At 45.6% G+C, this 144,179-nt stretch overlaps 1 protein-coding gene across 1 annotated transcript; it reads right to left on the reverse strand.

Moving 5' to 3' along the window:
* Positions 1-49,183: 49,183 nt before the first annotated feature.
* Positions 49,184-102,439, reverse strand: LOC122926660 (D site-binding protein-like). The gene is made up of 4 exons (XM_044278103.1): positions 101,837-102,439; positions 74,634-74,966; positions 53,701-53,918; positions 49,184-51,737 (listed from the first exon to the last, which is right to left on the reverse strand). Exons 1-4 carry the CDS (start codon positions 102,006-102,008, stop codon positions 51,522-51,524), a joined length of 939 nt encoding a protein of 312 aa, XP_044134038.1. The 5' UTR covers positions 102,009-102,439; the 3' UTR covers positions 49,184-51,521.
* Positions 102,440-144,179: the final 41,740 nt, after the last annotated feature.

Raw genomic sequence — 144,179 nt, forward strand, 5'->3', positions numbered from 1 at the left:
AAGCAAACCTGGGGATTTTGATTACCCCTGCACAGGGTACTCTGAGTGTAGGGCACAGTTGAGGACCAGAAGAAATCGTTAAGGAAACCAATATATTGTAGTTCACTATTGATCTTATTGCATAAGTTCACATGGTACACATTCCGTGATTGTTCACGGTTAGCTGAAATATAATACACATTCAATAATTGTTCACGGTTAGCTGAAAATACTGAGTCTGTATATCGTGAATATTCACATATTGTTGAACCACAACCAAGGTTACTTGGTAACTTACGATTTGCTGAAATACCAGAACAGATGGAATCAGATGGTTACTCACGATTGCTGAAATACCAGGGCAGATGAAATCAGATGGTTAGCTCAGTCGTCAAGGGGTGTAGTGCTCCATAACTAGACGGAGATCTGGTGCTGGTAAAGGAAGCGTTACGATGATTATTTCGCACTAATGATGATTGAGGTGGTCTGTAGGTCGTGGTAGCAATAATACAGCTCACAACTGTGATATCCAATAGTAGAAAAAATAATAATATCCTATAAATATCCCTTCATGACCCTACATAGACTCAGCCCAGGGACACCCCTTAATGGTAGAGGTTCCCTGTCCTCGTGCCTATACTGGCTCTCCCTTTATCACCCTATCCTAATTGCCAAAAAGCTAGGCATATAAGACACACTAGAAAAACAGATACAAACATACAAATCCCAACGCTACGTTTCCCCAGTCCAAATATTTTCCGACTGGTTCGTCAGGGGAAGTGGAGACCAATACTCCATCAGCAATATCTCATGATAGAGATTTTCAGATTTGGCGTCTCTCAATCAAGACCCTCCAGGAACGGAAGCCCAGATGTAGGCAAAAAATGACCGGTGTCCCCATGTCCTGTTCAAAAACAGCGCCTTATAAAGTGTCCTCCCCCAATTAGTCCCTCCCCTCTTAGATAATTAAGTTACCAAGACAGATGAACTTGATGTTCAGAGTGTTCTCTCCTGGATTGTTTAACATCCCCCTAGTCATGGTAATAGCACATTTCATAGAAAACATATTATATAGTCATAAACTACCTCACAGTTGATGATCCATATAGACAGCATGTAAAACTCCAATTTGGAACGCATATGCGTTCCACAGACCGGAAGAAGTATCCGAAACCGGAAGTGACGTATCTAGTGCTGTCCCGATACCCGGAAGTTGTTTTGGAACGCAAATTGCGTTCCACCAAGCGATTGAATATTCAATGAGGCTCTGCAATTGGTTTGCAATCATCATAATGTTTAAGTCATTATAAATGGCATGTTTATTAATGTATCATTGCTATCCGTATATTATTTCCACCGGAATCGATTATTAAGTGGATAATATGATATAGCATTTGGCAAACAGTAAAGAAGGGGGGGAGAATGGGACACAGGGTGGAGGCTTAGAGGGAGTTGGATCAACCCTAAATAGGGATTTAGGACACTTTATATATTGACAAGGTTCCACTGGACCATATATTAACAAGCCATCAGGGGGGAAAAGAATTACAAAATACACCCCCTTCCGGCACTATGATAATTACTATAGGATCAATTCTGATCCGATATTTTAATTTATGACAGAATGTATGATAGCAATAAAGTCACTATTGATAGTTGGTTTAGTTGAAGAAAGAGAAGGGGGCCACCCGAGGAGGTGAACCCCATATACAGCCGGACATAAAGAATTTAATAGTCGTGCCAGAGTGGACGGATGAGCAAGAAAAGAAGAGTAATTCATTTTATAGGTGCCCTGAACAGGCGATGATTATAAGAATGAATTCTAGTCGTAGCCAAGTGGGAGTTGTGGATAGTGTATCTCACTCAATAATTATATTTATGTGGGAAAAGTCAGGAACGGAGGAGGCACCTATTTTACAGGAAACAGCCGAACGATAATTGTTCATTGAGGCCATGTGGACTATAAGTTTTTAGTCTATATATCCACTGGCATTCCTTCTGTAAAATCTTTTTATCCCAATCTCCTTTACGTGGAGAGGGAGGAATGATTTCAATGATTTGAAATCCCAGGGATTTAGGATCACCCCCATGGAACTCAAGTACATGATTCGACACTGGTTTGTCTCGTTTATGTCTAATATCCCCTAGGTGCTCCCCCACTCTCCTCCTCAACTCCCTTTTAGTCTTACCCACATAATTTAAGGGACACGTACATGTTATAAGATAGACCACTCCACAGCTCCTACAATTACCAAAGTCCCTTATCTCAAAGGTTCTATCCGTTGTGACACTTTTAAAGGATTTTGATGTAATGATGAATGGGCATGCTATGCAACCACTACATTTAAATGTTCCCAACGGTCTCCTATCCAACCAGGTTCCAGAGGTTTTCGGTGTGGTGTAGAAGCTATGAACCAAATAGGTCCCTTATCGATTTTCCCCTCCTGAAAGTGATCCCTGGTTTGGGTGGGAGCACATCTACAAGATCTCTATCTGTTCGGAGGATGTCCCAATGCCTTCTCAAGATTTCGAATATCCTCTCATGAGACTCATCGTACGTTCCAATAACCCTAATAACTTGATTCTGTGTTTCATCCTTTTTATTAGGGTTCAGAAAATCATCTCTATTGTGTGTGAGGGAATGCCTAAATGCCTTTTTTAGTGTCACGTCAGGATAGCCTCTATTTAGAAATCTTTCCCTAAGGTCCCTAGACTGTGCCATAAATGTGGGGGTATCAGTACAGTTCCTCCTGATCCGAATATATTGGCCCTTAGGGATGCCTCTTTTTACTGGGTTCGGATGAAAACTACCCCAGTGTAGGAGGCTATTGGTGGCCGTCGGTTTTCTAAATGTTTCAGTATACAGTGTTCCATTCCTTTTCGAAATTTTGATATCTAGGAATGAGATCTCCCTCTCATTTATTTCGTAGGTAAATCTTAGGCCTATGGGATTGTTATTCAGTGATGTGACAAAAGACTTGAAGGCAACCTCTGGACCATCCCACTGTGGGATCCAATCCAGGAGAGAACACTCTGAACATCAAGTTCATCTGTCTTGGTAACTTAATTATCTAAGAGGGGAGGGACTAATTGGGGGAGGACACTTTATAAGGCGCTGTTTTTGAACAGGACATGGGGACACCGGTCATTTTTTGCCTACATCTGGGCTTCCGTTCCTGGAGGGTCTTGATTGAGAGACGCCAAATCTGAAAATCATGAGATATTGCTGATGGAGTATTGGTCTCCACTTCCCCTGACGAACCAGTCGGAAAATATTTGGACTGGGGAAACGTAGCGTTGGGATTTGTATGTTTGTATCTGTTTTTCTAGTGTGTCTTATATGCCTAGCTTTTTGGCAATTAGGATAGGGTGATAAAGGGAGAGCCAGTATAGGCACGAGGACAGGGAACCTCTACCATTAAGGGGTGTCCCTGGGCTGAGTCTATGTAGGGTCATGAAGGGATATTTATAGGATATTATTATTTTTTCTACTATTGGATATCACAGTTGTGAGCTGTATTATTGCTACCACGACCTACAGACCACCTCAATCATCATTAGTGCGAAATAATCATCGTAACGCTTCCTTTACCAGCACCAGATCTCCGTCTAGTTATGGAGCACTACACCCCTTGACGACTGAGCTAACCATCTGATTTCATCTGCCCTGGTATTTCAGCAATCGTGAGTAACCATCTGATTCCATCTGTTCTGGTATTTCAGCAAATCGTAAGTTACCAAGTAACCTTGGTTGTGGTTCAACAATATGTGAATATTCACGATATACAGACTCAGTATTTTCAGCTAACCGTGAACAATTATTGAATGTGTATCATATTCCAGCTAACCGTGAACAATCACGGAATGTGTACCATGTGAACTTATGCAATAAGATCAATAGTGAACTACAATATATTGGTTTCCTTAACGATTTCTTCTGGTCCTCAACTGTGCCCTACACTCAGAGTACCCTGTGCAGGGGTAATCAAAATCCCCAGGTTTGCTTACCAGTCGTGTATCTTTACCTTGATACAGGTGTAACTGTAGCCATTCCTCTTTGCCATTATAGGACATTGTTTGTCGACTTTCCTTGTATGTGTAGTCCGGCTGTAGGCCAGATTTTAATAGAATATCATTAAAAGGTATATTTTAATTGGGAAGGTGTTCCAGTATATATTCAACTATTCTTCCCTTAGATTTATTTACTGCTAAGCAGGTTTGTGATGTGGTATTATTTAGATCAAAGCATAGCATTGTGGATGTGCGATTCAGTTCTGTTTCTCCCCTTGATATATGAATTTATTTAGACCTGAATTGAATCTCCTGACTGATTTGGCTGAATGAAATCTGAATCATATTTGAAGAAATTCGCTCATCACTAGCCAGGCTTTTATCTCCCAATAATGGCCCATTAAACAAAAGGAAGAGAGTGTGGGATGTTACTCAAGTTGGCTACCAATTCCTTATCTGGTCACTCAATGAGCTCCAGCTTATACATGAAGTATCGCCTTACTAATCCTCTACCGCTCGGGTTCCAATGCTTCCTTGATCCCCAGACAGTCTCGGTTCAAGCAATGGTGTATTGACACAACATCTGACTGCTACAGCCAGTGATTGGCTGCAGTGGTGACATGTGTTGTTATGCCATTGCTGGAGCCTGGTAAACAGAGGCTAACGGGAAGTAGCAGGTGATATGAAAGGCAAGTATTACTACTTTTGTTTTATTCCATTGTAAGCCGTTTTGTAAAAAAAAAACTCATGGGGTTGGACAAACCCTCTAAAGGGAACCTGTCATCATCTTTATGCGGCCCATACTAACGGCGGTATAAAGTAGAGACAGGCAGGGGCGTAGCTATAGGGGGTGCAGAGGTAGCAGTTGCTACCGGGCCCAGGAGCCTGAGGGGGCCCAAAATCCCTTGTGCTACATAAGAGGACACTGGTATTATAGAAAGTACATGCTGGTCAAGTTACACCTCTGGCTGAAGGGAAGGGGTTAGGTCAAGAATTTGGATTGAGGGGGGTGCTGTTTAAATTTTTGCCTCAGGAGGCACGAAGGCTATGTGTTTCCCTGTCCCTTGCCACAAAGTAGGGGGCCCAAGCGGAACTCTTGCACCAGGGCCCATGAGCCTTTAGCTACGCCCCTGGAGACAGGTAAGATGATTTCAACGGTCTGTCATTTATAAGTTAAAAATAAGTGGTTATAAGTGGTTGCCGAGAACCAACATCACAATCATTGCAGACTGGGCCTGGAAAAGAGTCCCGGCCACCTGAGAAGAGTCCTGGTTATTCATGAATTCCTGCTCTCCTGCCCACTTGCTGACCGTCTTCTACCTAGTTTTCTCCCTATATCTCTGGCAGAGAACTGCCAATCATCAGCAGATGGTGAGAGAGCAGGAGATTATAATAACCAGGACTCTTCTCAGGTAGATTTTACTATTTTCAAGGCTTGTGCTGCAATGATTATGATGCTGGTTCTCAGCAACCACTTACTGTAAGCTCATGAGTGACTCACCGCTGAGATTAGCATTTCTGTCACTATTTTATGCTGCCCTCAGTGAGGTCAGCATAGAGTTGATTACAGGTGCCTTTAGGCCTCATGCACACGACAGTATTTTTTTGCGGTCCGCAAAAAGGGGTTCCGTTGTTCCGTGATCCGTTTCCGTTTTTGTTTCCGTGTGTCTTCCTTTATTTTTGGAGGATCTCCAGACATGAAGGAAAGTAAAAAAAAATCAAAGTCAAGTTTGTCATGCAAATGATAGGAAAAAAACGGACACGGACGCGCGGATGACAATCTTGTGTGCCTCCGCGTTTTTTAACGCTCCCATTGACTTGAATGGGTCCGCAAACTGTTTTCCGTGAAAAAAATAGGACAGGTTATATTTTTTTGACGGACTGAAACCAACGCAGAAAATCACGAAAAACGGAACAACGAACACGGAATGAAACAACGTTCGTGTGCATGAGGCCTTTACTAGAGATGAGTGAAGTTTTCAGAAATTCAATCCGGAAGCTTCACAGAATTTTCCCAAAAACTGTGCTTCATTCCAAGTTAATTTGTCATGAAGCGCGTTAAATTAGCTATAACCTGGCCTGCAGGGAGAGTGTATCTTGGTGTACATCACTGTGCTTTGCAGCAACATGCATAGCTAGTCCATTCTGGTAGTGAAACAGTTACTATAATGGACATCCCAATAACAGTAAAATTAGAAAAGCTTATTCACCCCAATTAGCAAATCAAGGCCTAATAGAATTGCTTATCTGTTAACCCCTTAGTGACCAAGCCTGTTTGGGCCTTTATGACCAAGCGTTTTTCTTCCTTTTTTCATGGTCTCGTTCCAAGAGCTATAACTTTTTGTTTTTTCCGTCTATATAGCTTTATGAGGGCTTGTTTTTTATAGGACAAGTTGTAGTTTTTAATGGCACCATTTTGGGGTATACATAACGTTCTGATTAACTTTTATTAACTCTTTTTGGGAAGGAGATGGGGAAAAATAGCAATTCTGCCACTGTGTTTTTACATTATAAATTTTACGGCGTTAATTTTTCGGTACAAATAACATAATATCTTTATTCTCTGGGTCAGTACGATTAGAGTGATACTAAATACTTATAATTTTTTTTAAGTTTTACTCCTTGTTTTTCCAATAAAACCCCTTTTATTAACCCAAAAAATTATTTTGCATTGCCACTTCACAAGACACATAACTTTTTTTTATTTTTTCTATGGAGTTGTGTGAGGGCTTGATTTTTGAAGGACAACTTGTATTTATCATTGGTATAATTTTGGAGTAAATGCCGCTTTTTGATCGCTTGTTATTATGTTTTTTTTCGGTGGAAACTAAGAAGAAATTAGAAATTCTGTCTTTTTTTTTTTTTTTTTACGGCGTTCACCATAGGGGATAATTTAGGTGATATTTATGTAGTCCGGGTCGTTACGGACGCGTCAATACCAAACATATGGGGGATATTTTCTTTTTGCAATTTTTTTCATTGAAAAGCGTATTTTCAATGGGAAAAAAAGCATATTTTTTTATTTTATGTAATTTTTTTAATTTAATAAATGTGTATATTTTTTCTATTTTTTTTTACTACTTAAAAGTCCCACAAGAAGACTATAATATACAGTATTTTGATTGCTTTTAAAATGTAATGCATTATCTCTATAATGCATTTCATTTCAATAGCAATGCTATTCAAAGATTGAGCAGCAGGCTGCGCCAGGTTGCTTATCTATTAAACAAGGTTCACACTGTTCAATTAGATAGCCCTGTGCCCTACACAGGGAATCATGCAAATAGGGATTGATGTCTCTTATGAATCGCTTCAGATTACAGCCTGCACTGTCCCTGCTGTCTCCCTAAGTTCTCCCTATGCTCTCCTTACAGTGTGTAAAAACTCTCTCTATGAGCTCCCCACACTGTCCCTCCACTCTCCCTATCCAATATTCCACAATTAAATTCTTGAACACTGTCCCTAGCACTTGTCACGTCTCTCCCTCAGATCACAGTGAAATCAAAAAGATTTTTAGAGAGTTTTGGTAAATGATACCTATTGTCTCTATGTACACTAGCCCATCTTAGTCATAGAAAAATAGAGTAGTTTATGCAAAATGTGCATTGTCTACTTTCAAAAATTGTCACTAGTTACAAAAGACTTAAAGGGTTTCTACCACTTGCAGATCACATATTTGGTGATCAGACACTAGCGATCCGCTAGTGTCTGATGTAGCTTACAAGCTAATTATTACCTTAATCCGTTCGGCCCATACCTCAAATAAAGCACTTATATCTTTATGCAAATGAGCCTCTAGGTGCTATGCAGGCGTTTTTCCAGCACCTAGAGGCTCCGTCTACCTTGCAGTTTGCCGCCCAGCGCCTCGCTCCAGCACGCCCATCTTCAACTCTATTCGATCCTCCCCCTGCTTCTGCCTTCCGAAATCTCGCGCCTGCGCCGTTCGTCGTGGCATTCGGCGCAGGCGCAGTCAATGTCTGACCGCTCCGTGCTCAGACATTTCCACTGCGCCTGCGCCGATGACATCGGCGCAGGCGCAGTGGAAATGTCTGAGCACGGAGCGGTCAGACATTGACTGCGCCTGCGCCGAATGCCTCCGAATGCCGCGACGAACGGCGCAGGCGCGGGATTTCTGAAGGCTGAAGCAGGGGGAGGATCGAATACGGTAAGAGATGGGCGTGCTGGAGCGAGGCGATGGGCGGCAAACTGCAAGGTAGACGGAGCCTCTAGGTGCTGGAAAAACGCCTGCATAGCACCTAGAGGCTCATTTGCATAAAGATATAAGTGCTTTTTTTGAGGTATGGGCCGAACGGATTAATGTAATAATTAGCTTGTAAGCTACATCAGACACTAGCGGATCGCTAGTGTCTGATCACCAAATATGTGATATGCAAGTGGTAGAAACCCTTTAATATATCAGTAATAACTTCCTGTTCTATCCACATTCACAAAGGAACTCCTTTTCTACCATGTGGTTTTGTTGTCACTGCGTGTTCAATACAATAAATAATACCCACATCCATGGCACAAAATGCAACCACAATATTTAGCCAAGAACAATTACTGCCCACAACATTGGACAGTAAAAAAAAGTTAAAAATATCCTTAAAGCGCATCTGTTAGCAGATTTGTCCCTATGACACTGGCTGACCTGTTACATATGCCCTTGGCAGCTGAAGCCATCTGTGTTGGTCCCATGTTCATATGTGCCCCCATTGCTGAGAAAAATGAAGTTTTAATATATGCAAATGAGCTCTAGGAGCAATGGGGGCGTTGCTGTTACACCTAGAGGCTCTTCTCTTCCTGCACTTTCATTAAATTTAAGAGAAGTCAGGGCCAGGTGTGATGACATTTTCACTGCCTGACCTTGTCAATCAAAGTGGATAGAGCGTTGTAGTGGCAGAGAGAGCAGAGCCTCTAGGAGTAACGACAACACCCTTGTTGCTCCTAGAGACTCATTTGCATATATTAAAACATAATTTTTCTCAATGCAATGCAGGCACATATGAACATGGGACCAACACAGATGTCTTCAACTGCCAAGCGCACATGTAACAGGTCAGTCAGTTCCATAGGTACAAATCTGCTGACAGATGCCCTTTAACCCCTTAAGGACACATGACGTATCGGTACGGCATGTTTCCCGAGTCCTTAAGGACACATGACGTACCGGTACGTCATGTGTTGTTCCGATCACTGCCGTGCGGCCGGCTGTGATCGGAACAAGGTGCCTGCTCAAATCATTGAGCAGGCACCTCGGCTAAATGCGCGGGGGGGTCCCGTGACCCCCCCATGTCCGCGATCGCAACAAACCGCAGGTCAATTCAGACCTGCGGTTTGTTGCGCTTTCTGCAGTTTCTGATCGCTGCGGTCCCTGACCGCGGCGATCAGAAACTTTAGTGTGGCGAAAATATATATTTATCACCCCCCCCTGCACCTCTGAATGATTTTAGCCCGGTGGGAGGTGCAGGGGGGGTGTTGCGGGCGGTGGGGGCGGTGCGGGAGGCGGGCGGTGCTGGCAGGCGGGATCGCGATCCCCCGCCCGCCTCCTATTGCGTAATCGTTGGTGTACAGTGGGTATACCAGGGTGCCAGCACATTGCTGGCACCCTGGTATAAACGGCTGACATCGGTGATGCGATGTCAGCCGTTTAACCCTTTCCATACAGCGGTCCGTACGGACCGCTGTATGGAAAAAGTTAACAGTAAGAGGGAGCTCCCTCCCTCTCCGATCGGGGGGCTGCAGTGCCTTTGCAGCCCCCCGATGGAGAGGGAGAGAGCCCCCAGACAGCCCCCCCAGAGCCCCGTCCTTACCCTTCCCCGTCTGCGCAGTTCTGACCATAACTGAGCAGACGGGGAAGGTTCCCATGGCAACAGGACGCCTCTCAGGCGTCCTGCTGTCCATGGTGCTGAACAGATCTGTGCTGAAAGCATAGATCTGTTCAGTGTAAGTAAAATATAGTACAGTGCAATATATATTGCACTGTACTGTATTATACAGACATCAGACCCACTGGATCTTCAAGAACCAAGTGGGTCTGGGTCAAAAAAAAAGTGAAAAAAAGGTAAAAATCAAAAAACACATTTATCACTGATTAAAAATTAAAAAAATAAAATTCCCTACACATGTTTGGTATCGCCGCGTCCGTAACGACCTGATCTATAAAACGGTCATGTTACTTTACCCGAACGGTGAACGCCATAAAAATAAAAAATAAAAAACTATGATGAAATTGAAATTTTGTCCACCTTACTTCCCAAAAAAAGGTAATAAAAGTGATCAAAAAAGTCGCATGTACGCCAAAATTGTAACAATCAAACCGTCATCTCATCCCGCAAAAAATGAGACCCTACTTAAGATAATCGCCCAAAAACTGAAAAAACTATGGCTCTTAGACTATGGAAACACTAAAACATCATTTTTTTTGTTTCAAAAATGAAATCATTGTGTAAAACTTACATAAATAAAAAAAAGTATACATATTAGGTATCGCCGCGTCCGTATCGACCGGCTCTATAAAAATATCACATGACCTAACCCCTCAGGTGACCACCGTAAAAAAATAAAAATAAAAACGGTGTAAAAAAAGCCATTTTTTGTCATCTTACGTCACAAAAAGTGTAATAGCAAGCGATCAAAAAGTCATATGCACCCCAAAATAGTGCCAATCAAACCGTCATCTCATCCCGCAAAAAATGAGACCCTACTTAAGATAATCACCCAAAAACTGAAAAAACAATGGCTCTTAGACTATGGAGACACTAAAACATTTTTTTTGTTTTAAAAATGAAATCATTGTGTAAAACGTACATAAATAAAAAAAATTGTATACATATTAGGTATCGCCGCGTCCGTGACAACCTGCTCTATAAAATTACCACATGATCTAACCTGTCAGATGAATGTTGTAAATAAAAAAATAAAAAACGCTGCCAAAAAAGCTATTTCTTGTTACCTTGCCGCACAAAAAGTGTAATATAGAGCAACCAAAAATCATATGTACCCTAAACTAGTACCAACAAAACTGCCACCCTATCCCGTAGTTTCTAAAATGGGGTCACTTTTTTGGAGTTTCTACTCTAGGGGTGCATCAGGGGGGCTTCAAATGGGACATGGTGTAAAAAAAAACAGTCCAGCAAAACCTGCCTTCCAAAAACCGTATGGCATTCCTTTCCTTCTGCGCCCTGCCGTGTGCCCGTACAGCGGTTTACGACCACATATGGGGTGTTTCTGTAAACTACAGAATCAGGGCCATAAATAATGAGTTTTGTTTGGCTGTTAACCCTTGCTTTGTAACTGGAAAAAAAAAATTTAAATGGAAAATCTGCCAAAAAAGTGAAATTTTGAAATTGTATCTCTATTTTCCATTAAATCTTGTGCAACACCTAAAGGGTTAACAAAGTTTGTAAAATCCGTTTTGAATACCTTGAGGGGTGTAGTTTCTTAGATGGGGTCACTTTTATGGAGTTTATAATCTGGGGGTGCATCAGGGGGGCTTCAAATGGGACTTGGTGTCAAAAAACCGGTCCATAAAAATCAGCCCTCCAAAAAACAAACGGCGCACCTTTCCCTCTACGCCCCGCTGTGTGGCCGTACAGTAGTTTACGGCCACATATGGGGTGTTTCTGTAAACAGCAGAGTCAGGGCAATAAAGATACAGTCTTGTTTGGCTGTTAACCCTTGCTTTGTTAGTGGAAAAAATGGGTTAAAATGGAAAATTAGGCAAAAAAATGAAATTCTCAAATTTCATCGCCATTTGCCAATAACTCTTGTGCAACACCTAAAGGGTTAACGACGTATGTAAAATCAGTTTTGAATACCTTGAGGGGTGTAGTTTCTTAGATGGGGTCACTTTTAGGGAGTTTCTCCTCTAGGGGTGCATCAGGGGGCTTCAAATGGGACATGGTGTAAATAAACCAGTCCATAAAAATCAGCCTTCCAAAAACCAAACGGCGCACCTTTCACTCTACGCCCTACCGTGTGCCCGTACAGTAGTTTACGGCCACATATTGGGTGTTTCTGTAAACGGCAGAGTCAGGGCAATAAAGATACCGTCTTGTTTGGCTGTTAACCCTTGCTTTGTTAGTGGAAAAAATGGGTTAAAATGAAAAATTAGACAAAAAAATAAAATTCTCAAATTTCCTCCCCATTTGCCAATAACTCTTGTGCAACACCTAAAGGGTTAACAACGTATTCAAAATCAGTTTTGAATACCTTGAGGGGTGTAGTTTCTTAGATGGGGTCATTTTTGGGTGGTTTCTATTATGTAAGCCTCGCAAAGTGACTCGAGACCTGAACTGGTCCCTAAAAATTGAGTTTTTGTAAATTTCTGAAAAATTTCAAGATTTGCTTCTAAACTTCTAAGCCTTATAACATCCCCAAAAAATAAAATATCATTCCCAAAATAATTCAAACATGAAGTAGACATATGGGGAATGTAAAGTCATCCAAATTTTTGGGGGTATTACTATGTATTACAGAAGTAGAGAAACTGGAACTTTGAAATTTGCTAATTTTTCCAAATTTTTGTTAAATTTGGTATTTTTTGGTGCAAAAAAAATAATTTTTTTGACTTCATTTTACCAGTGTCATGAAGTACAATATGTGACGAAAAAACAATCTCAGAATGGCCTGGATAAGTCAAAGCGTTTTAAAGTTATCAGCACTTAAAGTGACTCTGGTCAGATTTGCAAAAAATGGCCTGGTCCTTAAGGTGAAATAGGGCTGTGTCCTTAAGGGGTTAACTTCAATGTAACATCAAAGGAATTGATCTCATCATTCATTAAATAGAACATCTAATTTGTAAGTGATGTTAATTTAAAGAGGACCTTTCATCAGAAAAAAGTATGGAAAATGACTATACCGACGTGTAGAGCGGCGCCCAGGGATCCCCCTGCACTTACTGTTATCCCCGGGCGCCGCTCCGTTCTCCGGTTATAGCCTCCGGTATGTTCCTACTTAGGCTCCACCCAGGGGAACTTAGGCTCCACCCAGGGGAACCTGCCGCGGTCTCTTTCTCCTATGCTGTAGCGCTGGCCAATCGCAGCGCTCAGCTCATAACAGTAAGTGCAGCGGCGCCCGGGGATAACAGTAAGTGCAGGGGGATCCCTGGGCGCCGCTCAACACGTCGGTATAGTCAGTTTACATACTTTTTCCTGGTGAAAGGTCCTCTTTAAGAGGACAAATCAGGTGGGTAAATAAAGGCTCATGGGGCCAACACAGAAATGTCTATAAATTAACTGAAAGGACATAAAATACTTTTCTTCCAATGGAAATATAAAATCTAGTTGCCTAAAAATATTCTTATTCTCTTTATATATACCTATACATAGACTGTGCCAGTGTGCATGATTGTACCAGCCGGGGTTCTTGGCCCAGGGCGGGTCCTTTCACTGGCACCCCCCCCCCCCCAGTACAAAAATTGTACCCGCTCACAGTAGTATTGCTCTAATTGCACAAACTTCAAGTAGTTTTGTCCAGATATGTGCCCCCTCACAGTAGTTATGCTTATATAGTGCCCCCTCACGGTAGTTATGCCCACACTGTGCCCCCTCACAGTATTTATGCCCTCACTGTACAACTTTCACAGTAGTTATGCCCACATTGTGTCCCTTAAAGTACGTATCTCTTCATTGTGCCCCCCTCACAGTAGTTATGCCCTCTCTGTGTCCCTTTCACAGTAGTAATGCCATATCTGTGCCCCCTTCACAGTTGTAATGCCCTGTCTGTGCCCCTCAGAGTAGTTATGCCCTCACTGTGCCCCCATAACAGTAGTAATGCCCTCTGTGCCCCTTCACAGTAGTAATGCCCATTGTGCCCCTTTCACAGTAATTAGGCCTACACTGTGCCCCAACAGTTATGCCCACCCCCTTCACAGACATCCCCGTATTCCTGTCATCTACACATTACCAAAGTTCACAAAAATAGGGAACACTCCCCCGGCAGACCCATTGTCTCTGGGTGTGATTCCATTTTTCAGCCAGCCGTCAAAATGCTCGATAACCTCCTTCGCCCATACGCCCAAAAAGGTGAATCCAGGATACCGCCAATTTCCTGAATAAAATTCGGGAAATATTTATAAGGATTGCCTTCTCGTCACCATGGATGTCACCAGCCTTTATACGAATGTCCCTACAGAGGAAGGTATTGAATGTGTTAGGGATTCTATACATCAACAGGCTGAATTCTCCACTGATGAACAAGAGCTCATCTTATCCTTGTTATCCTTTGTACTGAAACTTAATTATTTCCTTTTTGAAGATCAATTTTAACTACAAATCTCCGGGACAGCTATGGGTTGTAATGTGGCGCCTAAATTTGCTGTCCTGTACATGAATTGTTTTGAAGAACAGATAGTATATCCCAACCAGATGTTCCGCCAACATGTGCAATGCTGGTTTAGATATATTGATGACATTTTTTGTATTTGGCAGGTCACAAAAGAGGATTTGATCATTTTTCACCAAACCATCAACTTGGGCACGGACTCCATCTCTCTCTCCCTGGACTGCAGTGACACCGAATTCTCCTTTTTGGATGTCCTTGTCAAGGTAAGGGACAACACCCTGGCAACAGATCTATACACCAAACCCACAGTCAAAAATAGCCTTTTAAGATTTAACTCCTTCCACCCTTCAGGTTTACTACGCTCCCTTCCCCACTCACAACCTATGAGTTGTAGTGTATATAGTGTCCGACACAAGTGTTATAGACTTTCGATTGTCGGCCATGTCCGACAAATTCCTCATTAGAGGGGTCCCAATCATGTTCTTCAGGAACATCTTAATAGAACAAAGGATCTCTCCAGATCCGATCTACTGACACCCAGAGTCCGCAAACATGACCACAAGAACACGTGCATCCCATGTGTCACTACATTCTCCCACTTGAGTCAGGATATTAAGAATACTGTATATAGACATTGGGGCATCCTGTCAAGTAATTCCCCCAATATCTTTTCTGAGAAACCTCTTATGTCCTATAAAAGGGCAAGAAACATCAGGGATAAACTAGTCAGGTCCGCCCTTGGCTCCAACAAAAGGAACACTGTACAAAGCACGATCACGGGTACCATCAACAAGGGCACATACCCATGTCTATCCTGTGCAATGTGGCAACATTACCAAAGGCTCCACCTTTTTGAATAAAGGACACTTCTCATGTCTTACCAGTTATGTTATTTACCTAATTAAATGTACGTGTGGATTGGGATATGTTGGTGAGACTACCCAAAAAATCAAAGATCGCATCTCCCAACACAAATCCAACATACGGACCCATAGAACAGATGCCCCCTTGGTTCAACATTTTATGGAATACAAACATGCCGTCAGTGAATTGCGTTTCCAGGTCATTGACTGGATACTCCCCCAAGACGAGGTGGGAACCGTGAGCTGCAGTTACAGGAGAGAGAGATGTCATGGATCCGTCGTCTGAACACCTTGCAACCCAATGGACTTCAGAAGCATTATTGTATCGATTAATGGGAATTATGCCTAAAAAATCCTTTCCTGTATAACTGCCATCTAATGTATTTCTTCTTGTATGACCTTCATCTAATATACATTTTTCATTTTTTCCCCACAGGGCCTGAGCCGCCTAATAACGGGTGGCGACACCCGTGAAGCATGCCCCACGGTCCATGCACGTTGCTCTGAGAGAATTGTGAATTATATTGCACGAGTACTAACTAAGCCTGTGATATATATAATCAGCATTCTATGTTTGTCACCTATAGGTCACTGACCAGTGATATGATCTATCCCATTTTTAAAGGTCCGTCACCTTTATGCCTTTACCCTGGTTTGAGATGTCTTAGTCTTTAGTCCAGCCCAGGTTTGATATGGCTGGCTTCCGCCCTGGTTTGATATGGCTTATTCTTTATTCTAGGTTCCCTAGCCCAAGCACGCTGCGTGAATCATATTTCTCATTGTGGGCTTTCTTGCCCTAATCTAATATGGCTCCCACGCATGTCCAGTGCCTCATTGCACCCTCGTTTTATATGGCTTATTCCTTATTCTAGGTTCCCTAGCCCGAGTACGCTGCACGCGTCACATTTCTCATTGTGGGCTTTCTTGCCCTAATCCAATATGGCCCCCACGCATGTCCAGTGCCTCAGTGCAGCTGCGCGTATCGCAGGCCTGAGACTTCTGGCCGTACCCGCCTACTCCTCTCTTCTGCCAGCCGGTTCGTTGGGCCCCCCAATCTCCGTCCCCGCCCGAAGCACGTACTGCGGGCGGTTATCATAGGGCTATTACATGTGCACGCTGCCATTGGCGGCCCTGTGCGCCTGCGCCAATGGGGATCACTCTCTGCCTATTTAACATGGCGCCCAGTATGCCCCACTAGTGCCGTATCTTCCCTCGGTCCAGTGGACACGTTTCTGCTAAGCCAGTTTTTTATCCCCATCACCACAGGCCTTTTTTATGTAGCATCTTACCACTCTTTTGCGTCTTGAACCTTTGTTCGAAATTTGTTTTACCTTCTACAAAGCTCTATCCCTCCACTATTGTTTTATAAATTATGTTTCAGCATCACAGTGCCCCCTAGTGGTTGCTCTTGACTCTGTCAACTAGATGTACTATGTGATAGAGGTATAACTGATCAGATTTAGTGATGAGAATTACTGATGAGAACTATTGATGAAATTATTAATTACTGACGAAATTATTGATGGAATTATTGATGCTATTCATTAATGAAATGTATTAATCTATGGATGAACATGTACTTATGAAATGCGGATAAATACCTACCGGTGAAATCCATTGATGAAATCCATCGATGAAATCCATGGATCTATGACATGATCCGTCACGTTGATATGTGTTTTATTACCAATCATGTAAACTGTTGTTAATCATGTTCCTTCAATTGCCGTATATTTACATGTACCTATTTTTCTGTTTTTGTACATCAGCCTGACGAAGGACATCCTATGTGCCCGAAACGTTGCTTTGTGTACCACCATGTCCGGCCAATAAAAAACAATTAAGCATTACAAAAATTGGAGTCCTGTCTGAATTGTTTGACACAAATGGAGTTCCAGGAGGTGGAGCCTCGAACAAACCCCTGACGAGCACCCACACCAGCCAGAATAGTGCTGTGATCAACTAGGATTTTCGTATTGCCCCTTCAGAGTAGTTATGCCCTCACTGTGCCCGCATAACAGTAGTAATGCCCTCTGTGCCCCTTCACAGTAGTAATGCCCATTGTGCCCCCTTCAAAGTAATAAGGCCCACTTTGTGCCCCATAACAGTTATGCCCACCCCCTTCACAGGAGTAATGCCCTCCATGCCCCTTCACAGGAGTAATGCCCATTGTGCCCCTTCATAGCAGTAATGCCCATTGCGCCCCCTTCATAGTAGTAATGCCCTCTATGCACCCTTCATAGTAATAATGCCCATTGTGTCCCCTTCTCAGTAGTAATGCCCACTGTGCCCATTCACAGTAGTAATGCCCATTGTGCCCCTTCATAGTAATAATGCCCATTGTGTCCCTTTCAAAGTAGTAATGCCCTCTGTGCTCCTTCCACAATAGTAATGCCTATTGTGCCCCCTCCACAGTAGTAATGCCAATTGTGCCCCTTCATAATAGTAATGCCCATTGTGCCCCCTTCATAATAGTAATGCCCAATGTACCCCCTTTGTAGTAGTAAAGCCCTCTGTGCTCCCTTAATAGTAGTAATGCCCAGTGTGCCCCTTTGTAGTAGTAGTATCCAAAGGAGAGAAAGAACTGAATCACACATCCACATGCTGTGCTTTGATCTCATAACTGCTACTTAGCAGAAAACAGCGCTACTTAGTGCACGTGTACCGCCTCCTATGCTACTTGCAAACTTGAGGCATTAGTGTACATTTTGATCAAAAGGCAAAGGCCCACTCACCATGCCAAGGTTGCCTCTTAACCCTTAGGCTACCAGCGCCGTACATGTATGGCGCTGGTGCGATGTGTAAACATGACGCCCGCTCGCACGTGCACCGGGCGTTATGGCCGGCAGATCTCTGCTGTTTCATACAGCATAATTACCATAACCGGCAATAATGCCGATCGCGGTAATGAAATGCTTTAGATGCCATGATCAAGTGAGATCACGGCACCTAAATGCGCAAAAACCCGGAAGCTCGCGCATCCGGGCTTCCTACCTATGTCCCGTGTGTCCAATCCGGGCATAGGTAGTTGCCCTAATACTGTAAGCCTTACTGAGTAGACGAACAGTATTCAAACTGCAATTCTTATTTTGGCCCCAGATGGCAGGCCAGGATAAGAAATGAGCAAAATAAGCTAATAATAAATTCCTGATAAACCAAAATAAAAAATAAATGTAATAAGCTCATATATGAGGCACATAATGATCACAAAAAATAAAATAAAAAATATTAAAAAACATAAAAAATATATAAAAGTTTAAATCACCCCCCTTTCCCTATAATTAAAAAATAAATACCTAAATAACAATAAATATAAACATCATGGGTATCACCGCGACCGAAAATGCCCAAACTATTAAAGTAGAATTTTTTTTTCCAATACAGCGAATGGCGTAATGGAAAAAAGGTCAAAATGGCTGATTTGCCATTTTTTCATTGCTTCTCTTACCCAAAAAAATGTAATAAAATGTGATCAAAAAGTCATGCATACTCCAAAATTGTATCAATTAAAAGTACAGATTGTTCCGCAAAAAATGAGCCCCTAAACAGCTCAGTAGACATAAGTCTAAAAAGTTATGGGGGTCAGAATATAGTGATATAAATATTATTATTTTTTATCAAAGTTTAAATTAATTTTTACACTATTTAGACATATACATATGGGGTATCGTTGTTATCGTACTGAGAATAAAGGGCATGGGTTCTTTCCAATTCCACACCATTTGGAATTTTTTTACCACTTTCCACAACATTTTATACCATAATTAATGGTGGCATTAGAAAGTATAACTTGTCCCGCAAAAACTAAGCCCTCATACAACTACCGGTATGTGACCAAAAAAGTTATGGCTCACTGAAAATAGGAAAGAAAAATGAAAACGCAAAATTTTTGGCGTGACACTGCACGACGACCAGGGACGCCACAAAGTTAGCATGTAGCATAGGAGGCGGTACACATGCACAAGGCCGGCGCCACCCATAAGCAGAGTAGGCCACCGTGTAGAGCGTCTCGGGGCGCCCAGCACTTTGGAGTCTGTCCGCCGCCTGCCAGTGGCGTTGCGAGGTGGGTCGGTGCGGCGGGTGTGAGCCGCACCGGGTGACACCAGTCTGATGGGGTGTCACCCACCAGACCCAACTTAAGTTCCCAATACCACTAGCACCCGGCCGCCCCCTACTTGTGTCGCTGATCTGACATCTGATTCTGTACTTGCCGGCTGCAAGCCTGCGCGGGCATGAGTTTGGTCACATCAGCGTGCAATCCCGAGGTGGGTCTCGCGCGATCACGCACCACAGGACGGGATTGCGCACGCAGCCAGCCGGCAAGTACAGACTAGACTGTACAGGATCATCAGTGACACAAGTACGGAGGGGGGGGGGCTGGCAAATTACACAATGGAGGGCAGTCTGGGGGAAAAATTACTTAGTGGGGGGCAAATTACATAATGGAGTGCAGTGTGGGGGCAAATTACTTAGTGGGGGGCAAATTACATAATGGAGGGCAGTGTGGGGGCAAAATTACTTAGTGGGGTGCAAATTACATAATGGAGGGCAGTGTGGGGGGCAAACAATATAATGTGGGGCAGTGTAGGGGGCAAATTACATAATGTGAGGCAGTGTGGGGGGCAAATTATTTAATGTGGGGCAGTGTGGGGGGGACAAATTACTTAATGTGGGGCAGTGTGTGGGGCAATTTACTTAATGTGGGGCAGTGTGGGGGGCAAATTACTTAATGTGGGGCAGTGTGGGGGGCATATTACCTACTGTGGGGGGCAAATTATTTAATGTGAGGCAGTGTGGGGGCATATTACTTAAAGGGAACCTGTCACCGGGATTTTGTGTATAGAGCTGAGGACATGGGTTGCTAGATGGCCGCTAGCACATCCGCAATACCCAGTCCCCATAGCTCTGTGTGCTTTTATTGTGTAAAAAAACCCGATTTGATACATATGCAAATTAACCTGAGATGAGTCAGAGCTTGAAAATATGATTCTTCTCTGGTCACACAAGTAATATATGACTCTTTTATGTTAATTTGCATATGTATCAAATCGGTTTTTTTTACACAATAAAAGCACACAGAGCTATGGGGACTGGGTATTGCGGATGTGCTAGTGGCCATCTAGCAACCCATGTCCTCAGCTCTATACCCAAAATCCCTGTGACAGGTTCACTTTAATGTGGGGCAGTGTAGGGGGCAGTATTACTAATGAGGGCATTCTAGAAGGGAATTACTATTGGTGGGACTATGAGGAGCACTATTACTATGGGGGCACTATTATTTCTTCAGGATAGTATTTGTGGTATTGGGGCCGGGGCACAGCGAGCAGCAGGATAACACTGTTGGGACTCCAGGTTGGGGGATGATGATAGAAAAGTGAGGACACTAAGATATCTGTGTGTCACACTCTGCAGACACGAGGCGTCTGAGAGAAGTTGATGTCAGAGAAGATCTACATTGGAGGAGACATCACCTGGAGGCCCTGGATGTGAGAGGTATGTGCTGCTGTATACAGTGGGATGCGAAAGTTTGGGCAACCTTGTTAATCATCATGATTTTCCTGTATAAATCGTTGGTTGTTACTATAAAAAATGTCAGTTAAATATATCATATAGGAGACACACACAGTGATATTTGAGAAGTGAAATGAAGTTTATTGGATTTACAGAAAGTGTGCTATAATTGTTTAAACAAAATTAGGCAGGTGCATAAATTTGGGCACTGTTGTCATTTTATTGATTCCAAAACCTTTAGAACTAATTATTGGAACTCAAATTGGCTTGGTAAGCTCAGTGACCCCTGACCTACATACACAGGTGAATCCAATAATGAGAGAGTATTTAAGGGGGTCAATTGTAAGTTTCCCTCCTCTTTTAATTTTCTCTGAAGAGTAGCAACACGGGGGTCTCAAAACAACTCTCAAATGACCTGAAGACAAAGATTCTTCCCCATCATGGTTTAGGGGAAGGATACAGAAAGCTGTCTCAGAGATTTCAGCTGTCTGTTTCCACAGTTAGGAACATATTGAGGAAATGGAAGACCACAGGCTCAGTTCAAGTTAAGGCTCGAAGTGGCAGACCAAGAAAAATCTCGGATAGACAGAAGCAACGAATGGTGAGAACAGTCAGAGTCAACCCACAGACCAGCACCAAAGACCTACAACATCATCTTGCTGCAGATGGAATCACTGTGCATCGTTTAACCATTTGGCGCACTTTACACAAGGAGATGCTGTATGCGAGAGTGATGCAGAAGAAGCCTTTTCTCCGCCAACAGCACAAAAAGTGCCACTTGAGGTGGGCTAAAGCACATTTGGACAAGCCAGCTTCATTTTGGAATTAAGGTGCTGTGGACTGATGAAACTAAAATTGACTTATTTGGCCATAACAAGGGGCGTTATGCATGAAGGAAAAAGAACACAGCATTCCAAGAAAAACACCTGCTACCTACAGTAAAATATGGTGGTGGTTCCATCATGCTGTGGGGCTGTGTGGCCAGTGCAGGGACTGGGAATCTTGTCAAAGTTGAGGGACGCATGGATTCCACTCAGTATCAGCAGAGTCTGGAGACCAATGTCCAGGAATCAGTGACAAAGCTGAAGCTGCGCCGGGGCTGGAACTTTCAACAAGACAACGACCCTAAACACTGCTCAAAATCCACTAAGGCATTTATGCAGAGGAACAAGTACAACATTCTGGAATGGCCATCTCAGTCCCCAGACCTGAATATAATAGAAAATCTGTGGTGTGACTTGAAGAGAGCTGTCCATGCTCGGAAGCCATCAAACCTGAATGAACGAAACATGTTTTGTAAAGAGGAATGGTCCAAAATACCTTCAACCAGAATCCAGACTCTCATTGGAACCTACAGGAAGCGTTTAGAGGCTGTAATTTCTGCAAAAGGAGGATCTACTAAATATTGATTTCATTTCTTTATTGTGGTGCCCAAATTTATGCACCTGCCTAATTTTGTTTAAACAATTATAGCACACTTTCTGTAAATCCAATAAACTTCATTTCACTTCTCAAATATCACTGTGTGTGTCTCCTATATGATATATTTACCTGACATTTTTTATTGTAACAACCAACGATTTATACAGGAAAATCATGACGATTAACAAGGTTGCCCAAACTTTCACATCCCACTGTATGTGCAAAGCTGCTATTTTATGTTTTGCATATAAAAAAATGTTTACAATTGAAATGTTCAACCCCGGCCTGTTTTCACCCTCCTGCCCAGGCTATTTCTTTCCAAATCTGACATGTGTCACTTTATGTGGTAATAGCTTTGGAACACTTTTACTTATCCAGGCCATTCTGAGCAGGGCCGGTGCAAGGATTTTTGCCAACACAAGCGAAGCTACATTTTGGCGCCCCTCCCCCCACGCTTCTCCTCTCTGTGGTCCTGGTATCTTCTCTCTGCTTCAGACAATGGCTGGTTTAAGGACCATATTTTTCGCCCTCTAAGACACACCTAGGTTTTAAAGGAGGATAATAAGAAAAAAATATTTTCCATTACACCTCAGGTCAGACCAGCAATCAGACCCCCAATGTTAATCAGACCTCAGATCAGAACCCCATGTCAGACATCATCCCCCAGCCATCAGCCCCCAATGTCAGCCATCAGACCCCCATGTCACATTTCTCCCCCTCCATGTCACATTTTTCCGCCCTCCCCCAGGGTGCGCCCTAAGGCGGCCGCTTGGTCTGCCTTATGGTAGCACCGGCCCTGATTCTGAGATTGTTTTCTCATCTCATGACACGTATTAAGGCAGATTGCCTGGATTTGTGGGAGGGGCTGAGGTCCGCCTCCAGCCTATTTAGGGCACTCCCCTTACCTGGCTCCTGCATCATTGAGGTCTGAGCTTTTGAGAGAGGAGGTCTCTTGTGGAGTGTCTGGAGAGTTGCCTGCGAGTCGCTGAATTTCTGGGAGTTTTTCGTTGCCATCAGTTCTGGATTTGGAGCATTTCGGTTCTATTTTTCCGGCTTTACTCAGGTTCACTGGGGGTCACGTTTTGCCCGTTAAATTGCGAGTCATCCATACGGTGCAGCCGGGGCCTCACGGTTGTCCCCTGTACCGGTTCAATTCATTTCACCAAACGCTGCACCATGTCACGGTTTTCTCATACAAGTCACCAGTATTTCATTTCTGTCACGCCTTGTTCATGCACAATTTGTCTACACCGTACCACTATTCCGGTCAGCACCCCTGCAGCAAGCATGCAGTAGTTTCCTGGGCAATCCCCCATTTCTGTTAATTTCATTTCACCAAACGCTGCACTAATGTCACAGCTTTCTCGCCCAGGTCACCAGCATTTCATTTCTGTCATGTCTTTTCAGGCATAAATTTACCTACACCGTATCACCACTCCGGACAACACCCCTGCGGCTGCAGGCAGTGGTTTCTGAGTCATCCATACGGTACAGCCAGGGCCTCACGGTTGCCCCTGTACCGGTTCATTTAATTTCATCATACGCTGCACCAATGTCACGGTTTTCTCATACAAGTCACCAGTATTCATTTCTGTCACGCCTTGTTCATGCGCAATTTGTCCACACCGTACTACCATTCCGGTCAACACCTCTGCAGCATGCGGCATGGTTTCTGGCCTAATCCCCCATTTCTGTTTCATTTCTTTTCATAGACGCTGCGCTAATGTCACGGCTTTCTCACAATCACCAGCATCTAATTTTGTCATGTCTCGTTCAAGCAATCTTCCCACAGGCAACACTGCGGTCAGCACCCCTGTGGTTTCCAGGCTCGTTCCCCATTTCCTTTTCAGTCCATATCACCCCACAATCATCCACATTCATGCCCCCCCCCCTCCTCCTCATGTTCATGTGCACGGCTGCAGGAGCACAAATGCGTATGAGTTATTTCATACGGTACAGCAGGGCCTCACGGTTGCCCCTGTACCGGTTCATCTCATTTCATCAATGCGCACCAATGTCACGGTTTTCATACAAAGTCACCAGCTTTCATTTCTGTCGCACCTGTTCATGCGCATTTGTTCACAAACCGCACCACCATTCCGGGCAACAGCTCTGGCAGCATGCGGCCAATGGTTCCTGGATTAAATCCCCCAGTTCTGTTGTTCTTTTCACACATGCTGCACCCATGACACGGCTTCTCGCAGCAATCACCGGCAGCTCATTGCTCTCATGCCTATTCTAGCGTCTCCCCACAGGACCGACACTCCGGTCAGCACCCTGCTGGTTCCAGCCCCATTCCCCATTTCTGGTTTATTTCATTTCACCCCTCAACATCCAACATCCAACATTCATGCCCTCCCCCCCCTCCTCCTCGTATTCATGTGCACAGCACAGGGGCCAGCTGCGGGCACCCGGCACACCCCCTATTCATTTCAACCTCCACTGGGCTTACCGCTGCACAGACATCCCCTCCCCACCGCCTCCTGCCTGTTTGGCCGCTCCTCCTGCCGCGCGGCCGATGGCGCCCGGCCGCGTCTGCGCATGCGCGGCCGGGGTTCTGCGCATGCGCGGCGATTCCGTCGGCGCATGCGCGGTGTCCCGGCGGCCGTGGTGGGACTCCGGACGGATGGGAACAGAAATAATGGCATTTCATTCTTATATGCTCTAAGATGTTACTCTTCATAAACAATCACATAAACTTCCAAGCATGATCCACATGATTCACACAACTTCGCCAGCAACGTTCATGCCCCCCCCCCCCTGTATTCACGTGCACAGCTACAGGGGCCAGCGGCGGTGCAACCGGCACACCCCCTATTCATTGCAACCTCCTCTGGGCTGACCGCTGCACAGACATCCCCTCCCAAACCGCCTCCTGCCTATTTTGCCGCTCCTCCTGCAGCGCGGCCGATGGCGCGCGGCCGCCTCCTGGGGCCTGGTCTGCGCATGAGCGGCCGGGGTTCTGCGCATGCGCGGCGATTCCGTCGGCGCATGCGCGGTGTCCCGCCGGCCGTGCGTGCCGCATCCGATACGGGGGGCCGCCGTCGGCTGGTCGGCTGAGCTCAGGGGGCTCCGGTCACACAGGGGGCCCCTCCTGCGCAGGTTGCAGGGGGGCCTTCCAGCAGGCCCCTCCAAAGTCAAACATCACCCCAGCAGCCCCACACAATATAAAAAAAAAAAAAAAAAAGCTAATTAAAGGACACAGACCAATATGTTCCATTGGATTGCAAAACGCACATTCCCACTTGTGCATGGCCATGCGCCACGCGCTGGTCTCTTCTCACACCAGGCGCAAGCTATCATTTCATGAACAACCGTCATGATCCTCCGGGTCATGCATATGTACCATGTACATTGTCACATTTCATCACACTATCTTATGTCTACCCTCCCCCTTTTTCTCAGGCGGTCAACCTATATTGTATTTTGCACTACCATGTATCCGGAGAATTTTTTCTTACCACCAGGTATGTTCAACTGCTCATTAACAAAAGCCTTCCTTACATTTCGAATAATCCCGTTAGGGTCAGCGTGCTGGCTTTAGGGGCACCATCATCCCACTAGGTTACCCCCTTCTTGGCTTCGCCAGCAGTTAGTGGTCCCGCGAGGCCGACACCCCGCCTCAAACGTACAGAGGCACCCGCCCAACGCGCCACCTCGTTAGTAAGCCGCCTCGCGTGTTGCATAGAGAGGGCCTCACCTGTCACTCCCTTCCCCTAGTCCTGTCTTACAGTCACAGAGAGGCCAACGCTCCTGCCACTACCACAAGTGGCCTCATTAACCCCTCGCGCCAAATCATAGGCAGAGCCTCTCAAGCCGCTTGGCAAATTAGCAGGGCCTCATCTGTCACCATGCAAGTATAATTTTTCGCCATCCGGCCTAGCTAGCTTGCCAGCACGATCCTGTGTTTCCCCAAGCTAATCAACTGTTTTGTTTTACCATGTCTCTGGAAGGGATAGAGAACTTCTCCCTACCTGGCACCCCTGCTAGATCCGTCACTGCTACCCAGGGAGACGGTCTAGCCAGTCCAGCACCCATCAGATCTTGGACAATCCCGCGCATAACGACGGAGTTAAGGTGACGGCATGTTCCCTTCCCCGCCACGGCGAGGGAAGCAGAGCTTTTCCAGCTGCTGCGCACGTCAATCGATAACAGGGAGGCAGGGGAAGGACCTAGCCAGTCCAGCACAGGGGATATACATACCATGCTGTCCTCCCTAAATGTCATCCATGTCTAAAGTCAACGCCAGGTTGGAGAGGCTGGAATCAGTCACCGCGACCCTCTCCTTGGCAGGGCCACCACCGGCAGCGTCACCGGCGCCGGCCGGATTGCCAGTGATCACGTCGACCGTTAGCCTGGAGGACCAAGAAGTCAGCCCGGCGCACATAATACCAGAGGAGGAACCTGGGGTACCCATCGCCACCAAGAAGACAGAAGGGCCAGACACGGTCATCACCTTTCCTGGGTACCCAGTTGGATTCAGCCTCAATGCAAGCCAGTTTGCCATCCGGGAAGATCCAGGACATTCTCGCCCACATAGACAACTACCTTCAACTCAGGACCGGCAACCGCAAAGAACTGCAGTCCCTGTTGGGCTCCCTGATCTTTGCCATGCGCATCCACCTCAGGGTCGCTCATTTATATCACGGCTCCTGCACCTCTCCCCTTTCTCCTACACGACTCGCACGGGGTGTCCCTGGATGCCCACGCTGCAGGCAGCTCTGGGCATGTGGGGGAGATTTCTGTCCACCTGGAATGGCGGGGGCTTGTTTCTCCCTCAGCCGTCGGACTCTTCCCCCTCTATCTGGTCAGATGCGGCATCTACCACAGGCTTCGCGGCCATTTTTGGGAACGATTGGCTGTGGGGCAGCTGGCCTCCTGCGGTCCGGGGTTTGGAGGGATTCTCCGCTGCCTCAGCGCTTTTCAAGTTCTACCCCATCGGGGCGGCTGCCTTAGCGTGGGGTCATTCAGGGGCAAACATGTCGGTCCGGTGCTATTCAGACAACCATACGACCTGCCAGTTCATCAACAGGATCATTCCAAATCTCTCACAATCGTGAGGTTTCTGCGGAGACTTCCTTGGTTGGCCGCTTGCAATAATTTCTTCTTACATTGTTTCCATGTCCCGGGGGTGGGCAATACGGCAGCTGACAGTCTGTCTCGCGTCAAATTTCAGGCATTTCATCAAGCTCTCCCATCAGCGTCACCCACGGCCTCCATCACTCCATCATTTCAAACAGCTCATTCTGGATTAGAAGGCATCATGCGGCATAGCCAGTCTTTGTCCCGCTTAGCACTATCAGACGATACACATAGAACACACGACAGAGCGTTCACACTATTCAACAGGTCCTGTTGGAACACAACATCCCGCACCCTTTTTATCATGAAGTCTCTTCCGGGGTTGGCTTCTTTTTGCCACCTCAAAATCATGTCATACAACACCATCAAACTATATCTCACTGGCATTTCAACATCATATGCTAATCACACACCCCAATAACTTCAGCTTCATCCATACTCAGAGGTATTCAGGAAACGGAACCCGCACGTCCAGCCCAGAGGCTACCCATAATCAATCATATCTTCAAAGCATTATCCGACTTACTGGACGCCACGCCTCTTGAAACAGATACCAACTCCATCATCAAAACGGCAATTTACTTGGCCATCTACGGATTTCTGAGTTCCTGGAAATTCACTACAGCCTCCACGACCCGAACCTCACCTTGTCTTCTTGTCTCCCACTTGTCAAAACACATGGTTCACTACATCCTGTCCTTACCTCACTCCAAGAATAGTCAGCACTTACCTGTCAACATTTCATTACCCCACGCACAACAGATGGTGTCCAGTCAGGGTCCTGGATGCTCACAATCAGCGTCACAAGTTCTACCCTCTCAACCGCTACTTCAACTACATGGTTCGGTACTCACCACCACCACCTTCATGACCCATGCCGGGTCATCCCTCACACAACTAGGCCTCAACGCAGCCAACTACTCAGGGCACTCCTTTCGCATTGGAGCCACGTCCACGGCCTCCAGTGCCAACATCCTCACTCATGTCATCAGGGGATTGGGGCGCTGGGAGTCATCCGCTTACGCGCAATACATTCCCAATCCAACACAAGAGTTAAGAGTGGCTTTCCAAAACATGTCGGGTTAAGCCATTGATACATCAATTGGTTACAATAAACTGGTTATTTCCATTTTTGCCCTCTTCTTTCTCAGGCCTACCTCATCCTCGGTTTCGGCACACCACAACCGACTGCACTCATTCCCTGCTTTCCCAGGGCTCTTCACTGTACTACCGTAAGCCCCTTACACAAGTATTAAGGCAGATTGCCTGGATTTGTGGGAGGGGCTGAGGTCCGCCTCCAGCCTATTTAGGGCACTCCCCTTACCTGGCTCCTGCATCATTGAGGTCTGAGCTTTTGACCCTCCCACCACTCCACTCATTTAAAACTCATTTCTTCCATATCTTTTCCTTGGGTAGGCCCTCTTCTTTCTCAGGCCTACCTCATCCTCGGTTTCGGCACACCACAACCGACTGCACTCATTCCCTGCTTTCCCAGGGCTCTTCACTGTACTACCGTAAGCCCCTTACACAAATTGTACTTCATGATTTGAGTCAATATACTTCACCTTTATTATTCTAATACTGTATGGAGCGCTCGCTCCGTATAGCATTGAAACAAAGTTTTAAGTGAATCGACTTTGGATGTTTCGTCCGTAGTCGATTCGCTCATCCCTAATCCTGCATGCAATATTGCAAATTTTATGCCAAAGCATGTGAATGAGGTAACTGTCAACTGAGCTCCCATAAAGGTAAAATGAGAATTCTGGGAGTTGTAGTTTCAGAACAGCTGGAGAACCGGAGGTTGCTGATCACTGTCCTAAACATTCATGGAAAATGGATAGTATGGAAGCAGAAAAGCAAAAAACAAAGAATGCAACAAAACTCTGCAAACCAGGGGCGAACATACCGCCTGTGCAGCTGGTTCAGCTGCACAGGGGGCCCAGCAAGAGAGGGGGCCCATCCCAGTGCCAGCAGAGGCGTTTATTTTTTTATCTTATATTTTTCATTCCCTACCTCTGCCAACAGGGCAACCTGGGCACCTTGGTGTGGAGGTCGGGAGGGACCGATTTTTTTTTTTGGGGGGGGGGGGGGCTGATTAGCACTTACTGCAAATCTGCTGCCCGTTTGTGTCTACACTCCATAGCTAAAGGACCTTCGATGACATCATAGTCATGTGATCTTTGCAGCAGTGGAGGTAGGACCTGTGATGAGGTCACCGTCATGTGACCAGTGCAGAAAGAGGTAGCGCTCAGCAGTGGAGACCTGTAATGCCATGGAATGAATGTAAGTGTCAGAGAATTGCTGGGAGATGTGGTTCTCTCCATTATACCTCCTCCCTGCTTAGTGGGAGGGAAATATGTTATTTAACTGGGACTGTATGTTAAAGGGGCTGAAGGGAGGAGGGGAGGGGTGTCAGTTACATAGGACTGTGTATGTTATAGAAGACTATAAGAAAGATATGTTTTTTACATGGGACTGTATGTTATAGAAGATTGGAGGGAAAAGACTGGTGTTATTTACATGGGACTGGATATTTTAGAAGACTGGAGGGTAAGGAGTGATGTTATTTATATGGGACTATGTGTTGGAGGAGGGTGAAGGAGGGGATTTAAGTTATTTACATGGGACTGCATGATATAGAAGACTGTAAGGAAGATAGGTTATTTACATGGGACTGTATCATAAAGACTGGTGGGAGATGACTGGTGTTATTTACATGGGACTGCATGGTATAGAAGACTGGAGGGAGAGGACGGGCATTATATTTTATGGGGGAACTACAGAGAAGATTATAACTCCTGCAGGGAACATTATAAATACTGTGGGCAGTGGTGGACGGCATTACTACTACTGAGGGCTCTATAGAAGTGCCTTATAGATTATAAGAGGTGCCCTATAAGGAGGCCTTATTAGTACTGGGGATACTATTTGGGGGTGGCTTCAGCCTGGCAGTGAGCCCGGTGATGTCACTGGCACTAATGGACATGCTTTAGCGCTGTCTTAGCCTGTAAAATGGCTAGGGCAGCGCTAAAGCCATCCATCAGTGCCGGTCTATGTTGGGCCCATGTTCATATATGCCTGCATTATTGAGAGAAAAAATGAATATTTCAATATATGCAAATGATCCTCTAGGAGCAACAGGGGCGTTACCATTACACCTAGAGGCTCTGCTGTCTCTGTAACTGCCGCTCCCTGTCTACTTTGACAGGACCTGGCAGTGAAAATGTCATCCCACCGGGCCATGTTAAAGTGCAGAGGGCGCGGAAGTTACAGAGAGAGCGGATTCTCTAGGTGTAATCGTAACGCCCCTGTTTATATATAATAAACCATAATTTTTCTCAGCAATGCGGACACATAAGAACATGGTACCAACATAGATGCCTTCAGCTGCCAAGCGCACATGTAACAGGTCAGTCCTTTAATTGTCCAAGTGTATGAGGGAGCCCTGAGGGATAGCTGAAGGCCTAGGGAGCATTTTACTATCAGCTATGGACTTCATTGGGGGGGAGAAAACTGACACTAAAGTGCCTAGGGCAGCATCAAATCTAAATATGTACCTGGCTCCACAGCAGTAGCAGGATGTAGTGTCACAGATCACACTGCTGGTCTGTGTATGAGGAGGAGCGTTGCAGCCGGGAATCTGCTGTGCTCGGCCTCCTACACCGACTAGCAGAGCAATGTGTGACACTACATCCTGCGACTGCTGTAGAGCGCCAGCGGCTGAACTGTGATCATGAGGAACTAGGTGAGTATATTTTTTGAACTTCCTGTGAAGGGGGCACATGTCTGACCATTACTACTGTGAGGGGGCACTTATCTGGACATACAGTCAGGTCCATAAATATTGGGACATCGACACAATTCTAACATTTTTGGCTCTATAAACCACCACAATCAATGTATTTGAAGCAAACAAGATGTGCTTTAACTGCAGACTGTCAGCTTTAATTTGAGGGTATTTACATCAAAATCAGGTGAACAGTGTAGGAATTATAACAGTTTTCATATGTGTCTTCCACTTGTTAAGTGACCAAAAGTAATGGGACAGAATAATAATCATAAATCAAACTTTCACTTTTTAATACTTGGTTGCAAATCCTTTGCAGTCAATTACAGTCTGAATTCTGGAACGCATAGACATCACCAGATGCTGGGTTTCATCCCTGGTGATGCTCTGCCAGGCCTCTACTGCAACTGTCTTCAGTTCCTGCTTCTTCTTGGTGCATTTTCCCTTCAGTTTTGTCTTCAGCAAGTGAAATGCATGCTCAGATTCAGGTCAGGTGATTGACTTGGCCATTGCATAACATTCCACTTATTTCCCTTAAAAAACTCTTTGGTTGCTTTTGCAGTATGCTTTGGGTCATTGTCCATCTGCACTGTGAAGCACCGTCCAATGAGTTCTGAAGCATTTGGCTGAATTTGAGCAGATAATATTGCCCGAAACACTACAGAATTCATCCTGCTGCTTTTGTCAGCAGTCACATCATCAATAAATACAAGAGAACCAGTTCCATTGGCAGCCATACATGCCCACGCCATGACACTACCACCACCATGCTTCACTGATGAGGTGGTATGCTTAGGGTCATGAACAGTTCCTTTCCTTCTCCATACTCTTCTCTTCCCATCACTCTGATACAAGTTGATCTTGGTCTCATCTGTCCTTAGGATGTTGTTCCAGAACTATGAAGGCTTTTTAGATGTTGTTTGGCAGACTCTAATCTGGCCTTCCTGTTTTTGAGGCTCATTAATCTGGCCTTCCTGTTTTTGGTGAACCCTCTGTATTCACTCTGGTGAAGTCTTTCCTTGATTGTTGACTTTGACACACATACACCTACCTCCTGGAGAGTGTTCTTGATCTGGCCAACTGTTGTGAAGGGTGTTTTCTTCACCAGGGAAAGAATTCTTTGGTCATCCACCACAGTTGTTTTCCATGGTCTTTCGGGTCTTTTGGTGTTGCTGAGCTCACCGGTGCGTTCCTTCATTTTAAGAATGTTCCAAACAGTTGTTTTGGCCACGGCTAATGTTTTTGCTATATCTCTGATGGGTTTGTTTTGTTTTTTCAGCCTAATGATGGCTTGCTTCACTGATAGTGACAGCTCTATGGATCTCATCTTAAGAGTTGACAGCAACAGATTCCAAATGCAAATAGCACACTTGAAATTAACTCTGGACCTTTTATCTGCTCATTGTAATTGGGATAATGAGGGAATAACACACACCTAACCATGAAACAGCTGAGAAGCCAACTGTCCCATTACTTTTGGTTCCTTAACAAGGGGGAGGAACATATGCAAACTGTTGTAATTCCTACACCGTTCACCTGATTTGGATGTAAAATACCCTCAAAATAAAGCTGACAGTCTGCAGTTAAAGCACATCTTGTTTGTTTCATTTCAAATCCATTGTGGTGGTGTATAGACCCAAAAATAACTAATTTGAACTGGCACAAAGGGGGAATAATTACTATGTGGGGGCATTAAGGGTACTGGGTGTGTATAGTTATGCTTTGGGCAGAGTTGGAGATGTGACCTAGTATGAAAAGAATATATATTTATATATGTTTATATTTGTATGTGTGGTTTGGGGGGGGCAGGTACATCCTTTGCACAGGGGCCCTTTGCTGCCTGTGTCCGCCCCTGCTGCAAACACAGATAAAGTAAATACAGTCATGCCATGCTCACTATATAAAATGTAAAATGCTAATGCTACATTATAAATGTGAGACTCTTGGCAAATAGATTTTGTACTACGACAAGGCGATCTCTTTAGGACAGGAACCTAACACTAAATACTACCTCCACTGGTACAATATCAGCCTCTATTAAATTAAGGAAACGCAGCCTCCACATGCATGCTGAGCCCTCACTATATTATACCTCTTATAGTGCCACAATGGCCTCCATTAAATTCAGGGAATGCAGGTTCCAGAAGCATGCTGAGCCCATACTATATTATACCTACATTCCCTGAATTTAACAGAGGCTGATATTGTACCAGTGGAGGTAGTATTTAGTGTTATGTTCCTGTCCTAAAGAGATCACCTTGATGCTGGCGGACAGGCACAAATTATTTTGTACAAAATGTATTTGCCAAGAATCTCACATTTATAACATAGCATTAGTACATTTCCTAGAGTGAGTATAGCACTATTGTATTTGCTTTATTATTTGTGTTTGCAGAGTGCTGTTTGTTTTTTGCTTTTGTGATTCCCGCCATGGCAACGTGCACCTGCGTACTGGGATGTGCTGACTAACCCCCAATTTGTTTTTTCTTTCTAGTTTGGGAAGACATGGTATGGCCACCCATAGATGAATTGGGTATGAGCCACAGGTGTATGCAGGTTAACTTAATAGGATTAATACTTGCTTAAAGGGGTTTTCCGCAATTTCAATGTTGGTGGCCTATCCTCAATATGTGATCGGTGGGGGCTTGGTACCCCCACTAATCAACTGTCTGATGAGACTGTGGTGTTCCAGTAAGTGCTGGAGCCTCCTCACATCATACTAAGCACAGCTCTGTCCATTGCTGTTGCAACCCAGGCACATTCAGTTAAATGGGATTGAGCCGCCATAGGCCATGAGACCAGTGAATGTCATGTTACTTGATGTGGAAGAAGCTGTGGTGCTCACCAGTACAGCTGATCGTTTGGGTGTCGGGAGCAGGACTCTCACCAACCAGATATTGATGACCTAGCCTGAGTAATGGCACCATTTACGGCTGCATACCCTGTAGTAGGGAGTGGGAAAAAATTCCAAATGGGGTAGAATTGGGAAAAAAACGCAATTCTGATAAAGGATTTTTTTTTTTACACTGTACACTATGCGGTAAAATTGACCTGTTATCTTAATTTTCCAGGTCAGTACGGTTCCAACGATACCACACTTGAGGATTTTTTTTTTATAACCATATTCTGACCCCTATAACTTTTTTGTAGCTATGTGTACGGGGCTGTGTGAAGGCTATTTTTTTGCAGGACGATCTGTTCTTTTCAGTGATACCAATTTTAAGTGTGTGTGACTTTTTGATCACTTTTTATAAAAAAAATTATTGGGTAGTTGAAGTGACAAAAAATGGCAAATTGGCTGTTTTTATTTTTTTTCTCCTGCTACACCATTTGCCATTAATATTGTTATATTTTAATAGTATGGGCATTTTTGCACGTGGCGATGCCCATGATGTTTATTTTTTTTATTGGTTTTTATTTTAAGGAAAGGGGGGTGATTTGAACTTTTTTATTTTTGTAAAAACTTTTTTTTACTTTTTTAAAGTCACCTTGGGTGACAATAACTGGCAATCATTTGATTGCCTATAGTATTCAGTGATGGCTAAATAGTCATCATCATTGAAGACTTAATTTGCACTACATCAATACAAGGCTGCCATCTAGTGGCCTGTATTGATATATACATCTGATTGACTCTGAAGCCGGCTTGAGGTTTTGGTCGATTAGATCGAGGTAACTGGTCCCCCGATCTCAGCTGGGGAATGCTGTTACTGGAAGTACGTGACTTCCGGTTTCCGGTCTGCGCAGATGCCATGGTCACATTTGACCACGGCATCTGAAAGGTAAGATGTATGCGATCAGCCTTATGGCTGATCGCATACATGTGCGGCGGGACCCATGACGTACAGCTAAGTCATGGGTCCTTAAAGGGTTAAAATCAGTTTGTTATTTGTGTATCATGGCTCTAGTAGTATTTTAGTATTAGTAGCAGCAGTAACTGGTATTCTCCAACATCTAACACACATTTTTTTAATTACCAACTCATAGCTTGTCAAAAAGCAGCAGATTACATTTCCTGGAATTGTCACCATGCATGTGCAAGTAGTTATATGAAGCAAATTCTGCTACAAATTTGCAACAGATCCCCACACACACACACACAATTTACACTACATGTGATGTAGCCTTTGCCTGAAACCACCACTAGGGGGACACTAACTATGGATTTATACAGTTCCCATTGAACGGCAATATATAGTAAATCCAAATACAGTGAGCGCCCCCTACTGGTGTTATTTTTTATTATTATTTAAAGGGGTGTGTTACAAAATGTATCCTATATTTTTCAAACCAGCACCTGGATCTGAATACTTTTGCAATTGCATGCAATTAAAGATGTAATATAGCCAGCGAGCTATTCAATAAAATGTATCTGTATAGCGCCACCTGCTGTTTCTTCTTTTCCTTATTTATTGTCTATCTCACTGAGCTCGTCGAACGTATTCAGTTTAAATCTTTAACTCTCACCAGCCATATGTTCTGTTAGAAGCTGTTACAGGGAGAGAGCTGCAGCAGAAAGGACACTCCCCCCAAGCTTTCAGGCTGACGATAATCTAGAACAGGGGTACTCAACTAGTTTTATTAAAGGTCCACATACCTGGGTCTGCAGTCAGGTGAAGGTCCGAGCTGAACGCCAACAGTAAAGATGCCATGCGATCATGTGATCCATGCGCGTGGGGCGCTCTGAAGTTATAGTGGAGCGCCCCGGGTAAGTCCCAGAATTAGTAATGGCCACATTAGTGGCCAGTAAGAATAATGCCCCCGGTAAGAATAATGTCCCCATTAGTGCCCCCAGTAAGAGTAATGCCCCCATTAGTGCCCCACTTCTCTGCTTTTGCAAAAAAATAAAAAATAAATTAGCATTCACCTGGCTGCGGTGAACATTCGCTGCTGACTGCAAGCTCAGGACCGGTGCTCCAACGTGATGACGTCTTGTAGGTCCTGTCCTGAGCTTCTAGTCAGCAGGGAGTGTTCTCCACAGCGTGAGCAAATGGAGGTGGAGGTACCGTATTATTTTTTTTTTTTACTAGCACAAGAAGCAGTGGAGGTAAAGGCTGTACTAATGGGAGTTCCATGATGGAAGCGCTCATTAGTAAGGGTACTTTCACACTTGCAGCAGGATGGATCTGACAGGCTGCTCACCCTGTCAGATCCATCTTGCCACTACTTCGCCGTGCCGCTGCTCTGTGCCCATCGACTATAATTGGAATGGGGGCAGAGCTACGGCGCAGCACGGTGAGAGGCCGCCAGACTAAAAGTACTACATGTCCGACTTTTTCGTCTGGCGGCCTCACACCGTGCACTGCCATGCTGCGCTGTAGCTCCACTCCCGCTATAGTCAATGGGAAGTGGCAGTCCGGCGAAATAGCGGCAGGACGGATCTGACAGGGTGAACAGCCTGTCGGATCCATCCTGCCGCAAGTTTGAAAGTACCTTAACAGTCCTTACAGGAAAATTCTGGCACCGGCAAGGGAACTAAAATACCAGCCTTGCTGGTGAACTACTGGCCGGGTGGCAACCCAAGCCACAGAACAGACATATGATAGTTTTGTTCCGCATCCAATTCCCATTATTGGGGGATTGGATGCGGCCCCTTAATTACAATGGGGCCACAAGAGATGCAGACAGCACACTGTGTGCTGTCTGCATCTTTTTCCGCTCCATTGAAACTAAGGGGTCCGCATCCAATGCCCCAATAATAGGAATTGGATGCGGAACAAAACTATCATGGTTTGATGGGGCTTAATCACTTTATTTATTCAGGTTACCTAAAGAAGATGGCCCAGGAGAGATGGGAGCATGACACTGACTGGAGTCCTTTCCTGCAGTCAGTGACGTGTTCCCGACTCTCTGTAGCCCTCTCCACGCCCCCCTTCCTTCCCAAATGTGACATTTATTTCATTGGTGGCAGTGGTGATGTCCCTCCCCTCTCCAGCAGCACGTAAGTGTCCTTTGGAGCTTGAAGCTCCCTTACGTGCTGCCGCTGCTGCAGGGGAGGTGGGACCTGTGAGCGCACTGAGGGAGAAAGTGTCATGGTCTTACCTTCTTGCTGTTCTCCTTCGTTTGACATGTGCTGGCGGCCATCTTGGTTTCTGGGTTTCTTGTAGCCTCCCACCCTGCGGCTTCTCCTTCCCACTGGGAGGAGCTGGATGCCTAGCTCATATATATAGGAGGTCTGTGGCTTCAGTTCCTTGCTTGGTCCTCCTGTGTTCACATGCTTCTAAGACTGCTGCTGCTTCTGGTTCCTGATCCTGGCTTCGTCTGACTACCCTGCTGGTTCCTGATCCAGGCTTCATCTGACTACCCTGCAGGTTCCCGATCCAGGCTTCGTCTGACTACCCTTCTGGTTCCTGACCTCTGGCCTCGCAAGACCCTGCTTCGGTTTAGCCATCCGTTTGGACTTTTGCCCTACAGCTTGATTTTCAATAAAGCCTTCTTATTTCCACTTATCTCTGTTGTACGTCTGGTTCATGGTTCCATGACATTAGGACCAAGCCATGAATTCTGACGGTACAGGGCCATCCTCGCTACCTACGCTGGTTGCCAGACTTGATCAGCAGGATCACCTGTTGGGTCGGTTCGCTGTGGCGTTGCAAACCCTGCTTGAACGCACGGCTCATTTAGCTTCCGTTGCCGATGGGTCGGTTGTCGCTCCTGGGCCCGCTCCTACTGCCGCTCCGGTTGTTGCGCCAGAGTCTACCCCGACACCTGTTGCTGCACCCGCGGTGTTTCGGTGTATGACCGGTTCTGCCCCCCTTCCACAGCGCTTTGGGGGAGAGCCAACTCAGTGCCGAGGTTTCCTTAACCAGGTGGGCATTTATTTCGAGTTGCTGCCACATGCCTTTCCTACTGAGAGATCAAAGGTGGGCTTCTTGATCTCGCTGCTCTCGGACAAGGCCTTGGCCTGGGCCAGCCCTTTATGGGAGAACAACAATCCGGTGGTTGCCGAGTTTTCCGGTTTTGTTGCTTCTCTTCGGAAGGTATTCGATGTGCCGGCTCGTGCTGCCTCTGCCACGAAGCTCCTTATGTCCATCAGACAGGGTTCACGATCCGTAGCTGAATACGCCATTGAGTTTCGTACCCTGGCAGCAGAGGTGGGCTGGAATAATGAGGCTCTGGTCGCTGCTTTCTCTCATGGTCTCTCGGATGCCTTGAAGGATGAGGTTGCAGCTAAGGACCTACCAGTGGAGCTCGAGTCTCTTATTTCTTTCCTGATTTTGATTGACACCAGACTCAGGGAGAGACCTTCCTTTAAGGAGAGCCTGCGGAGGTCTTCTAACAGATTGGCGCCTACGTTTGCTGTCCCACCCTGCCTCCCTCTCCTCCCACGCCTCCTGGGGATGACTTGTCTGGGGGTGAACCCATGCAGCTGGGGTTTGCTCGCCTGTCCGAGGGGGAGAGGGTACTCCGGAGACGCGAGGGCCGATGTATGTACTGTGGTCTCGGTGGGCATTTTCGGTTGGCATGCCCGAACCGTCCGGGAAACGCTCGCACCTGAGATCCTGTCGGGGGCAGATCTTGGGTGGAGTCTCCTCGTCCCCGGTTTCCCGTGTTGACAAACCACTGATTACTGTTGTCCTCTCCTGGGTCGGGGGCTCGGTGGCGACCCAGGCGTTGGTGGACTCTGGTGCTGGTGGTTTGTTCATTGATAGTGTGTTCGCTGCCGCCAATTCCATTCCTCTGCAGCCTCGAGGTTCCCCACTGGCTCTTGAGGCGATAGACGGCAGACCCCTTCTGCCGCCACACGTGACTCAGGAGACCCTTCCAGTGGGGATGGCCATTGGTGCCGTTCACAGAGAGTCGGTCTGTCTCCAGGTTATTTCGTCTCCACACTACTCGGTGGTCTTGGGGTACCCCTGGCTCCAGAAGCATAATCCGACTTTCGATTGGAGATCGGCCGAGATCCTCTCGTGGTCACCGCAGTGTGGGGCTAGTTGCATCCATGGGCCTGTCAAGTTGCTGTGTACTTCCTCGGACTCTCTGTTGCCTCCTGAATACGAGGAGTACCGGGATGTATTCGATAAGGTGCGTGCGGTTGCCCTACCTCCGCACCGCCCATACGATTGTGCCATAGAGTTACAACCTGGTGCCGTTCCTCCTCGTGGCAAAGTCTATCCACTGTCGGTAGCGGAGAATGAGGCCATGGAGGAGTACGTCAGGGAGGCGCTTTCACGCGGACACATTCGCAAATCCTCGTCCCCGGCAGGGGCTGGATTTTTCTTTGTGAAAAAGAAGGGCGGTGAGTTGAGGCCTTGCATCGATTACAGGGGTCTCAATCGCATCACGATCAAGAACGCTTACCCGATACCCTTGATTTCCGAACTGTTCGATCGCCTCAAAGGGGCCACGGTCTTTACCAAACTCGACCTGAGGGCGGCATATAACCTGGTAAGGATCAAGGCGGGCGATGAGTGGAAGACCGCGTTTAACACCAGGACCGGTCATTATGAATCCTTGGTTATGCCCTTTGGGTTGTGCAATGCGCCCGCAGTCTTCCAGGAATTCATCAACGATGTTTTCCGTGACCTGTTGCAGCAGTGTGTGGTGGTCTATTTGGATGACATCTTGGTATATTCTGAATCCATGGAGGCCCACATTCTGGATGTCAGACGAGTGTTGCAACGGTTACGAGAGAACAAGCTGTTCGGTAAGCTTGAGAAATGCGAATTTCACCGATCCCAGGTAACCTTCTTAGGTTACATCATTTCCGCTGAGGGGTTCTCCATGGATCCTGAGAAGGTTTCGGCTGTCTTACAGTGGCCCCAGCCCAGTGGTCTTCGTGCCCTGCAGCGCTTTTTGGGCTTCGCCAATTATTATCGGAAGTTCATCAGGGACTTTTCCATGCTAGCCAAGCCTCTCACGGATCTGACCAGGAAGGGCAGTAATCCCCAGGTCTGGCCGCTCGAGGCCATCCGAGCTTTTGAGGCTCTAAAGTCCGCCTTTGTGTCGGCTCCGATTCTGTCGCATCCCAACCCTGGGTTGCCTTTTGTCCTCGAGGTGGACGCGTCTGAGACGGGAGTAGGCGCCCTTCTGTCTCAGCGTAGAACACCAGAGGGTCCTCTGCTTCCTTGTGGGTTTTACTCCCGGAAACTGTCTTCCGCGGAGTGCAACTATCAGATTGGTGACAGGGAGTTATTGGCCATCGTGCAGGCCCTTAAAGAATGGAGGCACTTGCTCGAGGGCTCGGTGGTTCCGGTTCTCATCCTGACGGACCACAAGAATCTGACCTACCTCTCTGAGGCCAAGAGATTGACACCACGTCAGGCCAGATGGGCTCTGTTCTTGTCACGTTTTAATTACGTGGTCTCCTACCTACCCGGTTCCAAGAACATCAGAGCGGATGCCTTATCACGGCAGTACTCCGAGCTGTCCGGGGAGGAGTCGATTCTGACTTCGGTCATACCTCCGAATCAGATCCTGGCCGCCATTCGCACCAGCCTGACCTCTCCCCTGGGTGAGCAGATTTTGGCGGCTCAATCTGGTGCTCCCTCTGGGAGACCCAATGGCAGATGTTTTGTGCCTGAGGAGTTGCGCACTCGGTTGTTGCGAACCTACCATAACTCCAAGGCCGCGGGGCATCCTGGGAAGAATCAGCTGTCCTGGGCTGTTTCACGTCTGTTCTGGTGGCCTTCTCTACGTTCCGACATCGCCGCATATGTAGCGGCATGCTCCGTTTGTGCCCAGAGTAAGTCCCCTCGGCACCTTCCGTTGGGCCTTTTGCAACCCATAGCCACCGGGGAGCGTCCATAGTCACACCTGGGGATGGATTTCATTGTGGACCTCCCTGCATCCCGAGGCCATACGGTCATTCTCATGATTGTGGATCGGTTTTCCAAAATGTGCCACTGTGTTCCTCTCAAGAAGTTACCCTCTGCACAAGAGTTGGCCACGATTTTTGCCAGGGAGGTCTTCCGGTTGCACGGTTTGCCCAAGGAGATTGTGTCGGATCGGGGGAGTCAGTTTGTGTCCAGGTTCTGGCGCGCCTTTTGCTCCCAGTTGGGGATTCATCTCTCTTTCTCCTCGGCCTACCACCCTCAGTCCAATGGGGCCGCAGAACGATCCAATCAGGCCTTGGAGCAATTCCTTCGTTGCTATGTCTCCGATCACCAAGACAATTGGGTTGACCTCCTGCCTTGGGCTGAGTTTGCCAGGAACACGGCGGTGAACTCTTCCTCTGGGACGTCTCCCTTCATGGCCAATTATGGGTTCCAACCTGCCGTGTTACCGGAGGTATTCTCTCCCCAGGATATTCCGGCTGTGGAGGATCACCTTTCCGTCCTACGTGCTTCTTGGGTACAGATCCAGAGGTCCCTTGAGGTCTCTGCGCAGCGCCAGAGACTCCAGGCTGATCGCAGACGAGCGCCCGCTCCTTCCTACCAGGTCGGAGACCGCGTATGGTTGTCCACCCGCAACCTCAACCTTCGAGTGCCCACTCCCAAGCCGGCGCCTCGCTTTGTTGGTCCCTTCCGAGTGCTTCGCAGGGTAAACCCGGTAGCCTATGCCCTTGCGCTTCCTCCGGGCATGCGGATCTCCAACGTGTTTCATGTCTCCCTGTTGAAGCCACTGGTGTGTAATCGTTTCACTTCCTCGGTTCCTCGGCCTCGTCCGGTCCAAGTGGGCAATCATGAGGAGTATGAGGTGAGCAATATCCTGGACTCACGCCTGGTCCGCGGTCGGGTGCAGTTTTTGGTTCATTGGCGTGGTTATGGTCCAGAGGAGCGTTCCTGGGTTCCCTCCGCAGATGTCCATGCTCCTGCCTTGCTCCGAGCCTTCCACGCACGCTTCCCTCAGAAACCAATCTTTACTCCGCGGAGGAGGGGCCCTTGAGGGGGAGGTACTGTCATGGTCTTACCTTCTTGCTGTTCTCCTTCGTTTGACATGTGCTGGCGGCCATCTTGGTTTCTGGGTTTCTTGTAGCCTCCCACCCTGCGGCTTCTCCTTCCCACTGGGAGGAGCTGGATGCCTAGCTCATATATATAGGAGGTCTGTGGCTTCAGTTCCTTGCTTGGTCCTCCTGTGTTCACATGCTTCTAAGACTGCTGCTGCTTCTGGTTCCTGATCCTGGCTTCGTCTGACTACCCTGCTGGTTCCTGATCCAGGCTTCATCTGACTACCCTGCAGGTTCCCGATCCAGGCTTCGTCTGACTACCCTTCTGGTTCCTGACCTCTGGCCTCGCAAGACCCTGCTTCGGTTTAGCCATCCGTTTGGACTTTTGCCCTACAGCTTGATTTTCAATAAAGCCTTCTTATTTCCACTTATCTCTGTTGTACGTCTGGTTCATGGTTCCATGACAGAAAGCTCCCTCCACCTGCAGGTGCCGTATGAAAGCGCTGGTGCCTGCATGTGGAGGGAGCCGTCTCTCACTGCGCTCCTGGGAAGGAGGAAGTGCGCCGGTAAGCTCCTCCTCCTGCATGTACCAGAGTGTGCAGGAGAGGAGGAGCGCTACATGTCTCACTGCGCTCAGTGCTCTGGGAGTGGGACAGGAGGAAGTGCGCCGGTAAGCTCCTCCTCCTGCACGGTACAGTGTGCAGGAGAGGAGGAGCGCTCTGAAGGATGGCCGGAGTCCGGACAACTGGCGGCCGCGGTCCGTATTTGGACCGCGGTCCGCCAGTTGAGTACCCCTGATCTAGAACAATTAGAGCAATGAATGTAGAGATATTTGGACCCATGTGAGGTACAGGACTGGTTCTAGCTTTATTAGAAAGGTATTGTCATGTTTTATATGTCTCATTTTCATATTATTATTTTTTTTACATGAATCATGGCATAACCCCTTTAATTGAGCTTCTCATGACTGGCTTGGGCAAAGGTTTCTAGGTAATAGGAAACCCTCATAGACGCACCCCAACAATGTAAAATGGCCTGTGTTGGATTTTTACAGAAACACTCTATTTGAATTTGTATAAAACTTTAGAAATTTGGAGACCTGTCAGTCATGGCCATATAATATAGCTTTAATACGGTAAAATGGTGGTGTTTTATGGACACAGCTTTATATGGGGTTTTCAATATCACGTCCCATGATGCTGTCAGAGTCTATACCTGTTTTTGAGGACGCTACAACAAGATTGTGTGGTTGATGTTACAATGACATGTTCTATCCGAAAAGGCAAGATTTCATGCTGCAAAATCATAGTTGAAATATGGATGTCAAAAAACATACAAATAGAATTTTATAGAAATGAAGCAGAACTCGGAAGAACACAAAACACATAAGCTTTACTATGTATTACAAGGTTGCATTGCAATAATTGGTACAAAATGCTCCATCCACAATATTCTTCTGCAATAACAACAGCAAAGGAAAAAACACAAGACACAAGCACCAAACCATACATCTGTATCTCAAAGGAAAAACATGACCCACGTTATCTGTAACCTTTATTGCTTACAAATATAATTCTTGGATGATAAAATAAATATATCTATACATCTATATTATATATCTCTCTATATATATTGTTCTCTTCTCTGAATATATTATCTTGTGCTAAATATAACCGTCATTTGGCAGCTTAGTAAAACAAGAAAAGTAAAGTGACCCAGGTAACTCTTTACACCTAAAATGTAGAAATCAGTGGTGGGTGAAAGGTGGTGTGATAACGGGGGCAACATACGACGCAATATCGCTTAGTGAATATGGTAGATACCTGGTGACAGCTGAAGGCAGACCGGACTAAGTATGATAGGCTGTCTAGAATTAAGGTCCTGATGAAGACCTACCAGAGAAGAACCAAAATAAGGTCCTCAATTTTAAAAATTGACAGGTCCAGAGCCTGAAGGAGTCTCATGTGACAACATGTCTCTTTCTGTCAGAGGTAGTATTGTCATGGAGACTTCTCACCGAGGTGAAGCTCACAAGGTTTTAGGACTATTCACCAAACTAGGAAACACTAGGGAGGGAGGGGGGGGGGGGGGAAGATTTATTAAAACTGCTGTAAAGAAAAACTGGCTTAGTTGCCTATAGCAACCAATCAGATTCCACTTTTCATTTTCCTGGCTCCTTTGGGAAATAAAATATGGAATCTGATTGGTTGCTATGGGCAACTAAGCCAGTTCTACTTTGCAACAATTTTAATAAATCTCTCCATAGGCCTCATTCATCAAGACTGTCTATAACAAAAACGGTCTTCGTTGCCCATTGCAACCAGTTAGAGGCCATCTTTTATTTCACTGCTCGGGCACAGTTGTCAACAGTCCTGAATTTGCAAGGACTATCCCTAGTTTTCAGAGCCAGTCTTGGCAAATTCAGGCTGTACAAATTGGTGTGGCTTATGTAAGCCCTGCCTATAAGTGGGTGGCCCCACTGAGTCTAGGCGGGCGTTCCCAGGGCAAGGCTTACAAGCCTGGAATTTACCAACTGTAATGTCGGTTAAGTATGCACTGGTAAAGTGAAAGCTGTGCCGTTTTCCAGTTAGACAGTTTTGATAAATATGCCTTAAAGGGGCTTTCCGAGATTTTACTACTGATGACCCATCCTTTGGATAGTACAAACCGTACTTCAATACAGAAGATATTAAAATGCTTTTCACAATCACATTATACACTTAAGTGCATTTTTTTTTTTTACATTTTTCTTCCATTTGGTCATGTTCAAATCATCTCAGTATTTAATTAATATTCCACCCCCCTTTTGAAGATCTAGATATGAGGGCAAGCTGACATTAGGCATGAAGAAAATGGCTATACTTGAAGCTAACATCACTGGCGTCCCTGTGCAGAGTGTAATGTGTTCTCAGTTTTTAATGCTTACAATGCAGATACCAAAAAGCAGTATAGCGTATTATGAAGGAGAACTATGCCACCTATGAACTGTTATGGTTTCAAGTACATCAATAGGCATATCACAATGTGATCATTCAAGGCTTTTGTTGTGGCCCTCAGTTTCCCTGAGAACATTACCCTACTTCTCCACACATTGCAATAGGACACAGCTAGCATGCATTTTAACACGTCGGTACCCTAAACCCCAATGTTTCTCTTTTTGATGGGTTCTGAAAACGAATTAGAAATAAAAATAAGAAGTGTCAAAAATGTTGGGTTACTCTAAAACTCTGCACCTCAAGCATTTGGTTCAAGCCTTTCCCATAACAACAACAGATAGTGGCTTAAAATGTGATCTACAAATCAGGGCAGGGAATACTGAGCCTCATCTATAAGGTTATGACCACACAGCGCGGTTGTGATGCGGCCATGCTGTGTTTGATTACCGAGCGTCTGAAAGGCGCACAGTGGGCTCTAAGTAAAATACTGAAAACCGCATTGAAGATGGTATTGAAGGTGCCATGTAGATATTAACTATACATACCCACTGAACAGTGTGGTCTTAATAAGAGCCTCCTGTGGACCTTTTGGTGCTCGAACGCAGCATAGCCCCGTCAGCACCTAAAAACTGGTGCAGACCACAACAGTAGCCAATCAGTTTACAGCTTTATCAGTTGGCTTACTTATGGTAACTTCTCCACCCCACCAGTTTTGATGAGGCCCAGTGCTTTCCTACCGTCTCCAACAATCAATTGTAAAGTAAAAATGTAATAAAACAAAAAGCTACACAGTGAAGAAAAAAACCTCCCTGGTGCTGCATGGAATCAATTAACAAGCAGAACCTAAAAGGGTCCCTGCAGTTTGAAAAACTTTTGATATGTCATTGGTGGGGGTCTGAGTGCGGAGACCCCTGCCAACTGCTAACATGATGGGAGTGCTCTCCCTCCTCGCTGCAGGAGACGGGCATGAGAACATCCTCATCAGCAGCAAGGAGAGAGGGTGTTCTATGTGAGCACTTCTTTCTCCTCATTTTAGCGATCGCCAGAGTCTCAGCGCTCAGACCCCCACCGATCAAAACATCTCAAATGTTTTTATTTTTTATGAACAGGGGCATTTTAATTTAGTTAATTGTGAAGTGGGTCTTAAGACGCTGAGACAATCAGACCCACAGTACAAAGTACCATATTAAACACATATTGTGAAAAACAGATCCAACAGCTTACTGATAGTTTCCATTTAGCAGCACAAGATTATTATTTTTTATGGTGAAGAATAGAAAACACATGGAGAAATAAAGCAGAATCTTTTTTTAGATGTATTACACATATGCACAATTTTAGATTTCTTAACTATGTAGCCAGTGTCCATGAAAATGGTAGCGAGATTCATGGCAAGGCATGCAGTCCTCTTCATACCTCTCTTTACACCTTCTCCAACCTATTTTCCATTTTGATCAAATACTGTACAAGTTAGGCTCCATTCAGACATCCGTAGTGCATTGTGGATCCGCAATACACCCGGCCGGCACCCCCATAGAAATGCCTATTCTGACAAGAATAGGACATGCTCTATTTTTTTTCCAGACCGGAAGATCGGGGGGGCGCTCCGGAAATGCGGATGCGGACAGCACACTGTGTCCTGTCCGCATCTCTTCCGGCCCCATAGAGAATGAATGGGTCCGCACCCGTTCCGCATAATGGACCGTGTGAATGGACCCTAAATCTTAATGGTATATATTTTATATTAAGTGCCATCTGTATTAAAAGGGGTTTCCCAAAGAAACACACGGCATAAGGGTCACAATGGTGGAAGTCCAGCGGCAGGCTCCCCATTGAACAGGTCCTGGCACTGGGTTTAGTTAGTGAAATCTATGAACGCCTTTCACAATAATCATAGGTGAGGACAGGCATTTGCATGGTAATAAAGTTGGACTAGAGATTTAAAATATACACGCTCTACTGATAGTGGTTTTGCTTTGTATTGGAAAATCAGAACTTACTTGACTGGTAACACAGTTAGTGAAGCTGTGTGCTAGCAAAGACTAGGGATCAGCCACCATGAGGGTGCTCGTCTATCTCTACTGGCCCCCCATCTTTCTTCCCAGACCTTGCTTTATAGCATGTATTTTTGCTGCATTTCCATCCTGAATGCAGTTTGTATAGGGTGAGAACACATAAAGGTTACTGAAGACTATCATACAATCTGTACCATACAGTAAGGCACCCAGGGTTATGGATTGTTTGGTTATCATAAGTATCAAAAGTAGGGACTTACAGTAAATGTGCAATAAATCTATCCGTTATTATTGCAGTTAATTCCAGTTATCCCAAGGGGTAGTCAGCTAGAAGCTTAGGGTAGGTTACTTATACTTTTCAATCATTTTCAGATTTGTCACCAAGTAGTTCTCCATGACAATTGCTAATAGTGCATAAGGTGCATCCAATTTACCACGTACAATATTTCTTTAAAAAGTGCCTCTTGCAAAGATAATTTTGGCTTGTCTTAAAGACAAGTACATCTGAGACTTGTGTAAATATAGAAAGCATCTATAAAGTACAAACATCATCATTGTAGAAAAAAAATCATGCTCTACATCTGAAAAGTGGAAACACCAACAACTAGAATCATCATTTTGTATCCATTATAAACTAGTGCAAATCACGGATAAAAGCATACAGCCCGCATACACGCAACAAGCTCTCACGGAAACGGAATTATCCTTTGCCTTTCAGATTTTCAGGAGTGGGAGAGGAGGACAGGTTTTAGGCCAGACTCAAACAGACTTTAAAAGACAAGGGCAATGTCATGATACGAGTGCAAGGAATAATGTACAAGACGACCAAAAAATAAAAGCAGGGGCAAAAATATTCCGTTTGAAACCTGTGATCACCATTTATAAAAAAATGTTTTAAAAACCATCCGGCCAATGAGAAGCCTTTTCAGATGAATATCAGAGTTGCCAAATCCCAATGTGGGCCTGGACGTGCTATGCAACCATATAATGGTCCAAAGGCAGACTCATTATAATCTACTTTTAAAGTGAATGAAATGAAAGGTTATTGTGAACTTTTTGACTAGAATTCAAGCAATATGGAAAATATCCTTAGAAACCACCTTCTTAGGCTATGTTTCACACTGTTGAAATGCATGTCAGAAGAATCCAACCAGTATTTGCAGTGGTGTCTGTGTCAGAAATCCAAGGTTGACCCCTGGACTTCTGCCAAGCCACTGATCCACAAGGAGTGACATGACAAGTTTTTTGTTTAAAAAATAAAATAAAAAAAATCTGGTCACAGTCGAAATCAACAGGACACTCAATATGCGAAATAAGTGTCGGAATCGGTAGGACAAATAAACAGTGTGAACATACCCTAAAGTCCAGTCATAGGTAGTCTTACACCTGGCGTACAGTTCCAGCTATTCATAGTGTTTACAAGTTAATACTTTTTAATTCAGCAATCGGTGGACCATCCCACATCCCATCCCACAATTTTACAGATGTCCCTCCTCTAACTATGGTTGTCAGAAATTGCAGAATGCGGCACCCTCATCCAACATTAGCGAATCGGACAATACATAAATGGTGGGTTGTGGCGGCACGGCAAGGCAGCAGGCTTCTGCCACGTGGCCTATAGAAGAAATAAAAGAGCCTCTGATAAGTTTGGCCAGTAAGGCATCCTAGTATGCACCATGAGATGTCCGCCTTGTGCATGCTGTTCGAAACTCTGTTGGATGCTTCCTAGCAGCAGACTACAACAAGCAACGTGTCGCAAAGTCTGATGCTATGGAGAAACTGAGGATCTCTATAGAGGAAATGCATTCCCAAGCTTCTCAATGCTCAAGAGTAACTTCTGTGGAATTAACCTTTTTGCTAGATGTAACTATCAATGACACGTTGTAAAATATTTAAGGCAATATATGTAGAGATGATAGGAAGCCATATCCAAGGGTCTTTCAGAAGGACTGCTGGTTGTATACTAAGAATACTTTACTGCTAACCAAATACCTATTAGTCTGTTATACTGTGGAGTTCTCCTTAGGGTCCATTCACACGTCCGTTTTTTCTTTCCTGATCTGTTCCGTTTTTTCAGGAACAGATCAGGACCAGATCTGGACCCATTCATTTTCAATGGGTCCTGGAAAAAATCGGACAGCACAATGTGTGCTGTCCGTTTCCGTTGTTCCGTTCCGCATGTCCGTTTAAATATAAAACATGTCCTATTCTTGTCCTGAAAAATCAGATCCTGGTACAATACAAAGTCAATGGATCCGCAAAAAACGGATGACATTCGGATGTCATTCCGTATGTCATCCGTTTTTTGCGGATTCCGTTCCTGGAAACACATAACAAATTTTTTTTTATTTTATTTTTTTCAATTTTTTTTCAAAGAAATCCAAACAACTTTATTTGATTATTGAAATGTATACATGTTTCCGTTTTTTGCGGATCCGCAAAAAACGGATGACATACGGAAACATTTTCAGGAACAACGGATCCGCAAAAAACGGACCGTTTTTCAGGATGAAAAAAAACAGGACGTGTGAATGGACCCTAAGGGTTATACCTGTATAAATACAAAAAATAGAAGCTTACTTCCCATTGCATGGTGACAATGGAGATCACCTAAACTACTAGAAGAGCCCTCTAGCTAAGGGATGCTTAACCTGTGGCCCCCCAGCTGTTGCAAAACTACAACTCCCAGCATGCCCGGACAGCTGTTAGGGCATACTGGGAGTTGTAGTTTTGCAACAGCTGGAGGGCCGCAGGTTGAGCATCCCTGCTCTAGCTAGTTGCCGATTTTGCAGTGGCCATGGAGAGGAGAAGCCTTCACAAACTATGGACCCACCTTCTGTAGAAGCTAAAAGGATGAATCTATGGTATGCGTGCCCTTGTGTGATCTGGTACTGAACCACATTAGTATTTCATTTGGCAATACCTAAAATACCCAACAACATATAATATGATTTACACAATAAATCATTTCTATGCAACAATATTTGCCCAGTGCATTGATACATACTACTAAAACACAATCCGGTTCAATGCACACTAATGTACCACCATACATTATGTATTTTCAGCATTTTATGCCCAAATCTATCAGTTAGGACTGTGTAAACCTTTCTGTGCACGCTACATCTTATAACTGGGGTGTGCTTTTCCACTGAATGTTTATATGATATTTAATGCCAAAAATAGTAAGGCTCTATTCACACATGTTTTTGCTGCGATTTTTGATGCATTTTTTTTCTTTTTTAATAAATAAAACATCAAAAATATAAGCAAAATCAGCATTGAATAAAACCAATACGTGCAGTATGATAACATGAGGCTATACCTGCATTCACCTTATGCTAAAACCATGGACTGAAGATAAAGATGCAAAGAAAGGTTCTCCAGGGGCCGAAGGATTGATTGTCTTGTCACTTGGATCATACTGGCCTTTTCAAGACCGTTTACTGCATGGGCCAAGCATCTAAAGCTCTGTTCACACTTCTGCTGAAACGTCCTATGATGGACACCAATGGCATCCGAAGGACCGCATTGAATCATGAGTCTGTTGAGCTTCTGTCATTGTGTCCATCATTTCGAAAGAAAGAATAGCTCTGCCCATGACGGAATAGAATTATGAACAGTGCCCTACGGTAGCTTCACACACACAGTATTTTTTACAAAAAATGCCACTGCAGTTTTTGTTGCAGCTTTTTTGAGCCAAAACCAGAAGTGAATCCAGCAAGACGGAGAAGTAAAGTCCTTCCTATATACAAGCCTTCTGAATCCACTTCTGGCTTGGGCCCAAGAAACCGCATCAGACAATGCAGCAGCTGAAAGGCTGGTTTCATACACAGCATTTTAGTAAAATAACTGATTTTGGTAAAATTTATGGCTCTGGAAAATCAGTTAGTGAGTTGTCACTAACATGTCTCCCTAGTCATGGTGATCACCTAGAGCAGAAAGAGAGATCAGATCTCCACTGCCCTCGTAAGAGACTCATTCCAAAGGAGAAGGTGCCAGGCTGGCGTACCTGGGAAGAGAATAGTGCATTGGCATGATGGGTATACCCACCCCACTAATTTTCGTGCATACAATGAAGCAATGGATAGTGCTCAATTGTCATTTGTCACAGTAGTGGTCAGTGTCTGGCTTATAGAGGTGGATCATGCGGATTGCAATAGCTAAGATGCCGAAGGATTGTCCACCCTTGCTTTAGTAAGATACTATAATATGAAATCCCTGCAGACCTAACTCAATATTTGTTCGCCCCTTTCCTGCTTGTTTAACTGTAATACCTTTTCATTTAGCATACTCGTTTTACATATTTACATATTTGTACAATGATTTATCATCCATGCTGTATCCGTCAAAATGCTCTGACAAAATGATAAAAATGCAATGCTACTGGACAGCTGTGTGCAAGGATTGTCAGACACAAGGAGATTGGCCTTCACGTGGTGGCTGGTGTATTGGATGGTGCCCGTGTTCAGACTCAGCTTTGGCGTCCTTTTCCTCGGGTCCATTTGCCTAACTGCTGGTGAAACCCCATAGTGTCTATTAGTCACTATAGCACCTTTGTCCTGCAGAAAAGGAGGTCAAGATGGAATGCCGAAAATTGGAGGAAGAAAGCAAGGCAATAAAAGAGCTGTAGAGCGGCCTGCTTCCCATGTGTCCCTCATGCCCTCTAAGTCTTGTGATATTTCTTAGTGAATAAGGGCCATTCTTCGGGAAAGAAAAAAAGGATTGTGGGAGAAGATTCTCGTGAAGTTGTGTTAGTTTGTGCAACCAAGTGGGACAGCTACACCTTTTCTCAGTTCTTTACAAGGCTCCGTGCTGAGACTCGTATTTTGACAAAATGTTTCGGTAGCGAGAGAGTTCTTGGCGGATTTTGGCTACCTCTTGGCGCAAAACTGAATTCTCTTTCTCCAAAAAGGCAGCCCGGACCGTGATCTGGTTTTCCTTCAGCCGACGAGCATCTCGTGAACGTTTGGCAGCTTCGTTGTTTTTGTACCGCCGGTTCCAATATTTCTCATCCTAAAAGGGCAAAACATGACATGGGTTGCTATCAATTACAGTACATACTATCGTAATATATATAGTAAACTAGTAAATTGCTTCCGAAACCTCCAAAAGCTTGAGCCAAAACAAGAAAAAAGGGTGAAACGGCAAAAACCTGGAGGCTATGGTACTCGGTGCGCTCTGGAGTGGGCGCCATCTTTAAAGCCTGGGAAGGGGTCACCTCTCGTGACGTCTGTTTTAGCAATAAAAATTCTAGAGCATCTATTCTTGAATGAATCCATTCCTCTAGTATTCCTACTCAAAGTTTATGAATGACTTTGCCAGAAGTCAGCAATAAAGGTTGATCTGGGTGTATATGGAATAGAAATGGTTACTAAAACAGACATGGCATGAGAGGCGGCAGATTAAGGTCCATTCGCCAGCTTGGCAGCTAGCACTAGATCACTGTTAGCAATGATCCATTTTCTGGACGTTGCTGCCCCATTAGAGTTAAAAGCATGGCCATCATTTTCAGGGTCAGAGGCATAGCAGCTGCTATGGGGCCCATCTCCACTCAGACACGTGTATGGACAATAGAAGAGGGCATTTATTTTTGCATTACTTCTGTACATCCCCTGCATATTATCATACTATCACTGTGAGCCTTATTACTGTACTGTGACATCACTGTGTGCATTATGTGATGTAACTACACTGTGCACATTATCTCACGATTGGGACATCACTGTGTGCATTTCCCTGTTCATTGGTGCAATAGGAAAACCAACATAATCATAAGCTGCTCATGTTCTGAACTTGCTACTGAAGGCGGTCATGAGGGCATGCCTAATTTATTTCATGACACTTGATAATGGTTTAGGGACAGTATTTTGGGGTCTTGTGGGGATAGGAACTATTTGTTAAGAGGCTGAGAGAACCATATTCCTCTTGAAGGCCGTGTTGTGATCACCTATATAGCCGATAAGTGCATCCAATCTGGCAGTATATTATCTGCAGCCTGCAGAACATTATAGTGCCATAAAACGTTGACTCTCATGGGACTCTCCTCTGTTACTCCTCCTGGAAATGTATGACTAAATTGACAACTGGTCATTACCATTCCCCTTGTCAAATGGGTATATCCCTATACAGTGAGCATCGCACATGTCAGACTTTATGTACAAGGGGAATAGTAACTCCCAGTCGTTACTTTATTTTTGACATTATATTTTAATTTCCCATTAGAATAACAGAGGCGTTGTTATAATCCGTTATTGGATAGAAATGCAAGTATATACTAATACAAACTTGTGAGAGCTGACAGATCCTTCTTATACCAATCAGGACTAGTAAAAGTTGGGACGCTGTGTAAAATATGAATGCCATGGCTGCAAATCTCAAGTTCTAAAGGACTTATTTTTGTCATGAAATGGTAAAATGTCTCATTTTCAACATCTGTGATCTACTGTGAATAAAATACGGGTCTATGAGATTTGCAATCATTACATTTTGGGGTCATTTATTAAGCTGAAATATGCAATTTCTCCCCGCTCACGCCAGGTCTAAATAGGTGGGCATGACGTGGGAAGGGGACTGGCCGGAAGGTCCATCTCATTTACCATTTTCTACGTCTGTTTCAGCTCGTAAGCGGTCTTTCATTTAGACTGGTGCTGGATACTCTGAAGTTATGAAGAGGCCGGCGCCACTTCCTAACTTTGTCGGATCCTCCGCCAGCTATGGGGCTTTATTAGGACCGGTGTCTAAAACGCCGCTCTTAATAAATGTGCCACTCTGTTCTTGCTTGCATTTACTTACATTTACACAGCGGGGACTGGGGTTGCAGTGGGTTACACTGAATGGTGTGGGTCTGTTTTGAGAAATGCATAGACCAGCTGAAGTCTAAAGGGACGTCATGCTCTTTTGTAACCTTCTCCTGTACGTCTTCTAGAAAGCATATTGCATAACAATAGGACAGGAATATTTGGCGGTCTCTTTGTACCTTCTGTTCGTCTGGCACCTGGATTTTTCTTGCTTTTTTCATAATCGGCTGGGGCTTCAGTTCCTCTTCAGAAAACCTATGTTTCCTAGGGTCGAATGTATCATGTCCTGGCACACTGGACAAGGCAAGATCAGCAGGATCTGGGTCAAAGTTCATCATTACTTCCACTGACTCTGGGTCTGGACTTGGACTTTCTCTGGATAAAGGAGTCATTTGACCTATTGAGCAAAACATTATGTTAGTAAGACCATATTTTGTAATTAATGAAAGAAAGAAACGATAGATAACATTACCCATTTACCACTCTAGACCCCCAGATTTATCACCCCATTCATCACAGTGCCACCATAACAGAGCCTTATACAGTGCTTCCACAACAGTGCCACCATAACATAGTCATTTACAGTGTTTCCACGACAGTGCCACCATAATAGAGCCATACACAGTGCTTCCACAACAGTGCCACCATAACAGAGTCTTATACAGTGCTTCCACGACAGTGCCACCATAACAGAGCCATACACAGTGCTTCCGCAAAACTGCTGCCATGACAGAGCCATATACAGTGCTTTCACAAAAGTGCTCCAATAACAGAGCTATACAGTGGTTCCACAAAAGTGCTGCCACAGAAGAGCTATACAGCTCTTCCACAACAGTGCAGCCATAACATAGCCATTCACAGTGCTTCCATAATAGTGCCACCATAACAGAGCTATACAATGATGCCATAACAGAGCCATACACAGTGTCACCATAACAAAGCTATACAGTGCTTCCATAACAGTGCTGCCATAGCAGAGCTATACAGTGCTTCCATAGCAGAGCTATACAGTGCTTCCACAAAAGTGCTGCAATAACAGAGCCATACACGGTGCCGCCATAACAGAGCTATACAGTGCTTCCACAACAGAACTATACAGTGCTTCCATAACAGTGCTGCCATAGCAGAGCTATACAGTGCTTCCATAGCAGAGCTATACAGTGCTTCCACAACAGAACTATACAGTGCTTCCATAACAGTGCTGCCATAGCAGAGCTATACAGTGCTTCCATAGCAGAGCTATACAGTGCTTCCACAAAAGTGCTGCAATAACAGAGCCATACACGGTGCCGCCATAACAGAGCTATACAGTGCTTCCACAACAGAACTATACAGTGCTTCCATAACAGTGCTGCCATAGCAGAGCTATACAGTGGTTCCATAACCGTGCTGCCATAATAGAGCTATACAGTGCTGCAGAGCCATTTTTGGTTGTTGATTTTCACTCACTTAAGATAATCCAGTCCCCATCTGCTCTGCCTATCCCTTCTAATTGAGAGAAAGCAGTGCAGAGATTATAAGCAGCTTTAGGTGTGGGTCAGTCTTTACTGTATATAATGTGCTATATATATGTCCCTGCTCTGTACACAGTGATGGTGCCATGCCTCCTCCTACACAGCCCCGGTCACTACGGTGCTGCCCCCAGACGCTTCTCCTGCCTGTGCTACCGCTTTATCGCTAACATGCTGGCTTGTGACAGCCAGAACAAGCCCCACCAATGCCCGCCCTGCCAGCCTCCCCTATCTTAGCACATCAAAGAGCTGCTTAACACTACAAGAGAGGCTTCCTTCGTCATAACTAAGCTCTCTGCTCGCTGACTTCTGCGAGTATGGAGCTTTTTCAGTATTGCTGTGCTTCCCTCGCGGTTCACATTGCGCAGGAGAAGCCTGACGAGTATTAGAACGCCTCAGCGTTTTTTCAAAGTGTAATAGCGTCTGACGCTTGTACAGGCGTTATTGAGACCTCTGATTGCAGGTAATGTCGCATGCAACATTTTGTGCACTTTTTTTGCAACTTTTCATAAGCTTTGCTTGGTCAGGAGTACAGATTGGAACGCTTTTATGTCTCATTTAAGATGCGCACATTTTTAAAAGTCGCATCTCCACGCCAGGCAACCATCTGGCGTTCTTTCACTGACAGTGATGAAACCACATTACAGCTGCGCCAAATTTAATAAAACAGAGCGCCATCTTCATGAATTTGGCGCAAGTATTATACTCCAGTATAATAAATAGCCACAATCACACCTGCAATGATAAATTCCTACCAGAATCCGCATGAAATCGAACATGTGTGAACATACCCTTCATTCCACATGTGGTATTTTTAAGGAATGACTTAAATCGTATTTTAGTTTATTGTAATAGGGCAATGGAGCACAAATGGTTAAAAGACTTCCGCAGCGGCTTGTGAATATTCTCAGGAACACTACAAGTGAACTGTGAAAAGGGGGGATTTGGTAAGGTGGAACAAATCCTATGGATAGCAGGCGTACATCGCTGCCGTGCAGACTAGCCTGGCTGCAAATGTTCTATGCTTCAGCTCTACTGCAACTATGCTAGTAATTCAAGTGTGCATAATGCAGATAAAGCCCAGAAAATGGAAGACATGTCTATTTTTATTCCCATCGTCTCCTGCTTGAAGCAGAAACTCCCACGCCAACAATACTAAGGAGCTGATGAGCTGGAGTATTACATTGGAGCGTACAGTGCTGCTGCACTTTAGCAATCACAGATCTTAACCCAATGGCTTCCAGAGTCTCTGCATGAAAGCATCCGGACAATATGGAAACCCCTCTATATGTGTACGCTATTCATCTTCACAGTAAAACGAGTCCACATCCTTCATTTTATATATATATATATATATATATATATATAATTTATTATTTTATTTTTTACAAAAATTGGAGCAGATCCTGGAAAAGGGAAATAGCAAAATATAAAAAAAAAATCTTAGATGTTTCCTTCTTTTGGAACTTGCTGTAATTTTTGGTTTAAACAATGGACACGTAATCGAAATGCACAATGCATTCAGAAAATCTTCCAACCCTTTTTTTTCACGTTTTGTTATGTTGCGGAATGTGGTAAAAAAAATATAAGAATTTCATGTTTTTCCCCATCATTCGTCACTCCATAATGAGAAAGTGAAATATTTTCTAATTTATTGAAAAAGAAAAAATCTTGCATTGACATAAGTATTCAGGCCCTTTAGGGCACAAAGCGCACGCCGTCCTAGCAACCAATGACGCCTGGCGCTCCTGCATTATGCCAGTCCGGTATCTCACGGACGGTGTTCCACGGACGTGTGAATGAAGCCTTACTCAGGACTTAGTTGAAGCTCCTCTAGCAGTGATTACAGCCTCCAGTCTTCTTGGGTATGGGGCCAGAAGGTTTGCACACCTGGATTTAGGGCTTTTCTTCTCTATCAGGTTATATGGGGACCACCTGTGGACAGCCATTTTCAGGTCTCTACAGAGGTGTTCATGTCAGGGCTCGGGCTGGACCACTCAAGGACATTCACAGAGTTGTTGCTAAAGGTTGTATTACACCTGTCGATTTTTGGGCAGATGATCGCTAACTAGCGTTCGTATGAATGCCTGTTAGCGATCATCTTGCAGTGTAATACTGCGGCCCACTGCTCGATGAATGAGCGGCAATTGTGATTTTCATGCATGCTTAAAAATCGTTTGCCGGGGGCAGATCGTGGTGTCTAATTACGATCTGCCATTGGCAAACCACTAGACAGCATGGGGACGAGCGATGGCATTAGTGATCGCTCCTCCCCATGCTGCGGAGTAGAACGCTGCATGTAATAGCAGAGTTCTCCGCTAGCAAGTATGCGATTACTGGGAGGGACTGCTTCCCTCCAGACAATCACTTGTTCAATCGGCCTGTGTAATACAGCCTTAAGCCACTCCTGTGTTGTCTAGCCTGTGTGCTAAGAGTCATTATCTTGTTGGAAGGTGAACCTTCATACCAGTCTGAAGTCCAGAGCAGTCTGGATCAGGTTTTCATTAAGAATATCTCTGTACTTTGCTCTACTCAGCTTTCCCTTAACCATGACCAGCTGCTGCCACCACCACACTTCACTGTAGGGATGGTATTTGGAATCTGGTATCTTCCAGACATGATGCTTAGAATTGATGCCAAAAAGGTCAATCTTGATTTCATCAGACCATAGAATCCTCAGTCCTTGGTGCTTTTTTCCCCAAACTTTTATGTGTCTTTTACTGAAGAGAGGCTTCTTTCTGGCCACTCTGCCATAAAGCCCAGATTGGTAGTGTACTGCAGTGATGGTTGACCTTCTGGAAGTTGCTCTCATCTGCACACAGGATCTTTGGAGCTCAGCTAGAGTGACCATTGAGTTCCCCGATTACTTAGGCTACTTTCACACTAGTGTTTTTACCGGATCCGGCAGGGTTCAGCAAAAACGCTTCCGTTACTGATCATACAACCGTCTGCATCCGTTATGAACGGATCTGGTTGTATTATCTGTAACATTGCCAAGACAGATCCGTCATGAACACTATTGAAAGTCAATGGAGGACGGATCCGTTTTCTATTGTGGCAGAGAAAATGGATCCGTCCCTATTGACTTGTGTTGGGGGTCATGCCATCTTGCTCTGCATCCCTGGACGGAAAGCAATCTACAACATGTTGTATGGGAACGCCACTAAACGGAACGGAATGCATTTTGGAGCATTTCATTCTGTTCAGTTTTGTCCCCATTGACAACGAATGGGGACAAAACTGAAGCGTTTTTTTCCGGTATTGAGCCCCTATGACGGAACTCAATACAGGAAAACTAAAACGCTAGTGTGAAAGTAGCCTTAGTTGGGTGGGGCAGCCAGCTCTCAGAAGGGTCTTGGTTGTTCCAAACATCTTCTTTTGTTTTTCCTTTTTACTAAATTTCCTAACATTTCTAAAATACTGTTTTCACTTTGTCATTATCGGGTATTGAGAGCAGATGGGCGAACATTAGATTTTTTTTATTTTATTTTATCACAAGGCTGCAACATAAGAAAAATGGAAGGGTCTGAAGACTTTCCGAATGCATTGTAAATACGAACATAACTTAAGGCAAGCCTGGCTATCTGTATCAGGTCCACTTGTAGAAAATAGATTCTGTCTTATAATTCTGAGCTATTAGCAAGGCGAAACCTAACACTGTCCGTAGTTCAATCTATATGGGTGTTACCTTGGTACATATACTGGCCTGCTTGAAATGGCCATGAACGGCTTACAACGCCCCCGGCCTGGGAAGTACACCCAATGTTCACCATTCAGATGAATTGTAAATCAATGCAATGTAGTTCAAAGTAAGAGAAGGCCAATTGCTGCATTCAGCCGGACAGCAGACAATGTACCGCAAACTCCAGTTTGTAAGGGTTTCTATAAGATAGGGCGTGCCCCCAACCTACATCCTTTGGAGACCACTCCAGCCTGCCCCTAAATAAAGACCTCAGACCAGACTACACATATAGACCCCAGACCAGGATTCCCCATAACACAGAACTGGATCCCTGACTCATTACTGTAGATCCCAAAACACTACAGAAACCTACACCTACTGACAGTCCCCAGACCAGACTCCTCGAAATACAGATTCCAGACCATACTCCAATTTAAAACATATCCCAGATCGGGCTAACCCCTAAATACAGAAGCCTAGACCACACTATAGAGACCCCAGAACAGAATATTCTATAACTACAGTCCCCTTGCTCCAGTGCTAAAGAAATACTGGAAAGTAAAGTACAGGTATTGGGAAGTCCTGACTGTCCTCTGATGGCAGATGTTGGGGGGGGGGAGAAGGATCGGGCAGTTGGATTTCAACATGTGGGATCCTTTTGTTATCAACGGAGAGGTGTCTGGCAGTGGTTTATTCACCTTTCCGCATTGAGAACACGAGAGCTCGGCTGAGTGTGCATGTGTACGTGGTGGTCGGGATGGATACTTGTTGCCCGAACATTGGTTACCTACAGTGATGGCCAGCCTTACATGTAATGTGCCAGACAAATTCCACATGGACACCTGGTTTGAAAGATCCCTCAATAAGGGCTCATGCACACGAACGTATTTTTTTCCGTGTCCGTTACGTTTTTTTTTTGTGGACCGTATGCGGAACTATTCACTTCAATGGTGCTGTAGAAAATACAGGAGTTACTCCGTGTGCATTCGGTTTGTCCGCATGGCCGCTCTGCAAAAAAGTAGTGCATGTCCTATTATTGTCCGCAAATCACGGTCCGAGGCCCCATTCAAGTCAATGGGTCCGCAAACAATACGGAACGCACACAGAACGCAGCCGTATGCCATCCGTATTTTGCAGATCCATACTGTAGAAATGCTATGCCCAGCCCATATTGCTCATGTATTTGGTGATTAATAAGTTACTGTTTCTGTATATTATCAGCAAAAAACGGATCAAATACGGAAACCATCTGGATATGTTTTGTGCAATAATGGAACGGAAGAGGACTTAAATCAGAGAAAGAAAAAAAAACTCAGATACGGGACAACGGATCAGTGAAAAACGGACCGCAAAACAACAACGGTCGTGTGCATGAGCCCTAATTCTGTATTTTTCGGGTCAGCAGTGAGAAATGCATTTCAGTTCTGCGCGGTGCATCACTAATTATAGTCAGTAATCTTGTGTATTTCCTTGGTGGATAGAAGGCTTTCCTCCAGTCACTAGATTTGTGCAGCAGCTTGAGTCCTGCACGTTCCATTCCAGCTTCTTTAGTGATTAGCAAGCCTACAGCGTGCAGATGAACAGCTGGAGCGCCGTCATATTACTGGGAGACATGGGCATGCACGTGCGGAGGAGGGCCCAGGCACACACGGCCAGGATGAGCCGCTCGTGAGCTTACTGTACATTATGCTCCTCCAGTAAATCCGCACACACCCATACACGAAGGACATTCCCTTCTTGGAAAGACGGCCAGGACTGTACCGTACATGAGTCCAAAAGTACACTGGGTGTGCACAACAGCATGACACAGCAGACGCACACCCCAGTGCAGCAGGTGCACGTTGCTGTGGCTGAAAACACAAGTAAAAGATACAATGCAACAGCGCTCGGCAGAAGCCACCCTCGCTGTATATCAAACACAGAAAATCACTAAGGCTACTGTCACACTAGCGGCACGGGGCTCCGGCAGGCTGTTCCTTCGGGTGAACAGTCTGTCGGATCCGTCCTGCCGCTAGTGACCGCGTGCCCCCGGACTGCCGCTCCTTCCTGTTAACTATAATGGGAGCGGGGCAAAGTTCCAGCGGAGGCTGCCGGAATAAAACTACGACATGTCCGACATTTATTCCGGCAGCCTCTCGCCGTGCCTCCGCTCCGTCTCCATTATAGTCAATAGGGACGGAGCAGCAGTCTGGGGGCACGCGGTCCCTAGCGGCAGGATGGATGCGACAGGCTGTTCACCCGATGGAACAGCCTGCCGGAGGTCCATGCCGCTAGTGTGACAGTAGCCTTACTGTTGGATTTCTGAAGACATCTGCAGCGTGTGAACAGACTCTTAGACTACTCTTTGCAGCCAGTTGGTCCCACGGATCTAAAATAAACTAAAAATAAATAAAAATTGGAAAAATCCATTCTGCCGCAGATTCAGGTTTTTAAGCCAAAAACCAGTTGTGGATTCAAAAAGGAGAAGTCATATCCGTCCTTAAAGGGGTTTTATACTGTTGGCCTGTCCTCGGGATAGGTCATCAGTATGCGGTCCTGGTACCCCTGCCAGTCAGCTGTTTAAAGAGGCCGATGAGTGCCATGGCCTTCGCGTAGCTCACCAAGCACAGCGCCGCCCATTGGATAATGGCTGTGCTTGGTATCGCAGCTGCGCTTAAGCCATTTGACTAATGGACATAATGTTACTGGCACTCCCTGGAGCGCTGCGGCCACTTCAAACAGCTAATCGCAGCGGGTGTCGGGCCCTTACTGATCCGATACTGATGACCAATCCCGAGGACAGGCCATCAGTATAAAACAACTGGAAAATCCCTTTATTATCCACTCCGTACCCTTAGGGCTCATGCACACGAACGTATTTTCTTTCCGTGTCCGTTCATTTTTTTTTGGGGGGCTGACAGTATGCGGAACCTATCATTTCAATGGGTCCGCAAAAAAAAAAAAAAACTGAAGTTACTCCATGTGCATTCCGTTTCCGTTCCGCAAAAAAATAGAACATGTCCTATTATTGTCCACACAACGGACAAGGATAGGACTGTTCTATTAGGGGCCAGCTGTTCCGTTCCACAAAATACGGAATGCACACGGGCGTCATTCGTATTTTTGGGTGGATCTGTGCACGAGCCCTTAAACTTCCATTTCCGCATCGCCCAACTGTTCAGTGGACAAAATATTGTCACACGGGCATTTAAAGATGTCACAAAAAGGGGTTTGCAACATTTTTTTTACCCACCCAAAACAGGCGTAGCGTGCTTCATAAATGCCCCTCAATATCTGCATATGGATAGATCTGAAAACGCCATACACTGCATATGCACGGCGTCTACCCATATGGAGGATGGCATCTGCTCGGCCCTGGCACGGTGGCTGCAGCGAGCGCCCCCTGCCGGACGAGGACGTGCTGCGCTCGCTCGTCACCGCTTGCCATGTGCCGCGTCCTCCCGCCTCCCTCGAGCACATGGCCTCTCCTGCAGCTGCTCCCCGTGAGAGCGGATTTCCCTGGCCGGCCACGCTCAGTCGGAGGCAGGCGGGGAGGGGTTTGTTTGCGGTGAGCACGCACATGGAGCAGGAGTGTGAGGTGGCCCCAGGGAAGGGAATGCAAAGGAGGGAGGGCGGCGCAGGCCGAGGACGCGTACAAAGGGAGCCGGCAGAGCGAGACTAATTGATGTGAAATCCCAAATTCCTGGGGGGGAAATGGGAGGAGGCAGAGCCCTGCTGCGGCCGCCATCCTCGGCTCCTGCGGGGAGAGCTGTGCCCGTGAAGGAATGTACACAACGGGGGACTACAACCCTCATTTTCCTGCTTCACATATTGTATAGACAGTGCGCCATGCTCTGGGTATGGCGGGTTTTTCTGGTCATTTTCCCATAGGCTTCTCTATAGGACTTGATAAACGCCAGGAAACAGGTGTGTGCAAAATGACACCAAGTAAAAAAACGTGAAAACCAAATGTGGCTTAAAATACCTTATTTCAGACAAAATGAGACCCTCATAAGTCACAATGTTGTCTTATATCTGATTCTGAGAAAGCTGGTGGCGGCCATGATAGATTCAAAGGGGTTGTCTAATTTTCTCACATTGATGGCCTCCTCAGGATAGGTCATCAGTATCAGATTAGTGGGGGTCTGACTCCCGGGACCCCCACCGATCAGCACGCTTCTCGTCACTGTTTACTTGTAGGGAAGCGAGTAGCGTTGAGCGAACTTGTGTTTTAATTTCAGCGTCTAAAGTTCGGGTTATTGAACAATCCCTTTATGGATTCTAAATTCCGTTATGGGTAGCGGAATCCATAACGCGATTCTTCGATAACCCGAACTTAAAGCACAAGTGCGCTCAACACTAGAAGCGAACAGTCGCAGTTACGCTCTGCCCTTTTCCAGTGAATAGGATGGGTTGCATTCCGCATTTTTCCGTTCCGAACACCCCATGTTAAAAATGGCTATTCTTGTCTGCAAAACGGACACAAATAGGACATGTTCTATCTTTTTTGCCGGACGGACCTACGGATGTTGCCTGCACGCAGTGTTCTATCTGCATTTTTTTGCGGCTCCATTGAAACAAATGGGTCTGCATCTGAGCCACAAATAATATGGATCTGATGCGAACCAAAAATACGGTCCGTGTGCAAAGGGCTTTAGGTAAGCTTTGTAACCTCAAAGCCCCCCTTTCCTTTGGTAATACTTTTCACACAGCTTAAAGTGGTTTTCCCATCTCAGACAATGATATGCCCCCATTGTCTGATAGGTGCAGGTCCCACCGCTGGGACCCGCACCTACAATGAGAACAGAGAGGGGAAATGAACGGAGGGCGCATGCGCTGCCACCCTCCATTTATTTCTATGGATATGCCCCCATTGTCTGAGATGGGAATACCCCTTTAAAGGGATTGTCCCCATTAAGACTTAGGGGGGGGGTTCACTTATTGGCAGGTTAGTACTTATTTTTTAGAGGCTCCTGATAGAAGGCTGCGTCAGGTATACATAGTTGTAAATGTGAAGAGGGGCTTGGAATCACACCTTGAGTGAATGATAGATCTGGTAATGCCAGAGGAAGTCGGTAGGAAATGGGAGTCATCACTACGGATCTGAACAAGGAGTACAAGGTAATGGACATACCTGGGCTCATAAACATCAGGAACCACTCCTACATGTCCTAAGGTAAGAACCAGCTATATATAACTACACCTTAATTCCATGTGGTGCTGCACCCATTTTATTTATAACCTCCTCGGTCCACCTATTTACCTCCAGCCCATTTCATTTTACCATTGTCTCCACAAACTGAAGGAAGATACAAGATACTTAAAATGTCCTTTGCTGTTTCTTTCTTTCTCAAAATGACTGATGTTAAGTCTTTACGCAAGATGGATATATATATATTATAGAAGAATGGCGGCACTGACGAAAATCGTTAGAAAGGTTGGGTGCACGTTCACTGGGGAATGAGCTGCTTACCCCTTGGTATATTATATTATATACGAACAGCACTCCTGGGATCCACAGAAAAGGTTTTTCTTTATTCACCCATGTGATGCAACGTTTCGGCTCTGAACTAGAGCCTTTCTCAAGCCTTGGGCTTGAGAAAGGCTCAAGTTCAGAGCCGAAACGTTGCATCACATGGGTGAATAAAGGAAAACCTTTTCTGTGGATTCATATATATATATATATACTTATACAGAACACTAATCTGCCATAACATTAACACCAGAAAAACAGGTTTGCAAATGTAAAATAAGGAAACTAATATATTCTGATATTTAAAATTCATTAGCTAACTCATCTCCTTCATTGCTGGTGAGAGAGAAGGGTGCTGGCTTAGCTAATGAAATGAGACAAACAGCCCCCTTTTTAGGGGATTCCGATGGGTCCATCCGAAAAGTTGGGAAAATTAGAGCAAATTATTAGTAATTTCTCTACTTTACATTTCAGAGGACTTAAAGGGGTTGTCCAAGTTATATTTATTGATGACCTATCCTCAGGATAGGTCATCAATATCAGATCGGCGGGGGTCCGACACCCGGCACCCCCTCCAATCAGCTGTTTGAAGAGAAGGCGTGCGCAGTGTCAGCGCTGCCTCCTCTTCACTGTTTACCTTCTAGCCGTTGCATCTGCAGTGGTGAGCAGGTGTAATTACACCCAAGCCGTCCCTTTCATTTCAATATGAAGGCTTGGGTGTAATTACCCCCGCCGATCTAATATTGATGACCTATCCTGAGGATAGGTCATCAATAAATATAACTTGGACAACCCCTTTAAGTTTTTTTTCTGATGATGGACAACCCCTATAATACTCGTAAGCCCAACTTGTGTCACCAAAACAGCTCTGATCCGTGGCATAGAAGATTCTGCATGACATCTGAAGGTGGCCAGCAGTATCTGGCACTAAGGTGTTAGCTGCTGATCTTTTAAGTAAGTTTTGAGGTGGTCCCTCCATGGATCAGACTATTTTTTCAGCACTGATCACAGAAGTTCGATTGGACTGAGCGATGGGGAACTTGGAGGCCAAGTCAACACCTTGAACTCTTTGATATTTTCCTCAAATAATTCCTTAGTAGCCACTAAGGAATATTGGCGGCCACCAGGCATATTTGTGGTGCAGATCGCTTCTTTACCCCACTCATGCCAGGTCTAAAAAAAAAGTGGGCAGGGAAGGCTTACATTTAGACTGCCGCTGGGGTGCCTCTTCATACCTTTGCAGATCCACCGCAGATCTAGCGGTCTAAAATGCCGGTCTTAATAAATTGTTGCCTTGAAGGGACTTTGTAAGTTGTTTAGGCAGATTGCACAGGTCAAAGTAATATCCACATGAATGCCAGGTCCCAGGGTTGCCTGGAGCATCGCACTGCACTCTGCTAGCTTGCATTCTTCCTGTAATGTGTTCTGGTCCCAGGTAAGTGGCCTTTTTTTTTTAATCATAGAAAGCACTAACTTTTTCTGCAGTTTCTGTGTTATTAGAACAGGCAAGCTAGTCTTCATTTCCAACAGGCATTAATGAACTTCTCCACAGCGCTACTCCACACTATATCCCCTTCTGTTATGCTCAGAGGAGTGAGACAGCAGCAGACACGGGCACCGCATCACTTACCCAGCCTCTTCTCATGCTGTGCTGGTGGTACAGACCCACTTACCCTCCTCTGCTACCTACAGCCAGCCCAGCTGCTGACATCCCATGTTCTGTCTTTAGTGCAGGCCGCGGCCTGTGCTTCCCTGTCAATCTTTCCTTGTGTGTTTCTAGGGCACGCATACTCCCCAGCTCTTAAAGGGCAGTGCGCACACTAGTCTTCTCCAGCCAATGGCTGGTTAACTCAGAGTATTTAAGACACCTCCCCCTAGGGGAGGGTGCCCGACCTTTTGGTTTTCTAGCTTGCTAGTTCTCTGGAAATGTGTGCTGTTCTGTTTGTCTGTCTGTGTACCAACCTTTGCCGGTTTACTGATTCTGACCCTCCGCTGCCTGACCTAACCATTGCTTGTTTACCATGACTCTTTGCTGTCTGCTCTGACCTCAAACTAGCTTCACAGATTCATACGTACCATGCCTATTTCCCGACTATGAGCATTGCCTGATCCCTTGGTGCTTTGCACCGCTGCAGCCAATCACAACGAGACTATTTCAAGAGGTAGCAGCCTGGTGGCTCCCCTGCAGCAAAGACCAGATCCATGTATAGCCATTAAAGGAGACTGCAAGGATAATGCTATTAGCACTAGCCCCAAGTTAAACTGCTTACGGTGCAGTGGTTCCACACCCACTGCCCGTTACAACTTCCTCATCTCTATCTACCATCCTTACCTATTCTTTTCAGTCTGCTTATCATCTAAGACTAACATCCTCCATAATCTGCATTTTGCACTTTGGTCCTCTCTTGTGCTGCACCAGTTCTTTAGAACAGTGTTTCCCAACCAGTGTGCCTCCAGCTGTTGCAAAACTACAACTCCCAGCATGCCCGGACAGCCTTTGGCTGTGCGAGCATGCTGGGAGTTGTAGTTTTGCAACAGCTGGAGGCACACTGGTTGGGAAACACTGCTTTAGAATGCACTACAAAAATGAGCAGAGAAGAAAGATTTATGTAGCTACTGCTAATGTATACACCTGATAGAGGAGCCTACACTGAATACAGCATACGCACCTTTTAACTATATTCAAGAGGCTTCCAAAGACTCATAAATATCAACGAGGTCACATGACCCGACGAGGGACACATCACTGCTTTGTCCAGACATTGCCTACAGCGGCATATGTGACCCCTGTCCAACTTGATTTTGACAAGTATGCTTCCTTCTGCAAGTCCAGAAGGACTGCAGGTCAGCAAATCTGGCCAAAAGGCTTCTGAAGATGGACAACCCCTTTAAATTTGTTGTTGATGTTACCATTTAGGAACTGAAACACAGGGATGAAATTTCATCAAAACTCTTGCAAAGGAAAGTGGGACAGTTGCTCATAGCACTGGGTCTTGAAACATCAACTTGATTGGTTGATATGGGCTGCTGCCCCATATTTCTCAACTACAATATACAAATACAAAAAAAAGCAGGTAACTGCACCAGGCTACAATTTGTCCCACTTCCGTGTTCATGTAAGTAAGGCGCAGCTTTATCATACCCAGGCTATGATAACCAGGTATGCTTCTGGTTGATGCACCTGATGTATGAAGAGGCGCCTGAACTGCCCCTGGCGGGTGTGGATATTAGTCTTCTTTGACGCCAGAAAACTGCTGTAGATGATCATAAATATGGTGGGGTTGCCGGCTGCGCCCCCTCCCAGCCTTTACCACACTCCCTTTTTGGGAAAGTGGAGAGGCCATCAGAGTATCAGTACTTATGCTTAAGATTTTTGAGCAAGTGCCATTGAAAAAGTGGCGTACTAAATGATATATGCGCTCTACAATGTTTGTAAACCTGTCACAAATCAGATAATGAGGTTTCAGGACTTCACCAGTTCTTATGATATTATGCCACGTTCTCTCACCATCAAACTCATCAAGTCCAGTAAGGCCTGTTATGTAAAACCACTGCCATACGTTGCTGCTGTATAATGGCAATAGTCACTGTCTTCGTTCTCCAGCACTACATAGAAATAGTGGTGACAGATGGTGAATGTTCTACTGGCCAGTAGAAAACTGGATACTGGAAACCATGGATGAGCAGCCATGGTAACAGTACCTACAACTACCAGAATAGGAAAATGGATTGTGCATGCCACCGGAAATAAGGGCTGAAAGCTCAGTGTTGAATATTCCACCACCAACAGCCTGGATCAATGATATTCAACATACCATTAATGAACGCCGTCTAGCAGATAACCTGGTTCTGTTCCTTCTAAACAGCTTATCACAGTGAAGAGGCTACAGAGTATTTCAAATATCTATGGAGTTGATGGAGACAGACAAGCACTTTACATGGCTGTCCCCATCAGAACCATAGACCTCCCCATCAACCACTGCTCTATTCAGACTCCTCCTCACTGTCGTCATGCATTGAGGAGGAACCGGGAGATTGGATTCCCTATTGTAGTGATGAGTGGGTGTCGGAACAGTGGGCTCCCAGACATGTATCACCCATCCTGTACATGTTTTCACCTAGTGTTGGAACGGATATTGGAACAAACAAGTACTGAAAGTGAATATAGTAATTTAGTATTTCTATATCTTCCATACATTGCAATTAATTCCATATCAGACTGTCAGCCTAGCAGTGTCCATTGCATAACCTGTGTATTCCATCATACATCGCTTCTTTCCTTTAGAACAGGGATGGCCAACCTGAGGCTCTCCTGTTGAAAAACGACCACTCCCAGCATACCCACACTGCCTACAGCTATCAGCCTACAGCAGGGCATGGTGGGAGTTGTAGTTTTACAACAGCTGGAGAGCAGCAGGTTGGCCATCCCTGCATTAGAACCTTTTCTATTTATGTTACCAATAGTGAATATCCAGAACAAGGCCTCAAGCACACTACCATATGCATTTTGGGGTCCATAAAAAGCAGATCCGCAAAATATGGATGACATCTACATTTGTGTCCAAGTATAGCACATGGTCTATCATTTTTGCGGAACGGACATACGAATGCAGAAAGCAAATGGATTATCTGTGTGCTTTCCGCATCTGTATGCCCGTTCCACAAAAGACAGAACATGTCCTATTCTTGGCTGCAAATGTGGACCATGGACCCACTGAAGTTAATGTGTCCACAAAAAAACGGATATATCACGGACATTACAGAGACGTCATCTGTATTTTGCGGATACGCGTTTTGCAGACCACAAACTACTGTACATACAGTCATGTGAATGGAGTCTAAGGCTACTTTCACACTTGCGTTAGGAGCGGATCCGTCTGGTGTCTGCACAGACGGATCCGCTCCTATAATGCAAACGCTTGCATCCGTTCAGAACGGATCCGTTTGCATAACTGTTTATTTCAGATCTGATTTTTCACTTCGGAAAACTCAGATCCGACAGTATATTCTAAACACAGAAGCGTTCCCATGGTGATGGGGACGCTTCATGTTAGAATATACTGAGAACTGTGTACACGACTGCCCCCTGCTGCCTGTGAAAGGTCTGTGCGGCGCATTGCTAAAGACCTTTCACTTACCAGTAGGAGGAGCTCCCGGCCGGTCAGACATCGCAGCTCTTCAGGTAAGTATAATGCTTGTATTTATTACCAAGTAACCATGGCAGCCAAGACTGCAATAGCGTCTTGGTTGCCATGGTAACCGATCGGAGCCCCAGCGATTTAAACTGGGACTCCGATCGGTACTCTCCGCTGCCACCAATGATGGGGGGGGGGGGTGATTTTAATTAGGGGGGGAGAGGGGAGGCCGCACTGCTCACAATACTTGGAATCCGCACTGGCCCGGCCACCAATAAATATAGAGGGAGGGGGCCGCACTGGTAATATTTAATACTGGGGAGGGAGGGGGAGGCCGCCGCACTGGTAATATTTAATACTGGGGAGGGAGGGGGAGGCCGCACTGGTCATATTTAATACTGGGGAGGGAGGGAGGGGGAGGCCGCCGCACTGGTAATATTTAATACTGGGGAGTGAGGGGGGCCCGCACTGGCCACCAATAAGTTAATTACAGGAGGAGGGGGGGGGGGGGGGTCTGCCCCCTGCTGCCTGGCAGCAATGTACACAGTTCTCAGTATATTCTAACATGAAGCGTCCCCATCACCATGGGAACGCCTCTGTGTTAGAATATACTGTCGGATCTGAGGTTTACGATGTAACTCAAATCCGATGGTATATTCTAACATAGAGGCGTTCCCATGGTGATGGGGACGCTTCAAGTTAAAATATACCATCGGATCGGAGAAAACTCCGATCTGATGGGGACTCCTGACTTTGCATTGAAAGTCAATGGGGGACGGATCCGTTTGAAATTGCACCATATTGTGTCAACGTCAAACGGATCCGTCCCCATTGACTTGCATTGTAAGTCTGGACGGATCCGTTTGGCTCCGCACGGCCAGGCGGACACGAAAACGCTGCAAGCAGCGTTCAGGTGTCCGCCTGCTGAGCGGAGCGGAGGCCAAACGGTGCCAAACTGATGCATTCTGAGCGGATCCGCATCCACTCAGAATGCATTGGGGCTGTACGGATCCGTTCGGGTCCGCTTGTGAGAGCCTTCAAACGGAACTCACAAGCGGAGCCCCGAACGCTAGTGTGAAAGTAGCCTAATATTGGAGTAGTTCTTGCTTATGCCAGCAAAACAGTTCTATCTTTTCGAGGCATGGTCCTCATGTCCAGAAGGTGTCCAGCATTAATGTTTTCAGCAATTTTGCGGGATCGGTCCAGACAGGCTAGCCTTCACTCCCCACATGCATTAAAGGGGTTGGCCGATCTCAGATTTTGATCAAAGTCATCCCACCATTGGGACCCGCTCGTGTCTACAGAACATTACGGTAAACACATGTAAGTGAATAATAGCTTAGCAGTGAACAGTGGGGGGAGATACAATTCTGCATCTTACTTAAGGCGATTTGACCTCTCCCATAGGGATGCACCTTTACACTGTTTGAGGTGGTGCCCAAGATGCTAATGTTCTGCATGGGAATGCCCACAATTGAAGCCATTTTGGCATGAGGTCTGTGTTTTTATTAAGGACGTCTGGAAGATGGCACTCCTCAATAATGCACTTTTTACTACATCCCTATGGACCATGCAGCAGACTCTTCAGGGGTAGTTGCAATCAAAGGAGTGATTCTCGCCCTTCTAGCTGCAAAAAAAGTGCATCTTGCAACGTCTGTTGCAACAACCTACTTTAGATGAGGTAAAATGGAACTCTACGACATCTTATGTATATGGACAGACGGAACGCCACAAAGAAAAAGCTACTGTCAGGAGATATGGAGAGTATACTGAACATACACCAAGAGATTTTGACATTACGGAAGTGATGGAGCCCTTTAAATGGACGGCATAGTACAGTTCACCTGAAAGGCACACTGAGAAGACTGTACCTCACTAAGGCTAGTTTCACACATGAAGTAGAGGCAGAGGCACAGCCTGCCAGAGTTCACCATACCTGGCCTAGCCGTATACTGCTCATGCAGGAAACCGTCCGAATCCCTACCAGATCCCATGGATAGCTTTACCACATGTGTGAAGCTAGTCATAGTGGTGGTGGGGGTGTAATATTTATTTTTCATGTTTCACCTTTTGGTTTTGTTTGATGGATGCATGGGGTTTCTGTGGGGTTCTAATATCAAAAAAAAAAAAGACCCCATTTTGCTTATATCCGGCTGGTACTTGAAGTGCAATATTATACTGTGTAGGTCATCCTTTATATGGTGTAGGCTGCCTGTAAACACTTAGTATAATGTACTTGCTTTGTATGTGTGTTCTGCATGGTCTCAATAAAAGAAAATGACTGGAAAGTGGCAAACAACTGATTTCCCCCCAGGGGCACAATGCCGGTCTCACCCATGACCAGAATCTCTCATAACTTGCTTTCCAAACTGTTGATCATTATGCCTGCCAAGTCACCCTGCATCACCTCTGCAGAAGTATTTTCCTATTAAGTAAGCGGCACTGCACCTCAGGCTGGCAGGTAGATACATGCATGGTGCCAAACATGGGCACATTAACTCACAGTGTGCAAAAAAAAGTAGACACAGGGCTTAAGCCTCCTGCCATCTGTTCCACCCTGCCATTTTGAGTACAAATGCAGGCGAGGACTGTGCATCAGGAGAATGAGTGCTGAGACGGCACGTGGACTGTGCACTCTCGCTGGCAGCAGGAGACTTCTTAGTTCTTCATGTTCCAGACACGAGTTTAAGGAGGAGCCAAGGGAAAGGAATGACAATCTGTAGGTTAAGATAAGGCAGATGATGCCAGCCGTCTTATCTACTAAGATCAGACAGAGTTTCAAATCTATTGATTTAGAATTTTCATTTTTCAACGCTACCAGTATATGAAATAAAAGGAATAAAACGGGAAATGTCATGTCTTATTAGCATGTTGATTAACCCCTTAACAACCTGATGGTTTTGCTCCTAAACGACGACGCATCTTTTTAGCGATTTTACGCACAAAGGAGGAGATTTCTCAAACTTGACCACATTGAATTGGAACGTTTCTTTTTGGTGCGGAGTCGATATGGACGCTGCAGCGAGTGTCCACTCGTGTTTTATTTCCATTGACTGGAGCTTAGCTGCGATCAGGTCCACAGCATTCAAAGTGAAGAACTGCGGCGGTTTCTGCCACAGAGTATTTGGATGAGGTGTCAAAATCCACCTTGAGAACCTACTCTTATGGTATATGCACACAGCAGTGTTTATGCCGTTTTTCTACACTGATTTTTGTGTAGTCATCGCTGCGTTTCCGCACCAAATCCACATAAGTTACTTGCGAAGTTTGTCCCAGATTTTGATGTGCATTGTGGATTTGTATTACAAAGGATGAAATCTGCACTGAAAGTCCACACATTTCCAAGCAGAAAATTTCCTTTTTATTGGAAATAAAGTTTTATTATTGTATGTGGCTGATTTTCAGCATAAAAATTCCCTATGTAAGACGCTCTGTGTGCATATACCATTAGAATGGGTTCCCTATTTTGTATGGGTTATTTTCATACATAATTTGTACAGTCTCAGGTGAATGGAGCGGCTGTGAGGACATTCACTCTTTAGGTTTTATTTTTTTTTTACTTTGCAGATTTCCACTGTAAATGGAGAATTCTTGGGAGCCACTAAGATGTCACCCTGTGGTTACATTAGTCACTGGCAGAGCTGATCAGGGTGTGCTAAGACCCAGCAGCTCTGCCATCAGCTTTGATTTTCTCCTTAGGGCCCCCAGCTATCTCTCACAGCCAAACATCCGACCTGCTCCTTGATTGCAGAAGAAGCTTTAATCCGGCGACATTTACAATGGTGTTGGTTTAAAGCCCATTGCTGGCTGACACAACATGGCAAACCGGTTACATGTTTGTGGTTGGGGCGGGTGTCCTCCTGTTAAACTCAAAAGAGAGGTTTGGCATCTCTCCTTGTCAGGAGAACAGGGACACACAGTGCATCCTCCACAATGCAACTGGATACAATTATTGGTAACTCTTTCACTTCTATCCTGACCCAGTTTTAAAAGTTAAATGTCTGGTTACAACACATGTTATTTCATTTTTATAGTTTTTAAATAAGCTTAAAACCAAACTTATGTCTAAAATGTCAAGTCAGCTGGTCCCTTAACCTGTGATCAAAGCCATGTGGAAACCATGGTAGTCACAGTGACCTCTCTGGGGGGGAACAGTCAACTTTTCAATGGGAAAATCATTGATCGTGCTATCTAAATAAGGTGAAAAGAAGAGTAGAAACTAAATGAATGGGTCATGGAGCGTTCCTTTAAGGTTTTCCCAGCATAGCTGCACTTCTGACCATCCGTCTGTGAAGGGAACTACAGCACAGTGCCTTTCACAGGTCGCTGGCTGGGAATGTGACAGCTAGTAGAAACTACCACCTACTGGTCATAACAGTAGTGCCAATATTGAATGATTTATGGCCTATCCTAAGGATAACCTCTTTAAAGGGAACCTGTCACACTGAACGTGGTGTCTAAGCTGAAGGTAGCATGTTATAGTGCAGGAGGAGCTGAGCAGACATATATAGTTTTATAGGAAAATATACAGTATAAGTTGTATTTATACATTTCAATTCCTGCTCATTCTGGGCTGTGAAGTGAAGGAGACGGTCCTATCAGTGATTGTCAGACATGTCTGTATACATACTCATAGAGGGAAGGCTGTCAGACACTGATAGGACCGCCCAGAACGAGCAGGAATTTATATGAATTAAATACAAGTTTTACTGAATATTTTCCTATAAAACAATACATCAATCTGCTCAGCTCCCCCTGCTTTATAAAATGCTGCCTGCAGATTAATTAGCATTTTCATGGTGACAGGTTTCCTTGAAGTAATAACACATTGATAGGGGACATGTTAAATGCATGGTGACAAAGTAGATCTGAAACATTATTTGGACATTTGTAGATAGGAGGCACCTCTAGCAGATAAAGAAGTTTTTATGAAATATGAAGACAGTCCGTTTTAGTAACAACTTGTATTCCCAATGATTCTGATGCATCTACTTATAACTCTATGTTGTCCTCTTCCTCTATTCCTCCTAGAAAAGTAATCATGAACTGATGTCTGGGTTTTACCACCCCCCTTGTCCAAAAGACGTGTCTCTACACAATCTAACACTGTCATCACTGATTGGTACCCACCAGCTGGTAACACTGTGCTTAGTTTTATCATACATATCTAGGCAGAATAACAGAGTAACAGTAAGCTTCATAAACCATCCCTAAAATATCCGGCTGGAGAGGTGGGAAAAATGAAATGGGAGACATTTTATCACCAGGTACCTTCTATATATTATTTTATGTAATACAATCTAATAGGCACAGATCATTCACTTAGTAGTACCTGCTTTGCCATTTGGATGTTCGTATTCACTACCCATCATGCTCTGCACGGGAGAGGAACAAGCAGAGGTAGAAGAGGCGCAGGAGGCTGGTCGACTGAGGTCAACAACTGACTGGTTAGATGGTGGTGGAGTCAAGTTAGCTGGTGAAAAAGGCTGGTGAGGTGGCGTTGAGGGTAAGCCATTTTCTAATAAGAACTCATCCAGATCAACATATTCAATTTCATTGTATGGCAAAGAGCGTTCCCATAGAAGTGATCCAAGAAATGCACAATGAGAAGTACGAGGCGCAGCCATTTCATCTTCCAGTTTTCTCTCCTTTTCTTTTACAATACCTGCGAGAGATGCAAAAAAAAAAAAAAAAATTAGACTGTTCCTAAATCCTAGATAATGCTTTTACAATTTTCAATATATAAAGTTGTATTCACATTACTTGTCTCCAGTGCACCCAAAAATTACAATCTGAATGACCCACTACAAAATTTGGGCATGCTGAATGTCCAGTCCTTTTGTTCAGAAGGATACAGGGAGCTGCCAGAAGTGTCTAGCACATCTTCCCATTGAGAACAGGCCTGAGCCATGTTGCCAAACATTCAGCCAACAGCTATTGAAATGACCACCTTTGGCCTCAAGCACACGACCGTTGTGTGTTTTGCGGTCTGGAAAACACGGATGGCGTCCCTGTACGTTCCACAATTTGCGGAACGGCACGGACAGCCATTGATATAACTGCCTATTCTTGTCTGCAAAATGGACAAGAATAGGACAGGTTATATATTTTTTGCAGACCACATAACGGAGCAATGGATGCAGACAGCACACGGAGTGCTGTCCGCATATTTTGCAGCCCCGTTGAAGTGATTAGGTCCACATCCAAGCCGCAAAAACTGCGGCTCGGATGTGGACCAAAACAACGGTTGTGTGCATGAGCTGTGTAGTTCTGGTACTGACTTCCGATGCAGAAGCTACTCAAGAACAGCTGATCTTCAGCGGTGCAGAGTGTAGGACCCCTGCCGATCAGATTTTGATGGCCTATCATAAGGATAGGCCATCAATATAAACATGCTGAAATACCCCTTAAAGTAGGGTATCCTAACCACAAATGTCCATTGCAAAACATGCTAAAATCCAACATGGCCGACCTTTCCACCAACATCTGCTATCGGAGGAGAGTTGGATGGTCGGCCGAACAATGCCGGTTTGGCTGACAAACATCTAATGTGTGTGGCCACATTGAGATTTGAAAATTCCAGTCCTTCGATAATATTTAAAATCAGTACTACATAATGGTTTTAATTTACTTCGATACATGTCAGGTGTTGATCCATTACACTATAATGCAAGAATACCCTTCAACAGATTTCACCCACTCATGGAAATGGGGCTTACAAGCAACCTATTCACTAGCATTGCACATGTGACCATGCCCTTGTAGTAAGGATAACAGTCCGGACCCTCAGCAACGACCTTCCTGTTATGCCACAGATCATTGCTAACCCATGCGATGCCACTGTGTGTAACTGGAGTGATCCCTGTAGGTTTGCAATATTAGAAATCTGGGTCAGGTCAAAGCAGAGCGGTATAAGTCTGCAGTCACTTATGAGACAGTTGTTAGAAAAATGCATTTACTGTGACTAGTGACTGGAAACGCCAAAACCTTCCAGCTTCCCTGCTAGTTCATTTTTTCCATGTCGTGGCGCAGTCTCTTCTCAGAGTTTAGTGAAAAGACTCAGTCACCAAACCTTTGAGGCCTTAAAGAGAATCTGGCCCTTTTTTTCCCTACTGTTCGCTGTCCCTCCGCTGTCAGTGCTCAAAGCTGCATTGAAATACACAGCCCAGATGCTGTGCCATGCCAACATGAGGACTCTTGTGCACACGCAGCAGTCCTGATAATGGACAGTGCATTTGGAAAGTATATATCATTTCACTTGACATTTTGTTATATTGTGGCCTTGTGCTAAAGTAAAAAAAAAAAAAGTTTCCCCCAATCATTCTGCACTCAATACCCCATAATGAGAAAGTGAAAACAGAATTTTAGACATTTTTATGCATTTATTAAAAAGGAAGAAGTTTACATGGACAAATATTCAGACCCTTTGCTATAGCACTTGAAATGTTACTGTGGGGGCCTCCCATTTCTCTTCATCATCTCTGAGATGTTTCCACACCTTGAGTGTGCACTAGTGGTAAATTCAGTCGATTGGACATGATTTGGAAAGACACATTTCTGTCTATATACATCAGAGCAAAAACAAAACCATGAGGAAAGATCTGCCTGTAAAGCTCAAAGACAGGATTGTGTGAAGGCTCAGATCTGGAGAAGGGTACAAAAATGTCTACTGCACTAAAAGTTCCTAAAATCACAGTGACCTCCATAATTCTTAAATGCAAGAAGATTCTCTGGCCTGATGAAGGCAAGATTGAACTTTTTGCCCTCAATTCTAAGTGTCTTGTTTGGAGGAACCAGTCACTGATCATCACCTGCCCAATATCATCTCTACAGTGAAGCCTGGTGACGGCAGCATCATGCTGTCGGGGTGTTTATCAGCAGCTATGTGAGGGAGACCGGTCAGGGTTGAGGGAAAGCTGAATAGAGCAAAGTACAGAGATATTCTTAATGAAAGTCTGATCCAGACTGCTCTGGACCTTAGACTGGGGAGACCCAAAAATGGCTGTCCACAGACAGTCCCCATGCAACAGAGCTGGAACAAAGAGAATAGCAGAAAATCCTCAAATCTAGGTGTGCAAACCTTGTGGTATCGTACCCATCATACTGTGTGATTCTGTGTGAAAAAATTTGAAAGTGGGGTTCTTCAGGCTACTTATAGTGATGACCTACCCTCAGGATAGGTTGTTACTATCAGACCGGCTGGGGTCCAACACCCGGCAGTTTCAGGCAGAAGCAACACTGGAAACTAACAGTGTATGGACAGAAGAAGAGGATTAGATACATTTTGTAGTTTCTGGCCCCAGCTTACTGAAGCCAAGATCCTATTTACTTGAATAGGAGCTGAGCTGCAGTACCCTAGCCTGACCACTGCACTTTGTATGGAGCTGTCATTTCCACAAGCTCATATGATGGAAAGTAAATTTCTTTTTTATATTTATGGTTACAGATCTGCTTCAGAAAAATTTATTCTGAATGGTATTGGTCCAGCAGCATCTGCACAGACTGCATTAAAATGAATAGGGCAGTGCAAAATATTTGTGCAACAAATCTGCTGAAAGTGAATATACTCTTATTTTCCTGGTCATCACCCTTTTAAGAAAGTGTTCAACATTGGTGTTATCAGACCATAAGCCATTTTCCCAGAAGGTTCAGGTTCAGAGATAAGCTATAGCACCAGTGTTATGAAATGTGCAGGTCTCTGTTTTGTATTGGGATCAGGAGATTCATGTTACACCGCTAATAAAGTTCTACTACTAATACATATATATATATACAGGTCCTTCTCAAAAAATTTGCATATTGTGATAAAGTTCATTATTTTCTGTAATGTACTGATAAACATTAGACTTTCATATATTTTAGATTCATTACACACCAACTGAAGTAGTTCAAGCCTTTTATTGTTTTAATATTGATGATTTTGGCATACAGCTCATGAAAACCCAAAATTCCTATCTAAAAAAATTAGCATATTATGAAAAGGTTCTCTAAACGAGCTATTAACCTAATCATCTGAATCAACTAATTAACTCTAAACACCTGCAAAAGATTCCTGAGGCTTTTAAAAGCTCCCAGCCTGGTTCATTGCTCAAAACCGCAATCATGGGTAAGACTGCCGACCTGACTGCTGTCCAGAAGGCCATCATTGACACCCTCAAGCAAGAGGGTAAGTCACAGAAAGAAATTTCTGAACGAATAGGCTGTTCCCAGAGTGCTGTATCAAGGCACCTCAGCGGGAAGTCTGTGGGAAGGAAAAAGTGTGGCAGAAAACGCTGCACAACGAGAAGAGGTGACCGGACCCTGAGGAAGATTGTGGAGAAGGACCGATTCCAGACTTTGGGGGACCTGCGGAAGCAGTGGACTGAGTCTGGAGTAGAAACATCAAGAGCCACCGTGTACAGGCGTGTGCAGGAAATGGGCTACAGGTGCCGCATTCCCCAGGTCAAGCCACTTTTGAACCAGAAACAGCGGCAGAAGCGCCTGACCTGGGCTACAGAGAAGCAGCACTGGACTGGAAAGCTAATTTTGCATGTCATTCGGAAATCAAGGTGCCAGAGTCTGGAGGAAGACTGGGGAGAGGGAAATGCCAAAATGCCTGAAGTCCAGTGTCAAGTACCCACAGTCAGTGATGGTCTGGGGGCCATGTCAGCTGCTGGTGTTTGTCCACTGTGTTTTATCAAGGGCAGGGTCAATGCAGCTAGCTATCAGGAGATTTTGGAGCACTTCATGCTTCCATCTGCTGAAAAGCTTTATGGAGATGAAGATTTCATTTTTCAGCACGACCTGGCACCTGCTCACAGTGCCAAAACCACTGGTAAATGGTTTACTGACCATGGTATTACTGTGCTCAATTGGCCTGCCAACTCTCCTGACCTGAACCCCCATAGAGAATCTGTGGGATATTGGGAAGCGAAGTTGAGAGACGCAAGACCCAACACTCTGGATGAGCTTAAGGCCGCTATCGAAGCATCCTGGGCCTCCATAACACCTCAGCAGTGCCACAGGCTGATTGCCTCCATGCCACGCCGCATTGAAGCAGTCATTTCTGCAAAAGGATTCCCAACCAAGTATTGAGTGCATAACTGAACATAATTATTTGAAGGTTGACTTTTTTTGTATTAAAAACACTTTTCTTTTATTGTTCGGATGAAATATGCTAATTTTTTGAGATAGGAAATTTGGGTTTTCATGAGCTGTATGCCAAAATCATCAATATTAAAACAATAAAAGGCTTTAACTACTTCAGTTGGTGTGTAATGAATCTAAAATATATGAAAGTCTAATGTTTATCAGTACATTACAGAAAATAATGAACTTTATCACAATATGCTAATTTTTTGAGAAGGACCTGTATATATATATATATTTTTTTTTATGTATAAAAGTTTTTTTTAATCGGTTACTAAACTTCCTGCCGATCCATTAATGTTTGTGTATTGTTTTTCAGCCACTTAGCCGATTGCCGGTTAAGCAAGGTTCCCACAGGTAAGTCCAATATGTATATACCATGGGAAAAACTCTATAAAACAAGTAGCATCATCCACCCAAATTTGAAGATACTATAGCTATTAAGCTATCTCATTGCTTGTTTTGGCAAAATCACGTTGAAAACATTTGTATCTGTGAACGCCTTTGTCTCTGTATCATCTAAGGGCCTTTTAAAAAAGGATTGTGATAAGTGATGAAATCCAGCTCCATCTTTCCCAACAAAAGAAGCCACCAGCTGCCATAGGTGTTCCTCCTGCACTGTTCTCTCTTAGTAAAGACTAATGCAGGAAGCTACATACTGCAGTTAGCTATAGGGTACTTTTGAGGGAAGGCCTTCTGCGACTGCTTGATGTGCGAGGAGGTTGCCCTTTTTTTCTTAGTGGAGAGAGGAGGCCTTCTGTGACTACTGAAAAGTAGGGGAAAGGGCCTGCTGTGACCACTGGGGAAAGGACCTGCTGTGACCACTGGGGAAAGGGCCTGCTGTGACTACTGGGGAAAGGGCCTGCTGTGACTGCTGGGGAAAGGGCCTGCTGTGACCGCTGGGGAAAGGGCCTGCTGTGACCGCTGGGGAAAGGGCCTGCTGTGACCGCTGGGGAAAGGGCCTGCTGTGACCGCTGGGGAAAGGGCCTGCTGTGACCGCTGGGGAAAGGGCCTGCTGTGACCGCTGGGGAAAGGGCCTGCTGTGACCGCTGGGGAAAGGGCCTGCTGTGACCGCTGGGGAAAGGGCCTGCTGTGACCGCTGGGGAAAGGGCCTGCTGTGACCGCTGGGGAAAGGGCCTGCTGTGACCGCTGGGGAAAGGGCCTGCTGTGACCGCTGGGGAAAGGGCCTGCTGTGACCGCTGGGGAAAGGGCCTGCTGTGACCGCTGGGGAAAGGGCCTGCTGTGACCGCTGGGGAAAGGGCCTGCTGTGACCGCTGGGGAAAGGGCCTGCTGTGACTGCTGGGGAAAGGGCCTGCTGTGACCGCTGGGGAAAGGGCCTGCTGTTACTACTGGGGAAGTATGGGCAAAGGGCCTGCTGTGGCTACTGGGGAAAGTTAGGAGAAGGTCCTGCTTTGATTACTATGGAGGGATGTCGCCTGATGTGTGGAAGGACAAAGACCTGATGTGTGTGCCCAGGCTCACACAATCCGTTCCAGAAGGTTTACAAGATATTTTTTTAAAATATTGTGCCCGATTTTCCCCTTTATCGCTGCGCTGGTACCTTAATTTTATTTTCAATATACATTTTTTAAAATATGTATCAGCTGCTTCTCGACCAGGTTGAAAACCTGGGTCCTATTATAAACCTGTGGTTCTGACTCCTTAGCCCAATAAGATTTGTCTTAGGATAAATCTGCCTGCTTTAATCTGGCCTACTGTAAAAGATTAGACTCCCCAGAATGTCAATCACTGGAGTATGATCTGTACAGGCATTCACCACTCGCCTCCCTCAGGGAATGCTGGGAGAGTACAGCTCTGAAGCCTACAGAACTGTGAATGAACTAGAGCACAGTCTTTAACCCAGGATCATCAAAAGATAATAAAGCAATTGATAAAGTTGTAAAGCTTCTTAATGTACATAGGCCTGAAGCACATGGCCTACCATGTCATATGGCGTTCTATAGAGGTTCAGTCATAGCATGTTCCATCTGATGAGAGCGTTTATCCCCTAGAGGAGAATAGCTTCATACACATGGCACTGACATACTAAGATGTACAGTATCTGATTATTCCTGTTAGGTTGTGTGCACATTTTTCTGCCAAGTGTATATTAATGTGTGATGCATTACTTGAAAATCAATCCTGCATGCTAAACATGCCCAAGAGTAAAAGTAACAGAGGCATTGTAAAGGTTTTGCTCAGAGGAAAATGGTTAAGTGTCACACTTCTTACTGACTGTTGGGTAACTAAAGAAAGTACTAGCTGGGGGAAATGTATTAGTTTAGTTAGTTTTTAGTTAGAAATGTATTAGTGTCTGATACCTCACAGCAATGTTGAGAAGACTCCTTTTACACAGACGCATGAAGATATACAGGCTGGGTTCACACCATGTTTGTGGTGATCGTTTTCTATAGACACCAAACATGTCCATGACCTGGGGGGTCTTACATATACCAAAAGCGTGTTTTTTTCCTCACTGGTGGAGTATTTTAGCATAATTGACAGTTTTTAGCAGGGTAAGCCAGACTTAAAGGTACCCTCTGTGAGTCCAGCAAGAATTTAAAGGGGTTCTTCAGAAATTAAGAAAAGGAAAATACGTCAATATTACTTTATTATAAATATATTACCAATTACCTTTCATTAGTTATAATGGCCCGTTTTGTCTGGGGAGCAATTAGGAGAAATAGAATGGCTGCCATCCTATTAGTACAAACAAAACCTGTCCTAATCGTACAGCAAGACAAGTTACTTCACAACACTGAACTAAAAAGCTGCCTCATCCTCCACTCTACTTGTCAGGGATTATTATTCTGAATACAGTTTAATATGATCTCCAGCTGAATCTGTGTAGGAATGAAGTTCAAGAGGAGACATGAAGTACAGAGAGGAGGTTGGGATGTGGCTAATGAGCAGCTGCTCTTGCATGCAGTGACCACTGAACAACCCCTTTAATCAGTATTAGTTACGATTAAGGATAAGCGAATCGCATAAAACATTGTTCTAATACTGTATGGAGCAGGAGCTCCGTACAGTATTAGAATGTATCGTCTCCATACCACCTGGAACCGAACCAGAGTACAAATTAATTTCCTGAAGTTATTGCACGAAGTCTCGCGAGAGTTCACAAAGCAATAACTTCGGCTCATCGGAGCCAATACATTCTAATACTGTACAGAGTTTTATGCGAATCGACTTCGGATGTTTAATCCAAAGTTGATTTGCTTATCCCTAGTTATGATCAGTAGGAATTTTCCTGCTGTTTTCTCTTCTCCTGTCTATTAATATGTTTGGGGCAGCCGCTATACAACAGTCATCTCACCTGGCAATGTCAATCAAGGAGAGGGTGGGGCTAGATGAGAAAACATAGGGAGCAAGGGTGCACAGACTGGCTTGGTGCACTTAACTGCTCATTTGCATATGGATTAAAGTTATTTTTCTCCATAATGAAGCAACAGTAAAAGGTACCATCACATTCAGTGGAGCTAGCCCTTACAAGGTATTGTGCTTGGTTTAACTGTGAATTTCCTGGTGACAGATTCTCTTTAAAGTGGTTATCCAATTTCATAAAACAGTCCCCCCATGTGCCAGACCCCTCACAGGTAATATACTTACCCCGCTCCTGCTGAGGAAAACATCCAGTGTCGGGGCGAGCAGCCAATGGCAGGCGGGGACGAGCCTCCCTAGCATCGCAGGTGACACTAGGGAGACTCGTCCCCGTCTGCCATTGACTGCTCCCCCACAACACCGGATGTTTTTATCCGTGCACAGGAAGAAACAGCACCAGCAGTGCGGGGACCAGGACTGTGAGGGGCCCGGCACATGGGGCTGTTTGTGAAATTGGATAACCCTTTTAACAGTCTCTTTGTCTCTTTATCATCATCATTTGTTTGTTTCACTAGCTGACTGTCATAACTATCAGAGGCATAACTACCACCGTAGCAGCCGCTATGGCCTGCACCAGCATGGGGCCTGGACAGCAGGAGAAGGACAAATTATTTACTTTCAGGGCCCACTACCCGAAGCAGCAGGTTGTCCTGCATGTATACCCTACAGTAACACTGGCTCAGTAGACAGACTCTGCCCTGTTTCCTGCGCTGCACACAGGGAAGGGATACAATTTTATTGCCAACATAACTCGCACTGGAGAGAGAAGTGGTGGTGAAGGATCTGAGTGATGTCATCATCATGTGACCAGTGCAGCTCATGGTCAAGGACCTGGGGGATGTCACAATGTAAGGGGACAGAGCTTCTGCGCTGTGTGTGGAGGAGAGGTCAGTGGTTGCTCTTCCGCTATAAGTTGTCAAATACTAGGAGTTCTAGTCCTTTCCTTATACTCAGTCTCTGTAATTTCTTCTAGTCATGCTGCGAGTTATAATTCTCTCCTCCTATACCCCTGTCCCTACAATGTCTACTGATGCCCTATAAACAGTTTGATCATGCTGGGAGCTATAGTCCTGTCCCGTTATATCCCTCTCCATGTAATGTCAACTGATGTCCCATAACAGTCTGGACATGCATGGAGTTGTAGTTCTCCCCTCTTATACCGTTCCTATAGTCTCTGATGCCCTATAACAGTGATGGCTAACCTTGGCACTCCAGCTGGGGTGAAACTACGACTCCCAGCATGCTCCATTTATTTCTAAAGAGTTCTGAGAGCAGCCAAGCAAGGGGGGCATCTTGGGAGTTGTAGTTTTACCACAGCTGGAGTGCCAAGGTTAGCCATCACTGCCCTATAATAACAGTACGGTCATGCTGGGTGTCAACTGATGTCCCATAACAGCGTGGACATGCTGGGAGTTGTAGTCCCCCCTTATATCCTACCTATAATGTCTACTGATCCCCAATAATAACAGTCTAGACATGCTGGGAGTTTAAGTTCCCTCCTCTTATATATCTTTCCCTGTAATGCCTAGATAGCCTTTAATAACCTCCTAGAAATGCTGGGAGTCACCTGTGTGGCACGTGACCCATCCATTACTGCTGTGACCAGTCATTTGCTGCAGAGGTCACATCCCCTGCATCAATATGGATGTTGATGCGGGGAGACCAGGGTCCTGCAGAGCTGGCAGCGGAGGCAGAACCCAGTGCTGCAGATCACGCAAGTATGATCACCACTGTGGGTCTGGTCATGAGATGATCGCCCTGGGGTTGCGTGGAAGATGCTGGGGGTGGGAAAATAGTTACTCCCCTGATGACCATCATCCAGTAACATCACCATACTTGCATTGGTGAGGTCCTGTTACCTGCTGAGTGAGACACATGCTTTGTCTGGCTGTTACAAAGTTTGGCCGTAAAGTAAGTCCTGTGGGTATCTGAGTACAAGGAGACACCGTTAGTACCCGTGAGTCCAGTTCTGATGTCTACAGTCCAGCGAGCATTGTTACAGTATTTCATGCCAAGATACTGCACCAAATTATTTTAACCTATAAATTAACATGCTCTGCGGCATCCGGAGACATCGTTCGCTGACCTATCTGCTGACAGATACTTGAATCGGCTCCTTTGTGAGTAGATATCTGTTTATGTGCTTCCTTCCACCCTCAAGCAATAACGCACATACGTCTCATTATATTGAAGGAAAGAATATGGCATCATCATGTTTGTGTCTAGAATATCAGCTTCACATAGAAACATTCTTACTACTATCATTATTTTGTATAAGGCCTCATGCACACGACCGTGTCTGTTTTGCAGTCCGCGAATTGCAAATCTGCAAAACATGGATGCCGGCTGTGTGCGTTCCGCATTTTGTGGAACAGAACGTCCAGCCCTCAATAGAGTAGTCCTATCTTTGTTCGTGATACGGACAAGAAAAGGATGTGCGAAGCGGAGGTGCGGATGAGGACAGCACATGGAGTGCTGTCCACATCTTTTGCTGCCCCTTTTAAGTGAATCCGACCTGCCAAATTGGATGCGGACCCAAACCATGGTCATGTGCATGAGGCCTAAGGCTACATGTGACTGAAATGCTGCAGATTTGCTGTCATGGCTTTTCATGCAGCACTGAACAGTACCTGCAAAATGAATGAGATTTCAAGAAACCTAATTCGTAAAAAAACGCAGTGTGAACTGACCTGTAGGGCGGATTTGAAATCTGCAGCATGACAATTTATTGTCCAGATTTCATTCTTTGCGATGGGTGAAATCTACAGCCATTTTTCCGCTGCAATAACACACGCAGCTCTTGACGATTTTTTTGCCGTGGAACCGTCACAAAACCGCTGTATTTTCAGTCACGTGTGGACATAGACTTTTACAGTTATCAGGAGTTTTGTAATTTTTCTGCTCATATTTTAGAGAAGATAATCCAAATACTGTGGCATTTTAATGTAACTACGATGACACCCCATCTACGGATATTGTGCAGCACATTACGAGCTTGTTAGCTGCACGCTACTGTACACAGTGCTCAGATTTATCTCATAAGTACATAACAATCACCACATGGTTTGTCCAGTAACTGCCTAGTACTACACGTGACTCTGCAAGTCATCCAGTCAGACATGCAGAACACGGCTCTCCGCTCCAGCTTCCTGCCTCACCTGAAATGCCCTCTACCTGCGCCCTGCCTTCCACAGCTTATGGGCAGTGCTCCATGGCGTTGTGCAATTACAGCTCTCCTGTATCCTCCAAACTGATCCATCAAAATGAATATTGAGTAGACGTAGGCTTGCCAAATCCAGAAAGCATATTCTCCAATTATATTATGTAACATTCCAGCTAGAGGGCGAATCCGCAGATAACATGGCGTACCGTACCGGGCACCTAAGAACTGAGGGGGCACGTTCTACTGTGTGCACTTTCAGCATATCACTTCATCTGCCTATGGCTTCTTAGATGTCATGGACTCAAATAAGGAATATTTTATTAAATGCTTCAATTATAAGCAGCAATATGTAGAGGATACGGTCGGCACTGCTGTAGGTGCTGCGCTGATCGAATGTGAGTAGTGGTGGTGCTCAGCAACAAAGGAGAGAAAAGAAAAAGAAATGCGGCAGCTTTATTCACATAAAAAGGTCAGCGTCATGGAGGCAACAGCCGTTTCGCGCTTGTTGCGCTTTTTCAAGCCATCAGTGACTGAATCGGCATGGTTCATAAATACTCCCACACCTTCGTCACTGATTAAATGAATGACACGTATGCAGACCAATCAGAAGACAAGGCAAACAAAAACCACACAAACTACTAATACTATAAAAACACTGCTAGGTCGTTTTTATCATTTAACCCCAGAGGGCCCATGGCTCCTCTTTTTATAATCCAGGCTGCTTCTTTCTGGAGTAAAATACGACCTCTACCCCCCTGCACATTTTTTAAACGTTACTATTACCTCCATGTATTTCATGTACGTGATCTCCTGTGTTCTCTGAATCTGATGTACAAACATCCAATGGTTTCACCAATGTAGAACCTCCCACAGCGGCAAAAAATTGCATAAACTACAAACTGCATTTTGCAAGAGATAAATTGATTGACCCCGCACTTAACTTGAAAAATCTCTTCCTATGCTTGTATTCACACATGGAGCAGTGACCGCATACAAAGTTACCTTCTAGGCTACATGCATGCGACCGTTGTGTGTTTTGCGGTCCGCAAAACACGGATGGCGTCAGTGTTTGTTCCGCAATTTGCGGAACGGCACGGACAGCCATTGATACAACTGCCTATTTTTCTCCGCAAAACGGACATGAATAGGAAAGGTTATGTTTTTTTTTGCGTACCACGGAACGGAGCAACGGATACAGACAGCACTAAGTGTGCTGTTCGCATCTTTTGCGGCCCTATTGAAGTGAATGGGTCCGCATCCGAGCCACAAAAACTGTGGCTCGGATGCGGACTCAAACAACGGTCGTGTGCATGTGGCCTTAGGGGGCATTATTCTAACCAAGTTCGTTCTGGTGTTTGGAAAGGACTCCTCACAATGACATCCCTGATTGTTTTACTTCTCCTAAGGCTACATGCACACGACCGTGCTGTTTTTTGCGGTCCACAAAAAACGGCAAAAAAGGAAGCCGCCCATGTGCCTTCCGCAATTTGCGGAACGGGCGGCCATTGATATAACTGCCTATTCTTGTCCGTTTTGCGGACAAGAATAGGACATGTTATATATTTTTGCGGTGCCGCGGAACGGAGCCACGGATGCGGACAGCACACAGAATGGTGTCCGCATCTTTTGCGGCTCCATTGAAATGAATGGGTCCGTATCCGAGCCGCCAAAACGGCGGCTCGGATGCGTACCCAAACAACGGCCGTGTGCATGAGGCCTAAAGCTGACAATAGGAGACATTATCCTGTGCTAAAACGTGCCAATTGTTAAGAATAGCACTCCTGATGGAGACAGCCATAGGGGAGTAGTCAAATGTGAACACTGCTCTATCCTTATTAGCTTCAGACCTAGGGTTAACCTCTTGAGGGCTGGATGCATTTATATATGCTCTATCAATGACCTTGTCTGGATAGCTGCGTTGCAAGAGATGCTTTTTTAGTATTTCTGATTGCTGAAAATATTCATCCTGATCTGACAGTTCTTTTGAGTTGCACAAATTGGCCGTATAGTACAGATGACTTTACATGAGGTGGATGGAAGGAACCGTAGTGCAGTAGTGATTTCGTGGAGGTCAGTTTTCTATAATATATTGGTGTGAATGATGCCCCCTCTGATTTCCACTTTAACGTCCAAAAATTTGAACACCTCACAATTAATCTTACTCGTGAATCGCATATTCATCTGGTTTTTAGTCTTAAGGTACTCCACGAATTCATCAAACTGCACGACGGTCCCCGGCCGACAAGGGTGGGAACATCGTGGTTATGTACACTACTTCAGATGTGAAAGAAGCAGGAAGCCAATTGAAAAATGTTAATGTAATGCGCCCCTAAAAATTGATCCCACATATGCATATCAGAAACAATTAAGGTCCCTATTGTGGAAATATGATAAGGGGGTTCTCTCCACAGCTACCGGGGAGAGGCTGTACCCTCAATTTTTGGTTAAACCTGTGTGGTATTGCATACCAAGTGCATAAGTCACTGGTGGACCCACCTGGCCGCCCCATCAGTTACTGAGCCTCTTTCCCAATATATTTACTGGCTTTTATGCCCATTATTGAAGGGAATTCCCTCATTTTTGAGGGACACCGGTGACTTTTTGGATGCAATAAAAAGAACTAGAATGGCAGGATGGTTTTGCATTAGCATCCATTGATGTCAAAAGTTTATATACTAGAATACCGCAGGAGTTGGGGGTACAGTGTGTCCGCGAACATTTTGGAGAGAAATAATAAATCAGATTTTTGTGGATTTTGTTTCTGAAGCATTGCATTTTATTTGCACACATAATGGATTTATGTCTAATAAGAACTGGTTCATACAACGCTCGGGGACAGCGATGGGGACCGCAGTGGCTAACACTTTCGCTAACCTCTTCCTCTCGGTTTTTGAAGAGAAGTACATATTTATAGTTAACCCATTTGTATGTTACATCAAGACTTTTTTTCCATTCATTGATGATATGTTACCGCTGTGGAGTACCTTAACACTAAAAACTAGATAAATATGCAATTCACGAGTAAGATTAATTGTGAAAGAGGAAATCAGAGGGGGCACCATTCACACCAATATATATAGAAAACCGACCTCCACGAATTCACCAGATTGGCTACCAGATTGATTGATCACGTACAAGAAATACATGGAGGTAATAGTAACATTTTAAAAATGTGCAGGGGTTGAAGTTGTCAGGCCCCTAACACGGTGGAGGGGGGAATGGGGTGATAGAGGGCGTATTTTACTCCAGAAAGAAGCAGCCTGGATTATAAAAAGGCGGGCCCGGTTAAATGATAAAAACGACCTAGCAGTGTTTTTATAGTATTAGTAGTTTGTGTTTTTTTTGTTTGCCTCGTCTTCTGATTGGTCTTCATACATGTGTCATTCATTTCAATCAATCAGTGATGAAGGTGTAGGAGTATTTATGAATCACGCCGATTGTCACTGATGGCTTGAAAAAGTGCAACAAGCGCAAAACGGCTGTTGCCTCCATGACGCTGACCTTTTTATGTGAGTAAAGCTGCAAAGAGTACCGTATTTTTTACCCTATAAGATGCACCAGCCCATAAGATGCACCTAGGTTTTTGAGGACGAAAATAAGAAAAAAAATATTTTGAACCAAACTGTGTGCTTTTGGTGGGTTTTGAACTAATCGTGGTCTGTGTATGACACTATTATGGGGGCATCTGTGGATGGCACTGTTATGAGGGATCATTATGGGGCATCTGTGGATTGCACTGTTATGGGGGAATCTGTGGATGACACATATATAGCATCTTATCTAATGTGTCATCCACAGATCCCCCATAACCGTGTCCCTGTGTGGTGAATGGAGGCCGGCGTCTGGTTTTGTAATGGCAGCGGGGCCCGGTGCAGTCACTGTATTCTACTACACCGGGCCCCGCTCACAGTAGTATCATCATATCTAACTTGTAGGTATGGTTAAACTATTCAAATATCATCTGAAATCCAGCGCTTTACTTACTACTAACTTTGTAGCAGCCAGGAGGCCGGACGGGCGCTCGCAGTATGACTCACTACGTCAAACACCTGCGCCACCTGCTTCACTCATAAAGTGGGCCGGGCAGGCGCGTGACGTAGTGAGTTACGCTGCCGCCTGCCCGGTCTCCTGACTGCTACGAAGTTAGTAGTAAGTAAAGCGCTGGATTTCAGATGATATTTGAATAGTTTAACAATACCTACAAGTTAGATATGATGATACCACTGTGAGCGGGGCCTGGTGTAGTAGAATACAGTGACTGCACAGGGTCCAGGAGAGGACATCAGTAGTTGTCTAACAACCGGCACCCCATGCCAACAGAAGACAGTTCCGTCGTGTCACTGCAGCGCTGCTTCCATCCACTTCACTTGATAAAAGGTGGAGAACCCGTTTAATGGCTAGTTCTGGGACGGTAGGCCAGGTTGGTAAATGGTGCGGTCACTCTCATACAGACCTCCTAGAAGCTTTACTTTTGGACAGAAAGAGAGAACTCTGATGCAACAGGAATCGCACATAGAGGTTTGAGCCAAAGCCAGCGCTGGATCCAAAATAAGGAGAAGTGTACAGCAAAGATGGCTAGGACTGCTCTCTTCTGGATCTGCTCATGTGGTTGGCACAAAAACTGCAACAAAACTACCTGCTTTTAGCTCAAATATTACATATGAACCTGATCTTCGGCTACAAAAGCACATGCAATTCTTGATGCAAGCCAAAATGAGGAGTGGATCCAGGCAGAAGGAGAAGCCTAAGGCCTCTTTCACACGTTCACTATAGAACGTCTCAGGGTCTGGTCAGGGAAAAAAACTGATGGATTTGCATGCAACAGCGTTTAATATTTCAGCTTTTTTCACCCGGTGTGCATCCATTTTGCATCCGTTTTTCATGCATATGAAACAAACTGAAGAATACTACAAAACATCTACCGGATGCCTTCTTTTTTTCATGCAGCCCATTCATTTCCATGTGGAAAAATGGACAATACAGAACATGCTGTGATTTGTCCTGACTGCAAGGCTGGTCAGTAATGAACGACGCTCATGTGCACAGACCCATTGAAATGAATGGGTTAGGATTCAGTCCAAATGCTGTCCGTTCAGATCTAGATGGAAAAAACGTGCGTGTGAAATTAGCCAAATTCCCTCTTTTATATTTCCCATTTTGAAAAAAAAAAAGTGCAGTTCTAGCCTTTCGCGTCATTTTGAAAATCTTTGCGTTCTACTGTAGATCGTGTTCAAATAGTTATCCTTTTACTTGCTGTAGGGAGGTGTCCTTGGGGCGCCTTCGCACGCTGCATTCATTTGAATGGGGTGGCAAGCACAGGGATTTTCAGTCACAGAACTTTCTACAACAAAATCGGTGACACGTAAGGCACCCTTAGGCCTCATGCACACAACCGTATTTCTGGTCTGCACCTGATCCGCATTTTTTTGCAGATCAAATAAGGACTAGTGTTGAGTGAACTTGTGTTTCCAAGTTCGGCGCACAAGGTTTAGGTTATCCAAGAATTCCCTTATGGATTCCGCTACCGCGTATGGTCTGTGAAGCTTGTCGCTGAACTTGAAAACACAAGTTCGCTGATCCCTAATGTGGACTCATTCCCATCGATGTCATCGAAGCAGCCATGCTGCAAATTATCAAACAGGTCCTCTTCTTGTCCGTTTTGCAGATGGGGCCTGTGAAAAGTGCAGCATGCACAAGGACCGCATCCGTATTTGGTGAATCCACGGTTTGCAGATATGGTCATGTGCAGGATGCCTTAAAATGAGAGACTTTTATCTAAGAGGATGATGCTTTTTTCACCTAAAGAAGGACTAGGGCTCAATCCTACAGATCAAATCCTAGTATCCATGGTTAATACTATGGAGAAAGGCACGTCCAGTTCATAGACAGCTACAGGGTAAGGTCGCATGCACATGGCCCCTGTTATGGCAACAGACAGGTTTTCTGCTGGATTCAGTATACAGTGGCGGAAATAATTATTTGACCCCTCACTGATTTTGTAAGTTTGTCCAATGACAAAGAAATGAAAAGTCTCAGAACAGTATCATTTCAATGGTAGGTTTATTGTAACAGTGGCAGATAGCACATCAAAAGGAAAATCGAAAAAATAACTTTAAATAAAAGATAGCAACTGATTTGCATTTCATTGAGTGAAATAAGTATTTGAACCCCTACCAACCATTAACCACTTACCGCTAAGCTAACGCCGAAAGGCGTCATCTCCGCGGCGCTCCCAGGCTACGCTAACGCCGATTGGCGTCATCTCGCGTGAGCCGAGATTTCCTGTGAACGCGCGCACACAGGCGCGCGCGCTCACAGGAACGGAAGGTAAGCGAGTGGATCTCCAGCCTGCCAGCGGCGATCGCTCGCTGGCAGGCTGGAGATCCGAATTTTTTAATCCCTAACAGGTATATTAGACGCTGTTTTCATAACAGCGTCTAATATACCTCCTACCTGGTCCTCTGGTGGTCCCTTTTGTTAGGATCGACCACCAGAGGACTCGGGTAGGTCAGTACAGTCGCACCAAACACCACACTACACTACACCCCCCCCCCGTCACTTATTAACCCCTTATAAACCCCTGATCACCCCCTGTCATTGATCACCCCCTGTCATTGATCACCGCCCTGTCATTGATCACCCCCCTGTCAGGCTCCGTTCAGACGTCCGTATGATTTTTACGGATCCACGGATACATGGATCGGATCCGCAAAAAGCATACGGACGTCTGAATGGAGCCTTACAGGGGGGTGATCAATGACAGGCGGGTGATCACCCATATACACTCCCTGATCACCCCCTGTCATTGATAACCCCCCTGTAAGGCTCCATTCAGACGTCCGCATGCGTTTTGTGGATCCGATCCATGGATCCGTAAAAAATCATGCGGATGTCTGAATGGAGCCTTACAGGGGGGGTGATCAGTGACAGGGGGGTGATCACCCTGATTACCCTGATCACCCCTGTCATTGATAACCCCCCTGTAAGGCTCCATTCAGACGTCCGCATGCGTTTTGTGGATCCGATCCATGTATCCATGGATCCGTAAAAAATCATGCGGATGTCTGAATGGAGCCTTACAGGGGGGGTGATCAGTGACAGGGGGGTGATCACCCTGATTACCCTGATCACCCCCTGTCATTGATAACCCCCCTGTAAGGCTCCATTCAGACGTCCGCATGCGTTTTGTGGATCCGATCCATGTATCCATGGATCCGTAAAAAAGCATACGGACGTCTGAATGGAGCCTTACAGGGGGGTGATCAATGACAGGCGGGTGATCACCCATATACACTCCCTGATCACCCGATGTCATTTATCCCCCCCCTGTCATTGATCACTCCCCTGTAAGGCTCCATTCAGACGTCCGCATGATTTTTACGGATACATGGATCGGATCCGCAAAATACATGCGGACGTCTGAATGGACCCTTACAGGGGGTGATCAATGACAGGCGGGTGATCACCCATATACACTCCCTGATCACCCCCCTGTCATTGATAACCCCCCTGTAAGGCTCCATTCAGACGTCAGCATGCGTTTTGTGGATCCGATCCATGGATCCGTAAAAAATCATGCGGATGTCTGAATGGAGCCTTACAGGGGGGGTGATCAGTGACAGGGGGGTGATCACCCTGATCACCCCCTGTCATTGATAACCCCCCTGTAAGGCTCCATTCAGACGTCCGCATGCGTTTTGTGGATCCGATCCATGGATCCGTAAAAAATCATGCGGATGTCTGAATGGAGCCTTACAGGGGGGTGATCAGTGACAGGGGGGTGATTACCCTGATCACCCCCTGTCATTGATAACCCCCCTGTAAGGCTCCATTCAGACGTCCGCATGCGTTTTGTGGATCCGATACATGTATCCATGGATCCGTAAAAAATCATGCGGATGTCTGAATGGAGCCTTACAGGGGGGGTGATCAGTGACAGGGGGGTGATCACCCTGATTACCCTGATCACCCCCTGTCATTGATAACCCCCCTGTAAGGCTCCATTCAGACGTCCGCATGCGTTCTGTGGATCCGATACATGTATCCATGGATCCGTAAAAAATCATGCGGATGTCTGAATGGAGCCTTACAGGGGGGGTGATCAATGACAGGGGGCTGATCAGGGAGTCTATATGGGTGATCACCCCCCTGTCATTGATCACCCCCCTGTCATTGATCACCCCCCCCCCCCCCTGGTAAGGCTCCATTCAGACATTTTTTTTGGCACAAGTTAGCGGAAATTTTTTGTTTGTTTTTGTTTTTGTTTTTTCTTACTAAGTCTCATATTCCACTAACTTGTGTCAAAAAATAAAATCTCACATGGACGCACCATACCCCTCACGGAATCCAAATGCGTAAACATTTTTAGACATTTATATTCCAGACTTCTTCTCACGCTTTAGGGCCCCTAAAAAGCCAGGGCAGTATAAATACCCCACATGTGACCCCATTTCGGAAAGAAGACACCCCAAGGTATTCCGTGAGGGGCGTATTGAGTCCATGAAAGATTGAAATCTTTGTCCTAAGTTAGCGGAAAGTGAGACTTTGTGAGAAAAAAACAAAAAAAAAAAAATCAATATCCGCTAACTTATGCAAAAAAAAAAAAAATTCTAGGAACTTGCCAGGCCCCTCATTGAATACCTTGGGGTGTCTTCTTTCCAAAGTGGGGTCACATGTGGGGTATTTATACTGCCCTGGCTTTTTAGGGGCCCGAAAGTGTGAGAAGAAGTCTGGGATCCAAATGTCTAAAAATGCCCTCCTAAAAGGAATTTGGGCCCCTTTGCGCATCTAGGCTGCAAAAAAGTGTCACACATCTGGTATCGCCGTACTCAGGAGAAGTTGGGGAATGTGTTTTGGGGTGTCATTTTACATATACCCATGCTGGGTGAGAAAAATATCTTGGTCAAATGCCAACTTTGTATAAAAAAATGGGAAAAGTTGTCTTTTGCCAAGATATTTTTCTCACCCAGCATGGGTATATGTAAAATGACACCCCAAAACACATTCCCCAACTTCTCCTGAGTACGGCGATACCAGATGTGTCACACTTTTTTGCAGCCAAGGTGGGCAAAGGGGCACATATTCCAAAGTGCACCTTTCGGATTTCACCGGCCATTTTTACACATTTTGATTGCAAGGTACTTCTTACACATTTGGGCCCCTAAATTGCCAGGGCAGTATAACTACGCCACAAGTGACCCCATTTTGGAAAGAAGACACCCCAAGGTATTCCGTGAGGGGCACGGCGAGTTCCTAGAATGTTTTATTTTTTGTCAGAAGTTAGCGGAAAATGATGATTTTTCTTTTTTTTTCTTTTTTCCTTACAAAGTCTCATATTCCACTAACTTGCGACAAAAAATAAAAAATTCTAGGAACTCGCCATGCCCCTCACGGAATACCTTGGGGTGTCTTCTTTCCAAAATGGGGTCACTTGTGGCGTAGTTATACTGCCCTGGCAATTTAGGGGCCCAAATGTGTGAGAAGAACTTTGCAATCAAAATGTGTAAAAAATGCCCTGCAAAATCCGAAAGGTGCACTTTGGAATATGTGCCCCTTTGCCCACCTTGGCAGCAAAAAAGTGTGACACATCTGGTATCGCCGTACTCAGGAGAAGTTGGGGAATGTGTTTTGGGGTGTCATTTTACATATACCCATGCTGGGTGAGAGAAATATCTTGGTCAAATGCCAACTTTGTATAAAAAAATGGGAAAAGTTGTCTTTTGCCAAGATATTTCTCTCACCCAGCATGGGTATATGTAAAATGACACCCCAAAACACATTCCCCAACTTCTCCTGAGTACGGCGATACCAGATGTGTGACACTTTTTTGATGCCAAGGTGGGCAAAGGGGCACATATTCCAAAGTGCACCTTTCGGATTTCACCGGTCATTTTTTTACAGATTTTGATTGCAAAGTACTTCTCACACATTTGGGCCCCTAAATTGCCAGGGCAGTATAACTACGCCACAAGTGACCCCATTTTGGAAAGAAGACACCCAAAGGTATTCCGTGAGGGGCATGGCGAGTTCCTAGAATTTTTTATTTTTTGTCGCAAGTTAGTGGAATATGAGACTTTGTAAGGAAAAAAGAGAAAAAAAAAAAAATCATCATTTTCCGCTAACTTGTGACAAAAAATAAAAATTCTAGGAACTCGCCATGCCCCTCACGGAATACCTTGGGGTGTCTTCTTTCCAAAATGGGGTCACTTGTGGCGTAGTTATACTGCCCTGGCAATTTAGGGGCCCAAATGTGTGAGAAGTACCTTGCAATCAAAATGTGTAAAAAATGGCCTGCAAAATCTGAAAGGTGCACTTTGGAATATGTGCCCCTTTGCCCACCTTGGCAGCAAAAAAGTGTGACACATCTGGTATCGCCGTACTCAGGAGAAGTTGGGGAATGTGTTTTGGGGTGTCATTTTACATATACCCATGCTGGGTGAGAGAAATATCTTGGCAAAAGACAACTTTTCCCATTTTTTTATACAAAGTTGGCATTTGACCAAGATATTTTTCTCACCCAGCATGGGTATATGTAAAATGACACCCCAAAACACATTCCCCAACTTCTCCTGAGTACGGCGATACCAGATGTGTCACACTTTTTTGCTGCCAAGGTGGGCAAAGGGGCGCATATTCCAAAGTGCACCTTTTGGATTTCACCGGTCATTTTTTACACATTTTGATTGCAAAGTTCTTCTCACACATTTGGGCCCCTAAATTGCCAGGGCAGTATAACTACGCCACAAGTGACCCCATTTTGGAAAGAAGACACCCCAAGGTATTCCGTGAGGGGCATGGCAAGTTTTTAGAATTTTTTATTTTTTGTCGCAAGTTAGTGGAATATGAGACTTTGTAAGAAAAAATAAAAAAAATAAAATCATCATCATTTTCCGCTAACTTGTGACAAAAAATAAAAAGTTCTATGAACTCACTATGGCCATCAGCGAATACCTTAGGGTGTCTACTTTCCGAAATGGGGTCATTTGTGGGGGTTTTCTACTGTTTGGGCATTGTAGAACCTCAGGAATCATGACAGGTGCTCAGAAAGTCAGAGCTGTTTCAAAAAGCGGAAATTCACATTTTTGTACCATAGTTTGTAAACTGCTATAACTTTTACCCAAACCATTTTTTTTTTTTGCCCAAACATTTTTTTTTTATCAAAGACATGTAGAACAATAAATTTGGCGAAAAATGTATATATGGATGTCGTTTTTTTTGCAAAATTTTACAGCTGAAAGTGAAAAATGTCATTTTTTTGCAAAAAAATCGTTAAATTTCGATTAATAACAAAAAAAGTAAAAATGTCAGCGGCAATGAAATACCACCAAATGAAAGCTCTATTAGTGAGAAGAAAAGGAGGTAAAATTCATTTGGGTGGTAAGTTGCATGACCGAGCGATAAACCGCTAAAGTTGTGGAGTGCCGATTTGTAAAAAAGGGCCTGGTCACTAGGGGGGTATAAACCTGTGGTCCTTAAGTGGTTAAGAGTTCTGGCTCCCACAGAGTGGTTAGACACTTCTACTCAATTAGTCACCCTCATTAAGGACACCTGTCTTAACTAGTCACCTGTATAAAAGACACCTGTCCACAGAATCAATCAATCAAGCAGACTCCAAACTCTCCAACATGGGAAAGACCAAAGAGCTGTCCAAGGATGTCAGAGACAAAATTGTAGACCTGCACAAGGCTGGAATGGGCTACAAAACCATTAGCAAGAAGCTGGGAGAGAAGGTGACAACTGTTGGTGCGATTGTTCGAAAATGGAAGGAGCACAAAATGACCATCAATCGACCTCGCTCTGGGGCTCCACGCAAGATCTCACCTCGTGGGGTGTCAATGGTTCTGAGAAAGGTGAAAAAGCATCCTAGAACTACACGGGAGGAGTTAGTTAATGACCTCAAATTAGCAGGGACCACAGTCACCAAGAAAACCATTGGAAACACATTACACCGCAATGGATTAAAATCCTGCAGGGCTCGCAAGGTCCCCCTGCTCAGGAAGGCACATGTGCAGGCCCGTCTGAAGTTTGCCAATGAACACCTGAATGATTCAGAGAGTGACTGGGAGAAGGTGCTGTGGTCTGATGAGACCAAAATAGAGCTCTTTGGCATTAACTCAACTCGCTGTGTTTGGAGGAAGAAAAATGCTGCCTATGACCCCCAAAACACCGTCCCCACCGTCAAGCATGGGGGTGGAAACATTTTGCTTTGGGGGTGTTTTTCTGCTAAGGGCACAGGACAACTTATTCGCATAAACGGGAAAATGGACGGAGCCATGTATCGTGAAATCCTGAGCGACAACCTCCTTCCCTCTGTCAGGAAACTGAAAATGGGTCGTGGATGGGTGTTCCAGCACGACAATGACCCAAAACATACAGCAAAGGCAACAAAGGAGTGGCTCAAGAAGAAGCACATTAAGGTCATGGAGTGGCCTAGTCAGTCTCCGGACCTTAATCCAATCGAAAACCTATGGAGGGAGCTCAAGCTCAGAGTTGCACAGAGACAGCCTCGAAACCTTAGGGATTTAGAGATGATCTGCAAAGAGGAGTGGACCAACATTCCTCCTAAAATGTGCGCAAACTTGGTCATCAATTACAAGAAACGTTTGACCTCTGTGCTTGCAAACAAGGGTTTTTCCACCAAGTATTAAGTCTTTTTTTGTTAGAGGGTTCAAATACTTATTTCACTCAATGAAATGCAAATCAGTTGCTATCTTTTATTTAAAGTTATTTTTTCGATTTTCCTTTTGATGTGCTATCTGCCACTGTTACAATAAACCTACCATTGAAATGATACTGTTCTGAGACTTTTCATTTCTTTGTCATTGGACAAACTTACAAAATCAGTGAGGGGTCAAATAATTATTTCCTCCACTGTATGTGATACAAATGCACTGTTTTTAGGGGAGAGTAGCTCCACCATATGGTGGCCTGTGCCTATGGCTTCCTAGTATGGAGCTGAAAGGAACTGTACAGCCTGCAGGTGTGCATGAGGCCTAAGGCGCCGCGCACACAGCGGAGGCTTCTGAACAGTCCTAAAGTTCTCCATTATGGAGCCGTAGTAGATTTTAATGTTCTTACTAGCAATCTGGAGAATTCATATCCAATATTTTGTACCGGAGGCGAGTTACACATCAAATGTAGCAGATACCTGCATGTATCCGTACCCATATATGTAGTGTAGTGTATTGTAGATCTTGAGGTTAAGCAAAATGAAATGCCAACAGCGGCTTTTCATTTCTCTTAACCTCAAGATCTACAATACAAAACACTACATACAGTATATGGGTACGGATACACGCAGGTATCGGCTACATTTCACGTCTAACTCACCTCCGGTACAAAATATTGGATATGAATTCTGGGAGTGATCCAGTTATTATTTTGAATACTTTTATTTAATGTGATATATACTTTTATTCATGTATTTATATGTGAGGTTGCTTCTTGAAGGAATAGGAACCTTTGTAGGGAACCAACCCCTAAGGCACATCGATGAATAGAGACTTTGTAGTTTAAATCCGATCAGGAGCCGATATCCGTATCTTCAGAAAATCCCTCACTGTCCCAGAATACACCGCTTTATTGACAGTTACCATATAAAAGGAAACCTTCTTACACCCACTGAGGAAGGTGTTCTTAACCCCGAAACGCGTCTGAACAGCGAGGGACCGAACGGAATAGAAGCGGTTTTAATATTATTGATTTCTTCGGAGACACTTACATTACTACCTCTCGACATCGTACGCGGACTATTGCTGGATCTGTGGATTCAAAGTACAGGACCAAGTTCCCCCCGCCTCCCGAGTCACATGACACATCACGGGGAGAGCTGGGGACCACGTGGGACGCCTCGTAGGTCCTTGCAGGGTAAAGCAGGAATCTGATCCTGTGTCTCCTGACCAGCCTCCAGCCATGGAGCTCTGATAAGTGACCTGGAGTGGTAAGACCAACTATATGAATGTGCAAATACTGAAATTTATTGTAAATCCGGTACAGTTGAAGCACGCGGACTGGTACAAACTTTGATATAATCCCCGGTCTACGGAGAACAAACATCTGACACTCTGTATCCACTTATACCTTCAAGATTTATGTATCCACTATAACCCTTACTACACCTTCCAACCAACGGGTCTCATATATTGAGTGATTGCTCTACAGAGGACTTCTGTTTAGAGTAGAATGCGTATCCATTGAGATCGTGCTTGGATTGTGTTTTATCAATGAGCATGTTTTTGGCCTTAATTCGTGAATCTGGTCATTTGAATCTACTGGGCTGCACGCAGCAAACCCTTTTTATGAATTTATTATATTTTTTATAGCTGTGAATAAATTGTTTTTAAATGCAATTCTATTTGTGGCGGTCCATGTGTTGCTGAGATATTGAGTGCCCCCCACCTATTCATGTATTCACCCTAAACCTTTCTATACAGCACTGGGGGTGCTGAGGGGTGTGCACCTGTCCATTACCGTATTTGGGCAATTTGGTTGAGCCACTAGTACCACTACTCTTTCTGGATGGTTACATGTTTGAGGCCATGGGCCTTGTGAACATGACCATGCGAATGTCCACTTCTATTATGGTGCACATGGCGGGACCACATGTAACCATGTTGTGGACCACCTTGTTCTATGTGGAGCACCATATCTCAGACAGTTTTGCTTCTAGTTTTATTTTTATATTTTATATATTTGTTAGCCAAGCCCATCACCACCATATTCGTGATCCAACTATGTTCAAGCGCTTCGAGGCCTAAGGTGGGATGCACCCTGAAAATTCACACCCAAGGCTCCACAATGCATGTGAATAGGGTTTGGAAAATCTCATACACATACTGTGGAAATAAACTGTGGGTTATGTCGCCTTTCCGCCATCTCAATGGTCTGGGTCTGCGTGTACAAATGCATGCCTATTTACTGGACATTTTTCTGGACCGTATGACTAGTCTCATTGCGCTTCCATGTGCAAATGACGTCATATGGAGAGGAGATGTTCCTGTGGCATCAGAATCAACTCACTTCAACGTTTTTTCTACTTCTGGTTATTATCAGCTACATTGTATCTACTGGCTTCTTTGACGTCCTCATCATGGACATTGGACATATGGGGCTGTCATCATAAAATGAAGTGTGAAGGAGCGGATACTATTCACCTAGGCCTGAAATATGGTTGTCTATGGCTATCACCCAACATTACTGATTGTAAAGTCTCGTTCTATGAGCTGGAATTAACTGAATCATCAGGGGGGCGAATGCAGAGGAGCCGGGTCTAGTGCAAAGACAATGGCGGCCCTAGCTATTTGGTTGGAAGGGGCCATAGATGTTACACTGTCAGCAGGCTAATATCTATGGCCAGGATTAGACAGGATCCTATACTGTATATCTTGAGTAACTGGAGCACTTCCAGCTAGTCAATCAGTAAATATGGCCAGATATTCAATGAGGCTCTACAAATACTACACACATCCTAGGCTTTGAAGGCATTTTGAGGTCAATTTTCAGCTTTTCGTCCCCTAAGGTCACCCTACACACGGATAAGTGTTCGCATACAGCTGGGTTCTTCCTATAGCGTTCCAATGGCTGCTCCACACACCGAGCAGGAATGTGAATACTGAGCACTGGATGGTTTTCAATAAGGCTAGGATACATAAAGGACTAAAATAACAAATAAATAAGAAGCCTCCCTAAAAACGAACCCGTCACATTCTACACTGGCACTTGGCTGGAAGAAATCCAAATCTGATAAATGCACAGAAGTGAGACTGGCACATCTGCCATACGGATACATGGAGAGGCGCAACATAAGCCTTCTACTGAGATTAGATAGATGGATATGAGATAGATGTATGTGTGGTACTTACAGTTGGACAGATCCTTTGCCCTGCGATCTTGCCCCTTGATGGGCCCTTGCAGCAGGCTCTTCAGGCTCACCATCCCAGCCCCTGGTACCCCTGTAGGGGGCGTGGGATGCAGCTGCTGCTGCTGGCCCTGGAGCTTCTCGTTGCCAGCCAGCTGGGCTGTGGGCCGTGCCATTTCCTCCGGTGCCCCTTCCTGAAGACCACAGATGATAATTCCAGGTACACCAGGTCTCCTGGCCTCCAGATGTGCTGCTGTTAACTGTTCTAAATCAGAAAGACTTGCAAGAAAAAAAAAAAGTAAAATGAGAAGGGTGCCAAGGAGCTCCTCCAAGGAGCGGTTCAGCAGGGTCGCAGCTGGCACAGGAGGCGCTGGCAGGGGGGCGAGGACAGGAGTTCCCCCATTTCCTGATCAATGGGAAAGCGCAGGCTTCTTCTCGCCTCTTCCTCTGGAGCGGAGATAACACAGGAGGAGTGTGCGGCGGCTACATCCATGTAACGAGACGGCGCCGGCAGCCAATCAGCGGAGGGGGGAGCCGCGTCCTGCCTGCGCACCATGGATTTCTGGCCGCGCTCCGCACTCCGCTCGCTGCCGCCCGCTGAGCTCTGTTTGTGTTTTCCAAGTTTCTCTGGGATAGTCATGTGGCAGTGACATGGGGAGAGGCAGGTGGACCCTGACCTATTTTTACCCAATCACGGCCGAGCCAGGAGGGGCCTGACCCAGTTATAGCCAATGAGGAGCCTGGCTGGGCGGGCGGATGAGGGTTAGGTACACATGGACGGGCATGTGTCTGCTGGCTGTGCTCTCTGGGACGGGAGAGACGATTAGATGTGTGTGTGCAGGCATGTGTGCGCTCCCTCGAAGACCAGCTGCGGGCACATGCAGAGCCCAGCCTGCCAGCACACCATGGGGCATTGCACCTCCACAAGGTGTGCGCAGGAGGCCTCGCCTCAGCCATTAACCCTCCAGCAACCAATGCCGTGAATTGGTTAACCTGTGCGGAAATGTTGGCTCTGCTGTGCACAAAATGGCAGCTGCAGAGCTCTGGTAGTTAAGGGGTTAATAGAAATCCCCGTCCTTCCCGTTGGGGCTCATGCACACGACCTGCAGAGCCCTTCATCTCAATGTGTTCCAGAAGCCCAATAGTCTGCCATTTATCCTAAATCAAACTATAATACTTGATTAATAGCAACACAACTGAGACTCAATGTATACAGAATTAACTATGATACAGGTAACATTGTCAACAATGCAATTTACTAGCTTTTACTGTTCTAGTACACATATATGCAAGAAATGTTTCTTTATAAATGATGAAAATACCAATAAAAATTACTCTGACAAAAAAAAAAAGACAGAACATGTCCTATTCTCCGTTTTGCAGACAAGGATAGGACATTGGTGGCATGCACACGGCCGGGATCCGTGTTTTGCAGACAAGGATAGGACATTGGTGGCATGCACACGGCCGGGATCCGTGTTTTGCAGACAAGGATAGGACATTGGTGGCATGCACACGGCCGGGATCCGTGTTTTGCAGACAAGGATAGGACATTGGTGGCATGCACACGGCCGGGATCCGTGTTTTGCAGACAAGGATAGGACATTGGTGGCATGCACACGGCCGGGATCCGTGTTTTGCGGACAAGGATAGGACATTGGTGGCATGCACACGGCTGGGATCCGTGTTTTGCGGACAAGGATAGGACATTGGTGGCATGCACACGGCCGGGATCCGTGTTTTGCGGACAAGGATAGGACATTGGTGGCATGCACACGGCCGGGATCCGTGTTTTGCAGACAAGGATAGGACATTGGTGGCATGCACACGGCCGGGATCCGTGTTTGCGGACAAGGATAGGACATTGGTGGCATGCACACGGCCGGGATCCGTGTTTTGCAGACAAGGATAGGACATTGGTGGCATGCACACGGCCGGGATCCGTGTTTTGCGGACAAGGATAGGACATTGGTGGCATGCACACGGCCGGGATCCGTGTTTTGCAGACAAGGATAGGACATTGGTGGCATGCACACGGCCGGGATCCGTGTTTTGCGGACAAGGATAGGACATTGGTGGCATGCACACGGCCGGGATCCGTGTTTTGCAGACAAGGATAGGACATTGGTGGCATGCACACGGCCGGGATCCGTGTTTTGCGGACAAGGATAGGACATTGGTGGCATGCACACCGCCGGGATCCGTGTTTTGCAGACAAGGATAGGACATTGGTGGCATGCACACGGCCGGGATCCGTGTTTTGCGGACAAGGATAGGACATTGGTGGCATGCACACGGCTGGGATCCTTGTTTTGCGGACAAGGATAGGACATTGGTGGCATGCACACGGCTGGGATCCGTGTTTTGCAGACAAGGATAGGACATTGGTGGCATGCACACGGCTGGGATCCGTGTTTTGCAGACAAGGATAGGACATTGGTGACATGCACACGGCTGGGATCCGTGTTTTGCAGACAAGGATAGGACATTGGTGGCATGCACACGGCTGGGATCCGTTTTTTGCAGACAAGGATAGGACATTGGTGGCATGCACACGGCTGGGATCCGTGTTTTGCAGACAAGGATAGGACATTGGTGGCATGCACACGGCTGGGATCCGTGTTTTGCAGACAAGGATAGGACATTGGTGACATGCACACGGCTGGGATCCGTGTTTTGCAGACAAGGATAGGACATTGGTGGCATGCACACGGCTGGGATCCGTTTTTTGCAGACAAGGATAGGACATTGGTGGCATGCACACGGCTGGGATCCGTGTTTTGCAGACAAGGATAGGACATTGGTGGCATGCACACGGCTGGGATCCGTTTTTTGCAGACAAGGATAGGACATTGGTGGCATGCACACGGCTGGGATCCGTGTTTTGCAGACAAGGATAGGACATTGGTGACATGCACACGGCCGGGATCCGTGTTTTGCAGATCAGTGATTTGTGGACCACAAAAGGGATATGGTAGAGTGCATGAGCCCTTAAGCAGAATTACAGGTGGTTTGGGGTTAAGGGCTCATGCACATGAACGTATTTTATTTCCCGGTCCGTTCGTTTTTGTTTTTTTTGCGAACCTAAATATCTCGGCAAAAGACAACTTTGTATAAAAAAATTGGAAAAGTTGTCTTTTGACGAGATATTTCTCTCACCCAGCATGGGTATATGTAAAATGACACCCCAAAACACATTGCCCAACTTCTCCTGAGTACGGCGATACCAGATGTGTGACACTTTTTTGCAGCCTAGGTGGGCAAATGGGCACACATTCCAAAGAGCACCTTTCGGATTTCACCGGTCATTTTTTACAGATTTTGATTTCAAACTACTTACCACACATTTGGGCCCCTAGAATGCCAGGGCAGTATAACTACCCCACAGGTGACCCCATTTTGGAGTTCATGAGGGGTATGGTGAGTTCATGTGAGATTTTATTTTTTGACACAAGTTAGTGGAATATAAGACTTTGTAAGAAAAAAAAAAAACTATTTCCGCTAACTTGGGCCAAAAAAATGTCTGAATAGAGCCTTACAGGGGGGTGATCAATGACAGGGGGGTGATCAGGGAGTGTATATGAGGTGATCACCCCCCTGTCATTGATCACCCCCCTGAAAGGCTCCATTCAGACGTCCATATGTTTTTTACGGATCCACGGATACATGGATCGGATCCGCAAAACACATACGGACGTCTGAATGGAGCCTTACAGGGGGGTGATCAGGGAGTCTATATGGGGTGATCACCCCCCTGTCATTGATCACCCCCCTGTAAGGCTCCATTCAGACGTCCGTATGTGTTTTGCGGATCCGATCCATGGATGGGTGGATCCGTAAAACACATACGGACGTCTGAATGGAGCCTTACAGGGGGGTGATCATCCCATATAGACTCCCTGATCACCCCCCTGTAAGGCTCCATTCAGACGTCCGTATGTGTTTTGCGGATCCGATCCATGGATGCGTGGATCCGTAAAACACATACGGGCGTCTGAATGGAGCCACCAGAGGACCAGGTAGCAGGTATATTAGACGCTGTTATCAAAACAGCGTCTAATATACCTGTTAGGGGTTAAAAAAATCGCATCTCCAGCCTGCCAGCGAACGATCGCCGCTGGCAGGCTGCAGATCCACTCGCTTACCTTCCGATCCTGTGAACGCGCGTGCCTGTGTGCGCGCGTTCACAGGAAATCTCGGCGCACGCGAGATGACGCCAATCGGCGTTAGTGTAGCCTGGGAGAGCCGCCGCAATGACGCCTTTCGGCGTTAGCGTGGTGGCAGGTGGTTAATGAAAACAACTAATAAACTGAAACAGGCTGTTTTTCAGCTGATCAAAAGTGTAACGGGGTGCCGAAGGCGCACTCGGTCTCCCATCAGCCGCAGACCTGCTGCTTAGCTTTGGGAGCAAGGATATGTGTTTGACATCGTTCCCAGGGCGGCTTTGCTAGCTGGGAGGCTCCCTGCTCCTAGGTCTGCCTTGAGCGCTGAGCTGATCACTCGGTGCTCGATTGGTCGGTCTGTCGGTCATGTGACGCTGGCCACGTCACATGCCCCTCACTCCCAACTATAAATACAGGCAGCCTGCTGGCCACAGGTTGCCTGTTAATTCTAGGTTCCTGGCATTTTGTTGAACTAATGAATACTACCTGATCCTGTTCCCTGACGATCCTTTGCCTGCTCCTCCTGTACTGCGCATCTCTCCTGGTATCCTGACCCCGGCTTCCACCTGACGATTCTTTGCGGACTCCTGTTGTACTTCGTTTCTATCCTGGTATTTGACCTCGGCTTTTCCTGACTATTCTCTGCTCATTCCTTAGTACTGCGTAGCTCTCTAGGTATTGACCCGGTCTGTTCACGTTCCGTTATTTGTTTTGTCTGTCTTCCCAGCACGTATCCTAAGTTAGGGACTGCCGTCTAGTTGTCCCCTGTCATTAGGACTTGCGAGGCAAGTAGGCAGGGCCAGGGGTGAGGGTGGAGCGCAGTGGTCACTATCCTCCACCCTGTGTGTAGTGTACGTGACGTCACAAAAAGTTTAGGACCACACCTCCAAAAAAAAACTAAACCCCCCCAAAACAGAAATCCAACTTCCAAACATGAACTCAGTAATGAGTAGCTCCGCCGTTATTGTTGATCACTTCAAAAATTTGTTTCGGCATGCTTGATGCAAGCGTTTCCATGAGGTGAATAGGAACATTTCTCTAAGTGGTGAAGACGGCCGCACGAAGGCCATCTACTGTCTGGAACTGTTGTCCATTTTTGTAAACTTCCCTTGCCATCCATCCCCAAAGGTTCTCAATTGGATTTAGATCAGGGGAACACGCAGGATGGGCCGAAAGAGTGATGTTATTCTCCTGGAAGAAGTCCCTTGTCCTGTGGGCATTGTGTACTGTTGCGTTGTCCTTGAAAAACCCAGTCATTACCACACGAGGGCCCTCAGTCATGAGGAATGGTCTCTGCAACATCTGGACATAGCCAGCGGCCGTTTGACTCCCCTGCACTTCCTGAAGCTCCATTGTTCCACTGAAGGAAAAAGCACCCCAGACCATTATGGCGCCCCCTCCACTGTGGCGCGTAGAAAACATCTCAGGTGGGATCGGCTTGTCATGCCAGTAACGTTGGAAACCATCAGGACCATCAAGGTTACATTTTTTCTCATCAGAGAATAAAACTTTCTTCCACCTTTCTTCCAAACGAGCAGTTCTGTGGCGTTCAAGAAGACGAGGTCTTTGAAGACATTTTTAGTTTTTGAAGCCCTTCAATCTCATGGTTATGGGGCTGCAGTCAGCACCAGTAAGGGCCTTAATTTGGGTCGAGGATCGTCTAGTGTCTTGACAGACAGCCAATTGGATCCTCCAGCTCAGTGCTGATGAAATTTTTTGGGGTCTTCCACTTGACTTTTTTGTTCCATAACCCTCAGAATCATTTAAGAAATTCCAAATGACTGTCTTACTGCGTCCCACCTCAGCAACAATGGCGCGCTGTGAGACCCTGCTTATGCAGTTCAACAACCCGACCACGTTCAAAAAGGGAGAGTTTTTTTTGCCTTTGCCATCACAACGTGTGACTACCTGACAGAAAATGACAATGAATCCACATCTTTGCACAGATTTGGCCTTTTAAAGGCATGTGGTCCTAAACCTTTGATCAGCTGAAAAACAGCCTGTTTCAGTTTATTCGTTGTTTTCATTAAATGAAATGCTCAAAAATGTTTTGTCTCACTCTCATTTCTTCGTGTTGCATGTTGAAGCTCTACTTGGAACCCTGTTAAGATCCAACAATGTAAAATATGATTTTTTTGCCATTTTTCAAGTGGTCTTGATCAGGACTTGATCAGGACTGTAGTATTAATGCATGATATTGGAGATATCCCATTGGACATGTCCAGACCTGTTCGGATGCACTCAGGCTGATGTCAGCAGTAAGTATGTAAGGCAAGCTGGACAGATTTTGATAAAGTGATCTGTTATAGTGATATCAGTTTTGAAACTTAAGATGGATAAACGCAAATGTGTTAACGATCCAGACAATTGCTGCTACATATGTGGCAAATACACTACTTATGATCAGCGCATGAATCTGACAAAGCGAGTGCGTCTTGCAGCTTGGGATGCATTTGTGCTAGTAGTGCAAAACTTCCTTGGGAACAGACGAGCTGCAAACTATGCTGAATTAGTAGACAACATGCTTACAGCACATGAACAGTGATGGTCAGTTCGCAGTGTTCGCCAGCGAACACATGCAGGCTGCCATCTTTATTAAGGTAGACTCACCCGTCCGGTGATGCACAGGTAAGCCCTTACCTGTGCCTGTGTTGGGAGCCAGTCTGAAATCAAATGCAGTCACCGGGAGCAGGCAGTTCCGAGAACAGCTGCCGGGGGCCTTCATCGGGCTGTTCTCGGAACTGCCTGCTCCCGGTGACTGCATTTGATTTCACACCGGCTCCAGGCACAGGTAGGGGCTTAAAAACACAAATGCAATGGCACTCTGCAACCAGCACTCTGCCCTGCCTTTATGCTGGATGTTGAATAAGGCATTAGTGTACATTTTGGCCAAAGCGTAATAAGCCACTCACCACGTCAAGGTCGCCTTCATGAGTGGTCCCTAACACTAGTTCCTACCTGTTATGGGCCATGATGTCCACACAAAGTCCAGGGAGTGTAGGTACAGCATGCACGCCAAGCACACTCTGCTTTTAACCCCGTCCGGTGCCATTACAGCTTTCATCGGATCCAGGGATGCAAGTACCAACATGCATGCTGAGCCCACTATATACTTCTCCTGGAGCCAAAAGGCTACTGGTAGGTGCTATATAAGCAGACTCAGTTTTATACTGACTTTAAAACCAGCCTCCAGGGCATACTAACTGGTCAGGTGTGCATCACTGCTTGGAGATCGCCACGTAGGGGCTTACCTGTGCATCGCCAGACGGGTGAATCTACCTTACTAAAGATGGCAGCCCGCATGTGTTCGCTGGCGAACCCTGTGAAATGACCATTACTGCATATGAACAACTTGGCTGCCGAATGTCATTGAAAGTGCATTTCTTATATTCCCATCTTGACCCACCCAATTTTGGACACTTAAGTGATGAACATGGAGAGCTGTTCCATAAAGATATTTCTACAATGGAGAACAGGTATCAAGGCCGCTGGAATCCCAAGATGATGGGGGTCAGTTGCTGGTTTTTGCAATGGGAAAATATGACCGTTCACAAACGCAAAAGCAGATGTCTGAAGCACTTTTAAGGCTACTTTCACACTTGCGGCAGTGTGATCCGGTGGGAAGTTCCGTCGTCGAAACTGCCCGCCGGATTCGCCGATCTGCATGTGACTGAAAGCATTTGTGAGACGCATCCAGATGCGGGTCCATCTAACAAATGTATTGCAAGAGCGGATCCGTCTCTCTCCGCTTTGCATGCGGACAGACGGATCCGTCTTGTATCTTTTTTCACATTTTTACCGGTCTGCGCATGCGCAGGCCGGAAGGACGGATCCGGCATTCCGGTGTTTTGAATGTCCGATCCGGCACTAATACATTCCTTTAGGGAAAAAGGCAGGATCCGGCATTCAGGCAAGTCTTCATTTTTTTTGGCCAGAGATAAAACCGCAGCATGCTACGGTTTTATCTTTTGCCTGATCAGTCAAAAAGACTGAACTGAAGACATCCTGATGCATCCTGAACAGATTCCCTTACGTCCTACCAGCAGCACAGATGGGGTTAATTGCCCCCCGTGGACTGGTAGGACCGGCGGAATTTTTTATGAGCCCAAAGAATAACCAACGAACAAACTCCAGCTCCCCTAAAGGGAGGGGTTCGCCCCCCAGCCCACTGTGTTTTTTTCTGTCCTTTGGACAGGTGGACTGGCGAGTTTTCCTCTCCCTTTCTGGGAGTTTGGAGATGTTTGTAACTCAGTCTGAGTTCGTCTTTTTCTCCTGTTTTAGCAAAGGGCGCTTATAAGTTGCGCTTTATTTTATTGTATTTTTCCCCCCTTTGAGCTTGCTTGTACTAGCGGTACCTGGGGGTAATGCACTGCGGCGTCACTTCCGGTTTCTCGTCCTGCCGACACCGTCTTCTCTCAGAGTCTGAGGGTGCCAGCCGGGTTCTTTTCCCAGCAGGCAGAGGGGGAGTGAGGTATTCCTCTCTCACCTCAGTATAGGTTTTTAAAACAAAATATCTGTGGCAGTGTCGTTCTGGGGGAAGGGTTGTTACAGGAAATCCCTCCCCTGGGCAGAGCTTCCCTATTTAAGCTCCCTAATCCCTTCAGTCTGTCTCTGGTTGCGCTGCTTTAACAAGCTAGCTTCAGAGTCTCCTTGTGCTTGGCTGAGAAATTTCTGCTATCTACTGAATTTCTTCAGATTCTAATATTTCAAAGTGCCTGTCTTTACTCCTCTGGTTCGTGCCGTTAAAACGTATGTTTTAAACTCCCTTGGGTTTTTAGGGATGTTTTAATCTTCTCTTTCGTTTCAGCTATGGCTTCTCCTAGAGAATCAGACCAGCAGCGGAAGTCTGCGGCCAAGAGGAAACACCTGGCCTGTTATGATTGCAACACGCCATTAGACGATAGTTGTCCCTATTCCAGGTGCGACAGTTGCCGTTTCGGCACAGTTACAGAACCTACGATGCAAGATAATGTATCAGTGGGCGAAGACTTATGTGGATGACTCCATCAAGGGGGTCGTACGCCTACTGAATGAGAGGCTACCAGGCCCCTCCCCGACTCCGATGGAAGTTGCCGACCCTACTGACAGACCCATACCCCTCTCTGTGGGGTCATCTTCCTCTAATGAGGAAGAATCAACTTCGTGTTTTTTCAGAAGTTATTAAAGTCCATCAGGTCGGGGGACCATGATGTTGACATAGGGGAGTCCCCCGATCCCGCCTGTCGGACTCAGCGGGTCTTTAAGGCTCATGAGACCCTTCTTTCTGTGATGCGCACAGAATGGAAAAAAACGGAGAAAGGTCCAGTCCTTACCCGAAGGTTTAAACTGATGTTTCCGATGGCTAAACCCTTAGTGGAATCATGGGGTTCCATTCCTGAGGTGGACATGGCTATAGCCAAGTTGTCCAGGCGCACTCTGGTTCCTGCGGACGATGGGTCTAGCCTGCAGGACCCTCTAGATAGGAGGGCAGAGTGCACCCTGAGAAGGAGCTACTCGGCCGCAGCCTCGGCCTCAACTTTTATCGCAGCCACTGAGGTCACTTCCTTCCTACGTTCCAGGTTGAACCAGATTCAGACCGATATCGACCAAAGTGTCTCCCGGGACGACATCCTGGCCGCGTTTAAATCCGTCAATCTGGCCATGGATTTCCTTTGCGATAAGTCCCAATTACAGCTGAAATTGGCAGCCAGGACAATGACTCTGGTGTCAGCTGCCAGGAGACCTCTATGGCTAAAGCCCTGGAATGTGGATAACGCCTGTAAATATTATCTCTGTGGGCTCCCCTTCGAACCAGACCGCTTATTCGGTTCGGAACTAGACACCATCATGGAGGGACTCTCCAACAAAAAGGGAAATAGTCTCCCCCAACAGCCCTTTCAGGCCCGAGGCAGACAAGATCGCGGAGGCAGATCCGGACAGCAGGCCAGACGTAGAGATTGGGGGGGGGGGGCAGTCCAGAAAATTTTCAAGACGCTCCCGTAAACCCACCAAGGAGGCAAGACCCTCCTGACTATGGGCCTCTCAGAGGCTCTTGGTTAAACCCTGCTACCCCTGTTGTTACGCCTCTGGATTTTCCCTCAGCTCCCCGTAGGGGGTCGTCTTTCCCATTTCAAGCATGTATGGGCCCAGGAAATCTCAGATCCCTGGGTTCAAAGCATAGTGGCTACTGGCTATCTAATAGATCTAATTTCTCTCCCCCCAGAAAGATTCGTCGCCACCCGAAGTTTTCTGCCGGCCAGACAGAAGATCCTAGAGTCCTATATTCAGGACTACATTTCCAAGGGAGCCCTGGAGGAGGTACCGGCGGGGGAGAGGGGTCTAGGGATTTATTCTCCAGTATTCCTGGTACCCAAAAAGACAGGAGATCTCCGGATGATCATAGATTTGAGGTTCCTCAATCGATTCGTAAGGAGAACCAGGTTCCGGATGGAAACCATAAGGTCAGTCAGTCACATCCTCAGTTGTGGGGACGTGATGGCTACTCTGGACCTCAAGGATGCTTACCTCCACATCCCGATCCATCCCTCCTCTTGGAAATTCCTCAGGATCGCGGTCCAGATTTGAGGAGTGCGCAGGCATTTTCAATTTGCTGCCCTCCCCTTCGGAATCTCTTCTGCCCCTCTTATCTTCACCAAGGTGGTGGTGTCGGTGGTGGCAGCTCTGAGACTCCAGGGACTGACCGTTGTTCCCTACCTGGACGATTGGCTTCTTCTAGCCTCTTCGGTCCCAATACTTACTCATCATCTTCATGTCGCAATTTCCTTTCTGCTCCGCCTAGGCTGGATCATCAACTGGCAGAAGTCGAACGTGAGCCCTTCGACTTTAATCTATTATTTAGGATTCGTGGTTGACTCTCTGGAGATGTCCCTCCAGTTGACGCCAGAAAGAGGAGCGCGGATTCGGGATCTAGCAAGGTTCCTCTCTGTCCCACGACAAGTCTTCTTACGGACTCTCATGAAGATGCTGGGGCTCATGTCAGCGGCTGCGGATGCAGTCCCTTGGGCTTTATGGCACCTCTGTCCTCTTCAATCGGAGGTTTTAGACAAATGGAATGGCAGCCCTGCGGGGCTAGATTCCCTGTGCTCCCTATCCAACCAAACCCGGAATTCCTTTAGATGGTGGCTCCATCTACCAGCAGGGAAGTCTATGACCCAACCAGTTTGGCTCATATTGACAACAGAGACGTCCCTTGTAGGCTGGGGCACCCATTTAGACGGATCCCCATTCCGGGGATCTTGGTCTCCTCAGGAGCAGCATCTTTCTTCGAATCTCCGCGAGATGCGTGCTATCCGGCTAGCCCTCCTCCACTTCGCCCCTCAAATCCGGGGCAAAGCAGTGAAAGTCCAGTCAGACAACATGACTGCAGTGCTTTACATAAACAAGCAGGGAGGCACAAGATCCTTGCCCCTTCTTTCAGAGATCGGGGTAATCTTGCGGTGGGCAGAGCTGAACCTATCCCATCTATCTGCCACTCACATCCGTGGCTCTCTCAACATCATTGCGGATCGCCTAAGTCGTGGCTTACCGACCATGGAGTGGTCACTGCATCTGGAGATCTTCAGGCAGCTAGTCCTCAGATGGGGCATGCCAGAGGTGGATCTCATGGCAACCAGGTTCAACGCCAAGGTACAGAGGTTCTCTTCCCTATACAGGGAGGACAACCCCCTGGCGATAGACGCTCTGACGATACCGCGGAGGTTCAGACTGGCTTACATCTTCCCTCCTTTTTCCATGATACCAAGGGTATTGATGAAAATCCGTCAGGATCAGGCCTCGGTAATAGCCATCATACCATTTTGGCCCAGGAGATCCTGGTTTACCCAGCTCATTCAGATGAGTCGGGGACAATATTGGAGACTCCCCCTGGAGCAGACCCTGGTGTCGTGGGACACTCATCTCTGCCCAGATTCAACCTGACAGCCTGGAGATTGATCAGTCCCTTCCCAGAGTGGATGGGCTCTCTGACTCGGTCCTAAGAACCTTGTCGCATTCCAGAGCAGAATCTACCAAGAAGTCCTACTCCCGGATCATGAGGATCTTCACATCATGGTGTAGCTCCAACCAGGTGGCGTCTGCAGATCCGCCCCTCCCTGCGATATTACAGTTCCTCCAGGATGGGTTAGACAAAGGTCTCTTCCCATCTACCCTGAAGGTTCAAGTTTTTGCCATCTCTGCCTGTCTCAACAGACCATATTCTCGGGACCCGCTCATCAAATGCTTCCTTAAGGGAGCAGAAAGATTGAAGCCTACAATACTGAAACCAGTTCCCCAATGGGACTTATCAGTAGTTCTCAGGGGGTTAGCATCTCCCCCTTTGGAGGAGGCAAGCTTTAAGTTTTTAACTCTTAAAGTGGTTTTTCTACTGGCTATAACCTCAGCCAAAAGAATTTCTGAGCTGCAAGCTTTCTCCGCTTTACATCCATACATCATTTTTTTTTATAGGACAGAATCCTTCTGAAATTTCTACCTTATTTTAGATCTAAGGTTCCAACTTTTGAAAATATTAACCAGGTAATTTCGCTACCTGTATTATTCTCCGCCTCCTCCTCTGATGTTCCAGTTAGACATCCACTGGACATGGCGCAGATCTATGTGGATAGATCCAGAGAATTCAGGATAGATGAGAACCTCTTCATCCTGTTTGCCGGTAAGTCTAAAGGCCGTAAAGCATCTAAAACTACTATTAGTCGCTGGGTCAAGGAAGCCATTAGGGAAGCTTTCACCTCCCAATCCTTAGATCCTCCGGAGTTTGTGAGGGCCCATTCTACTAGGGCCGTAGCTACCTCTGTTGCGGAGAGAAGCCTTCTCCCCTTAGAGTTGATCTGTAAGGCGGCTTCCTGGAGCTCTGAATCAACCTTCATCTCTCATTATAGGATAGATGCTAAGGTGTCAGTTTTCGGCCTTTGGGCAGACAGTTCTTACTTCTGCCAGGCATGAGGACCCTCCCTAAGGGATTCTTCTTGCTATCTCCCCATCTGTGCTGCTGGTAGGACGTAAGGGAATCGTTAATTTCTAACGATAATTTGTTTTCCCTTAGTCCTAACAGCAGCACTTAAATTTTCCCGCCGTAAGTATTTCTTGTTATAGACACGGTGGGCTGGGGGGCGAACCCCTCCCTTTAGGGGAGCTGGAGTTTGTTTATTGGTTATTCTTTGGGCTCATTAAAAATTCCGCCGGTCCTACCAGTCCACGGGGGGCAGTTAACCCCATCTGTGCTGCTGTTAGGACTAAGGGAAAACAAATTATCGTTAGAAATTAACGATTACTCTCCATTCAGAATGCATGGGTATAAAACTGATCAGTTCTTTTCCGGTATAGAGCTCCTAGGACGGAACTCTATGCCGGAAAAGAAAAACGCTAGTGTTAAAGTACACAAACAGGACTGGGCCTTGCTCAAGTAAGATTTTTAAACTTAAAAATGAGACTTTTTGAAATGTTGTTATTCCATTACATTTTCATACACTGTTTACTATGCAAACTTTGATGTCGATCAGGTAATTGTTGGAGTAAAACTCGCTCTGCTCAAAATTATTCAATGCTTTCCAAGTGCTTAATTCATTTAGGCATACTTATGCATAGCAAAATTTTGTGACGAGTTACAACAATTCTGACTTCGGATTTGTAATCCGCACACTCTATTTAGTATTGGACAAATGGTTTTTGCCCAGTAGCAGACGAAATTAATTTTTTTGCTGCGTGGTGAATAGAACAGTCCCAACCTTTCCCATAATACGGACAAAAATAGGACGTGTTGTATATTTTGTGGATGCAATGGAACGAACATAAGTATGCAGATAGAAGACGGTGTGCTGTCTGCATCTTTTACAGCCCCAGTGAAGTAAAAGGGTCTGCATCCAACCCGCAAAAAATGTAGATCAGATGTGAACCAAAAACAAAAAAAGTTTGCACTTCAGTTACTTGGCCAGTTATTTCTATCAGTTAGGCCTTATGCACGCGGCAGTTGTGCGGCCGTTCCGTCCATTGGGGACCTCAATTTGAGGTCCCCAATGCAGCAGGCAACGTCTGTGCGGCGGCAGGGACAAATCGAGACCCATTCAACTTGAATGGGTCCATGATCTATCCACACCGCAAAGAAATTTAACATGTTCTATTTTTTTGCGGTGCGGACAGATCAGTCCCCAATACGGCCATGGCCGGGCAACGGCTGTGTGCATGAGGCCTTATTGTCAGCCAAAACTAGGTGTGGGTCCAAAACACAGGTGCAGATGAAATCATTACACCTGATCTCCAAGTAGACTTCACTACTCCAGTCTCCAGTCCTGGTTTTGGTTTACAATAGCTGATGGAAATAACTGACCAAATAACCGAAGTGTGAACTCAGCCTTAGGGCTCATACACACGACTGTATGCCCTCCGAGAAATATGGTCCGCGGGACTATTGTCCTGCACTCATATGATCATATGAGTGCAGGACAATAGCCCTGGGGGCGGCCCGATGCGCACAGTATCATAGTAACCTATGATGCTGTGTGCTCCCGTGCGCACGATGTATGCCGCTCCGGGACATATGGCCCTCTCACGGACCGTATTTCTCGGAGGGCATACAGTCATGTGCATGAGCCCTTAGGCTACTTTCACACTAGCGTTTTTTGAGGATTCGCCATGGATCTGCAAAAACGCTTCAGTTACAATAATACAACCGCATGCATCCCTTATGAACGGATTCGGTTGTATTATGTCTTCTATAGCCATGACGGATCCTTCTTGAACACCATTGAAAGTCAACGGGGGATGGATCCATTTTCTATTGTGTCAGAGAAAACTGATCCGTCCCCATTGACTTACATTGTGTGTCAGGACGGATCCATCTTGCTCCGCACCACATCGTAGACAGAAAAACGCTGCTTGCACCGTTATTCTGTCTGCGATGGGGACGCAACCAAACGGACCGGTGCATTCCAATTCATTCAGTTCAGTTTTGTCCCCATTGACAATGAATGGGACAAAACTGAAGTGTTTTCTTCCGCTATTGAGATCCTATGACGGATTGCAATAGCGGAATTGAAAATGTTAGTGTGAAAGTAGCCTTATTCACACAATAAAGCCTCATTCACACGTCTGTGTCCGTGCTCAAATCTGTGAGCAGGTTGTCAGTGATGCATCCGTGAAGGATCCGTGTTGGGTCCGTGTTTCATTGACACTGAACAGCTGAAAAGTAATTTTCAAACATCTCTTCTTAAAGGGGTTATCCCATAACTAATGTAAAAAATTAAAATCAGACATCATATAGTACATGACAACCTCTTTCTAACAAAGCTAGAACCAGCCCTGTACCTCACATGGATCGAGAGATCTCCCCATTCATTGCTCTGCTAAATTTATATCAAGCTGATAGCTCAGGGGGAGTGTCTTTTCTGCTGCAGCTCAGGGGGCGTGTCCATGATCTTCCTATCACAGCTCAGGGGGCGTGTCTCAGCTCTCCTGATCACAGCTCATGAGAAAGCTGAAGGATGAAACTGAGCATGTGCGGCCATCTCAGTGAGCTGGACAAAGAAATAAGAAAAAAACAAACAGCAGGTGGCGCTACACAGATAGATTTTATTGAATAACTCACTTACATGCAATTACAAAAGTGTTCATATCCAGGTGCTGGTTTGAAAATTGTAGAATATTTTTCGTGGGACAACCCCTTTACTGATCCGTGGTATCCGTGGTTTTCACTGACCCATAGACTATAATGGGCGTGATGGATCCGTGAACATGGACAAAATAGAGCATGCCTCCGTGCTAAAAACACTGATGTGTGAATACACACATTAAAATGAATGGGGACGTGTGCTGTCCATGGAGAATACGTACAGCACACGTCTGTGAAACACTGACGTGTGATTGAGGCTCAGGGTACTTTCACACTAGCGTATTTCTTTCCCGGGATTGAGTTCCGTCACAGGGGCTCAATACTGGGGAAAAAAAACGAATTAATTTTATCCTAATGCATTCTGAATGGAGAGTATTCTGTTCAGGATGCATCAGTTTAGTCCCTCTTACGTTTTTTGGCCAGAGAAAATACCGCAGCATGCTGTATTTTTCTCTTTGGCCAAAAATCCGGAGCACTTGCCGGAATTAATTTCCATTGAAATGTATTAGTGCTGGATCCGGCATTAAAATTGCCGCATTAACACATCCTTTCTCCCGGTCCACGCATGCGCAGACCTTTAAATCTGTGAAAAAAAATATATACCGGATCAGTTTTTCCGGATGACACCGGAATTTCAATGCATTTGTCAAATGGATCCGCATCCGGATTCGTCTGACAAATGCCATCCGTTTGCGTCTGGATTGTTGGATCCGGCATGCAGTTCCGGTGATGGAACTGCCTGCCGGAATCCTTTGATGCAAGTGTGAAAGTACCCTTAAGTGTTCGATCAGTGAATTCCATCAGTGACTGTGAGCCAAAACCAGGACTGGAGCCTACTCAGCGATAAGGTGTATTGGAAAGATCTTCACCTGTTCTGTTTTTTTGACCCACACCTGGTTTTGTCTCAAAATCAGTGATGTAAATCAGTGACCAAGCAATTATGTGTGAATAAGGCCTTTCACACATAGGTCTTTGCTGCTATTTTTCTGCACTTTTGTGTTTTTAATGACATTTTTGCAAATTTTTTTTGTGTGTGTGTGTGTGTTTTTGTTGGTATAAATACCAGCTACAGATGTTAGTTGAAGATCTATGAGAAATATGAAACAGAGCACACATATTTCCAAATATTTTTTTGCTTCAGAACACAGCATTTTATTACATACAATGCTTTTTACTGATATTTTTCTCTACTGTTGTGTTTTTACTGGGGGGGGGGGGGGGGTTGCACCTGCATTTTTGCAGCAAGAACACCAGCTCCAAAAGTGTGAATGAGCAGGACCTCAGGAACTGCACCATCTTGCTGAGAGCCTAGCATCAGAGAACATGGAGCGCGCTGCTGCCAGCGCGCACTGCGTTTTCCTCAGCAGCACAGGGGAGAAGGAGTCACTCTCTCCCTCCCCCTTGTGCCGCTGCTGACAATAAGAAGAGAGAGGGGCAGAAGAGGGGTCAATGAAAGTTAACGTTTAATACAAATACAGGTGCTGGCAGCAGAATCACATAGCCGCGATCAGCGGCGGTTAACACCTCAGGTGCGGCACATAATGGGTTAACTGCCGCTGATCGCAGCTCCCAGCTATGTGATCCTGCTGCCTAATAGTTATTAAATAAAAAGTTAAAAAAAATCTTAAAAAAAAACCAAATTATTAAGTATAAATCACCCCCTTTCCCAATTTTACATATGAAATATATAAACAATAAATAAATAAACATATCGCCACGTCCAAAAAGGTCCAAACTATTAAAATATAAAAAAATTCTCCTATGCGATGAACGCCAAAACAGCAAATACGTAATGCACTTTTTTGGTGTTTTATTTTTTCCGCGTGGTATCTAATGATATCGAGTATCGCAATACTTTTTTATGGTATCCTACTTGTGTCCACTGTAGCCCCTCAGTACCACTCCAGACAACTTCAATGGTCCAAAAAACTATGGAATGGATTGCCCCTTTTACAAAGCAAATGAGGTTAAGACAGTGGAAAGGAACAAAACAATTCAGTTTAACAACTCCGGGCGCACATAGCCTGCAAAACAAGATGGCCTCCTAATGTACTGCACATCAGAATTTGGAAGGCTTGCCATTGATATTAAACTAGTGCATCCCGATATCATTAGGCACAGCCCCAACTTCCACCAAACAATGCCGAAAAAATCAACTGGAACTGAAAACATTTTTTCGGGACATGATTCCATCAGCATGAAACCAAAAATGATCACTCACCTGATGAAGAGCTAAAAACTCTGATACAGAACAAACTGGCATTCTGGTCCATCAACACCATGGAGGGAAATCAATGTACCCATGCCGAAAGAATCCATTTAGAGGAATGGATCAGGAGATGGATGGCCCCATTGGCAACTAATACATCATTAAATAGCAGCCCACACAACTTAAAATGAAATGGCACCAGCTCACAGATCGCAACACCCAAAAAAAGATGAAATAAAAGCCAGCCTAAAACAGTGATACAATGAAGAAAAAGAAACATTTTGGATAGCTTGAAGCAACTACACTAACAAAGCATAAGAAACAAGGCACCTACACTCCTTCCTCAGGTACTCTTTTTTTTTTTTTACTCTTTAATGCCGGACAAATTAAAAAAGTTCTGGTGACATACGACCACCCATGTAGCTAAAAATAAAAACTAAGACCAGTTTTCTAACCTCTCACCCTCATTACTCGACACTCAATTGCTCCCCACAAGTGTCTACCTTACCATGTGCATTCTACATAGCAAGAGTGATTGTAGACTGGACTATAGACATCAGGCAGGTATCACAAGCTCCCTTAGGTGAGTAGCACACAGTCGCCTCTCTGGTTCTGGCCTCAACAACAGCTCCCAAAGCTCCTGCCAACGAAAATGGTAGAGAGCATCAGCAATGACATTCTGAAGACCTGCAACATGGTGGGATTTCAACCAAATTTTCCCCGGCGCCTCCACAAAGTCACTCTAGGAGGGTGTCCCCGCCTCCCCAGGACAGGAAACAACGTAGAAGCTCAGACTTAAAAGGCCCCCTCCCCTTACCTGCTTCAGTTTGTTGTTTCCTGTCCTCGGGATCGCGTGGAAGATGCTCCTACTACGTCAGGGGTTCATCGACGCACGGCCTGGATAACTTGCCCCATCCGGGAGGGCCGTGCAGAGGTCGGGAGTTGACAGGTCCTGTCCCCGTTCCTTCGGCATAAGTCCTTGCTCCGGGCTTCCGTTCCCTGGCTCATTGCTGCTACGAGGGATCGCGCGCGTGCGCACAGGCCAGAAGTTAAGTTGCCAGTTCTCTGCGCCACTTCCAGTGGCGGGTGACGTCAGAAGACTGGCAGATATAGGGCTGGGAGCGCGGAGTTCGGCGTCCTGCATCGCTGACCGGTGACATGTCATATCCTGTGGAAGCTCCCGAGTCTCGCAAGCCTGTGGATCTTGCTGCCCAGAGCCCGGTAAGCCTCCTTCCTGTTTGATATTGACTCTGCTGGGAAGAGGGGGGGGGGGAAAGCACATTACAATTTCCCTTACTGGTGTGGTGCTGGTGTTAATAGTGTAGCCCTATTACAGAGCCCTGAAAAGACTTAAATATTATCTTACAGGGCAAGGACACCAGCACCAGAAGATCTGCGTAGTCATTATCCAAGAAAATATGTGCAATATGTAGAAAATCCCTGCCCTCTAAATCAAAGAAGTCACTATGTCCGAAATGTACAGACAAAATAGTTTCAGAGAAATCGCCCTCTTTCCTTGAATCAATCTGAGACATGATTAAGGAAGAGGTTAAATCAGCAATTGACACAAGGCTCCCTCCAAGTTCTCCTCAGCCCTCTACCTCTCAAAGATCTCAATTGTTGGACCCTCAGCCGGAGCCTGACTCTGAGGAGGGAGAAGTATTATCCCTTGAAGAAACTGAATCCTTTGATGAGGAATCAGGGAGACCCCTTTGTAGCCCAGAAGATACAGAAAGGCTGTTAAGGACCATTAGGGCTACAATGAAAATAGAAGAGACTAAGGAGCCTCAGTCTGTGCAGGACAGAATGTTCCAGGGGCTGGGAGAAAAGAAGAGGAAGGTCTTTCCTGTTCATAGTAACATTAAAACGTTGATTAAAAAGGAATGGAAAGATCAGGAGAAAAATACTTTAATCCCTGCCTCCTTTAAAAGGAAATATCCATTTACTGAGGAGGATTCAGTTCTGTGGGACAAGACGCCTAAGATTGATGCGCCTGTTGCCAGGATATCTAAGAAAACGTATCTTCCCTTCGAAGACATGGGCCCTTTAAAAGATCCTATGGATAAGAAATACGAGGGTCTGTTAAAACGTGCATGGGAAACAAACACAGTCATGCTTGTGCAGGTAGCAGCTATACTGGGCATGTCAAGATCCCTGTCAGTATGGCTAACACAGCTTGAAGAACACCTTGGTCCGGTGACGCCAGTTAAAAGAGTCGGCTATGCTCTATTCCGTGTGAGGGAGATAAGCCCAGGTCAGTCCTTGAGGACATTTTAGAAAAAGCATCACACAAAAAGAAGGGATTTCCTTCAGAATCAAAGTTTTATCAGCAGCGTCGGTCCTTTAGGAATCAAAGGAGAAATAGACCAGAAGAGAAAGGACAGTACCGGAAGATGGCAATCCTCCAGAGGAAGAGGGAGGGGGTTTCTATTCAACCCTGAATCCACTTCTGAACCTGGACAATGACGCCGGGCCTCAAGTAGGTGGCAGGTTAAAGATGTTCTCCAAGGCCTAGGAAAAGATTTCTTCCGCCCCTTGGGTTATAAACACCATATGCATGGGGTACAAACTAGAGTTAAATATGCCTCCTCCGGAATACTCCACCATCAACAAGCCGTTAAAAAGATCAGAAAAACAGCAGGTCTTAGAGATGGAGATATCATCCCTCCTAAGGAAGGGCGTAATTGTTCCAGTTCCGCAAGATCAGGAAAGGCGTGGATTTTACTCTCCCATATTCCTTATTCAAAAACCAAATAAGTCCTTTAGACTAATAATCAATTTAAAAAAGCTAAACAAATACATGACCTACAAAAGATTCAAAATGGAATCGATCAGATCCACAGTGAATCTCCTATCTCGCAACTGTTACATGGTAACTATAGACCTTTTGGATGCATATTACCATGTTCCCATACACAGAGCATACCAAAGATATCTCAGAATAGCAATACTCCTAGGAGGTCAGGAGTACCACTTTCAATTTCAGGCACTTCCCTTCGGGATATCATCAGCCCCAAGAATATTCTCCAAGATTATGGCCGAGGTGACGGGATATCTACACCTTCAAGGTATAATAGTGGTCCCATATTTAGACGACCTCTTGATAGCAGGTTTAGCTCTTCAGGACCTCCAGGGGCATCTGCAGATGGTGCAGGAAAAGCTGACCGAGTTAGACTAGCTAATAAATACCCAGAAATCCGACCTGGTTCCCAGTCAGCAGAAAAAATTTCTAGGAATCTTGCTAGACTCACACAACCTCATGTCCCTTTTACCTCCAGAAAAACAAATGATCATAAGTCAAAAGATCTCCCAATTCTGTGAAGCCAAAAGAGTGGCCATAAGGGACATCATGAGACTGTTAGGACATCTAACATCCACCATCCCCGCAGTGCGATGGGCCCAGCATCATACAAGGACATTACAAAAATTTCTCCTGGAATTCTGGGACGGAGATCAAAGCTCCTTAAACAAAAGAATAGAAGTTCCATTAAGAGTGAAGATGTCTCTCTTCTGGTGGAAGATAAAGAAAAATCTCCAAAGAGGAGTTTTCTGGCAACCGGCGGATCAGATCATCATAACAACAGATGTGGCTGGGGAGGCCATACAGGAAATCAGGTAGTTCAGGGCACCTGGAGCCCAGAGATGTCAGCAGCCTCTTCAAACATAAGGGAGCTGTGCTGGAAGTTCTTCCGTATGTAAAATCCCATCACGTAAAGATACTGCCCGACAACGCTACCACAGTAGCCTACTTAAACCAACAGGGGGTACAAGAAGCAAAGAATTACAACAGTTGTCGTGGAAAATTTTCAGTTGGGCAGAGAGGAATATAAAGTCCTTGGTAGCGGTCCTTCTGAAAGGCGAGGAAAACAGAATAACGGATTATCTCAGCAGAGAGGTTCTAAGAATGGGAGAATGGTCATTAGATCCCAACATGTTCAGGCAAATATCTCTCAGATGGGGGTTACCAAAAGTGGATCTCTTTGCAAACCAAAAGAACAAACAACTCAAGTTATTAGGTTCCCTTTCCAGCAGGGATCACCCACTAATGGTGGACGCTCTGTCCTGTCCATGGCCGAAAGACCTCTTGTATGCCTTTCCTCCTTACAGTACAATTCCTAAGGTGCTAGTAAAGGTAATAGAAGAAGAGGCACAATTAATATTGATTGCTCCATTTTGGCCAAAAAAGGTCCTGGTTTCCCCTCAGGTCCATTCTGGTCTCTCCCATTGTATCCGGGACTACTACGCCAGGGTTCAGTGCTCCATCCAGATGTAGCAAGACTTAATTTAACAGCGTGGAAAGTGAACGGGTCCACTTACAACAAAAAGGCCTATCGGAGTCTGTAATATCCACTCTACTTTGTAGTAAAAAGGACTCTACCTCACGGATCTACAGAAGAACATGGAAAACATTCCTGGAGTTTGCAGGAGACAGACTGTACCACAGTCAAGCAGCTAATATTTCACTCATACTGGATTTTTTTTGCAGGCAGGCCTTGACAAAGGTCTCAGACCTAACACCATAAAGGTGCAAGTCTCAGCATTAAGTAGCTTTCTTGAAGTAAAGCTAGCAGACTTGCCATTAATAAAGCGATTCATAACAGGGAGCATTCAGAAAATGCCCATTTATTCATTCTACCATTCCTCCTTGGGACCTGAATTTAGTATTAGAGGTTTTAAAGGAAGCACCCTTTGAGCCCTTGCAGGTGATCCCACTTAAAGGGGTTGTCCGGGATAAGGGACCATTGTTTAATAGCATTGCACATACACACACTTTACATACACCCATGTCCTACCTTTTCAGCATGTTTCTAAGTACCCTTTTTACCCAAAACCTTTATGGCAGGAAGTAAGTTCAGTCAGTGACGTACCGGGTCCCTTGCAGAGGAGGAAAGCTTCCTCTTCCGCTGCTCTGGGAGCCCGGTGACGTCACTGACAGCCTAATTAATTATTCAAAAGTCTAGGAGGGGCAGTAACTCTCCTGGCCAAGATTGCGCTAAGCTCCGCCCCTCCAGTCCGGTGACGTCAAAGTGAAATAAAGTGCCTCCCCTAAAATGCTCCACTCCTTTCTGCCCCCATTGTCCCATATATAACAAATGCCCCCCCCCCATGCGTCCGCTCCTTGTGGTGCAGATATTGATGGCAGCGGGTCAGGAACGGAGCCGCTGCCATCAGCAGAGAGCGTTAGCTGTAACTGTAACAGCTAACACTCTGTAACAGGTGCGCGGCATCCAGATCCATGTGGTTGAGAAGGAGGGAGCTCCCTCTCTCTACCATCGCGCCCCTGCTGCTGCGATTGCAGCGGCCGATCGTTGCCATGGCAACCGGACGCCTAACAGGGCTCCAGATTAGCCTTAGTCAGGGCTCCAGATGGCGACCAAAATGCGCCACCAATGAAGAAAACTGACCTGTAATACAAATACAGGAGGCCTCTGTGACAGGGAGCTGCGATCAGCTGCAGTTGAGTTAACCCTTCAGGTGCGGTACCTGAGGGGTTAACTGTCGCTGATCGCAGCTCCCTGTCACAAAGGTCGGGTGCCGGCTATTTGATTCCGGCACCCGCCTCCTGTGTATTTGTATAAGAAACGTTGGTGGCACAGTGCGCCCCCCCCCCCTCCCCCAGTATAAGAAACATTGGTGGCACAGTGCGCCCCCCCCCCAGTATAATAAACATCGCTGGTGCAGTGGGAAGTGCCAATGAGGGTTAAAAATAATTAAAAAAATTAACTCACCTCCTCCAGTTGATCGCGTAGCTGCCGGTCTCCTGTTCTTTCTTCAGGACCTGTGGTGACGTCACTGAGCTCATCACATGTTCCATTACCATGGTGATGGATCATGTGATGTATCATGTGATGAGCACAGTGATGTCACCACAGGTCCTTTGACAGGTCCTGAAGAAAGAACAGGAGACGATCAATTGGAGGAGGTGAGTTAATAAAAAATAAAAAAAAATTTAACCCTCATTGGCACTGCGCCACCAATGTTTATTATATTGAGGGGGGCGCACTGCGCCACCAATGTTTATTATATTGAGGGGGACTCACTGCGCCACCAATGCTTATTATATTGAGGGGGGGGGGGCGCACTGCGCCACTAATGTTTATTATATTGAGGGGGGTGCACTGTGCCACCAATGTTTATTATATTGAGGGGGGGACGCACTGCGCCACCAATGCTTATTATATTGAGGGGGGCGCACTGCGCCACCAATGCTTATTATATTGAGGGGGGCGCACTGCGCCACCAATGTTTATTATATTGAGGGGGGGCGCACTGCGCCACCAATGCTTATTATATTGAGGGGGGGCACACTGCACCACCAATGTTTATTATATTGGGGGGGGGCGCACTGTGCCACCAATGTTTATTATATTGAGGGGGGGCGCACTGCGCCACCAATGTTTATTATATTGAGGGGGGGTGCACTGCGCCACCAATGTTTATTATATTGAGGGGGGGTGCACTGCGCCACCAATGTTTATTATATTGACCTTCTACTATGCATTCTGTATTCAGAATGCCATTATTTTCCCTTATAACCATGTTATAAGGGAAAATAATACAGTGAATAGACTTTCATCCTAGCAACCATGCGTGAAAATCGCACCGCATCCACACTTGCTTGCGATTTTCACGCAGCCCTATTAACGTCTATGGGGCCTGCGTTGCGTAAAAAACGCACAATATAGAGCATGCTGCGATTTTCACGCAACGTACTAGTGATGTGTGAAAATCACCGCTCATCTGCACAGCCCCATAGAAGTGAATGGGTCAGGATTTAGTGCGGGTGCATTCCGGTATTTTGAATGCCGGATCCGGCACTAATACATTCCTATAGGGAAAAATGCACCTCAACCCGCAAAAAATGAATCCCTAACTAAGACAATCGGTCAAAAAATAAAAAAAACGGTGGCTCTCAGATTATGGACACACTAAAACAATATTTTTTTGTTCCTAAGCTGCTATAATTGTGTAAAGCTCTGTCATGTTTAGGGATCTATATGGGAGCGTGGCCCTTATAGTGTGATGCTGTCAGCGATGTTTATGGATAGATGTGGGAGCATGGCCCTTATAGTGTGACGCTGTCAGCGATGTTTATGGATAGATGTGGGAGTGTGGCCCTTATAGTGTGACGCTGTCAGCGATGTTTATGGATAGATGTGGGAGCGTGGCCCTTATAGTGTGACGCTGTCAGCGATGTTTATAGATAGGTGCGGGAGCGTGGCCCTTATAGTGTGACGCTGTCAGCGATGTTTATGGATAGATGTGGGAGCGTGGCCCTTATAGTGGGACGCTGTCAGCGATGTTTATGGATAGATGTGGGAGCGTGGCCCTTAGGCCTCATGCACACTGCCGTGTTTCACGGCCGTGAGCGGGCCGTGGAACCGCGGCCTGGATCCCTCCTGAGAGCAGGAGCGCACGGCGTCACTGGTTGCTATGACGCCGTGCGCTCCCTGCTGCCGGCACAGTACAGTAATACACTGGTACGATCTATACCAGTGTATTACTGTACTGTGCCGGCAGCAGGGGCGCACGGCGTCATAGCAACCAGTGACGCCGTGCGCTCCTGCTCTCAGGAGGGATCCAGGCCGCGGTTCCACGGCCCGCATACGGCCGTGAAACACGGCAGTGTGCATGAGGCCTTATAGTGTGACGCTGTCAGCGATGTTTATGGATAGATGTGGGAGCGTGGCCCTTATAGTGTGACGCTGTCAGCAATGTTTATGGATAAATGTGGGAGCGTGGCCCTTATAGTGGGATGCTGTCAGCAATGTTTATGGATAGATGTGGGAGCGTGGCCCTTATAGTGGGACGCTGTCAGCAATGTTTATGGATAGATGTGGGAGCGTGGCCCTTATAGTGTGACGCTGTCAGCAATGTTTATGGATAGATGTGGGAGCGTGGCCTTTATAGTTTGTTGCAGTCTGCTATCCCTAAGGTTGTATACCATGAGTAACTAGCACAAGCATAAAAATGATCTACCATTGTGGAAAGATGGAGCTGCTCCCTGTGTGTTAGTTCACTGTCTGCAAACACTGAGCACATGACATGTGCAAGAGACAGAGCAAGGAGGAGTTTATGGGGGAGGAATATGTAAGGGGGGGTGGATCTATGGAGGAGTGGATGATGAATATGTATGAGGGGGGCGGGTGCAGGGAGGTGATCTTACACTGTAGAAACCAGGAGCTGCTGAGCTGCACTGGGAGCCACAATGCACTGCAGCAGGAAGTGATGGCATACATAAACAGATATGTACACAGTCTGCTGGGGACTGTAGGAGCCATGCAGCAGTGCAAAAGCTACCTAAAAACATCTTAGGAAGATAGATTTGGCTACTAACAGTGAGTAAGCAGTTAAAAAAAAAAGTTTTGATCCCGGACAACCCCTTTAAGCTCCTGACCCTGAAAACCGCCTTTCTACTGGCAATAACATCTGCCAGAAGGGTAGGCGAGATTCAGGCCTTTTCCTGTAAAGCACCCTATCTCACAGTGTTAGAGGACCGTATTATCCTTAGAAACACCCCGATGTTCCTACCCAAGGTGGCCTCAAAATTCCATCACCAACAGGAGGTGTCGCTTCCATCCTTTTGTGAAAATCTAGCCTCTGACTTAGAAAGAAAATACCATAATTTGGATGTCAGAAGATGTCTGCTAACTTACCTGGAAGTCTCAGGAGTATTCAGAAAATTGGACCATCTCCTCCTTCAGTATCAGGGCCAGCATAATCAAGAGTACCATATCCAGATGGATCCAAAACACCATCGAGTTCTGTTACCTGCAGAGAAGCTTGACCCCCCTTTAAGGGATCAAAGCACACTCTACCAGAGCCTCAGTAGAGCAAATACGCAGAGCAGCTACGTGGAAGAATCCAAATACTTTCTTTAAACATTATAAATTAGGCCTCTTTCACACTTGCGTTGTCCGGATCCGGCGTGTACTCCACTTGCCGGAATTACACGCCGGATCCGGAAAAACGCAAGTGAACTGAAAGCATTTGAAGACGGATCCGTCTTCAAAATGCGTTCAGTGTTACTATGGCACCCAGGACGCTATTAAAGTCCTGGTTGCCATAGTAGTAGTGGGGAGCGGTATACTTGCAGTCCGTGCGGCTCCAGAATGACGTCAGAGCGCCCCATGCGCATGGATGACGTGCCATGTGATCACGTCATCCATGCGCGTGGGGCGCCCTGACGTCACTCTGGAGCGCCCCGGGAGCCGCACGGATGGTAAGTATACTGCTCCCCCGCTCCCCACTACACTTTACCATGGCTGCCAGGACTTTAGCGTCCCGGCAGCCATGGTAACCATTCAGAAAAAGCTAAACGTCGGATCCGGCAATGCGCCGAAACGACGTTTAGCTTAAGGCTGGATCCGGATAAATGCCTTTCAATGGGCATTAATTCCGGATCCGGCCTTGCGGCAAGTGTTCAGGATTTTTGGCCGGAGCAAAAAGCGCAGCATGCTGCGGTATTTTCTCCAGCCAAAAAACGTTCCGGTCCAGAACTGAAGACATCCTGATGCATCCTGAACGGATTTCTCTCCATTCAGAATGCATTAGGATAAAACTGATCAGGATTCTTCCGGCATAGAGCCCCGACGACGGAACTCTATGCCGGAAGAAAAGAACGCAGGTGTGAAAGAGCCCAACCCTAGAGTTTGTTTCTCCATTAATCCTCCTGGAGTGCCGTTGTGGAGGCGCCGGGGAAAAGAGACGATTACTCTTACCGGTAATTGGATTTTCCAATAGCCTCCACAACGGCACTAGATTCCCTACCCAAGTTGTGTAATTATTGTGGGAGATGTTATGTTATCATTATATCAATACAGTTCTTGAACTAACTAACCGAGTCATATATCATTAACTGAAGCAGGTAAGGGGAGGGGGCCTTTTAAGTCTGAGCTTCTACGTTGTTTCCTGTCCTGGGGAGGCGGGGACACCCTCCTAGAGTGCCGTTGTGGAGGCTATTGGAAAATCCAATTACCAGTAAGAGTAATCGTCTTTATTTAAAGTCCAAACAACCCATGGCCAGGTACTGCAAAAAAAGCCAGAACAGAGAGAGAAAAGGGCGACAAATTATTAAAACAGTGCATTACACCCAGATTGTCAGGCCAGAAGCAAACCTATTTATCCTTCCCCTCATGTCCCAATAACTGAACTGCCACTACTATGGGTAACATCTCGAGCAAAGTAAGATTCTTACAGAGAGGCCCTTCTCTTGCCAAGACTAAGGCCAAGTGGCTGCACACCAGAGAAAGCCCCAAAACCAACCAAACCAGAAGAATTTGTGTACCACAATACCTTCCAGTTTGACAACTTCACAGACTGCCAACAAGTCCGGTTATTGTATCGCTGTTCAAAATTTCTCCATATACAAAGGTCAACTTTTTGCACAGTCAGCTGAATATGGTGCTTTGGCACCTTCAGCCATTTGTATATATGATTGCATGGCTACCTAACAGTAATAACAACTCCCTGAGTAACAATTACAACTGGCTGAACAGCTCTGCAACACACAATATCCCTGAAATGAAGGTAGCTCTCTCACTAGATATGATTTTACAAGGAATGTGTAGTTTAAGAAGGAGATATGCATAGGACAGCTCTGCTGATGTGTCCTGGAGACTTCTCTTTCCCAGGATGCTTTGCACTCCCACAATGCAGTGCACCACTCACAATGCAGTAGTCTTTGTAACAGGAAAAACAAAGTGTATTACAACGTAACACCGCTAGATGGTGCTATAACCATACCAAACATTTCAGAAATACCAAGACTGAGGCAGATGTGATCTGTAATGATTCTCTAACCCAGCTGGGCAGAACAGATTCTTTCACATTAGCGTTAGCAGTTTAAGCATACTGAAGTTATTTTCTGGCTGCCTCTCATCATGTTTGCCGTTTTGCGACCAGCCCTCCGGCCCGTCCCCATTATAGTGATTGGGCTGACCGGACTTCCGGCAGCACACATGGGCTAGCATTAATACGGATCCGGCAGGCTGTTCCTTGCTAATGCTAATGTGAAAGTAGCCTTAAGAAGAGGGGCCTGAGGCTGTTGGCCAGGTACATAGGAACCTGATGCTGTTTGCATTAGATAACGCTAGGAGTATCAGCAAGGCCGTATTTAGAATTTATTTTGCCCTAGGCACTGAGGTTGAATATGCCCCCATTAAAGGCACTTTTACACTTGCCAATTACCACCAAGATTCACTGGTTTCTACGCAATTGTAATAATAAAGTGGTCAGTGTTAAGAAATGAGAAGATCCATGAATATTACTGAATATCAATGGCGATGCCTTAAAAATAATAACAATTATTAAATGTAATCACTGCTCCCTGCCAGGTCCTGGTGATCAGTGGGGTGAACAGTGTTCCCCAAAGTGCATTTGCTCTATTGGGATATACAGATCTCACTACAGTATAATATAATAGAGTCTACAGTATACACTGTAAATATATTAGTTAACCCCCATATAATAATACATTTAGTGACTACATATTAATTTACCAACTTATAAAGAATAAATAATACCATCATAATGGATACCGTGATTCGATAACAAACACTGCCCCATATCATGACTGGATAACACGATCATACCATATCTTGTAGACAATACCATACCATAACTGTGACTGCATAACACCCCCATACCATAGCTGAATAACACCACAATATCATAACTGTATACCACCATACAGGGAACTATAGCAAGCAATCATTAGATTGCTTCTCTATTAATAGACTCCGCACATTAGCATTTGAATCTATTAGAATTACACTAATGGGGTTATTTATCAAACTGGTCTAAAGTAGAACTGGCTTAGTTGCTCATAGCAATCAATCAGATTCCACCTTTCATTTTTGACAGCTACTTTGGAAAATGTCATAGAGTCCAATGTAAATGACATCACACCATCTCTCCAGCCCCCTCCAATATACTGTCCCATATAATTAACATCCCTTTCTATCTAAGGCCCACTCCAAAATATAACCGCCAGCCGCCTTCAACATACAGTCCCATGTAAATAATATCACCCCCTCCAACATTCAGTCCCATGTAAATAACATCACTCCCTCCCACAGGTGCCTTCAACATACAGCCCCATGTAAAAAACATCATCCCCTCCCCAGCGACCTCCACCATTCAGTCCCATATAAATAACATCACTCCCTCCCACAGCCGCCTTCAACACACATTTCCATGTAAATACATCATCCTGCCCCATCCACCTCCAACATGCAGCCTCATGTAAATAACATCATCCCCTCAACATTCAGTCCCATGTAAATAACATCCCTCCCTTCAGCCCTAACATACAGTCCCAGTTGAATAACTCCATCATTGCTCTGCCTGTTCTATCACTTGCCTCTCCTCATGTACAGACCTCACCACAGCTTCTTCCCTCAGGACTTCTCCTCTTCACTGCCCTCCTCTCCTACACTGGTCACATGATGGTGACATCATTGCAGGTTTTCAACCACTGCCCGTTTTACTGGTCACATGACCTGTGATGTCATCCCAGGTCCTTCAGATCTTCCAGTGCATTTGATTCAATTGTATTGCCGTCCTGAGGACAGCAATACAGTTGTATCTAGCAGGCAGGCAGTACATTCGGGGCCTGGCACAAAACATCAGGGGCCCTTGCACCTGTTGCAAGGAGAACAGTGCATGGACCTGGCTCAATTATGATGCAGGCCATTGGTTAGCCGAGTCAGCAATTCATGTAACTTCACACTTGGTGTAACTTGTAGGCCTCTTTCACACATCTGTAATATCTGTGACAAGATGGTCAGTGGTTCATCCATGAAGATGTCTGTGAAGGATCTGTGTTTGGTCCGTGTGTCCGTTTTATGCCCCCTGTATCTCATCCATATTCCATGGACACTGCTAGTTTGAAAATTAGTTTCCAGAACATCTCCCAACTATGGTTTGTGAGAACCGCCGACCAAGCACAAATGGCATCCATGTTGTGTCTGTGGTTTTCACAGACCCATAGGCTATAATATGCATGAGGCATGTGTAGTGTCCCACTAGGTAGGAGTGGGCACTACACAAGGGTCAATTGGGTCACGTGTTACTTCTGCTCACAAGGGACAGTGATGTTATATTCCTATATGCCTTTAATGTGTTTTTACATGTGTTGTTTCCCCTGTTATATGCTCAGCAGGCCTATTTGGGTGTAGTTAGACATCCTAGACACTAGAGGGAGGCCCCTAGTATAAATGTCCAGGCCCAGACAGGGAGGGGTTAGGTCATAGTCAGGAGTCTGTGAGGACAGAAGTGAGAAGGCACCAGCCAGAGATATGCTGAGGGCCTCCTCCTGACATGCAGCTAGATAGTCCAGGCTTCTAGTTGCCACCAGGAGGCTAGTGAAGGATTACAGCCTGCCTGGAGACCATTAATCCAACAACCACAGAAGAAATAACCCCAGTAGTAGGGATGTACCTCCTGGGAGAAACCTACAGCATCCCTCACAACAGGAACAATACAACCAGCTCAGAGAAGTAAGCTGATGGGCAGAGGTACTGCAAAATAGAAGCAAGGGTCAATACGGAAGGAAGAATTATTACCAAGGAATAAAGCCAGCATTTAGGCATCCGGGCCTTGGGATCCAGCCAGCTAGAATAGCGGTGGGGATAGTGCAGCCTAGTTCTGCGAAGCATTAACTGTTTACCCTCCAAGTTATCTTGCAAGATTGTTACCTGCCATTTATTGAAAGTAGGCCTGCTTGTGAACTGTATGCATAAACATCTGTATGGACAAAGTTGGACTGTAAAAGTAAAGTAAAGCAACGTTTGGTTCACTCATACACCATCAGGTCTGGTCCCTACATCTAGAGTGTGCCCCAGAGGAACTTGTGTCTACCTCTCCTTCACTGCCGCATGCCTGCCCAGGGTTCTCCTCTAAAAAGTGAGTAACCCTCGATTGCCCATAACCGTGACCTCACCATCGCAATACCCTGCAGGTCTGGCGTGCTGCACATGCTTCTGTGGTGTCATCACAGATCCGTAGAAAACCACTGATGTGTGACTACACACATTAAAGTCAGTAGGTACGCATGCTGTCTGTGGAGACCATTGACAGATCATATACTCGATTCACTTACGCGGGAACTTTATCTAGAGCCGGAGAGCCGGGACAGAGATAGTTCCAGTCAGCCAATTTCAAGTGGTGAGAAACAGATTGCCATTGGAGCTATAGGCAAAATGTTATCACTACTCTACAATGAGGATGACTAAAGTGCTGAAAACCAAATGCTACATACACGACTGAAAAAAAAAAAAAACCTTAAAAAGGATAAACTGTCAGTTTTTAACGGACGTTCACGGAAGCCTTTCTGAGAAGCGGATGTTAAAAACGGTCCCATCAATTGTATGGGGCTGTCAGTCAGTGAAAATGGAAAAGATAGAACATGTTCTATTTTTTTTATGTCGTTATTCACTGGCCGTCAAAAAACTGCAGTGTGAATAACCCCATAGACTTACCGTTGTTCTTAAAATGGACGTGTTATGGTTGTTTGAGACCTGTTAACATGGAAGTTTTCTGTAGCAGGATTGGCAGCACTTTATTATGATTTTCCCAAAAAAGGGCTTAGCCTCTGAAGATATGAGGGCTGTTCAAAAAGTTATCTACCTGAATATGAAGACAAAATTTTATGAGAAAATGGAACTTAGTACTTTTCAATGTAATCCCCCTTAAATTCAACACTTATTCCATTTCACCTCCAGTGATCTGATGCCCTCAGAATAGAAGGAGACTTCTTGCTGCTGCAGGAAACCTGTTACCACCTCTTTGACTGTATTATCATCAGGAAATCGTTGGCCACATCACTTGGAGCCAGGAATGCACTGTAGTGAGTGGCATAACTAGAAATGACTGGGCCCCACAGCAAATTTTTGAAGGCCCCCCTGTCCCCCGAGCAACTTCTTCGTAACCCTTACTCCTGTGGCTAGTAAGATGAGGCCCAGCAGCTACTCCGTCTGTTTCCTACACTGTCACTGTATATAATGGCATTGTATAATACTGATGAAGGGCACTAGCAATAAAATGTTTTAGTCCTTCTAAATTGGGACCCCAAAGCAGTCCCTTCCCCTATAGCTTCGCCCCCCCCTGACTGTAGGGTGGATAGTTAAAGGGGTTGTCTCACTTCAGCAAATGGCATTTATCATGTATAGAAAGTTAGTACAAGGTCCTTATTAATGTACTGTGATTGTCCATATTGTTCCTTTGCTGTCTAGATTCGATTTTCCATTACATTATACACTGCTTGTTGCTATGGTTTGGACCACCCTGTAATCCAGCAATGGTGGTCGTGCTTGCACAATATAGGAAAAAGCACCTGCCTCTCTGGTGGCTGGGACCACAGGACTGCTCATAGTTCAGCATGACCATCGTTGCTAGAGTTCAGGGTGGTCTTAACTATGGAAATGAACAGTGTATGTGATGGTAAAATGAACCTAGCCAGCAAAGGAAGGAATATAATACATTAGTAAGTTCCTTGTATCAGGGGCGGACTGAGAACCCTCAGGGCCCCCTGGCAAAATAAATCAAGGGCCCTCTTACAGGCCCCACCCATGTTCTGCTGCAAGCCCCACCCTTGTCCTGCCTCCATGCCCCGCCTCCAGCCACACCCTACACAATCTTTAATAAGATTTCAAAGTTAAAGTAACACAAAAGGCACCCAGACCACTTCAGCTCATTGAAGTGGTCTGGGTACAGTGTCCCTTTTGCAAATCGAGCTCCAATGTTATAGAGAAACTGCACTGTTTACGTTCCAGCAATAAGTCAGCCTCTAGTGGCTGGCAGCCACCTGAGGGCTTCCTGGATTAAAACAGACCTTTGGTCCGGTATCTGACGCTGGACGTCCTCATACCCTGCATGATGACCTCCAAGGTCAAATTTTTCCCCATAGGAAAGCATTGATTCAATGCTCTCGTATGGGGTGATCTAATCTCAGCGTCCATTAGTGAGCCTCTGTTAGAAGTAGTGTGGGCATAACTACTGTGAAGGGGGCACATATCTGGGCATAACTACTGTGAAGGGGGCACATATCTGGGCATAACTACTGTGAAGGGGGCACATATCTGGGCATAACTACTGTGAAGGGGGCACATATCTGGGCATAACTACTGTGAAGGGGGCACATATCTGGGCATAACTACTATGAAAGGGGGGGGGGGCCCTTCACAGTAGTTATTAATCCCTTTCAGCAGTCCCCCCTTCTGTGAAGGGCCTAGCCGTCTGGGCAACCCCACAGATCATCCACCCACCCACCTTGTACTTGTTCCACTGATCCGCTACATGGGTATGAGTTCAGTCACTTCGGTGCGCAATCCCATCCTGTGGTGCGTGATCCCGCGAGACCCGTGACCTACAGCGGCAGGTCTTGCGGGATCATGCGCTGCAGGACGGGATTGCCCACCGAAGTGACTGAACTCATTCCCGCGCAGCCCACAAGTAGCGTAACAATTACAAGAGGGGTGGGGAATAGCCAAATTAAAAAATATTTTGAACCAAAAGGTGTTATGGGGGCTCTGTGGATGGCACTGTTATGGGGGCTCTGTGGATGACACTGTTGTGGGGATCATCTGTGGATGGCACTGTTGTGGGGATTTGTGGATGACACTGTTATGGGGGGATCTGTGGATGGCACTGTTATGGGGGGATCTGTGGATGGCACTGTTTTGGGGGGGGATCTGTGGATGGCACTGTTTTGGGGGGGATCTGTGGATGGCACTGTTATGGGGGGATCTGTGGATGGCACTGTTATGGGGGGATCTGTGGATGGCACTGTTATGGGCGGATCTGTGGATGGCACTGTTATGGGCGGATCTGTGGATGGCACTGTTATGGGGGCTCTGTGGATGGCACTGTTGTGGGCGGATCTGTGGATGGCACTGTTATGGGCGGCTCTGTGGATGGCACTGTTATGGGGGCTCTGTGGATGGCACTGTTATGGGGGATCTGTGGATGGCACTGTTATGGGGGGGAAATGTGGATGGCACTTATGGGGGGGATCTGTGGATGGCACTGTTATGGGCGGATCTGTGGATGGCACTGTTATGGGCGGATCTGTGGATGGCACTGTTATGGGCGGATCTGTGGATGGCACTGTTATGGGGGCTCTGTGGATGGCATTGTTGTGGGAGGGGGATCTGTGGGTGACACATATATAGCACCTTATGATATATATGTGTCATCCACAGATCCCCCCCATAACAGTGTCCCTGTGAGTGAATGATCCCCAATACAGGGACTGGGGGCCTGCATCTGGTTCTGTAATGGCAGCGGGGCCTGGTGCAGTCACTGTATTCTATTACACTGGGCCCCGCTCACTGTAATACTAATATTCATATGTGAACAACTTGAAATCCTCAGCGATCCTCTCCCTCTGAGCTCTCTGTACTCACAAACTCAGTAGCAGGCCGGGCGGCAGCGCAACTCACTAACGTCACGCACCTGCTCCTCCCACTTTATGAATGAAGTAGGAGGAGCAGGCGCATGATGTCAGTGAGTTGCGCTGCCGCCTGGCCTGCTACTGAGTTTGTGAGTACAGAGAGCTCAGAGGGAGAGGATCGCTGAGGATTTCAAGTTGTTCACATATGAATATTAGTATTACAGTGAGCGGGGCCCAGTGTTATGTTATTCTGTGGCGGGCCCCCATCCCGGCCGGGCCCTCGGACCATGTCCGAAGTGCCCGACTGGTCAGTCTGCCCCTGCCTTATTATTAACTTTGTCTACATGATAAATGTATTTTCCTTCATGAAGCCGCATTCCCTGATAGCAGCTTGTGATTTGTGAGACTTGTGAGCTGACACATTGTCATGAAGCAGCAACACACCTGCCGACAACTTCCCACTGCATCTCTCTTTGATTGCCTCGCGTAATGCCTTTATTGTGGAAGCATAGGTTTCTCCAGTAATTTTGTCTTGTATGGCATAAATTCTAGTAATAAAGTGCCTTCTGTATCCCAAAAAACTGTTGCTATGATCTTTCCAGCTGACTGCTGCACACAACATTTCTTTGGAGTTGGCAACTCCTTTTGCTTCCATTGCATAGACTCCAGTATGGTCTCAGGATCATGGTGGTAGATCCATTTTTCATAATAATTACCATAATAATTTGAGAATAGAAGTCTCCTGGATTTTCTCTAAGCTTGTCTAATCCTCTTGGCTAAATTGCTGGTGACAAGTTTGCTCAGTCGTCCACATTCTTGGATCTAGAGATGGCCTTGCGGTTCACCCGGCGTTCGTTTTCGCTGCGAACTTTGCGTGTTTGCGATTCGCTGAACATGCGAACATATAGTGATGTTCGCATTTGCCACATTATTTTTTATTATGCCAAACTTTGACCCATGACACATCCATCAGGTGGGACAGGACAGCAAATTCAGACGTTTCATCACATGGACACCCCCCAACCTATAACAGAACCCGATCTGGCAGCCATTTTACATTCTGTGTTTTTCCAGTATAGGGAGAGGTTGCTTTGTGGAGCAGGGACAGACTATAAGGGACACCAAATGCTAGCTAATAGGGCCACAAAAGTATATTATAGTGCATTTGTATTGTGCAGTAGTTGCGTGCGGTTCTGCTGCGTTACCGGAGGTATATAGAGGGACAAGCGTTATTGGAACAACTATTTGCAATGGGTGTGATATACCTGTTGCACCCAAAAAAACTGATTGAGGGGTGCTATATACCTGCTTCCACAAAATACTGATTAAGGGGTTTGATATACCTGCTTCTACAAAATACTGATTGAGGGGTTCTACAGTCGTGGCCAAAAGTTTTGAGAATTACATAAATATTGGAAATTGGAAAAGTTGCTGCTTAAGTTTTTATAATAGCAATTTGCATATACTCCAGAATGTTATGAAGAGTGATCAGATGAATTGCATAGTCCTTCTTTGCCATGAAAATTAACTTGCTGTAATCCCCCCAAAAACTTTCCACTGCATTTCAATGCTGTTATTAACCCCTTCAGGACAACAGCCATATTTCACCTTAAAGGGTTTCTACCACCTCATTTTGACCGAATTAGCTTTCAGACACTAGCGATCTTCTAGTGTCTGATCTCCATAACCATGCAATTCTCAGACCTTTGTGTGGAGCCGTTTCATAAAAAAACTAACTTTTATTCCTATGCAAATGAGCCTCTAGGTGCTATGGGGGCGTCTTTTCAGCACCTAGAGGCTCGGTCTACTCACACTGTATGCTGCCCCACTCGTCCGTCAAGCCCGCCCATCTCGTCTTGAATGCCTGCCTCCATCTCAGCAATTGGACGAATTCTCGCGCCTGCGCCGTTCACTTCTTTCTTCAGCGCAGGCGCAGTGAGTGAATGATGCGCTCCTGGTGCCGGATTCCTCACTGCGCCTGCACCGACTACGTCACAGCGAGGAAGCCGGCATCAGGAGAGTGGCCTTCACTCACTGCGCCTGCGCCGAAGACAGAGGTGAACGGCGCAGGCGCGAGAATTCGTCCGATGGCTGAGATGGAGGCAGGCATTCAAGACGAGATGGGCGGGCTTGACGGACGAGCGGGGCGGCATACAGTGTGAGTAGAATGAGCCTCTAGGTGCTGAAAAGACGCCCCCATAGCACCTAGAGGCTCATTTGCATAGGAATAAAAAATAGTTTTTTAACGAAACGGCTCCACACAAAGGTCTGAGAATTGCATGGTTATGGAGATCAGACACTAGAAGATCGCTAGTGTCTGAAAGCTAATTCGGTCAAAATGAGGTGGTAGAAACCCTTTAAGGACCAGGCCATTTTTTGCAAATCTGACCAGTGTCACTTTAAGTGGTGATAACTTTAAAACACTTACTTATCCAGGCCATTCTGAGATTTTTTTTTCGTCACATATTGTACTTCATGACACTGGTAAAAATGGAGTAAAGAAAATTCATTTTTATTTATAAAAAATACCAAATTTACCCAAAATTTTGAAAAATTAGCAGATTTCCAAGTTTAAATTTCTCTACTTCTATAATACATAGTAATACCTCCAAAATAGTTATTACTTTACATTCCCCATATGTCTACTTCATGTTTGGATCATTTTGGGAATGACATTTTATTTTTTGGGGACGTTACAAGGTTTAGAAGTTTAGAAGCAAATTTTTTAGAAATTTTCCAAAACCCACTTTTTAAGGACCAGTTCTGGTCTGAAGTCACTTTGTGAGGCCTACATAATTGAAACCACCCAAAAATGACCCCATTTTGGAAACTACACCCCTCAAGGTCTTCAAAACTGATTTTAAATTTTGAAACTAGACCCATAAAGGAGTATTTCAAGGTGTGTATTGAGCACTTTGACCCATCAGGTGTTTCACAGAATTAGGAAACACTTGGCTCTGAAAATGAAAAATAAAATTTTTTTCCAGAAAAGGTTGCTTTACACCCACATTTTTTTACTTTCACAAGGGATAACAGGGCAAATGCACCCCACATTTTGTTACCCATTTCCCCCTGAATACAGCAACACCCCACATGTGCTCAAAAACAGATGCATGAGTGCATAGCAGGGTTCTAAAGGGAAGGAGCGCCATGGGGCTTTTGGAGGACAGATTTTGCAGGATTGGCTTTTTGGAGCTATGTCGCATATAAAGACACCCATAGGTACCCCTACAATGGAAACCCCACAAAAAGTGACCCCATTTTGGAACCTAGTCCCATCAAGGAGTATTTCAAGGTGTGTAGTGAGCACTTTGACCCAGCAGGCGTTTCACAGAATTAGGAAACACTTGGCTCTGAAAATGAAAAATAAAATGTTTTCCAGAAAAAGTTGCTTTACACCCACATTTTTCACTTTCACAAGGGGTAACAGGACAAAATGCACCCCAAATTTTGTTGCCCATTTTCCACTGAATATGCCAACACCCAATATGTGCTCAAAAACTAATGTATGTATACCTCACATTGCCCGAACTATATAGAAACTGCCTTTTGTGTCCGCAATTGCGGACTAGAATAGGACATGTTCTATTTTTTTCGGGAACGCGATTGCGGACCCAGAAGTGCGGATCCGCAATTGCAGACCCGGGCGGGACATCGTCTGTCCCCATTGAAATTAATGGGTCCACATTTCCGTTCCGCTAAATGCGGAACAGAATTGCGGACGTGTGAATGGAGCAGGCTCCATTCACACGTCCGCAATTCTGTTCCGCATTTTGGAGCAGGCTCCATTCACACGGCCGCAATTCTGTTCCACATTTTGCGGAACGGAATTGCGGACCCATTAATTTCAATGGGGACAGACGATGTCCCACCGGGTCCGCAATTACAGATCCGCACTTCCGGGTCCGGAATCGCGTTCCCTAAAAAAATAGAACCTATTCTTGTCCGCAATTGCAACGCACATCGCCGATGTCCGTGTTTTTCAGATCTGTGGATCCGCAAAACACTTGCGGACATGTGAATGGAGCCTTAAATAGATCCTGAGGTACTCCTACAGTGGAAACCCTCAATAAGTGACCATATTTTGGAAACTACTCATCTAGAGGTATAGTGGGTTTTTAGTTTCCTTATAATTTTTACAGTAAATTTAGTTGGAATAATTTAGAGAAGGTGGACTAAGATGTTTTCTAAAATATAAATTCTCATTGGGCAATAGGAAAGGATAAAAAAGGGTTTCATGAAAGTAAAAGTATACAAAGGCCAGGTTTTGATGGACATGTTTCACATTGATAGCTGGTTTCCTTTCTTATACCATTTTTGTAACACACACGGCAACGTTTTAGCGGCTTGCTCTTTTTGGCAGTGGGAGAAATTTCACTGGGGAAGTGCTGTCCTGGCACTATCCTTGTTGCCGCACATGTAGAAGTGGTACTGGGGCCTGCCTCCTCCCGGTCCCCATATATGAGGGCCTTTATTACATTTTCTTGAAATTCAAAAAAAGTTCCCTCTTGGCCAGCATTTCTGTAAAGCACAAATGCATTATATAATGCAACCTGTGTAAGGTGCACCACAAGTTTTTTATACCATATCCTGGATTTTCGCATGGCACTGTAGGGTTTGAGTACCTGGTCTGACAGGTCTACCTCACCCATAAATGTATTATATTCTTGAATGCACACTGGTTTAGGGGTTTCAGTGCCAGTACCTCTAACAGGCACAAGGGTTCTGATGTCACAATGTATTGTGGTTAACATAAGTACATCTCTTTTGTCTTTATATTTAACGCACAATATATTTTCGTTACAAAGTGCTCTGCCCACCTTAAGCATTTGCCCCAGCAGCGTTTTTGGGAGACCTTTTTGGTTCTTTCTTATTTGTGCCACATGCCACCGTACTTCTGTTAGCAAGGCACTTAAAAAGTGATATATTGGAATAAAAGTTGTCAAGGTACAGGTGGTATCCTTGATCCAGCAATGGGTGAACCAAATCCCATACAATTTTTCCGCTTATTCCAAGGGTAGGGGGACATTCTGGGGGTTCTATTTTAGAATCCTTCCCCTCATATATTTTAATACGATGTCTGTAGCCACTATTTCACTTTCACACAATTTATACAGCTTGATGCCGTATCTTGCCCTCTTGTTAGGCAATTACTGTCGAAAATGCAGCCTTCCTTTGACGTTCACTAGGGATTCGTCAACAACAATATGTTTATCAGGGGTATATATTTCTGCAAACATAGAATTGAAATGGGTGATTATGGGCCTTAATTTATACAATCTATCAAAATTGGGATCATATTGGGGTGGGCATCTGGTATTATCATTGTAGTGTATAAATTTCATTATGGCTTCAAATCTCATTCTAGACATGGCTGCACGATACATTGGATTGTTGTAAAGTATGTCTGTACTCCAGTATGCTCTTATAGATGTTTTTTTTACCAGGCCCATACTTAATACAATGCCCCAAAATGTATGCATCTCCCCAGCGTCGGTAGGGGTCCATTTCGGGGCCTGAAATGTTGTAGGATTCATGGCAATAAATTGGTTTGCGTACAAATTGGTTTGCACAACCATCAATGAAATTAAATTATCAGTAAAGAAACACTTGAAAAAAAATAAACTTCTCTAAACCCAGTTGTATTAACATGTGTACCTGCATCAGCAGTAAAGTTGGGTACCTGGGCCACATAGTTATCTGGGGGTGCCCAAATAGGTGCACTTGACTGATCATCAACCCTTTGGCGCCTTCTTGGGGGTTCATCAGATTCATTTGAAGATGATGAAGATGCAATAAAATTCATGTCACCTTCACTTGCAGACTCAGTGTCTGAACAAATCATGGCGTACACCTGCTCTGCAGTAAACCGCCTGCCATGCGCCATTTTTGAATTTTAGTAAATAACGCAACAGTCCAGTAACTGTAGAAGATGAAACAGTATTTTTTTTATATTTTAATTGAATTTGCTCCCAAAAATATATGTGGATGTCAATGGGAAGGAGGGCGAGGGGGGAGGCCCTCTAGAAAATATGTAGTTCTGGGTGCGACTCTGATAGGGGTGCTGGGCGTACCTACTAAAATAACACAAACTGTTTCAGTGACTGGTGGCCGTTGGGGGGGGATATGTAGTGCTTTGTGCGACTGGGTGTACGGGTCTCACTGGGTCAGGGCTGCTAACAAAATTATAAAACTAAACGGCACTAAATGGGGAAAAAAAATATCTGCTCTCAAAAAAAAAAATATGGGAGCAGGATGGGGTTCATTGGAAAGTAATGGGAGGTGGATGAGGAGTGTATTATCACGACCGGCGTACCGATCACATACGTGACGCAAAGGGAGGGAAAAGGGAAGGCCCTGTCCAAGGGAGAGGGAAAGGTGGTGACCCCTAACTCACCTTGAGGCTGGCACCTGACTGCCCTGACGTCCCTAGACAGGTTCCTCACCTGTATGCCGATCACGTGCCTAAACCCTGGCTTTCCCTAAGATGAGCCCTAGGTAGTGAATAGGGCAGTGGGAACACTAGTCCGCACCACTAACACTAAAGGAAAACACCAAGGAGAGGACAGACAATACAGACAAAACATATAATCCCAGGTGGGCAAAAACAGCGAACAACAAAAGCTCAACAGGGATCCGGAGGGTAACGTTCTGGAACAACAACCAGGAATCACAGCTCCAGTGGGTCAGTATAGAAGTCCAGGCAGGAAGCTCTATATCTGGCAACCAGAGAAGTGGGAGAGGAGAATATAAGGAGGTTGGGAGTGACAGACAAGAAACAGCTGAGGAGAAGAAGCTACGGATCCCTGAGTGAGACAAAAAGGATTGCAAGGCAAACACAGAAAGTTATCATTAAGAAGCAGCATGATCTTTAGACATAGAGCGCGCAGCCACCCGCTGCGACTTCCTGACCCCGGGTATAACGGAGTCAGACGTGGCTCTTGACACCCTCATGACAGTACCCCCCTTTCCACGAGGGGC

The sequence above is a fragment of the Bufo gargarizans genome, chromosome 2 (assembly GCF_014858855.1).
Source record: "Bufo gargarizans isolate SCDJY-AF-19 chromosome 2, ASM1485885v1, whole genome shotgun sequence".
NCBI classification, from domain to species: domain Eukaryota; kingdom Metazoa; phylum Chordata; class Amphibia; order Anura; family Bufonidae; genus Bufo; species Bufo gargarizans.

Coding starts and splice junctions, on each gene's coding strand:
- LOC122926660 (XM_044278103.1), bottom strand. CDS start 102,008: ATGGCACGGCCCACAGCCCAGCTGGCTGGCAACGAGAAGCTCCAGGGC. Junction 74,967..101,836: donor GGCAAAGGATCTGTCCAACT/GTAAGTACCACA, acceptor CATCTCTCGCAG/GTATTGTAAAAGAAAAGGAG. Junction 51,738..53,700: donor AGGTGCCAGACGAACAGAAG/GTACAAAGAGAC, acceptor TTGCCCTTTTAG/GATGAGAAATATTGGAACCG.